This window comes from Ictidomys tridecemlineatus, chromosome X, assembly GCF_052094955.1.
Source record: "Ictidomys tridecemlineatus isolate mIctTri1 chromosome X, mIctTri1.hap1, whole genome shotgun sequence".
NCBI classification, from domain to species: Eukaryota; Metazoa; Chordata; class Mammalia; order Rodentia; family Sciuridae; genus Ictidomys; species Ictidomys tridecemlineatus.
This window is the reverse complement of record NC_135493.1, coordinates 7,225,284-7,369,462: the sequence shown is the minus strand read 5'-3', so window position 1 is coordinate 7,369,462 and position 144,179 is coordinate 7,225,284. Positions and strand designations below refer to the sequence as shown.

General features: G+C 33.9%; 1 pseudogene; it reads right to left on the bottom strand.

Moving 5' to 3' along the window:
• Positions 1-38,578: 38,578 nt before the first annotated feature.
• Positions 38,579-112,496, bottom strand: LOC110598127 (tRNA pseudouridine(38/39) synthase-like; annotated as a pseudogene).
• Positions 112,497-144,179: the final 31,683 nt, after the last annotated feature.

Below are 144,179 nucleotides of genomic sequence, written 5' to 3'. Positions count from 1 at the left end.
CATTCCTAGATATTTATCTAAAAGAAATGAAAACAGGTGTCTGCAAGCTTGTCCATAATAGTCTCAAACTGGAAGCCACCTACATATACAACAGGAGTATAGCTACTCAGATTGAGATATACAATGAAGTACTTCTTTGTCATCAAAAGGAATGAAATAGAGATGAGTTTAACAAAATACATACATTTTCAAAATCATGATCTTAAGTGCAAAAAGCCACCCACATGTTAATCTTTTATAAATAAATTTATATAAAATACAAAAAGACTCAAACTAATATTTGGTAAAACAGGTCAATGAGTGATTATTACCTCTGGAAGAATGGTGTTTACATTGGTTTGGCAAAGATAGGAGAGAATTCCCTGTGATGGTAGAAACGATCTATACTTTGGGATGGTAGTCATGGGAGTTCAAAAAGTTGTCAAAAATCATTGAACAAAACACTTAAGATTATTGCATTTTATTGGCTACAAATTATGCCCTAATTGAAATAAAGTTGAAATATGTAATTAGCATATAATTTTTAAAATAAAATAAGTGATTAGGTATAATGACTTTTTCCTCCATACTAAATCTTTTACAATGGTCGTATGTGTTGAAGTGTGGAACACAGTAAAAACCTTAAAAACCTTATTTTGCAAAACATCTCATTGCTCAAAAATACCATACATTGCTTAAGATTAAATTTCATTGTCTACTTTTGTGATCAGCATAATATAGTATAACTTTAAAGTTGAGAGTCTTGAATAAGTTCTAAATATTCTTGTTTGTTGAAATGTTAGAATAAAATACACTTAATAAATACTAAGTGAATGTATGGATCAAATAAGATTATAATAACTGCTTACATTCGGAGTGCTTATAATGAGCTGGCTTCTTAAGTGATCTACAGATGTTAACTACTTCAATATTTTGAGGTAGATACTATCTTCCTACTGATGAAGAAACTGCAATATGCTGATGTTAGCTAAATTTCCCAAGGTTGTAAGCCCTTAAAGTGAATTGACAGTTTTTATTTTCAGTTAGTACCTCATATGTACTTTACTACTGCATGGCATTGAAATATAATGCATCCAACACCAAATGATACAACATACATTAGTGATATTTATTACATGTTTAGAAAATTTTATTTTATTTAAATATTTATTTTTAGTTATAGGTGGACACAATATCTTTATTTTATTTTATGTGGTGCTAAGGATTGAACCCTATGCCTCATGCATGCTACGTGAGTGTTCTACCTCTGAGCCACAACTGCAGCCCTAGAAAGATTTTATTTTTATGTTCATTTTAACATATATACTGAGCAAACAGTTATCCTGAATGATTCAAAGTAGCTGGATTTTAGGTAAAGATATTAGCTCCTCCAGAAAATGTACAAGCCCAATTCAAATGCATATTTGCAGTATCTGCAGAGTGCCATGAAAGCATAGACAATGCACTTGTAACTGTTTGACCCTGCTTATAAGTTGATAATTACTCTTAGCGATAATGGGTGAGTACATTGGGTTGGGGAGATGAACAATTGTAAGTACAGAGGAAAACACATGCAGAGGCAAAGACATGAAAAAGAGAACTTAAAGGAGACCTGTATTTATTTTAAAGGAAACGAAAGATAGGTTAGGGTCAGATTATACAAAGCCTTGACAACATAATATATTCAGGTATATAGGTATTATTTTTCTTAAAAATTCTTCTTTCAAGGGAAAACTTATGCAGGGCCCAAAACATAAAATAGATCAAAGAAGTACTCTGGTTGAAGGGGAGACAAGGGTACCTGTAGCACCACTTTATTAGATGCTTGAATATTTCTTCACCCAACTCCATCAATTTTGCTTGTCTTGGAATAAAATATTTCATCTTCTATGCCTTAAAGAACTCATCTGTTATGAGCCAGAATAAATGTCATTTCCTTTGTGGAACTATAGGCCTTTCAACAAGAACACTTGAAAAACAGTGCTGTGGGTAATGGAAAGTTATAGAAGAGTTTTAAATAGGTTAAAAGATTCAGTCAGCACAATCTTTTTTGGGGGGAGAGGGGAAGGTTTAGAAAAAGAGACCAAAGCCAAGAATGACTGAGAATCAGAGACATAACAATGGTAGTTGAAATGGAAGGAAAAAGATAGGTCATAAATATGGAATCCTGTGACCTGAATAGATGGGAGGGATAGTGGGAGGAAGAAGTGAAGTTTGTTGCTTCAGGGATCACACAGGTATGGTGCCATTATCAGGGAATATTATGCTCAGTATAATGCAGGGCTTACTAGAGATGAAATCACAGGTTTACAGAAATAATTCTTCCAGATGTATGTCAACTAGAAGGCAGGAATGTGAAGTATACAAAACTGATTTTCAGAATTCACTATTAATGGTTCATAAACTATTGACATAACCTAGGAAGAGAGCAGATACTTTGGGGAGTAAAAGAAAGCAGTACTAGGGAAATGGAATAAGGAATCATAAAATAAGGTGGTTTGCATAAAATAATTTTGTTAGAAGTAGATTCATTTGTTCAGGGATGTACTTTCTTGGGGCTCAGCACTAAAGAGAACAATAGGTACCTTATACCTCTTGACAGAATTCAAGAATGGAAAAAAGAGGAAAAGATGGTTTCCGTCAGGAGAAGTTTATAGTTTCCTTCCCAAGTGGCATCACTAATGGCTCCTATGCTTCTGACAGACAAACAAATCCATCAGTATTATTTTTTTCTTCCCCCATCCACTTTAAAACTGGTCCTAGTGTCAGATCCTTCTGAATTTAGCATAGATACTATCATTTCCTGGTGGCATAGGATATAAGCCTATTTACCATGTCTGGCCTGGTAAATAAATGTTGGGCACACAGATTTGAAAGTTAGTATTCAGATACAGAAGTCTCATTTTCAGGGACTGAGCAAAGTTAGAAATACACTCTCCATATTCCATGAAGAATCAGTTATGTGGCTACTGTTGTGAATAAGATTATTGAGAATCTTTGAGGCTCAAATGCAAAAGAGCACTCTTTATTCATTGGGGAAAAGCCTCATGCCTTCTATTTCTTTATATTGTCCCTGAGCTTAGTATAGAACTCAACCTCAGAACATGTACATTTATCTTGGTAATCTGAGATTTTTTTCCAAATATGGACTATAAATCATGTTAATTAAAATACTGAGGGTAGTGATTGTCAAGATGTGCTCCCTTTAGGCATGGTATCTGCATCCTGTGGGAATCTATTAGAAGTGTAAATTCTTAGGCTTCACCTCAAAATACTAAATCAAAAACACAGAGGATGTATCAACAATCTATGATTTAACAAACTGTTCCAGTGATTCCAGTGCACACTCAAATCTGAAAACAGATGTCTCAGGTCTCATAGATAAGTTTGTGTATCATACATCTCTCAGGACCAATCTGAGGTCTACCTTCTCTCATTAATGTTAATTCTCACATGCTTAAATATACCTATTTATATGTGTATATACACACATACATGTAATACACATAGTATACCATTCATATCTACAGGTTAATCATCTTCTCGATTTTCAGATTCCTTAACCCTTATCTAACACATATGCAACAAATTTATTTTATCCTGCATGGCAACCTTGATTAATTGTTAATGGCTGATTGAAGGTTTAGGTTAGAAAAGATTCCGAAGAAACACATCAGGTCTTTATGAAAGAAAGCTGTGGTTAGGCCACCGTGCATCTAGTTGGGCTAATGTCAGGCACTCCTTTATCTTTCCAGGCTATTTTACTAGATCTGCCAATTTCTTTTTTAATGTACTTTATATGAATAAATATGTATGTTCAACCCTTCATTTTAACTACAGCATCTTCCTCCAAACCATAATCACAAGTTAGTTCACACAAAGAACCCATTTGGCCTGAAATACTTAGAAAAATACACATGAAAATTAAAAAGAAGAAGCTATAAACCTCCAGACTAATTTATACATGAATATTAAAATATTGAAGAAAGTTCAACATTATTTTCCTCTTTGTGTTCAATGTGAAATCATCTTAGAGTTTATTCTGCATTAAAGTGAAGTCTGCTTAGTTCCTGGCTTCATGTCAGCAAATTACCCTAAGGACATATTTTACTTAACATCAGTTCTAGAGAGGCATTGCAAATGTGGAAAAATATCTAAAGAACTTTTAAATAATTTATGACATTCATTCATTCAACAAATATTTAATGAGTACTAAGTACTAGGTATTGTGTTAGGGCTTAGAAATAAAAAGTGGATCATACATAGTTCCTGCTCCCAACTAATAACTCTAGAAGAAATAAGAAGTCAGTGGTGCTAAGGCCTGTGATAAGGGTAAGCCCAGCGTGCAAATGGAGGGGGCATAATCCATTATATATGAAGGCAGGATGGAAAGAATTGGAAGAAAAGGCTTTCAGGAAGAGCAATATAAGAGCTGAGTCCTGAAGGACAAATATGAGTTAAGAAGAAGAAGAAGAAGAAGAAGAAGAGGAGGAGGAGGAGGAGGAGGAGGAGGAGGAGGAGGAGGAGGAGGAGGAGGAGGAGGAGGAGGAGGAGGAGGAGGAGGAGGAGGAGGAGGAGGAGGGGGGGAAGCAAAGAAAACAGCATGGCTGAAAAGCTGGAGGTGAGAAATGACATGATGTGTTTATTAATTACATGAGGCAGGAGATAAGGTCCTGTGAGGTAGAAGGAGAGAGTAAGATGAAATTTAGGCTGCACAGAGGAGTAGGGGCAAGAATCAACTGAAGCCAGGGGGAAAGTTCATTTGAGGACTAGCCCACTCTGAGTTAATTTTGGTTTTTGCTTTGCCATCATTTCTCTGTGCTACTGTTCAGAGCAATCCTGGAACACTTCACTTCACATCACTCCACTTGAAAACTAGTTTTGTAAATATAGATTGAAAGAAATTATGTTGTCCTGGGTAATTTTGAGGAATGGAGGCTGCTGGTGCATCTATAAGATAATTTCTTTCTGGTTAGATGTGACCCTTGTTGACTACCTTCTGATGTGTGTGTGTGTGTGTGTGTGTGTGTGTGTGTGTGTGTGTGTGAGAGAGAGAGAGAGAGAGAGAGAGAGAGAGAGAGAGAGAGAGAGAGAGAGAGAGAATTTGCTTGACTCCTTGAATTCTGACTACTTGAAAATGTTTTTTTAGTGGCAGTGGAGGAGCTAGTTTTAAGTACTATATTCTCAGAATGTGCAAACTTTACCTGGTTCAAGCATCCCTCTAAAAGCCTTTCTGAGTCAGTTGGGATTGCATTTAGTTACATCTAACAAAAAAATGAAAAACAGGATTAAATGAGTAGTATATTAGTTTTCTTTTACCAGAGTCTGCAGAGAAGGCAGAAGTACAGTGGCTTTGTGAAGTGATCAATGTTTCAGTCTTCTTTCTCTCTGTTTTGCATCCCACCATCTGTGCTTTACATCCTCATGGTCCTCATCAATGTTCTTTTGACGGTTACTACAGGTCTAGCCATCCCATTTCTTTTGCAAGCAGAAAGGAGGAGGAATTAAAGTGGAAAGGACAAAACCCTATGCACCTGCATATTCATACTCCTTTGACAGTTGTGTTCAAAAATTCTACCCAATGACTTGTTTCATTGACTATAATTGCCATGGGACATACTCTTCTTGAAATGGAAAATTTTTAAAAATGTATTTTAAATTGATTATGTTGCTATCTAAAATAAAATATTGGTATAATTCAGAACAAGGAGAGAGACATTTAAAAGTCTCTGCCAGATCTCTAGACTTTTACTTCCTAGTTCTACTCTTCTTTCTGCCTGTCAGAATATAAGTGCTCTACCAGAATCTTCCAACTCTGTGGTTCCTCCTTTATGTTTGGCATATTAACAGTCCTGTATTATTGAGCTGTTTTCCTCTTTGTCATTGTTCTCCTTTTAAAATTTTTCTTCACTAGTGATGTAAATGTAAGTGCTGATGCATGTGCGAACATGTACACCTATGCATGTATTTTCGACCACTCTGAGCACATGCATAATTTGGGATCCAAATATGGCATTATTTCCTGAGTTGAAAGTAAATGTTTTGTACTTGTATTTTGAGATCTCCATTCATGAAAGTGCTCAATTGCTTTTCAACCCCTCCCCTGCCCTTGGAAAATTTCCCTTGAAGAAAACACAGTGGGTTGTCCCATTTGTCAGCAAATAAAAGAAAAAAAAAATTAAAAAAGAAGCCTATGTCGTTCATAATTAGAACTTAAGCTTACATCTGTGTCCTGGAAATTAAGACTTTAAAAACATTTCCTTAAGAGCTAATTAGAGGAAAGTTGGTATTTGTGTGTTTGGCAAGGATTCCTTTGCAATGAGATATTTAGAAAAGATCGAAGGATGACTTCACAGCACTGTTTTGAGCTCTGGGGAAAAAAAAACCTCACCTACTGACATATTGAAAACACTCAGCTACCAGCATATTGGATATTTTATCAAGCATAAACTTCTAAATTAAGCCATTCCCTGGATGTTGCTTTTCTTTGTTCAGTTGGAAAGAGATAAAAAATTGAAAGTAAATAAATTAAAATTAAATAAATTAATATAATTTCACATGGAACATAAACAATCATTCAGAATATACACAACTCATACCATCTTTGAAGTGATTACTGACTTTAAGGTTATCTATAGATGTCTGATTCCTTAGATCAGAGGAAGAAATACATGAGAGGTAATCATTTTCAAAACTGAACAGGTTGATGGGAGTTTCTGAATGAATGAGTTAAAATATTTGGCAAAGGAGATATTGATTCCAAAGTGCATGCTGCTTTTGGTCATTTTCCACAGCCCTTTCTCAGGTTCATCCTTTGCCTTTGATCTCCCATCCTTCCTCATCCCCTCCTACATGAAGAGCTATAGAGCTGGTTGCACATGCATTATTTTGTGGGTCCTCCTAACCAGCTTTACTTCCATAAGTAACTAAGTTTGTATTAAAATGTAATAGAACATAAGCTTAATTTGCTTTAAATGTTTTAAAATAGTACTAATTCTTCAGTTTCACATGAGAAAAAAATATGAATGTGTTTTGCGTACTATAAAACATCACACAAATACAAGGCATTGTTATTACTATACATTTAAACTTGTTCAGTATGTACTTGGCACACATAGACCTAGGCCATATGCATACATAAATACATATATTGTCCCCAAATTATGGTGGTTTGATTTATGGTTTTTCAACTTTATGTTGAGTTTATCAGGATATACATAATCCCATAGTAAAACAAAGAGCATCTCTGTGTATATTCTTGCACAACCCTTTAATGTATGTGGGAATATTTCTTTTGAAATCATACAATTATTTTTGCTAGGTTTAAATGGCATATGCATTTTTAACTTTTCTAGATAATGACAAATTTCTTCACCCAGGATAATGTTTAAATACATGTTCTCTCAACACATTATAAGATCTCTTATTCCTATATAATTTTTGGTAATGCTTATTAGCAAACATTTTTGGCTAATGTTCAAGATTCAAATGAAATCTTACTTGAATTCTCACTCATATATTAGTGAGGTTAAAATTTTTATGTTTATGAAAAAGTTGTCCTAAGATGGGTGTGGTGACTCATGCCTATAATCCCAGTGGCTTAGGAGACTGAGGCAGGAGGATTGTGTATTCAAAGCCAGCCTCAGCAACTTAGCAAGGCCCTAGGCAACTCAATGAAACTTTCTCTGCAAACAAAATACAAAAAAGTCTGGGGATATGGCTCAGTGGATAAGCGCCCCCCTGGGTTCAATCCCTGGTGCCAAAAACAAAACTTATCTCCTATAACTTAATAAATGGAATATTCATATTTTCTATAAATTTTGTTACCAGATTGTCTGTGTTATTTTTCATTTTCAGTGGGAGAGATTACAGAAGACTTAAAAAATAATTGCATAGAAGACTTTCCAGGCTTAAGAATTGCTAGAGCAAGGGTAAAGTGGTGTGAAAGTACATGCCAGACCCAAGAGCTGTCAAGTTTCATCAGCATGTATGAGGTGCAGGATAAATTAAGGCCATGGAGAAAGGCACTAGCAAAAGAGCTGCATACCTGATTATTGAATATTGTTTCTTGACACCAAGATGTGGATCCTCTATGCTAACTGCAAGTTGCAAAATTGTAGGTACCTTATTAAAGTGAATGATTAAAATATGAATGGGAAAACCTACACCATTGCAGAAAGCAACTGAAAACACTGGCTAGAAAACAAAGGTCACCTGAAGCATCACAAATGTTCTTTGTAAGACTTCAGTGTTGGTAGTTGGAAGACTGGATTAATCCAGATTTGGCATGAACTAACTGGGTAACCTTGTTCAAACTATCTCCAGTTTCCACCTGCCCAAAGTGAGGTGGACTATATGACTTTTACATGATTCATACAATTCTAAATCCTGATACACACACACACACACACACACACACACACACACACACACACATTATTAGATGGTTACACTGCTTTTAGTCCTTAACATCAACTTAACTAAGAATATCAAAAAATCCCACAGAAATTTTGACCATGATATAAGTGCTCTTTGAAACTGCACTCAGTGTCTGCCAATTAATCATGGAATCACAGTACTCATTTCTCAGGTACCTTTCCAGTAATACAAAGAAAGTGACAAAATATGACATATTCATGATCATTATTTTTTTTCTGTTTTTAGAGAGCTAAGCATTACTTTCAACTCTTCAGAAAACTCTAGTTCTCAAACCCACTCTTGTTTGTATCTATTGATCAATCATGTATTAGAACCAATTTCCTAGATTTGCCTAAGGTCAAATGTATAATCTTCTTACAAGTAAATTATTAGTCATGAAATTAGGATTTCTCAGTCTCACCTCTATCTTACAGGGTCTAGATATGATTTCATTATTCTCTAATAAAAGGAATATTCTTTGTATTATTAAATGTTATATAAGATGAAAAAGAAATTTGGATTGCTCTTTCATACATAATGTATAACAAAAAATAATTCCTGGGGCTGTGGTTGTAGCTTAGTGATAGAGCACTTGCCTAGCATGGGTGAGGTGCTGGGTTCAATCCTCAGCATCACATAAAAATAAATAAAATAAACATATTATGTCCAAATACAAATAAGAAAATATTAAAATATTAAAATTAATTCTTTTTATTTTAAATAAACATAGTAAGTAAAAAAGCAGTGCATGATGAAATGAATAGCTCAATAATTCCATAATCATACTTGGAATCTTTTATTAGACAAATTTTATAATCTCTAGTACAGGTATGACCTCTTCATTTGTTAAACATAAAAATCAAAAGGACTGTGGATGCAGCTCAGTGATAAAGCTCCCCTGGGTTCAATCCCCAGTATCAAAAACAAAGAAAGAACAACAACAACAAAAAATAACCATTAAGTTTAAAGGTAAAAAATGAGTCTTTGAAAAGAACAGAAAAGGATTTATGTAAAATTTTATTTTGAGACATGGTCTTGCTAAGTTGTTGAGGCGGGGTTGAACTTGGGATGCTCCTGCCTCAGCCTCCTGAGTTGCTAGGGTTATAGATATACCCTACCATACCCAGCTTGTAAATTTTTCTCAGGAGTAAAAATTACTCTAATAATATTTTCTTTTGAGCATAAGTATTTTTGGTACTAAAATCAATATGCATCCCTTAAAATTTAAGAGTTCTATTTTATTTACAAAAAAATTTCTTGTCTTTGGAAATGCTTCATAGACTATGTATCTATAAATTTTGGTTAATGGCATTTTTTGAAGTATACTCAAGAAGTTAATAAAATATGTGACAGAATTTTATTTCCTGATCTCAGCTCTGAATTAATGCTTAAAATAGAACTAAAATAAATAAATAACAAAAGCCTTCTGATAAATGAATTAACTAAAAGGCTTTCTTTCATAAAACACTTCCATTTAACAATGTCATGATACTCACACATTAAAGAAGACCTTGCCATCCTATTTAGATTCTAAATGTAACAAAAACAAATTGCTTTTTGTCTTTGTATAAGGCACTTGAAAGGCAAAAGAAAGTAATTTTTTTTTACTGACATTATCCAGTCTAAAGCAAAATTTACTTTTCCTTGTCAAATTAGCAACATCACAGTTTTCTATTTAGTAGAAACTAGTATATCATAAAGTCAACCAAAAATATGATTTTGAAGATATGAAGATCCTGTCCCACCACAACCTGAATGAATTGATCATACTCAATGATACAGAGACAGATGATGAAGAGTTAGAGAACTATAGAAGAGGCAGGTTCATGGTAGGGTGTAGGTCACCCCAGAGCAGAAAAAGCTAGCTGATTTCCTAGAACTCCTCTGGGTCAAAAGCCAATCAAAGCCAAAGTTTTGAAAACTGAAAAGAGGCAAATGCTATTACATAAAGTAGAGAACTACAATAAATATGTGAACATAGCAGCTTCAATTAAGCACACAGATCCCAAGGACTTGCCCTTTACAGATTCTTGGCACTATCAGCTAGACAAATGTATTGACAAATGATGGATTCTTTACACATAAAGGATCAGACTATTGTCTCTAGAGTGTAGCTTTTCCAGGTATAAGCTATGAGAATTAAATGGACCTGTGCTATAATTCAAAAGTGTTACATAATATGAAAATGCAATTCAATGATTGTCCAGAAGAAAACTGAATAGGCTGATGGGTGTCTATCTTCCTAAGATGCTTTCTGTTATCAATATAATTTATAATTGCTCTATTCCAATTTCCTAAGTCAATACACAATTCAGCTTTAACCATGATTTAACTTGAATAAATCTAATTGGTCCTGGGATTGAAAGATGGACAAACTTCACATGGGTTCAGAAGAGACTCTTCTACTCTTTCTTATATTGGGCAAAGGTGAAGTATGCACTGATAAAATGAGGTAATAATTTTTATGCCTTGTATACCCTAAATCATTTTATTAGAGGAATATTTATTCTGTTCATCCATTGGCTGGTTTGATTAGCAAGTGTCTACTAGAAACACTGTTAAATGTAGGTACACCTTCTAGAGTTGCAACCTCCTTGGCCCCACAGAATCCATTTGTGTCAAGTCTTATAATACCAAGGGAATGAGACAACTCCCTGTGGAAGCACATACCATTTATTAATGTAGCCATCTAAGATAATCTTTACAACAAGACCCTGATTGTAAATAACGCATCAAATAACTCATACTATAAATATAAAAGCTTCTATTTTCTTTCAAAAATAAAAGCAGATAGGAGAAATATAAATCTGTTGAGCAAAACAGATCCACTGCCTTTAAGGATATTACAATAATAAAAACAATAAAAGGCTTGTGGTACAACTTTGCACATAATGCTACAAGAACACAGAGAAGTCAGGTCTTCATTGTTCTGGATGGTAAAGAAAATATTGCAGATATTTTTTTAGACAGCATTAAAAGTTGGAATAGATATTCATTAGACAATCAAGAGTAAATATCTTCTGTATAGATTAGTATGTCCTGAAAGTGTGTTGAATGGGCATGTTTGGGGAAAAGTTAAACCCTATGTTGCTAAAGAGTTGGACATTTTGTCATATTGGGTGGTTGGTATGCAGTGGTTAAATAGAAGTTTATATAGTTGAGATTGATTTAAGGTCTTTGAATTTTATTTTTCTTAAAGTTGATTCTTACTGATGGCTGAAAAGGATTCATTAAAACTATAACAAGATATAATGGTCACTTGAACTAGACTAGGAACAAAGGAAAAGGCAATGAGGCACTAATTTGAAAATGTATATCTCATATGCAGTTGTCTTATTTTGGTTTGGAAGTGGCAGAGTAGATTTTCTAGAGATGGAAGACTCAAAAAGCTGGTTGAGTAATTACAAAACTTTATGGCTACATCCACCAATATATTAAAGTTTACAAATAAAAGGCAACAAAATGAACAAGAGGATAGCGGTGAAGTCATTTCCTTTTACAGGGATTCAGTTCACTCAACAATAATTGGTTTGGAAATGAACTTGTCATCTTAAGAAAACTTCCTAACTCTGAATAAGCCAATCCCAAAAAACTGAAGGCTGAATCTTCTGATAAGCAGATACTGATCTATAATGGGGGAGAGTACATGGGGAAAATGGGGGATTTTTGATTGGACAAAAGGGAAGGAAGATACAGGAGGGAACATGGGAGCAGGAAAGATGGTGGAATGAGATGGACATCATTACCCTAGATACATGTCTGATTGCACATATGGTGCAACTCTACATTGTGTACAACCAGAGAAACAAAAAGTTGTGCTCCATTTGTATACAATGAATAAAAATGCAGTCTGCTGTCATGTATAACTAATTAGAACAAGTAAATAAGTAAATAAATAAGATTTTTTAAATGAAGAAAACTTCCTAACTCTAAAAGTATGTAAGAAATAATTTGCTAACCAAATACTTTTAGGAAACAGTTTTCATATTTCTGTAAGTGCTGTTCCCAAGACTGAAGATAAGTTTCTTCCACTTTCAAATATAGCTATCATTGGATATCAATGGAAAGGAAACGTTCTCATTATTGAAAAACCTATTCCAAGCAAACAATAAATGAAGTAGTCACTAAGAGCTTGGAAGTTTAGCATGAATTGTGCTTAAATGCTTTTGATTTGCTCTGCCCTAATTAAGACATGCTAATAAGATTGCCAAAGTCTTCCAGATGAGTCAAAACAGAATTCCTTTCCTACTTGCTTTATAATAGTGATGTTGCTAATCTTTTTTTTTGTACAAATTCTATGAGCATAATGGAAATAATTAACGTGAGGTTTTCATGAATAATGAAATTTAGTGATAAAGATTATACTCTACCTTGAATGAGGATTCTACTTGAACTCCTACTTTTTAGTTCCACAAAAACCAGTAAAATGTGTTTTGTCAAACAAAAATTTCATCTTGATGACAAATTATTTCATTGCCAGAAGGCAAGTATATTAATGCTTTTAATTGGAAATCATAAAAATTTGCTAAAAGCAATAAAACCCTCAAGAATTGCTTTCCATTAGATGAAGCGAAATACCCCCAAATTCTCAAAATTCTTTCATTTTTGTCCCACTCTAGAAAAATTTCTTGCTTATCAGACTTTGGAAACAGATTTATAACACACAAGGTAGGCAAATTTCATGGTAGTTATGTGCTGTGATTTGACAGGTCCTTGTTGAAGTTTTTAGAATTTTATATCAATTTAGCCTTAAGTACCTCCTGATTATTCTAGACCTATTTTGATGTCACTTCTAAGAAACCTTTCTTTGGTCCTTCAAACTTCAGCCATGACTGAATTGTTACTCTTCCATGACATCACATGATCACATGGCATTGGATGTGCAACTCTAGAGGCCTAGACACTGTGTGTGTGTGTGTGTGTGTTCTCAAATGTGTCCACACACACACACTCAATTGTGAACTCCTTGAGATATCTAAGGAATATTTGGTTTTTTATACTCTAGAAGCTTCAGGGTAAATAGAACTACATTGTCCTGTAAAGATCTAAAGCCACAGGAGGATCTAAGATCTAAGATTTGGGAAGCTGTGTCCCATAGTTACCAATTCATGTTATAAACATTGTTCATTTCATTTTAGAAGTGTTTTAGTTGTTGATAACATTATTTCTCCCACCAAATTATTAACTTATCAAGGCAGTACCATGTAAAGATTCAAATATTCAGTGAAAAACTCATGAGCATTGGAACTATACATAGTTGGGCTCAAATTCTGCACTGCCCTGTACAATGTGATACATGTTGGATAGCTTTCATAGTTCTCTTCATATTCATTCTCTACCCACCCCCTCAACTTGCTGCTCAGATGAGCTGACTTCCATGAATTAGATCAACAGACTCAAATGATTTTTGTTTGAGTTCAATCAATGGCAAACTTCAAGCAGGAGATTAAGAAGGGGAAATAGAATGAGATCAAAGTATTTATTCTTCAGGTTTTCTCTCAGGAGTTCCACTTTACACAATGCTCTTACCACTCCAGATCCTTTCACACTAGGTGTGGTTGCCACAGTCTGGCTGGGCACAAATCACCGAGCTGCCACAAAGCACTTGTATGTTCAAACAGGAAACTTTATTGCCCGAACTCCACCAGCACTCCATGCACACTCCCTGGGAACCCTCCCAGCTCTCCCCGGCTCTGCCCCAACTCTCTTGGAACCCGCAAGAACTCAAGGGGAACTCCAAAGTAGAGGCAGCAAGAGCCCCCCTATTGCTGGACAGCAAAGGTCTAAAATACAACTGAATACACAGCTTAACTAACCATCATCATCTCAATGGCTCCCTGGTGTCACCTTTCAACCATTCCCTCTAGCAAAATTCCAGGTATCATTCTGACTTGGCTGTGGCCCTCAACATGTGGTAACAGTTTTGCCATCACTAATACCAGGATTCCTACAGTATTCTTTGTGTTTCATCTTTACAATTTATAATTAGTTATAGGATTAATTATATGAATTTATAAGTGGTTCATTTTAAGCACCACTCCTCTATGAATTATCCTAATTGAATGGTTCTGTTTCTTATGGGAACCTAAATGATAAAAATCAGAGAATTAGAGATCACAATGACTACCATTCAAAGTTATTGTGAGGAATAAATTAAAATGAGCTTATGGTTAATTTGCCTACCATACTTCCTATCACATAATGTACATTAAGTAGACAGTAGTAAATATTATTTACCTATCCAATATACCAAACAGAGAAACAGGCATGCACATGTAATTACTAAATGTTGATAAAATTAATAAATGAGACTGAAAATTGGGACAATTTGGACCTTAGGCACTCTGAAATTGATTCAGTATCATTTTAGTTTCTTAAGTTTTCTATTATCTTCCTTACAGCCTCCTCTCACATTTAAAAGATATATATATATTATATATAAACTTTATTTGGCTATGCATTCAAGACCTGACCTATATTTTATAGTTTTTCAGATCAGAAATATGTTAATTTCTATTCTAATAATTTTTATATCTTCTAGAGATTGTTCCATGCACAATGTGCACACATCTTTTAAAGGCGTTAAGGATAGACTACATATGATGACAACTAGTTTTACTCATTTCTAATGTTGTGTTAAATGTAATTCATGTAGATAATATGATGGATGCATTGAAATGTTATTTTATATCACAAATGCAGACAACATTCAAATAATAGTAAGTTATGAAGAAAACAAGGACACTTGTGGCAAAAACTTTCTCATTACTCCATTACAGTTTATAATATACTTTCCATCTCATTTCATTCCATCAGAACACAATTTCCTTTTGATAGTGTACATTTGTGCTCCTTGTCCCATTCAGTCACACTATATAACCAGGTTCCTTTAACTCCATTTTTCTCTTGGTTTCGAACAATGCCAATCTCAATTTCTGTTAAAAAAAAATGTCATTAATACCCAGAAATTTTCATACCTGCTTCACTTGGGATTATTTAAAATTACTGTCCTAAGGCCAGAATGGGTTTTAAAGGTTTTCTAATTATTTTCCAAACTTATTGAATAGGAAACAAGGTCTCTGTATTTGATTTCAAAAGTATCAACTTTATATAAAATAAATGTTTTAGACTTTCAAAATTTCATTAAAGGGTAATTGGCAAACTGGGAGCAATAAAAAACTATCTTATTTTATTGTATCTATTTTGTTATAATTTTTTAAAGAATTCAAATGCATTTTATTTCCAAATTAAATGTAGTTTATATATTTGAATTTCTGTAATAAAGTCTAATCTACATTTTCTAAATGTATAAACCCTAATGGTTTGCTCTGCAGACAGAAGATAATAAGATGATAGATTCATTATACACATCTAATTTCAATTCCTCTGAAACCCCAACAGGATCCACAAGGACAGAGAACAGGAGAGAATAGAACAACATTTTCAAGTTTGAAAGCAAATGAATTAGGGATAATTTAGTAGAACTAAGAAAACTGAATCTCAAACAGGCTTTGGGATAAAGCTAAAAAACTACTAGATTTAATTCACAGATCCTCAAAAATTCAGGAAGTGTTAGCCACAGGTACTTGTAGAATTCTGTACAAAAGAGATGGTTAAACCAAGGAGTTGGGTAATCATTTTAATATATCAATACAAATGTGTTTATCACTTCCAAGTTTGAGTGCCATCAAATCTCTAGATCAATTATCCAGTGTACGTGTAGAAGGGAATGACTCTCTTACACTCTAGTAGACACCTGTTGGTTTATTCTAGATAAGGTAAATTAGGTCTCTGAAGTAGGAAGTAACAGGCACAGTTGAAGAGAGATTAATTGACTATGGACCACGCACACATTACATGATGAATGCTGAGAATTTCTAGGTCACTTCTTCCTCACTTCTCACACAGTTTTGCTGCCAGGTCTCTAGAAACCACTTAGATATTTATCATTTACACAGGAGATTAGAAAATATTTCCTAGTGAATGTTCATAAGACAAGAAAAATGATATAAAGATACTAAAATGTGGCACTCCTAAACAAAAGAATAACATTAATTTACTTTATACTACACTCAAGGTTGCACAATCATATCCACACTTCCTAACATCATTTAATTTCCCTGTTCTTTATCATGATCAGAAAATCAAGGATTATGAGACATCTGAGAAAATGTTTCAGCAAGAAAATGGAGAAAAATGGCAACAGAAACCAAAATAAATAAATAAATAAATAAGAAAACAAAAGAAACTGAGACTAAAGTGGGATAAAAACTTCAAAAGACACTAATATGACTAAAATCATAATTATAACTAGTATTTATTTTGTACATTTTCATGGGTGGAGACTACTAGTGCTTCTGGAGATTGATGGACTTGGAAAAATCAAAGAAAAATGATTTATAGAATTCATTTCTAACTATGTTTTACATAAAAATATTTCCTAGCTTAAACAATAAAATTAGTGGTGATTTGTAAAGTGATATTTCATAATCTCTCACTATATAGTTTTCTCTTCATACCACATTTTAATCCCAGAATATACCTAATGAATTTTATTCAACATGGCCTTGAAAATTAACTTCTGAGAACCATGAATACTGCTTATAGGAAGAGTTGAATGTTGCTAAATGGAATCTTGATATTTCTATTTGAGATTCAAATGTATCCAACTGCATTTTATCTTTTCATTTACTCCATTTACAGTTTTCTATTCCTTAATGCTATGGTTATAAAATGTGTATATTATGAATCCATATTATAATTTATCTCCTGTTAGTACCAAAACCCTTATTACCTTCTTTTTGGTGGTAAATCCATAAGCTTTTCATCAGGTTGTGTCTTTATATGGCAGCTAAATAAATATTGCCCAAGTTTGCAAATACCAGTTCTGTCACCTGGAGCAACTTTGCTACAACTGGATAAAATTGGCTCTTGATGGACACCTATATTCCAGTCAGTCATTGGGCATTAATTTTGAACAATGCAATAGTGGATGTTTATCTTCACTAACAGGAAAGAATATTGGAAAACCAAGATTTTGTGCATTGATTGATAATTTTTATTGAATCCATTTTGAAATATATCACAATTTGATTTTTATTAACTTGATTTAACAGGTATAGAAACATTGAAATAAATCACCATGAATATATATATGTCAATAATATATAAAATTATATGTATAAATAATACTTAGAATACATTTTGACTAATTACATTTTAAATGGAAATAATAATATAAAATTAATATCCTTTTATATTATGGGATATGTCAGAATCAAATGAAATAATCTACAATGGGTTACTGTATTCTTTAGACTAAGAGGTTACTAATAATCAAATCAATGTCAACAATGACTGTTTAATATTGTTATATTTGTCATTTAGCAGAAGGGAAACTTTTTCAAATGTGAGATAAATGCCTTTTATTTTTATATTATGTGCAATGTGAGTAAATTTTTCTAAATATTGAAATAATTTTCCCTATTAGTTATTTATTAAAGCTCTAGAGTTCTGTTTCTTGTCATATAAAAATATATGAAACTATCCTTTCTTCTAGAGCCATCCAGAGACAAAATTAAGTGCACTGTACCCTAATATTTGAACCTTTCATGTGGTCAGACAAACATACATCAGCCCTAAACAGAAAAAGTTGAATATTTTTATAAATAAGTATGTGGGTGCATTTGTGCATGTCTTTCTATAGTTAAGAAAATAGTTTACATTAGTGTTTAATTTTTGGTAGCAAAAATTACTGGAAGAATCTACTTCCTCTTAGGTAGGTGGATTGTAAATAGTAAATTAACATGTTGTAACTGTATCTGTGTTATTTTCCTGTGAAGTCAGATTTAAAATAAAATTTTTATTTGTTCTTTTTATTTATACATGACAGTAGAATCTATTTGATATATTTATAAAAGCATGGGATATTTATTTTCCTAACTAGGATCCCAATCTTGTGGATGTACACAGTGGTGAGATTCACTGTTATATTCAAATATGTACATAGGAAAGTTAATGTCACCCAATTTCACCACACAACAAACTTATGTCATTAGTTTTTAGTATTTAAAAATAAGCTATTTTTCATGAAGTTCCCAAGAATATGTCATGCAAGCTAAGGATCCATTTAGAAAATTTTACATTTTTTTAACTTTCATTATCATTATCCATATTGTTAGTTACTACTAACATTGCTCTTAATATCTGTATTACTCATGCTAGTAGTAAATTCTTTGATCCTGTTAAAATGTTGGAAATTTCCCTGCCCTAAATGATTTGTGAACCATAGCAAGTCATTTAAATATGTAGTGTTCTATTTAATTTTTGAATCAAATTTTGTTAATTTTCAGTAGAATTTGATCAATAAGGAAATATTTGATATTCCCCTAAGGACTTTACTCCATTAATTAATATGAAGTTTATGATGATCATCATTCAATGTTATTCTTCCATGTGCATAAAATGTGTGGACTCATATCTGAATTAATATCCCATTGGGTATGTTTCATTTGTTTCATCTTAAAACATACTGTGCAGAGCTTGACTTTCCAAAATTTTCAGTGACTACCATGCTGAGATAAATATATATCATATGTTTAAACTAATGCACATGTATAATATGAATTAATCAAATGAGTCTTTCTGATTAGAACCCTAGATCATTCATAAAATTTCCATTTCAGATTAAAATTTATATTGTGCATCTCATATGTTTCTTTTCTATTTAAGTATTGCATAAGTGTTTTAATCTTTAGCCCAGAGTTTTCATAATTGTATTGTAGATTGATCATATGATTTGATGTTTACTCTCTAGCCAGTGCTATTCATTATGTTCTATTTGAGTTTCATCTAGCTGGGTTTCAACTGGTTAATATCAAATGTAGGGAATAAGTAGTGGTTATCAAGATGGTGATATTTCAGGGAAAATGTAATATTAGTGTTTTTTAGAGACTGATTTTTTCACTATCCTGCAATGAATGGTGTAAATTGATATATATGTTTTAGAAAGGAATGGACTTACCTTAATCAAGTTTTTGGAGACAATTCTATTACTCTCTAACAAAAGTAGTCAACCTAGGCAATTTCTAGAAAGAAAATGATATATTTCATATCCCTCCTTTAGCTAATATTAGCTTCATGATTCCTTAATAGTTAAAATATCCTTGAGTTTTGATCTTACATTCATTAACTTATAATAAATTTGGCTTAATTATTTTTCTGCTTATGTGTATGTGTGTGTGCACACAAGTGTGTGTATGCTACTCTACAAATTATAGCACTCTGTGAGCATTCATATATCAGGTGCATTCCCTAAACAATATCCCATATATATGCATTCCAGGTAAATGGTGTTTTGGTTTACTATGTCAAAAATTATATGTGAATTGCATTTTGTAAACATTTGACTTTGGTTCTTAGGTGAGTATTTAATTTAATTTTTGCTCAGTAAATAGAATAAGTTCATGTGTAGTTATAACCTATCAATTTTACTGTAGGAAATTTTTGACTTTGGAAGTTATAGTTACCTTGTATTGTTTACCATAACCATTGGTAATACCATTTAGCATCTGGTGTGGCAAATTCCCCTTCCATTTGCTTTTTATATATATGTATATTTTTTAACATCATCTATTTATATTAGGGGGTAAGCATTTGAAGAATATTATCAAAAAGTTATATAAATAATATTGAAATTGTTAATTATGAACAGGCAATCAATGAATTTGAGAAAAATCAAGTACTGTATTATAATAGAGTACTTACTTCTGGCCTGATTAACATACCAATTACACATGTCTTTTGATTGGTATTCATGTGCTTTTCAGGAAGATTATGCTATTTGCTGCATTGATGATTGGAAAGTACAGGTATATTTCCTCTATTTTTCTGATTTACTATTTCCATACATTTTAATAAATTATTTTGGTTACTTATCTGATAACTGATTTTTCACCTTTCCTTTCTCCTGGTTATTGTTATACTTCACTTATTTCTAGGTGGAGGATGATATGTCTATAATGATACTTCTATGTACTTATACTCTATGTCATCATACTCACTGAATTTCAAGGTTCCACTTTCAGTTCTAAAAACTCTGCCCTCTTATAATGGTTGACTTTGCATTAGAGTTTGCAATATTTTCTAGTCTTCTGATGAAACACCAAAAACTAGAGAATGCTTGATTTAAGGAAAAACAATAGTGACAATGAATATTTGCTAGAACAAATGCAAAAAGCATATTCTTGTTGTTATTTATGCAGGTTAAGAATGGGAATATTAATGAAGTAGGATGGGAATATTAATGAAGTAGGTTGTGAATATTAATTAAGTAGGTTGTGAATACAAAATTAAGATGTGATAATTATTATTTTTCAGTATAGTGTATTGCATAGTGCTAATAATAATTACTATTTTCTTTTTGATATTCAGGTTATGAAAGTATTGACACATATTGTGTGACCAATCCTCATGACAATTTTGTGTTGGTGAGTTACTATAAGCTTCAGCAACATGTGTTTTTCCTGAGGGTTATATGATATAATATATCTAAAAGACTCATAGAAATTGAATGCCTAGTAAGTCATGAGTTAGGAAATATAAGTACTTCTCCTCTTCATAATACCATTACTGATAATAGTAGTATAAAATGAGTACTGCTACAATGATGAGTAAACATTGGTATAAAACTAATAATCATTTTTGTTAGACCATAATATTTGCTCCCCAACCAAACTACATTACTGGTTTTCCTGGGCCTCCAGCTTGCAGTTGGTAGATCATGGGAACAGTCAGACTTTATAAACATGTGAGCTAATCCTTCATAATGAATCCCTTTCTATCTATATCATTATCAATATCTATCTCCTATAGATTTTTTTTCTGTGAGGAACATTGACAAATACAAGAAGGCTATATGTAGCAATTACCTATAAATATGTTTTTTAGTATTTTGATTATGTTTTTATATTCATCACATGCTGATTTTCACTTTTGTATAATGAATATTAATTGTATTTTTATTTTCCTGATTTTCTGTTTGATATACAATCTTAGCTCTCTAACTTTCCAATTATTTTTCAAATTATTTTATTTGGATTAATATAACTCTGTTTCATGAAATATTTTATAATAAACATTTTGCTATATATCACCACAATTAAAAGTGTATAAATCATAATAGTAAAATGATAATACAGCATATTACCTTGTGTATTTTGACTTGCAGCAACCCTAGCTCTCATCTTGCAATGCTTCCTTTTTTTTAGATTCCTTAACTCTAAAATCATAGCTTTGTCAGCATTTTGTCCTGTAGATCTTGGGCATGGTGTTTTTCCAAAATGCCAGCATCTAAACAACCTTACATAAGAGAAAAAGAAAAAAAAATAGTTCATATTAACAGTTCCTTAGAGAATGACCTCTTGAAACTTAAGTAAGTCACAAATAAAAATTAGGCTTTATATTTAAATGATATTTGGAAGATATGGCATTTATGATTTGACAGTATGATTGACTTTACATTAGAGTTAGTTTTTAGTTTTCAAGTATATTTCTTCAATTGAATATTATAACAGGTTGAATTAATCTCTAATTATAAAGCAGATATGGGCACAATGCATTTAAAAACATAATTCAACTGGGGCTAGGGTTGTAACTCGGGTAGAGCGCCCACCTAGCATATGTGAGGCCCTGGGTTCTATCCTTAGCACAACATTAAATAAATAAATATACATATAAATAAAATTAAGGTATCATGACAGCTACAACTAAAATAATAAATATTAAAAAAACATAATCCAACTGTTTGTTCAATTCAGGCATAGAGAAACACACAGGCTGAAGGTAAAACAACAGAAAAGGTATTGCATGCTGAGAGTAAATCATTATTGGACAAAATAGACAAAGTAAATAATTGTGAATAGACAGCAAAAAACATATTTTATTTCTTTAGATGTCATTACATGTCTTGATAAAACGGAAAATACATCATGACAATGTAATAATTATAAACATATACAGACTTAACAAGAGAGCCTGAAAATACATGAAAAACAATTGACTTGAGTATGGTGGCAACATGCCTGTAATTCTAGCAATTTGGGACGCTGAGGCAGGAGGATTGCTATTTCAAAGCTAACTCAACAATTTAGAGAGGCCCTAAGCAACTCAGCAAGATCCTGTTTCTAAATAAAATACAAAAAAGGGGGGACTGGGGATGTGGGTCAGTGGTTAAGCACCTGTGGGTTCAATCCCTGGTACAAAAAAAAAAAAAAGAGAATCAAGAATGAAATAGACAATTCTACAATTAGAGTTGTAGATTTATTGTCATGTATTACTAAAAAGAACCAATTTAAAAAGTTGTAGATTTAAGTACTCTACTTCCAATAATACATATAACTAGATAGGAGACTAATAAGGAAATAGGGGATATTAAAAATATTATAAGCCAGCTAGACATATCAACAACTACACCCAACAACTGCAGAATACACATTCTTTTCAAGTACATATGTAATGTTTTCCAAAAAAGAATAAAAAAATAGCTTGAGATGAATGAAAGCAAAATATATCAAAACATGGGATATTTTGAAAACAGCATTCAAATGTAAAATTATAGCTGAAAATGCCTTTATTGAAAACAGAAATAAAGAAAAATATCCAAAATTAATAACTAACTTTATATCTTAAAGGAATAGAAAAACAAAAGTATGTTAAATACAAAGCTATTAGAAGGAAGAAAATAATAAATATCAGGGTGGAAATAAATGAAAAGGAGGATAGAACAACACTAGAAAGGATAAACAAACCAGAAGTTTTATTTTAATCTACATGACTGACAAACTTTTAGCTAGACTAAAAAAAGAGTGTCTTATTACTATAATCAGAAATAAAAATGGGGGCATCAAGGGTACAGCTCAGTGGTAAAAAGTATTTAAGTATTGCTAGGGTGAGGCAGAAAAGAAAAAAGAGAAAAGAAAGTAAAAGAAGTAAAGATGGAGATGATAGTATCAAACTTACATAAATGAACAGGTTTATAAGAAAATACTATGACTATTTAAACCTGAACAGATTAGATAACCAAGACAAAATGGACAAAATTCTAAAAACTCACATGCTACCAAAATGATTAGTGAAAAATAAAAAAAATAATAGACCTATAATAATAAGTAAAGTGATTAAATTAGTAATCGAAAACCTCCACAAAAATTATTGCCCAGGACAAGATGATTGCACTGGTAAACACTAGCAAAAATATAAGAAAGAACTAACATCAACTAACATCAATTGAAAGATGAAGTAATACTTCCTAAAATATTCTATAAAATCACAATTATTCAGATACCAAAACCAGACAAAAACAATATATAAAAACAAATCTATGGATCAATATCCCTCATGATCATATAAACATAAATTTTTATTGATTAGAACAAATAAAATATATCATCAAAATGATAATAAATGTAATTTAATTTATTTAATTTATTTCCCATATCGAGAAATATGGGAAATAAATTAAATACCATGACTGAGTATGGTACTCCAGGGATACAAGCCTGCTTCAGCATTTGAAATTTAAGCAATATATTGCAATATTTAAGTATTCCAAAGTATAAAATCACATAATCTTATTAATTAATGCAGACAAAATTCATTGTACATTCATGATAAAAATTTTTAAAATATTATGAATAGAGGGTGACTTTGTCATCTTGACAAAGAGCACCCTACAGCTACATTCTGATGGTGAAAGACTGAATGCTTTCCCCCAGGCATTGGGAATAAAACTAGATTAGATGTCTACTCTCAACACTCTATTTAGCATAGTACTGTAAGATTCTGGCAGTACAAGTAGGCCAGAAAAGATAGTAAAGTACACACAAATCAGAAAGAAAGAAAATTATCCTCTTTTCATATAACATGATTGTATAGAAAATCTGAGGGATGAATTTAAAAAATCTTACAATTAATAAATGTGTTCAACAAGATCATAAGATACAAGATATACATACGTAAGAGTTTTCCTACACAATTACATTGAATATACGAATACAAAAATTAAAAATACAAATCCATGTACAATCATGAAAAATGGGTTGAAACGGTTATAAATGTAACAAAACTTGTATAGTATTTCAAACTTCTGATTAAAGAAATTTTAAAAAGATATAAAAAAAATGTAGACATACATAGAGTTCTTGGATTGAAAGAATTGACAGTAAAGATTTCAATTGTCCCCAAATTGAACAGATTAAATGCAATTTCTAGGTAAATTTCAGCAAGATTTTATTAGATCTAAGTAAAATGCTTTGAAAACATATATGGAAATATAAATGAAGTGGGATAGTTAAAACAACTTTGAAAATAAATAATAAAATAGGAAGAATCAGTTGACCTATAGACATCATTATCCAAAGTACAGGTATGAAGACACAAATTGGAGTGAATATACTGTGTATACAACCAGAGATATGAAAAATTGTGCTGTATATGTGTAATAAGAATTGTAATACATTCTGCTGCCATTTATTTTTTTAAATCAATAAAAAAGAATGAAAAAAGAAAAAATAATATGTACCACCTTAATAAATACTTTGTGGTACCAGAGGCACATAGACCTGTGAATCAGTGGAACAAAATAGAGAATGCAGAAATAGATGCATACAAGTATGTTCAACTGATTTTGACATAGTTGGAAAACAATTTAATGGAATAATTATAGTGTTTTCAACAAATCGTGCTAGAGCAATTGGACACCCAAATTTAAAAAAATATATTTTTGATCTATATCTTATTCCATATACAAGGTTACTCAAAATAGCCCACAAACCTTATGTGAATTGTAAATCTAAAAATTTTCAGGGAAAAAAATGTAACAAAGACTTTGAGATACAGGACTGGAGGAAGAGTTCTTAAACTTGATAATAAAACTACAATCCATAAAAGGAAAGACTGATTATTGGACATCATCATATTTAACCAAGTGAAAACTTTACAAATTACATATATGAAAAAGGACTAGGATCTAGGCTATACAAACTCTTAAACTCTAGGGAAAATCAATTAGAGAAAATTTGCTTTTCAAAGATGATATACGGGATGGAAAATAAGTGACTAAAACGATGTTCAATATTTATACTCATTAGGGAAAAGCAAATCAAAAGCATAATGGGCTGATATATTAGTAATTGGGCCTCCATGGTAATTTTAAAGAGATCACTGTCTTCTATATTTTACCTAGGTAAAGCAAACACACATGTTTTCACTTTCTGGTAATTTTTTTTATCTATAATTTAATATTTGTGTATTTTTATCTAATGCTATTATATTTTAATAAGAATGTCAACTTAATAAATTATATATGATACAGACAGTAATATCTAATATTTGTATTTTAAAAACTATATACTCACACTGAGAAGATATGATATCAAATAATTTAAAATTCCAATCTATATTTTAGTAAGAAATAAATGTAACAACTTAAAAAAATGAAAATTTGTTCACAAAAAATAATTAGTTCAAAGGTAAAATAAATGAAAAGTATAGATTACATTAAATACAAAGGGAATCAATGCACTTAATATGAAGTCTATGAGATATATTCAAATAGGTACACAGAGGTAAATCCATGCTTTTTAATATTTTTTCATAAAAGGTAAAAATAAAGTGATATAATCAGTATTTTAAAAGTGATACATTAAACCATAAGGACCATTGTTGGGGTGGGAGGGTGATTTCAGCACTATCAAATAATAAAGCTGCATTGTAAATGTTATAAGCAAGACCCTTAGGATCTAGGAGACAGGGTGTAAATATCACCTCTATCACTTTTACAGCAATATAAACTGGAGTAGGTTACTGAACTTCTGTGATATTCAGTATTCTGATATGATTTGTAAAATTTTGGCTAAGCAAACATTTCTGTAAAGGATCAGATAATAAATACTTTAGATTTGTAGGTGTACAAATCTCTACTTTTTTAGCACAAATTCAGTCATAAAGAATACATAAATAAATGGTCAGGACCATGTTCCAATAAATTTTTATTCATAAAGCCAGATGACTGTGGTCCATAATTGACTCCCCATGGACAGTGATCTACTGAACCCTTAATTAGTGTGTTGTCATTGAAAGTGTATTAAACATAATAAAGTCTGAAAGTACAGGGAAATGGTGGGTAATAAAGAGTTTATAATCTTTAATATTGATTGCAAGTATAATCAATTTGTCATCAAAAAGGAAAAATTCAAAAAAATGTAAACTACCTCAATATATGTAAAACAGAGTTTAATATAAAGGATTACTAAATCCACTTTCAGATAAGATTGGAAACTGTACTCTAATGGATGAATTTCTAAAAATATATATTAAAATAACAATTTCCACTTATTAAATTGCAAAACAAACTATGAAAAGCAAAAAAAATCATTCAATTAAAGAGATAAAAAATTATAAGTTTACTTAAACATTATGTGGTCCTTACAACAAAATATAAGAACGTTTTATCTATAGTTGTTTATAAAAGATAGACAAGAGTTTGACATTCTGGTGTATCAACAAAACCCTAAAATTATTTAATTGCGATGCATGTAAATAATTACAAACTAAAACATGAAAACACAACATTGCTGTTTGTAAATGAAAAAAAACATTCTCCTTGATTTTGAAAAATATATATGGTCAATCAAAGGTTTATAATTAATGAGACAAAAGTCCCATATTGTAAAATTGTTTTATTAGTGACATACTGCATGTTTTTCACAAATAATAAGAAATATTCAGCATTCTGTCATGTCATTATTGACAACTGCATATCGACTCTATTCTTGGCATTATATGCAGAAAGAATATTTCACTCATTTAGTAGTTCACTATTAATTTCTCTGGGGCTTTGAAAACTTAGTTCAGATATGAAAATCACCTAATTGTAAATATGGGGTGGATAAAGATCAGCAACTCTAAATATTCTTTCTTTTTAGCCATCCTATAGAACACTGGGTTTTCAGAACACATTAGCCTACTTTATAAAATTCCTTTGAAATAACATGTCCCAAAGGAATTCTATCATGTATTTAGCAAACATATATTGAGTGTTTTTATTATATGCATGTATATATATATATTAATATGGTGCTGAGAATTGAACCCAGTGCCTCACACATGCTAGGCGAGCACTCTACCTCTAAACCACAACCCCAGCCCATGTGCTTACTTTTGAATGATTATTTTAAAACATATAAAATAAAATGCCATTATAATAGTCCCCTCATTATCTTTGGAGGATATGTTTCAAGACTGCCAATGATTGCCTTATACTGTAAATATTACCCAAACCCATATATGTTTTTCCCATACATATATCCATGATAAAGTTTAATTAATTAGGCACATTAAGAGATTAACAAGAATCAATCATACTAAAATAGAATAATTATAACAACATTGTAATAAAAGTTATATGAATGTGATTTCTTTCTCAAGGAATCTTACTGTACTGCACTTGCTCTTGTTATGGTGATGCAGGATGATATAATGCTTTTGTGATGAGAAGTGAGGAATGACAAGGGCATTTTATGTAGTGTCAGGCTGTTATTAAAGGTGGATCATCTGCAATGGGCAATTCTTGATCCTCAAACATCAAACCATTACAGCATGGAACAGTTAGTATATATGACTAAATATGCTGGATAAAGGGATGATTCATGTCCCATTCATGACAGAGTGGAACTGGATGAGATTTCATAAAACTACTCAGAATAGTGAGCAGTTTAAAACTTTTACTAATTGTTTATTTCTGGAATTTCCCATTAAATACTTTTGGGCCACAGTTGATACAGGTAGCTGAAACATTGGAAAGCAAAACTAAGGATAAGAGTGACACTATTGCATTTTACACTAATTATTAGCAGGAGGAATTAGATTTTTTGAAGCAAAAGACACAGAATTATAGCACAACACTTGCATTTTATCTGTGAAAGGGTGTTGTTAATTCTTGTCCAGAAACTTCCCATGCTTTATTTGTATCTCTTTGTATTTGCATTTAGAATCTATTTCTGTGTAACCATTCATTCATTCATCCAAGAATTTATGAAGCTCCTATTATATGTCTACTGTTTGATAGAGAGCATAGCCAGTCACATTCTTTTCCACAACAGCTCACTGAAGGCAAATGAATTATGATTAATAATTTCCCATCTAGGGGAAGTCTCAAATGTTTTTTCTACTTTCAAAAAGTACAAATTTGGGGGGGCTTCCTCTATCCTTATTAGATCTCCAGAGATTCACATTTTTTCATAATGCTTGCAGGTGTTCTAGGGCTTTGCAGGGAAGGTTGGTTTTAGGACCATGAGATGGAGACACGACAGGTTTGTGAAGTTCACATATGTACCCTACTGGATAGTCAGTGGGCAAGGGGTTGAATGCTGACAGAACTTAGGAATTTATTAGAAATTTGGAAGATGAATAGAAAGAAATGGAAATAATTATACCAGGCAACTAGAAATCAAAAGTGAAAGGCAAAAAAGGAAACAAAGATAGAACATTTGAATGTTATATGTAATAAATGAAACTGGTATTTAGACAAAGTTCCCTGGGCAAATAGAGAATACATATTATTGTCAAGTACTCAAAGAACAGCCTCAAAAATTTACCATGTACAATTTCACAAAGGAAGCCTCAAAAAACTTGAGCCATGATCCTACAGATTGTTATTTAACAGTAAAATAATTAAAAATATATATTTTAAGGATAGCTTAAGCATCTAATATGCTTGGAAACTAACATCATATTACTAAATAATTCTTGGATTAAAGAAGAAATATTTTTAACATATTAAGATACTAATAACACTATTTAGAAATGGAAGGATTTGTAACTATAGATAATAATTTTGAGAGAAATTTAGTGCTTCAAATACTTGTATTAGAAAAAATAAGCTATGTATTCAATTTAATCAGAATAAAAGTCTACAAGTAAAGATAGAGGAAATTTAGGGGGAAATAAAGACAATGAAGAAAGTGGAATAAAAATAAAGAAAATTTCCAAAATTAAGAAATGATTACTTTAAAACTTTGAGAAGATAAAAACCCGCTGGCAAGATGTCAATGGCAAAAGGGGTAAAACTTAAACTAAGAATAAAATTGTTTGAATAAATACATTCCAATAAACCCAAATGAAAGGATCATGTTGCTGGGGGAAACAATATAAGTGGCTAAATTTTGTAAGAGAATAAACCTGAAACGGCCAATTGTTTGGAAGACTCTATTTTTTTATTGATTTTATTTTTTAAAATACATGGCAGCTGAATGTATTACAATTCTTATTACACATATAGAGCACAAGTTTTCATATCTTTGTATAAAGTATATTCACATCAATTCATTTCTTTATACATGTACTTTGTGGGGTTTTTTGCATTACAATTCTTTTTTTTTTATTGATTGTTCCAAACATTACAGAGCTCTTGATAAATCATCTTTCATACATTTGACACCATTGGGTTTTGAACTCCCATTTCTACCCCAAATACAGATTGCAGAATCACATCTGTTACATACTCACATTTTTACCTAATGGCATATTAGTGACTGTTGTAATCTGCTACCTTTCCTATCCCCTACTATTCCTCCCTCCCCTCCCCTCCCACCTTCCCTCTCTGCCTCCTCTGCTGTTGTTCAATTCTCACCCTTTTATTCCCCCTCCCCCTTGACCATCATAACCTCTTATACTTTTGTGTATCATTGAAGGTCTTCTACCATTTGCATATCCTTCTTATTACACATATATACCACAATTTTCATATCTCTGTATATAAAGTAGGTTGACACACAATTCGTGTGTTCAAATATGTACTTTGGATAATGATGCTCATCACATTCCACCATCCTTGCTAATCCCCTGCCTCCTCCTTTCCCCTTCCTCCCCTCTTCCCTATCTAGAATTCATCTATTTATCTCATGTTCCCCCCCCCTCCCTACCTCACTATGAATCAGCCTCCTTATATCAGAGAAAATATTGAGCATTTGTTTTGGGGGATTGGCCAACTTCACTTAGCATTATCTTCTCTAACGCCATCCATTACCTGCAAATGCCATGATTTTATTCTCTTTTAGTGCTGAGTAATATTCCATTGTGTATATATGACACATTTTTTTATTCATTCATCCACTGAAGGGCATCTACATTGGGTCCACTGTTTAGCTATTGTGAATTGTGCTGCTATAAACATTGATGTGGCTATGACCCTGTAGTATGCTGTTTTTAAGAGGATAAACAATCAACAAATATGTGAAAAAATGCTCATCATCTCTAGCAATCAGAAAATGCAATCAAAACTACTCTAAGATATCATTTCACTCCAGTCAGAATGAAGACTCTTCTTTATTCTAGCTTAATTTTGAACATATATAGCCCCCTTTTGGTTCCTCAGTCACTTTCCCCAGCATGTGACAGGAATTTGTTAAATTCATTCAGTCCCTTCTGATTCATTCTCCTTTCACAGATGAAAGGTGAATTCAGCTCTTTTATAATGTTAGGGGATTTGGACATTTCAGGAATAAACTATTAGCAGGTCCACTTGGGTACATATTGAAAGTCACAACCTACAGCTACCTTTAGGCTTTTCTTTTCTAGATTTCACATGTGAGAACCTCTGAGGTATTAGTAGAACTGAGAAATATTATTAATAAGAAATTATCTCATAGTTTCTGTGAGTCTAGAATCTGGGTTCAGATTGGTTGTCGTCTAGCTCTGGGTCTGTTTATAAGGGTGCATTATCCCAAGGCTCAACTGGGAAGGATCCTCTTCCTAATTAAATCAAGTAGCTGTTATTTGGATTCAGTGCTCTGCAGTTTATTTTGCTAAGGACTTAGTTCCTCCTAAGGTATTCCTTAAGATGTGGGCCTCTTTATTGAGCATTTCATAATGTTTTAATAAAAATGAGAAAGCACATGTGCAAGAGAGATTGCTACCAAGAAAGTGTTCTAGCAAAGATAAAATTGATGATGTTAATGGCATTCCATTACTTTTGTAGGATTTTAGCTATTAGAAGCAAATCTCTAGATACAGCCCATACTCATACCATTCAAGTGAACTGGATTACACAAGGGTATAAACATCAATTGGTTAAGATCACTGAGATCCTATGAGAAGCTGCATTCTAAATAAAAAAAATTGATGATTGTGTAGGGAAACAGAAAACACAATTCTGTTGGGAAGGTGAACTGATATAGTCTAGAAAACAATGTGGCAATATTTAGTAAAATTATTGCTTTGGACTGAATGTGCCTCCCAAAATTCACATGTTAATACCCTTATCATTAATGTGATGGTAATTGGAGATGGGAGATAATTAAATTTGGTCATGAGGGCTGTGTCTCAGATTAATGCCCTTATTTAAAAAGGAAGACACCTAAATCTCTCCTTCTGTATGCATCCACCAAACAAAGCATATGAAGATGTAACGCAGAAGCCAACCTTCATTAGAACCTGACTATACTGCTACCCTGAACTCATGGTTCTAGCCTTCAGAATTGTCAGTTGTTAAGTCACAGATTCTATGGTATTCTGCTATAGCAGCCTGAACTAAGAAAAATAAGTGTATCTATGACCTTGAATTTTTATTCCTGAATATATTTCAGGGAAATATATTCAGAAGTTCACAAGGAAACATGAATATGGATGTTCATTATATCATCATTTGTGGCAGTATAGAGCAAACATGGGTGTCTCTTAAATGGGGAAGTGAATGGAGGACGAAAGTTGGTGTACTATGTCAATAGGATGTTGCAACATTAGAAGCAATGAACCAGAGATATAGGTGGCAACAAAAACACAGAAACCAATTATGATACATTCAAACACACATTTAACAAGGCCATATACAAGGACAGAATTCAAATATAAAATAATAATTCTATTGTTGGAAAGGAAACTAGTGCTAGATTCTAAGAAGAAAGAAAAATTTGAATAAAAGAGAAGGAATCTTGCAAAACTCAATGATGATAATGTGACCAGACTCCAAAAATAGAATAAAAATAAGGATAAAATGCAATTTTCATCAGTGGGTAGTTAATTTTATTCCTTTTCTATAAGTTGAAGGCCTGGAAGAAAATAATTTTAAAAATTGGCAGCTTTTAATGCCAAATGCAGTAAGTATATTGATATTCATTAATAGGAATATGTCTTATTTGTAGCATTATTCACATATCTTCTGATAATTAAAGAAAAATATAAACATATTACTTTTGGATGGATTTTAGGTACATTATCCAAAATACTAACTAATGGCTAAGGGAAAGATAGCAGAATGAGTTTGTAGGAGTAGCTTTGGGGAATACTTTGGTAGAGGAAGATCTCTACCACCTGTACCACCACTATTGAACACTATATATGAATTAGGGTGGGGTGGCTCTTTCAGGTATATTAAAGAAAAGTCTCCTTTGCCCAACCAGATCATTTTTGCCTTCCTAGCATCTCCTCTCCCCTACATCCCAAAAGTGCCAAGAGTGTTGATTTGCAATATCTAAGCTATAGCAAGGTTTCCCTAGCAACCTCCATAGCCTCTTCAGAGGTAGTGCTTTGTGAGGTCTAACCTCCTCCTTAGTCCTCATTGGCTGGGGAGTAACTTGCTGGCCAATCAAGGCTGAAGGGTGTGGCCCTTCATTGTCTTGGGAGGGCATATATGCATAGGATCCTTACAGCTCTTCAGAAGACCACTGCGAGGCTTCAGTATGGCTAAGGCAACCAAGAAATCACAGAAGCCTAATGCAGATATGGCCCAGTCAACATCATCGATGAAAGAAAGAAAGAATATGAAGACTTCCTATCATCACTCCAGATGCAGAAGAGGCAGCAAGGTAAGATAACCCAACCCAAGCTTCTCCTTTCTGCATTGATTCCCCACCACCTAAGACTCCTATTTATTTTTCATCTGGCACAAACCCCTACTTCACATGTATATCCCATCTTCTTTTCCCAAACCAATGCCCTTATGGCCTCTCTGTTGTCCTTACAGATACTAAAGTCCACCAATAAGGGTAAAAAAACACTTCAAAATAATTCAAGCAAAAGAGACTCAGAAAAGCCTTCCACATCTCTGAAAAAATCTAAGAAAACTAAAGGAACAATACTCTTTGGTCATTATCATCGGCTAAATGAAAAACTGAATAGAGAGCCAGAAATGGAAAAGACCCCAGAAACCTCCAGCATTTCAAGTGATGACCTGGACAGCCAGTAATTGAGTGGGGCCAGAGACCTCAGAATAATCTTCAGAGTGTCCAGAGGTCTGGCAGCTAAGAAATGGCTAAATTTTACAACAGGTTACTAACATTAATGGTGGTGAAAATAAAATCAATCTGATGTGAAAAGATGTGTATCTCTGTGAGCCTCTGATGCTGGAGTGGGAACAAATAAAAGGTAGAATTAGGTGTTTGAGAAGGGAGAGATGTGGGGTCTGTGGAGTTGGAGTTCAAACAGATAAATTGTTTTCAAAGTGAGGACTGAGGACTGAAGACAAACTTCCTCTTTATACGTGATCCCACAGGCAAGGCGAAAAAGACTTCATGTATACAAGACTTTAGTATGTAGATTTCCAGAAACTGTATAAGGTGAGGCATGTGAGTGGCAGTATCTCAAAAAATATACAAGGAGTCACCTGAGGAACACTGACCTCATAGTGGTGTTTGTTACTCCATACCCTATTATGTAAGCAACTAATGGCTCTCAGAAGGGCTAAAGAACTCACTCTATTAGAAATTGCCATAGCATCCCTAGGAAAGTAATGGTGATTGAAAGCACAAATCCAGAACCAATCAGCCCACTTAAGAAATTTGGGGTAGAGTAAGCCATTGGGAGTGGTCTGCCTCATGTGCTGGCAAGAAAATGGAGCATTCATTGTTCATGGAGAAGTTTTAAGCAACATGGCTCCTCCTACAAGTATCTTTAAGCTTTATCTTTTTCAAAGTTGTTTTCATCCATGAAAAGAGTTTCATGCTTAATTTATGGAACTATAATTGAAGCACAAGAACCTTTACATGATTAAAAAGTTTGTATGTGGGCTGGGGTTGTGGCTCAGTGGTAGAGCACTTGTCTGGCATCTGTGAGGCACTGGGTTTGATCCTCAGCATCACATAATAATTAAATAAAATAAAGGTATTGGGTCCGCCTACAACTATTTTTTTTAAAGTTCGTATGTTTTATCATACATACACACTAATCACAATTATAAGAGTGAATATACCCATTTGTAAGTGAATATATCCATCATTCCTTAAAATTTCCACATGCTGTTAGTCCCTTTTGTGATAGTAAAATACCTGAGGATGGGTACTTTATTTTTTAAAAAAAGATTTCACAATTTTGGAAGCTGAAAGTCTGAGATTGGGCAGCCTCACCTAGTTGGCCTCTGGTGAGGGCCTTTCTGCTACGTCATAACATGGGCTGATGGCATGTGTATATATGTGAGAGGTAAATCACATGGAAAGAGAGAAACAGAGTAGGAAAGGGTCAAAATTTCTCCTTTATAACATCTCTGCTCTCATGGAAACAAATTCAGTCCCATGAAACTGTAAGCAATCAGCATAATGAACATTAGTATCTTCAGAGGGGTGATTATTAGAGGGATGATCATCTCCCACTAGGCCCCACTTCTTAAAGTTGTTTTCCAACCTTTCAATACCAAATATACTGGGGACCAAACCATATTCAAACTACAGCATGCTTCTTGGCAATATCTCCCTCCTACCCCTCCCTGTACCCCCATCTCCAGGTAACTACTGTCTTGCTTTGGCCACTATCAGTTTCCATTTTCTAGAGGTTTATAAAAATGGAGTCATAAAATATATACTCTTTTTTTCATCTAGCCTCTTAGAAAATTCTTCTCACCCCTCAAAAATCTTTTATTGTTTTAATTTCTAAAAGATGCCTGCAGTCAGTAAGTTTTTCTAAGTTATAGTTGGACTCAAAGCCTTTATTTTATTTATTGATTTTTATGTGGTGTGGAGTATTGAATTTAGTGCCTCACATGTGCTAGGCAAGTGCTCTATCACTGAGCCACAACCCCAGCCCTACCAATAAGTTTTAAATGTGTATATATAAGGTACAAAAAGGACATTTTTAGCACTTGTCCCTTAATTATCAGATATATTATATGAAGGAATTAATGTGGAGAAATTCTTGTTATACTATTAACCTTAGATATCATGTAATTAAGTTACTGCTTTCCTTTCTAAAGTAAGTTCCTCAGGATCTAGTATGGCTTGCAGTGCATTTCAGGCCACTATTCTGTGGTTTTGTATGACACATGTATTCTAGCACTTAAACAGCTGTTTCTAAATAAACATTGATAGCACGGTGATTTTAATATAAAAGAAATTAATTTCTTATGTGCTGTCATTTCATGTAAGAGTTTATTTGTGTTCATGCTTAAATCAGTAAATCAAAGTGCAAATGAGAGTTTAAGTTTTTACGTGATTTATGCATGTACTTTGCTGAAGTTGAATTATATCTTTAAAAGTAAATTTATTCTTGTTTAATTGTTCAACGTTTATTTTTAAACCACAGAACAATTAAAAAATATTAAATGTAACACCAGATGGATGATTTATTAGTTGACTAGATTGTACCTTTTGCAGACATTTAGTTTTATTAAAATCCTCTTGTATTTTTTATTGTTTAAATGAATATACAATGGTCAATAAAAGGGATTTATGCCAGGTTGCTTTTCTATCCATTATTACTTCTTGTTTAAATTCATGATTATTATTCTTCTATTGAAGAGTAAGCATTAAAAAACATTGGCCACTTACAGTTGAATATGTCATTTATGCCAATGGTTAACAATATTTTTCATCATATTTTGCTCCTAGGATATTATAGTTTTGTTTTTATTTTGAACATCTTTATTCAGATATAATTGACATGTAATAAATTACATGTAATAAATTACACATAAAATAATTTCCTCAAACCACTTCCCCAAGCCCTGTCCATTGCCATACAACCACTGATCAGCTTTCTGGATCTGTAGATTAGTTTATATTTTCTAGAGTTTTATATAAATGGAATCACAATTTGTACTTTTGTATGGTTCTTTCACTCAGTTTAATTATTTTGAGAGTCATCAATATTATGGAGTACATCTATATTACAAGATTTGCATATATTATGATTTTAAGTAGCATTAAATTGAATCTCCACCAATTAGTTATCTTATTCCTTTCACTCAAGTTGCCACAATGGTTATGTTTTCCACAAATATATTACTTTTTCATTAGGAAGTTGATATTGTGACACAATTCATTTAACTTACTAATATTTCACCAGGTTTACATTAACAAATTTTTATATGTATTTGTGTTTGGTTCTGTGGAATTTTCTCATGTGTAGCATTTTCTGTAACTACTACTATAGTCAATATGCAGAAAAGTTCCATCCAAGGAACCCTTATGCTACATATATATAACCATAGTCACCTCTAGTCACTTCTCCACCCCTGAAATCAAGTAATTTATGATTTTTTCATTAGAAAAAAATGTTACATAAATGGAATAACTCAGTTTGCAACCATTTTGTATCTTTTTTCACTCAGAATAAATTTTCTGTGATCTAATCAATTTGTGTGTAATAATAGTTTTTTGTTTGCTTCAATCATTCATTGATTAATTCATTAATTTATTAAAGAACACTATAGTAGCCACAATTCTCTAGAAAAACAAAACAAAAGTATAAAGTTAGGTTGATAGATAGATGATAGATAATCAGTCAAACAAGAAGGGAGGCAGAAATAATAAGAGAAATATTAAAGGAATTGACTTAGGCAGCTATAAGCACTAAGATGTCCTAAAATAGGCTATTTGAAAGCTGTAGACCCTGGGATGCTAGTATCATCGCTCAGTCTAAGTTTGAAAATTTCAGAACCAGAGATGTCAAAGGTATCATTAATTCTCAGTGTGAAACTTAAGGCCTATCAACCCTGAGGGTGCTAGTATTAGTCCTAGAGTCCCAAAGCCAAAAGTCTGGAGTACTGATGTTGAAGGTCAGGAGAAGAAGTGCTGCTATTCTAGAAAAGATATGGAAATCCTTTTCTCTCCTTTTTTACACAAAGGGAGCACAACTTTTCATTTCTCTGGTTTTACATGATGGAGATTAATTGCACAAACATAACCATACATAGGAATAATAACGTCCCTCTCATTCTATTCAAGGACCTAGCCAGTAGAATGGTGCCCACCTACATTAATGGCTGATTTTCTTCACTCAGTTAACTAACATGTCAATCTCCTCTAGAAACGTGTCCATAGACACACACAGAAGTAATTCCCAGGTTTCTAAGTATTCATTAACCCAAACAAGTTGACACATAAATTAATTATCAAAGACATCTTTGTTGTTTCTAATTTTAGAAGATTAAAATAAAGATGATATGGCATTCCTGTATAAATTTTGAGTGTGAATGTGATCTTCCAACTTTCTGGAATAATACCCAATAATACAATTGTTAGGTCATCTGATAAATGTATTGTTCAGTTGTGTGAGAAACTTTCATATAACTTTCCAGTTGGTTGTACCATTTTAAATTCCCACCAGCAATCTACAAGGGATATAATTTCTCTGCATTCTCACTAGAATTTAGTGCTATCACTTTATATTTAAGTTATTCTGGTGCATGTGTAATGATATACAATTAGCATTTTGATTTGAATTTCTCCTATGGTTGATATAGTTGAACATGTTTTTATATGCTTGTTTTCCATCTACAAATCCCCTTTGTAAAAATTTCCATTCATATTTCTAGCCCATTTCTCTTTTTTTCTCATTGTAGACACTTTCACAGTAAGACTTGGATAAATTTGAAGACAAAATCACAAGTTTCCAGGTGTACATAAATACATAACCATTTTATAATTGCTTTTTCTTTCTTCCATCCCTTGATCCTATTGGAAAGGCATAAGAAAATGAATCATTTCTTGTTTAATCCAGAATTTCCTTAATTGGATTTTAGGATCTCTGTTTTAAAGAGCAGATTATCTGATTTTTTAAGACTTCTTACAATTTTTTTTGTATTTTTTTTTCTACCCACATACCACTAACTGGTATTTTCTCCTAGATCCTGGTGAATTTTCTATTGTTAAATAATACTTTAAACATTTGTATTAACAAAGGATTGCTATATGTTTCTTCATATAACATTTTCTTCCTCTAGTGTGTTATAATCCTTTTTTGGCTTTATTTCTTCTTCAAAAAATAAACATGGGTGCTCAATGTCGCTCCTATGTAAAAAATGCTGGATCTGGGATTCTAATATTTGGCTTTTGGAATGTACCATTAAGGGCTTACATGTAGATTTTGTGGCTGTGGTCTGCTTTAAGATAGAATACTTAACAATTCTCCATTCTATCACTGCATCCATCTTTGCCCCTATAATATATGCATTCAGTCATTTCAATGATACTCGATCACAGGAGAACCATCTCCAAACTATGTAAAATCACCTCCTCCATAACCTTGTTATAACACTGGTTTTGGTAAAGAATTTATCCTTAGAGTTTTCTTCCATACCTATTCCAAAGGGTTCTGCAACACACATCAGTCTTGGTACCATACTAAACAATATATGAATATTAACAATATGATTAGCCTGTATTGGTGTACATGGGTAATTTAAACCTTTGAATTCCTTTGTCAGATTTACTTGATATTTTCAAAAATCAAAACTAGAGGAAATTCTACAGACATTATATACTGAACTGCTTAGGGATTTTTTCTCTGTGTTCAGCAGTTCATCAAAAATCTCTGGTTTCAACATTCCTTGGAAAAATCAGTCAGAGGATAGCTATCATACTTGATGATTAAGGAATTCCTAGACAATCACTTCAAACTGAAATAACCACAAACAGTCCTGCCATCTCTCGCCACTCAGGCTCTTTACGTGAGCAGAGAATCATCCTCTGAAATCTAATCCCTCTCTTGATTATTATATCTTTATTACACAAGTTCCTAGAATCATATGCCAACATACTTCAAGATTTTTTGTCTATACATTTGCAAAGATAAATTATGATGTGTGTTAGATGTTCTTTGTGTTTGCTTTTTAATTTGGACTTCTCTCTAGTTCCTGAATCTACAGGTTTGGGTCTTTCTGTATATGTAATTAGATTTATGTTATTATTTCCTTAAATACTTTTTCAGTCTGACTTTTTCTTTAATTTTCTTCTGAGCAAGTGATGATATGGAAGTTAACTTGTTATTGTTAGATGCAGGACAGGCTGAGTAAGTTGTCTGCAGAGCATGCCAAACAAAGTTAGCTGCAGGGTGACCTGGCCTCTCAAACCCTCTGTCTGGTTCTTTATCAACTATTTGCTTCAAGCCCAAAGGCCCAAGCCCCCGCTCAAGGCTAAACACTCAACCCCCTGCTCAAGGCTGAACACGTAACTCACCTTGTGCCAACAAGGCAGCTTGCAGACCCAGAGACCTCAGTAGATTTGGGCCATAAAAACTCCCTTCTGCAGGGCCCCCCCCCCTCTCTCTCTCTCTCTCTTTCTTTTCTCCTCTGTTGCACTGGGTGTTGTGGTCACTTTTCTTTCAGTTATTATTACATAGGTTGCTAAGATTTATTTTTAATTAATTTATTTTTCTGTTCAGATTGGGGAAACCCTATTGATCTTTCCTCAAGTTTATTGGTTCTTATCTTCTTCACTATGTAAAGCTCATTAATCCAGTTTTCTTTTATTCTACAGTCTTCTAGTTCTATAATTTACATTTCAGTTATATAATCTATTTGTTGTTGATTTTTTAAAAAGAAAATTAACAATTGCTGTTTATTGTATTTTTGTGATTGGTGATTTAAAATTTGTGTCAGTTTTCTTACGATTCATCTTATTATTGCAGGGGCCCTACCCATACCACCCTGATCAAATTAGTGTCTGACTTATTGCACACAGGTGGGGTGGAGGCTCAGCTCTCTACTCAGCTCTGCTGATACTTATCTTCTCAGCAAAAATAAAAATGAAGCACCAATTAACACCATCACCTTGTCTCCAAGTAAGAGTATAGATCCCCACTACATCTTATTGTTCTCAGGGAGAAGTAAGGAGATAGGGATTACTCATACTGTTTTGAGGCTACTTGGTAAGAGTGTAAACTCAGATCCTGTTTGGGATCAGCTGATACCAGGGGAAGGGATACTTGTAGAACAAACCAACCCTATCTCTTAACACCTCGTTCTGCTTGGTTAATTCTGGACAGGTGTAGCAATTTGCCTGTCTAATGGATCATACTCATTTCAGGGGTACTTAGAAAGTGAAACACTAACAAGTCCTGATTTGAACTTCTTCATAAATCTCATAGATAGCTGGGTAGTAGAAGCTCAGCTATCTGTTAAGACCCCCTGACACCAAATAGTGAGGGTAAGGTACAGTGGTGAATAATTCTACTCTCACTACATTTCCTTGCTGCCATATGGGTTTAAAAGAACAGGGTGCCTTTAAATGCTATTGATGATGCTGATATTTCCCCTTGGCAAGTCAAGATCAGCGCTCCACTCACTGGGGGAAGTGTAGTGTCACCTACCTCCATCAACTACTTTTGCCAACCAGGAGACCAAAGATAAGCTCCTCAAGAATTTTGGTGATGCCTAGCAAGACAAATAACTACTGTTTCCATGAGATCCAGGGGTAAGTGCAGGATGGGTTTTCTTTTTGGTCCTACAAACTATGCATATTTGTGGATATTTTGGAGGAAACTATTCCATTGATGTTTGTTGGAAATACATTTCTGCTGTCTTGGGTCCTTCTTTCTCTGGCAAACAGGCTTTACTTAGAGATATTTTTGTCTGTGCCTATTGGTGGTTCTACATTGAAAATTTCTGCAGCATCCTTTCTAACATATTTAAACGCCAACAAGAAAACCCATGGAACTAACTTCCATCTAGTTACCCAATTCCTGTGTCCCTATGTGTTCTGCCTTCTTTCTACAGTTAAAAATCCTCTTATGTTTTTTGAGTTATGCCCAAGGTTTCTTAATTTTAAGATGGAAACAGTTCTGTTGCTGCCAGCAGTGTGAAGAAAGCAGTAGGTAGGGTGCCCAGAATTGATTTAGCCATGGGTCAGAGATGCCCCAGAACCTTTCCCCTCAGCCACAAGAGGGCACATTGCGACTCAGGGTACCAGGGAACTATCAGAGCAGCCCATGATCATGCCAGAGGTGGATGGAGCAAAGTCTTTGTGGAGGCACTAGAGTAAAAATATTGTAATCATTTTATATTTAATATTAGGTTTTTATTTCACTTGTATTTTATTTTACTGGTATTATCTTCTGTATTGATTGTTTTGGTCCAACCCCCATTATTTGTTATCATAAACTTTAATCCAATCTTATATCTAATCTTATATTGTTTTTTAAATGGGACATATCTATTTTTCTTTTTATTTTAATACTTTATACTATTTTTTTCTTTTCTCACTTTTCCTTCTTCTGCATTTCTTCTATTCCCTCCCTTTGCTTCTTTTCCTATTGTCAGGTCCTATATATTTGTAATATTAATTTTAATTTTTAACATGGACTCTTTCTATTTATTCTGAACTATTGCTCCCCTTTGCCATTTTTGGATTAGTGGCCTAGTAGAGAATATTTTCAATAAGGTGTTACGTCTCACTAGTAAATAGTCTGCTCTCAGGCAGTCACAGTTACTGGTGATCATTATCTCTTCAAAACAGCTGGTAGCACTTTAAACATATTGTGTACTCTGACACTGAGTCAAACTGTATTATATATTTATTATGAGCTTTTGGTAGGAAATAGATTCCACATCATTTTCTAGTAAGAGGAGAATTCTAAAGGATTGTTATATAATTCTGCAGCCTTTATTGACCTTGCCTTCCTTCTAGAAATAAAGGGATTTTCTTCATCTTTCCTTTTTCTAGTAACAGTTGGCCTTTACCTGTGCTCTAGGAGTGATAACATTTGCTGCTCTTTCAGGAATTGAAGGCTTTTGACAGAAATGATAATTTTCAAATCTTTTATGCACCAGCAAAGAAAGCTGTCTCTGGGTTCCTGCCCTGCTTCTAGTTTTTTTCTTGAGCAAATTTGGAGGACCATAGAAAGGAACCTGCAAGCTGATGTTAATTCATCTTGTGTCTGTTTCTCCAGGGGCTTTGTTACTGTCACAACAACATACACTTGGACATTAACAATTGGTTCAAAGTGTTACTGATTCCTTATTACCCACTCATGTGAAAGTTTTATACTTCTCTGGTGCTCTGTCTTAGGTGAAAGAGTTTGTGTATTCCATCTCTCCTTGGAGAAGGATAGGTACCCTGATGGCCCTGTAACCTCAGGTCTCTAATGGGCTACAAGAAAAATTATAATTTTGTACTTTATTTGGATTTTTCTCTTCATTATGGAGTAAATGTGCTCATTCAATTTCCCACATCTTGAACAGAAGCAGAACATAGAGCAATGCTTTTAACCACTATATCCTACTGCATCCCAAGATACTATTTTTATTTTTTCAGGAATGTGTTTAGGTGAGGAGTTCCAACAGAAAAAAATAAGTTCACTAAGGCCAAATATCTAGAAGTAACACAGAGGACTTGAAAACTTTTTTTCTACAAATCTCCAACCAAATCTACCTGATTGTTAAGTTCCTGGCATTTAAAATAAACCAAGTTCTTCTTCACTTTTTTTTCTTTATTGTTCTGTAATTTTCATTGTAGAAATTAAAGAAGACCTTAGAATATGGAAATATGTCCCATGTTCTTGGATAGTCAGAATTAATATTGACAAAATGGCCACACTATCAAAAGTGCTATACAGAATTATTATAATTTCTATTAATTCCAATGACATTCCTCATAGAAATAGAAAGATCAGTCATGAAATTCATTTGGAAAAATAAAAGGCCCGGAATAGACAAAGCAATCCTTAGGAGAAAAGTGATATGGAGGCATCACAATACCAGACCTTAAATTATAATATAGAATTATAGTAATAAAATGACATGGTATTGGCACCAAAATAGACATGTAGACCAATGGTACAGAATAGAGAACACAGAGACAAACTCACATAAATACAGTTATCTCATATTAGACAAAAGTGCCAAAAGCATACATTGGAGAAAAGATAGCCTCTTCAACAAATGGTGTTTGGAGAACTGGAAACCATATGCAACAACATGAAACTAAATCCTTAGATCTCTCACCATGTACAAAACTCAACTCAAAGTGGATCAAGGACCTAGGCATTAGATCAGAGACTTGAAGCCTACTAGAGGTAAATGTAAACTCAGCTCTTCATCATGTCATAAAATCAAGAATCAATAAATGGGATAGTATCAAACTAAAAAGCATCTTCACAGCAAAGGAAATAGTCAATAACATAAGGAGAGAACCTACAGAGTGGGAAAAGTCTTTACCACATGCACCTCAGAGAGAGCATTAATCTCCAGGATAGATATCTATCTATCTATCTATCTATCTATCTATCTATCTATCTACACACACACACACACACACACACACACACAGTCAAAAAACTTAATGCCAAACAAATCAGAAAACCCAATCAATAAATGGGCAAAGGAACTGCACAGGCATCTCACAGAGCAAAAAATAGAATGCTGAAAAAAAATATATAAAAAGATGTTCAACATCTTTAGCAATTAGAGAAATTATAAATTAAAAAGTACACTGAAATTCCATCTCCATTCAGAATGGCAACTATCAAGAATACAAGTAACACGGGGCATGGCAGTCAGTGCATGCCTGTAATCCCAGTGGCTCAGGAAGCTGAGGCAGGGGGATTGCAAGTTCAAAGCCAGCCTCAACAAAAGTGAAGTACTAAGAAACTTGGTGAGACCCTGTCACTAAGTAAAATACAAAATAGGGCTGGGAATGTGATTCAGTGGTCGAGTGCCCTTGAGTTCAATCCTTGGTACCAAAAAAAAAAAAAGAAAAGAAAAGAATACGAGTAACAATAAATGTTGGCAAGGATGTGGGGGGAAAAAGGTACTTCCTTACACATTGCTGGTATGACTGCAAATTGGTGCAAGCAGTATGGAGATTCCTCAGAAAACTTGGAATGGAACAACCATTTGACCCAGTTATGTCACCCCTTGGTATATACCCAAATCATTTAAAAACAGCATAACTTCAGTAATAGAGCCACATCAATGTTTATAGCAGCTCAGTTCAAAACAGCTATGCTATCAAATCAATCTAGGTGCCTTTCAACAGATAAATGGATAAAGAAAATGTTATAAATATATACTTGATGGAATATTACTCAACTATAAGGGGTAATGAGTTTATAGCATTTGCAGGTAAATGAATGGAAGTGGAGACTGTCATGCTAAGTGAAATAAGCCAATCCCCCCGAAAAAATAAATATTGAATGTTCTCTCTGATATGTGAATGCTAACTCACAATAAGAATGGTGGAGGGGAGAACAGAAGCTCATTGGATTAGACAAAGTCAAATGAAGGGAAGGGAGGGATGATGGGCATAGGAAAGAGTAGAATGAATCAGACTTAAGTTTACTATGTTCATATGTGAATACACCACCAGTAAAAATCCACAACATGTAAAACACCACAAGAATGGAATCCTAATTAGAATAAATTATACTCCGTGTATGTACAATGTGTCAAAGTACACTCTACTGTCATGTATATCTAAAAAGAACAAATAAAAAAGTAATAAAAAATAAAAAAGATAAATGATAAAATTAACCAAGATGCTTCCCTCATATTTTATCAACCATTAAATGTACATTTTAATGTTTGGCGGCAAATCATGTCTAGTAATCTCAGTAGAAGACAAGATTACATGCTTGAATGTAATTGTGCACTACTAGTGGTAATATCAGTATGACTGTAAAGTCCTTAATAGTGTCACACTTGGTTTGAAATTGCCACTTTAGATACCGGTGGGTGTACTGGTAACTGTGAGCTACTAGTGCTGTCATTATTGTTGCCTATAATATCCCAAGAAGATGACACTTGTCACTAGCTACTATGGCTAGAGTTTCCTCTGGTGGAAAGTGTCTGGTAAATAAAGTTCCAGTCAACTGATATTATTGGCATATATATGCCTGGGAACTACCACCAAATGCAAAAGACTAGAGCTGGCATATTTAATAAATTAAGTAGGGCAACCATCTTAAAAAGCAATAGAAATGAGGAAGTCTCTTTGCCTCATTTCTGCCATAAGATTATATTCACTACAGGGCTATTATGGGATGAGATGGAAGAGTTGCTTGGCCTGCCTAGATAAGAAAAGCCTCAATCATTTAGCAAAAATATATTCATTAATTTCAAAGTATCAAGCACTCTCCTGGGTGCTGGAAAAAATACACTATGCAAATATCTACGAAATAGTATCCTAATTATGGGCTGGGGCTATAGCTCAGTGGTAGAGAGCTTGCTTACCATGTGTGAGGCACTGGGTTCAATTCCCAAGCACCAAACAAAAATAAACAAATAAAATAAAGGTATTGCATCCATATACAACTAAAAAAATCTTTAAAAAAATAAAAAATTGTCATTATATCCATCTCCCAGATTTGTGGTAACTCTTCCCTAAGTCTTTGGACCAATCATATGCCTTCAATTTCCTTTATTCAACTGAATCAGATTTTTTTCTGATTTTATTTATTTATTATTTTTGAAGCAGGATTTTCAGAAGTAGAAGAGAACATAGTAACTACATAAATATGTGTCAGTACATAAAAACTTGAAAAAATTGAGAAGTTCCACTTTATATTCCAAATATTGTCACATTTCTAAGGACAGAAACAACTAATCTCCATCATTATCAATAATTTTATTTCCTTCCTAATTTCTGATGGAATGTTTTATATAATAATGTTTAATGTTATATATAAATAATTATATTTTCCTAAACTGGCAATTTCAATTATTCTTTTGATGTGCCAATGCTTGGATTCATTTCAGTTTATATCATCAATCTAATAATTTGTTGTTCAACTTGATACTTCATTCCTCATAGTGCCTTTTATTTTGCTTACATTGTTAACGTTTCGAATTTCAGCTCCAGCTTATTTGTTTTTATTCATTCTTCTTTAATGATGAAACTTAGTTGGACTATGGGTTTTCTCATATTTACAATTTGACCTTCCTTCCAATAAAACATTAATATTCATTAAGTGCTTATTATGTGGTGCTTGTGTAAGTAATTCATATACATTTATTTAGTCCTCCCAAAAAATCTTATATGATAGAAAACTGCAGCACAGAATTATTACATGTATTTACATTTTTATCCAAGGTCACACAAGTAGTAGGGGGCAGAGTTAAGATTGTAAATCATTCTTGAGATGCTGTAGGACACCATAATTTAAAAAAAAAAACAGTAGAGCACTTTCTGTGTTTCCCTTTGTCTCATAAAAATTCTGACTCTTGTTGTCTAATTATGTTGGTATGGTGTATACATCAAGATAAATAGCAACATAAAATCTTCTATACTTTTTATAAAATCATTGCATGATTCAATTCAAATTCAAAAGTCATATTAATAGGAAGTTATTTTAAAAATGTGAGATTATCAGTTTCAAAACTAACAGTATTAGTTTCAGTTTGGTTATGCATGCATATTTTTGTATTATGATCTATATACTACTACTTATTGGCATGTATACTAAGGAAACATTTTTTAATACTTTTTAGTTGTCAATGAACCTTTTATTTTATTTATTTATATGCAGTACTGAGAATCAAACCCAGTAGCCTCACAAATGCCAGGCCCTGGGAAACATATTTTTTGCCACAGAATAACTACTTTTGCAAGAGTATTATAAGTAATTCTGTTTTGGAAATCCTAAGTTTAATAAAAAATAGTGAAATATTGAGTTTTAAAGCATTCATTTATTTTTACTACTTACTTCAGACTACATAACTCCTAAACCTTTATTATGGTCTGATCTGGAATGCCCGCCAAGTTTTATGTGTTGAAGGCTTGGCCCCCAATGCAGCAATGCTCAGAGGTGGAACTTATGAAATGATTGGATTGTGAGGTTCTGATATCACCAATAGTTTAATCCATTTGATAAATTTATAAGTTGAATGCACTGTTGGGATTTGGTGGAAACTAAGGACTTGATTGGAGGAAGAGGATCACTGGGAGTTTGCCCTGGGAGGTTTGTTTCCAGCTCCTCCTCTCTCTCTCTCTCTCTCTCTCTCTCTCTCTCTCTCTCTCTCTCTCTCTCTCTCTCTCTCTCTCTCTCTCTGTACTTCTTGGCTGCCATGAGTTCAGAGTCTTTTCTCCACCAGGTACTACTGCCATGGTGCTCTGAGTTGGAGCCAGGCAACTGTGGAATGAGAGCTCTGCAACCATAAGCCAAAATAAATCTACCTTCTACTAAATTCTTTTTCTCAGGTATTTCTCACAGAGGCAAAAAGCTAATACAACATTCAATGCATACACTTTGGCTTTAGGTGGCTTTACACAGCCTCTCCAAATTTTTCTAGTAGGTACTCCTATATATCTTGAATGAATATTTAACTTAATTTCCAAAAAAAAACCTGTCATGATTACAGATAAAATGATATTTCTAGTCTTAAAATAGTTTGGACATGTGGCCACTTGAAATGAACTTCCTATCAAATCTCCATTTTTGGAGAATTCTGTAACTAATGATATTTATATATCTATCATATGCTATTTAAAAATCAACTACTTTCCAAAATAACTAAGTGAAAATTTTTCTGACCAATATCCAAACACTTTCTCTGTGCAGATAAAATGGTACCTACATTTGAATATATGTGTGTGTGTGTGTGTGTGTGCACTCATACATAAACCAGTTCACCTGGGACATAAACCAGTTCACCTGGGATTCTGTTTAATACTCAGTACAACTTAATACAAACCCAACAAATATTAGATTAGCACTTATTTTCATATGTGTATGTCAAAATATGTTGAAGTTCAACACAGTTATAATTTGTTAGACATTAATTGATATTAATTTGTATCCTTTTTATAAATTAAGTTATATTTATTTTTATATATATTTGGAATGATTCCAAATATATATGAGAGTCTACTATAAACAGAAAATTTGGGGGAAGCTGGGTAAAACCAGCTAAAGCCAAACACAGGTATAGTTTTTAGTGAATCATTTTTTAAGGGGCTTATGTTTGTGTACCATGAAAAGAGGAATGTGAATATTCTGTGTCTTTTTAGGATATTATGGCTGAAGACAACTTTTCTGCCACTATTGCTATTCAAAAAGTTTATCTTCCCATGTACTGCCAAAAAACTATACATAGTATCATCTTAAAAATCAGAAATTACAAGAATATTTTCAATGAAGACTGACTCCAACCACATAAAATGTGTTCCCTTTGTGCTGTTTCAGAAAGTCCCTCTGACACTATTTAAAAATATATCTACTAACCCTCTTGTCTTTACCATTATTTCACTATTTACTTTATTCCAAGCCAATATTGAACTGAAATTAAAAATGAGTGTACTCAAAATAGTTCCTTTGCTTATCCTCTTTTTAATACCAGAGAGTGGACAGAACTAAAACATCAATCAATGCAAAGTCAATAACACTTGGAAGAAAATGTTCTGTTTCTTCCTTAATCGTCCTTCTTCTAGTTGATTCTTGAACAAAGTCTGACTTTGAGGACAATGATGTGACCTTAACTTTGACTTTATTTTGAATGAAATTCAAAATTCTGTACATTTGGTATGTCAGCTACCACTGTTTGAAAATGTAATTATGAAAATAAGGTCCAAGTTATTTTCCAAAACTAAGCAAATGGAGACTGTGTTTTGGCTCAGACCAATGCAATTGCTTCTCAAAACTTCAAACGATAAGTAGTATATTTAGCCATGGAAAACTGCTGCAAATCAGTTACCCAATTTTATGTGTTATGACCTGTTTCTTTCTGGCATGCATATGGTCTTGTTCATACCCCAAACATTTTCAGTTGATAGAAGTTCCGTGCATCTTATAGTAATTTTTTTCTGACAGAATATTATTCAGAATTTATTATGAATAAAGCTATAGCACTTTGCTCTATAAATATTCTGTTATTCAAAAAATGTTCCCTTTGGATTGGGGTTGTAGCTCAGTGGTAGAGCACTTGCCCAGCATGGATAGGCACTGAGTTCCATCCTCAGCACCACATATAAATGAATAAAATAAAGGTTCATCAACAGCTAAAAAAATATTTTAAAAATGTTCCCTTTGTTTTTGAACAAATTCTGACTTTTCCATGTTCAATATTCATACTCAAAAGTTACTGTGAATAAGCTTAGCATTCTGTGTTAATCCTGGCTTCTAGTGGATACTGGCCTTGAGCTCTGCACTCTGCAGAAATAGGCTTGATATTAGAGATATCAAGACACTAAGGTTAAAGGAGAGGAGAGAAGGAGGGGATAGAGAAATGTGATTTTATTTTATTTTATAATGTGAGTTCTATTTTTATTTATTACATAAGTAATATGTCCACTGAAGAAAAATTATAAAATATAGACAAGCAAAAAAAAGGAAATTAAAATTACTAATAATCATACCACTATGTAGAAACCACTATAAATATTTTGGTACATATTTTTTCAATTTGTGTATATGTGTGTGGGGGTGAGTGTTAGAATTTACCCTTATTCACAAACACAAAAAAAATTATGTAATACTCTAAGTATTACAATATATCCTTTTTTCCATTTAGTATATCTTTCTTTGTGAATAAATTAGAGAATTTTAATTTAAAAAAAATGGTGAATCTGAAAAATAAAGTAAGTTCCTAATATGTTATTGCAAATTTCCATGAATTTGAGATTATATAAAAAATAGAAATTTACCAAAAATCTAAATTAAAATATAAGCATTCCTGCCACATGGATATTTGCTTTCTCTTTGGAATTTTAAAGCCTATTTTTGTTAATTTTTCATTTTTAAGCTGTTGTTTTCTATCACTCACAAAACTGCCTACATTAAATATTTTCAAATTTTCAAATCATCACAACATATACTTTATTTGTTGCTTTATTTTTGTGGCTCCAAGAAATGTTCTTAAAGTTAGCATAGAGAACAAAATTGGGGGAGTCAAAGGACCTATATTTGAGCTTCATGTATGCTTCTTATTAGCTGCATTTATAGGAAGAAGCTTCTTAATTCACTCAACCCTCAATTACAACATCTAGTGTTTGATTGTTAATATGATCATTAATATAGTGCTGTTAAATCTATATAGTACTATGCACAGATAAGAGATATTTGCCATCATTTTCAATGACCAGATTTTCTAAGCTAAGGAGAACATGAATAACATATCATTGTGTTTATATCTGTTTTAAAATATCAAATAAATTTACTTTTATAAAACCAAAGTTTTTGAAACAAGCTGTCATGCTACTATGGACTTCCTCTTCCAGTATGAATGAAGGGACAACAATGGAGAAGTCACAATATTGACCAGACTCGAAGTCATACTTGACACATGAAATAACTGTGTGAAACATCCTCACCAATTTATAAAGAAAGTGCTTGGGTTCCAGCATGAAAGATAAATGACTTAGTGAAACTGATGAGGAAAAGGATACAAGGCAAGGACATAACCTAGGGAGGATGATTCTATTTATATCAGTGGATTTTCCTATGCTGCCCTGGAATACCCCAATGAAGAGATGTTATCATGGTAGAATAAATGAAGCTTGGAACTGGGAGGCACTTCCTCAATTGCATTTTAAAAAATCTAGTCTTCTAATTCCATCCAGGTACTAATCTCAGAAAAGTCAGGGGTTTCATAAAACAGAAGTGACACAACCAATATAAAATTTAAATAGTAAAGTAAAACAGTATATATGTAGGAAAAGCAAGAAAGTAAATAAATATTAAAAATGTATCTATAAGGATGCTCAAGTCTCAGCACATGCATCAGAACCTCCTATATAAATGTAAGGCAAACAAAGACAAAAGTTTCTAAAATTAGATGAAAATCCTAACAATATCCTGTTTCTAAAAGGTATAGTTAAAAGTAGAACACAAAATGGTTGAAAATGATGGCATAGAAAAATCTGTGAGGAACATATAAGCCAATTTTTTTTCCATTAGAAAAAATGTATTCTTTGAGCATGGTGCAATGAAACCAAAAAGAAAAGATTCAGTAAACAAAATGGAGATCAAAGAGAGTTCATCTGATTACATTGGTTCTAGCCAGATAATCCAGGATAATCTCCCCATTTTAAGGTCAATAAGCCTTAATTAAATCTGCAAAGGCCACTTTGTCCTGTGACATGGCATTTTCATGGACGGGAAAAGAGACTGCGAAGGTCATGGGGGCCAAAATCCTGTCATGTCCATATGGGCCACCAGACTCTATATCATTGTTAGCCTTTCAAAATTTTTCATCAAAAGTTTCAGATCCTCTCTCGTTAGTGTCAGATGTTTCTGCTGTCATATTTTGTTACTTCTTTCATATCTTATATCTTAAAAATGTTTATCTTTTAATTTTATATGATCCCCTGATTTTCTTGCTTCAGAGGTAAGAATCAGGTCTTATTTTTGCAGCATCTGCAATACCCTTTTTTGTGCACCATGTCTGTTCAGTGTTTGCATGAGAGGAGCCAATGGTGCATATTAGGCTATGACATAAAGTAGAATTGTGTTCAAAAGACATTGTTACTACTTCTTAACAGAGGAAGGGATTATAGGATGTATAAGTTATTTAAACATTTAGAGTTGTCTATACTCAATCAAAACATGGGGATAATGCCAGGACAATGCCACCTCTCCCTAATTATAAATTACCTTTAATAAACAGGAAAACAGATATAGTAAGTCTTTCCTTAAATAATCATTTTGTTAATATATTCTAATTGTCAAACCATGTGCTTCTTAATGGATATATAGTGATAAACATGACAGTCTCTTTCCTTATGAAACTCATGGTCTAAGAAGGATAAATATGCATTTAAACTAGTAACTTTATGAGTTTCTTTAATGCCAAGTATATAAGCAAACTTGATTCTCTTTGAAAGTCGGTGAGCCATGTATACAAAATACTAGTGAGCTCCATGTACAGCTTGCAAACTGGCTTGGCATAGTGCCACATACCTGCAATCCCAGAACTCAGAAGACTGAGGCAGAAAGATTGCAAGTTCAAGGCCAGCCTAGGCAATATAGTGAGACCCTATATGAAAATAAGAAAAAGGGGCTGGGGATGTAGCTCAATGGGTCTCACCTGAGTATCCTGGGATCCGTCCCCTGTGCCACAAAAAATATAAATGAGAGAGAGACGGAGACAATATATTACTAGCTTTCTAGCAATATCTCTAAGGGATGCCTATATAATCTGATATATGCCAGATTGTTCTTGGGCCTATCAAGTGTTAATTTAGTGATCTTACGCTAATCTCTGGGACTCTTCAACGTAAAGAACTGGGAATATTATGGGGAAATATAGATAATTGGGACAAATACAAAGCTTCAATTTCTCTTTTTTTATACTGCTCAGTGGATTTTTATTCCTTCTGCAACACTTCCAACAAACTAAACCCTTCAAACAACCAAAATAAACTCATACTATTAAAGCCAAGAGCTTAAGTTTGAGAGAAAGTACTAGAGGATCTTGTGGACTTCCAACTCAGGTATTCTAAGCTCTACTGAAATTTTATTTAATGTGACCCTCAGGTTTATTTATTTATATTTTGAGAATCTGCTTAAGGGGCATCCTTTTGAAAAATGTTGCTGCATTTACTGAAACTATATTTACTAAAAAACTGAAGTTACAGATAAGGATCCCCAATATGTCCTTAGAATTTGTTGTCAGGAAAATAGATATTTGGTAGCTTAAATTGTTTGCATCTTTGAAAAAATGATACAATATTATTCATTGGAACCCCTTCTTGCATAGGCTATTAAGCTGACTTATCCATTTCTATTCTTTGTTTATTCCATATTATACCTTGATTTCTCTCTCTTCTTAAAATTTGTATATCTGCATATATTTGCATATGTGTTTTACTTATATTTAAAAATTCAATTTACTTTTAACTGATACAAAAAATCACAAAATAGCACATATTAATGAGTAACATGAGCCATTTTAAATTATGTATACATGTATAAAGTTTAAATAAGACCAAACATGTGTATTTCTTCAAGACACTTATTTCTATAATTTTTATATGGTAAACACTTTCAAAATTCTTCCTTCTAGATTTTTGAAATTTCCTGTCCATTATTGTTATCTATAGTCATCGTACTATACACTAGCACACCAGAGCTTCTTGCATCTCTTTAAATGTGCCTGCCAATCAAACTATGCCCAGAGTCAGTCACTGTCGGAATCACCAAGGACAGATTAGTCTCAGGTTCTTATACCTGTCTGTGGCTATCAATGCCCCCAAAGCTCTGTCAAACCCTAAGCCCAAAGACTATTGAGATCAGCACAAAACTATGATAGGACCAAGGTCACAATGCTATATGGTTTGCCTACTGATCAAGTGAATGCATGGCCTAAGAGCACTTTAACCAGCCAAAGGTAATACACTTGGGACTGGAAGGCCAATAGACTAGGGCTACATTTTCTCTTCTTGGCTCTGGGGCTATCCCAGAAGTTCCACATGCACCATTGGCCATGGGATGGGGGCCATTGGTGTTAGGCTTATTAACCATTTAACCAGCCTGGTACTTATTTCCAAGGCAAAGCCATGTCCAAACTACCTACTCTCAGGAAATGGAATACTTCCACATGTTATGGTGACCAAGGTTGGGGTCATATTGGTGAAGGCAGTTCCTTAACCACAAAGTTTGACACTAAATTGGGTTTTGCCTGAGTCTCACAGGTGCTAGGACTTGAGTATTTCTGAGGATGCATTTGGACAACTACAACTGAAGATGATGCAGATTGAACCACAAGTCTATCTCATTAGGGTGCAAATTACTCTGCCTGGTGCCAGGGCTGGTCAAGAGGTTCCATCTATGAGCACTGGCCTGGAGATAAGTGTGCTGCCTGAGATTGAGCAATGGGTAGTGTAGGCACTCCCTTGGCCACCAACCTGACAATAAAGTGGATCATACCTGAGTCTCAGAGCTGGAGGGAACTACATTATCTCAGTGGGGGTATTCCTAGCTACTCTAAGCCTGGTAATGATGCAAGTCAAGACCTGAGTCTCTTGTACTGGCATAGATATCCAACTGATGCCACTGCAGGTTTAGTAGTTTCATTGTAAGCTCTGATGTGGATATTGAAGCCTTGGTTTCTGCCTGGTGTAGAGTCTCATGGCAGGCCTGGGTCTGTCCTCCAATGCAATGTCCTATCCTAGGGTTTTGTATTCTGTTCCCAGTGGTTCCAGTGGTTCAGTAGGAGGTATGGTGGGGCTTTTCCCAGCACTAGATCTCATCATGGTTGGCCTGGTACTGAGTTATGATTACAAGGCCTGGACTTAATTCCCTGTCCCTGTCCCAAGTGGAGTAGAGAGGTTCCAGACTGCTTGAAGTTGAGAAAATAGTGAAACCAGAAAGTGTTTCCTTCCCACCTTCTATAATGTCTCTTTTCTTATTATACTAACAACAGGCAATACAATTTCTTATCTGGTACAGTTCTTGTGAAATTAGCTCAGATAATAAATAGTTGTCTAAACTGGTGTGTTTGTGGACTGGAGTTTCTTATTCAGCTGCCATCTTGACCCACCTATAACACCTTAATTCATCAACAGTTGTCTCATAATGTCAAAATTATTAAGTAGGAACTGAATGTATTTTGAGTGTTTTTTGCATGATAAATTTGTTTAAATTTGACCAAAACAGAGAAAATATAATCAGAAAATATTTCCATACTCTTCCTTAACTAACATTTCTAAAGCTTTAATACTCTGAGCTAAAAACTACATGGTTAAAAACATTGCTCTTATGTTCTCTGAACAGTATACTCCTGAATACCAACTTCTAAATAGTTTCATAATTAATAGAATATGTGGTAGGATAAGAGTGCATTCTTCCTTAATAAAAATAAAGGATTAAACTAATATTGATTTTATTTAATTACCTCAGTCACTCAAAGTTAGACTTACTAGTTTCCAGAAATCTACAAGCTTATGAAAATTTAACTAAATAATTTAGAAGATAACATGCACAAAACTCATGTTACAAGAAAACTTTCTCACAATTTCAAAATGCTTCTTTTTGCTGTTTGGAGGACATATGATATTGAGGGTTGCCCAGATGTGAATAGTTATGGTCATGTAGCTTTCTTGGGCACTCTGCTTCAGAAAGAAAGAGCCAGGGAACTAAAGACTGATCTTTTATTGTTCGAAGTATTCTTAGTTTTTCCTGTGATGTGCCTGGTAGGATTATAACATACACATACCACATACCTGCCACGTGGCAGAGAGAATATCTGCCTCTTGATATAATGTTACACAAGGGGCTGCCCATCTGATAAATTGCAAAGCAGACGAATTACAATAGTTGGTTAGGGTATTGTATTCTATTCCCAGAATACAATACATTTTTCCTATAATCCTGTGTATTCATGGACACTGTGTGTGTGTGTGTGTGTGTGTGTGTGTATGTGTTTTAATAAATCACTAAGTTCTCCTTTATGCAGTGGATCCAGAAAGCATAAAGTCAAAGATGGGTCGTACCCATAGCAGTTGTATGTTTAGAAATTTTAACCTCATATTTTATGTCATTTTCTTAACATGTTTGCTTTTCTTTATTTTGAATCCCACTTCTGTGATAGTTTATTTTATCTAATTTTATTTTTGTTAAATATATCTGTACAAAATCAGGGTGCAAATTAATAAATTGTCTTGAAAAGTCACTAAACTTTTTGTTATTTGTATTTTGATTTTATAAAGTGGAGATAGTAATGGCTTCATCCACTTACCTATGCAAGAATGGAAGACCACTATGGAAAAAAAAAACATATCATGAAAAAGATAGAATATGTTTCTCGCTTACTTCAAAGTGTTTATCTTCTAACCAATAGTAAGCTTATAAATAAAATGAGGTATGATTTCACAGGATAAGTGAATGATATGAATCATATTTCATAATTCCTTTGTAACCCAGACACTAACATCTCTCCATTTTCATCTAAGTTAGACTTTCTTGTTGATGGATTTCATATGTTGACAAGATCTTCCCTGGAACTTTGTACTTTTAACCATCTATCACTGTTCCTATGGTGTTTCCTAGGATACCAATGACACAGAATGCACCAGTTTCCCATTTGCTAATGAGAACAACTCTCAGATGCAGCACAGGTGTTTTTCAGAAATGGAGATCAATTTGTAGTGGGTCATTCATTAGTACATCTAACCTCCTAAGAAATATGTTTAGATAGATTAGAGATTTAGTCTTTACTAGGGGTAGATTTTTTCTTACATTGTATGAACATAAATAGCAAGTGTAATGTAGGAGTCGAATGAATAGTCATATACTTCATATTAATATAAAACATAATAGTGATTTGATTCTCTCCCTCTTTGAGCTGAGAAGAAAACATGATGACTATTGTTCTGACATCACTATTTATTTATTTATTCATTTTAACTATTTATTTATTCATTTTATATTTATTCTTTAGATGTAGTTGGACACAAAGATATTGTACCTTTATTTGTATTTATTTTTATGTGGTGCTGAGGATCAAACCCAGGGCCTTACACATACTAGGCAAGCGCTGTACCACTGAGCCACAACCCCAGCCCCTGACATCACTATTTATACTATGAGTTTGTTTGTATCCTTCATGCAATAATGCATTATGTGTAAATCATAAGAAAAATGATTCTTCCTTAGAAAAGAATTTCCGGAGGCATCACAATACCAGACCATAAATTATACTTCAGAGCTATAGTAACAAAAACAGCATGGTAGTGGCACAAAAGCAGGCATGAAGACCAAAGGAATAGAAGACATATACCCACAGTAGTTATAGTAGACAAAGGCACCAAAAACATACATTGGAGAAAAGACAGCCTCTTCAACAAGTGGTGCTAGGAGAATTGGAAATCCATATGCAGCAAAATGAAACCAAACCCCTCTCTCTCACCCTGCACAAAACTCAACTCAATGTAGATCAAGGACCTACGAATTAGATCAGAGACCCTGTGTCTACTAGAAGAAAATGTATATATAAAATTTAAGTGTTTATGATTTAAAAAATATAAGAATTATGGTTGGCATATTTATCACCCTAGCTCTCTTGAGTTTCACAGGATTATATGAAAAATGTCTAATATATTCACCTCTTAAAGCAAGTATATTTGAGTAAAATTTGAATTAAATATTGGAAACACATGTCTAATGATCCCAGAGAATTTGAACATGAAATTCAGAATATAGCACTTTGAATCATTAAGAATATGACCACTGGGGCTGTGGTTGTGGCTCAGTGGTAGAGTCCTTAGCCTAGAATGTATGAGGCACTGGGTTTGATCCTCAGCACCACATAAAAGCAAATAAAATAATGGTACTGAGTCCATCTGCAACTGAAAATATTTTTAAAAAAGTAATGTATCCACTGTATAACTACCTCTTCTGTGGTCATCTTTTTTCATCTTTCCAAATGCTTCAGTTTTACATCATTTCTAATATCTCTTATATATATAATTATATCTGTAGCATAACTCTTATATATTCTTGTCTCATTTATGCTCTGGAGACTACACATTATCCTTCTTTATTGGATATCTCTGAGTCTGATGTGAATGGTAATAACTGAATTGCAGAGTTTGAAGAACAGTGAATGTCCATCCATCAAAACAGGAGACAATGAATAACATAACTCCTGAGTGAATTCTGATCACATGAGGATGAGTACCCAAACAGAATACAAAAAAGTACTAAAAATATATAGTAGCAGACAGTGTATTGATAATTATATTCCAACTTGTTGTGAAGATGGGCATTCTCTCTCTGAGGTCCTGCCACTTGGTACTAATAAAACAGTCAGAGCAGTAAGAACTCTCTGGCAGCTCACACTGGAGTATTCCTGCTTGTCAATCCTTGCTGCCTTCTGTGTTCATTAGACTTCAGGAAACAAATACAAAGAAATAAAATGCTTTCAGATAGCCTCCCACTTTGCCATTTGAAATCTATATGTTTCAATCACTTTCCTCTATCTGTCTGCATCAGCTGACATCTAGTGCAATGAATGGGAGCAGATGCAGTAACAAATCCAGAAAAAAGATCCCAATAAAACTCTTGGCATTTACTCTGGGCTGCCTGTGCTGTTGGCTATAGCAGATGGCAGTGTCACTGCCTAGATTTTTTAACTATTTAAGGAGGTACAAAAGAAATTTGGTGGACAAAGAAACACCAGGTACTTATCAAGGCATGCATTCATCCTGCTTTTTTTGGTGTACAGTGCACATTTGAAGACATGCAGATATCCATTACTTTTTACTTTCATCCTAATATGTTGTCAAATGATTAAAATCATCCACCTTCTGGTTGTTACCATAAAATCAACAACCCAGAGTGGAAAGGCTTTATTTGACAACTGCTTTACTAAAAGATCTATGAAAAATAATAAGGACAAGTACTTTTTTATACTCATAAAAAGGCAGTGAAGAAAACTGCAAAAATCACTTTTATTTCTTGCCAAGGGCAAGAAAATATAGGCATAAAAAGCAAACCAACCACAAACAGAATGGATATCACTACACATTCTTCATGTTTATGCATCATGTAATGAAAAAGGCTTTCCAGAAATACAAACTGTAAATACATCTCAGAGAAAAATGGAAATGAGAAAAAATCTAAGATATTATTTTATATGAGGATCACACTTTTTTCCTTGCCTTTATCTTATCTTCTTTCCTATCAATGAGAAAAATCACCATAGAAGAAGTGACAGTAAATCTTTCTGGGGGTTCAGGTTAATAAAAAAGATGAGATTTCTTAATGACAGTGTTGAAACAAAGATAATAAGCTGGCAGGAATGTAGGTGATCTCAGGTGTAGGTCAAACTTTTCCAAAGCAAAATAAATCCAATGGCATAGAACTGAAAATATCCTGGCTATTGGGCTATTGTGGTTGATAATATCAAAAAGTACAATTTCAAGGGGTAAAACCAACTTTTCTTTCCTTTTTTATTTTTGAAGTCTATTACCATGGTGATGGTATCATAGTATGTGAATGTCTAAAGCATATCAATTGAATTCTTTATTTGAAGCTTTTATATATTAATTATACCTCAATAAATCTGTTTTTGTAAAGACAAATTTTCCTAGGTAATCCATAAATCATTACAGTAAGGATTCTGTTTTCATGACAAAGGTATTACTATGTTTTTTTAAAAAAAAATTAAAGGTAATTTATGTCTTAATTAACTAACCAGGATATTAAATCCAAATTATTAACATAATATACTATCTTCTTCAAAGATCTATGACATTTCCTGGTAAGTGGATGGATCTGGAGACTATCATGCTAAGTAAAATAAGCCAGTCCCAAAAAACAAAAGCTGAATGTTCTCTCTGATATGCAGAAGCTATCCCACAATAAGAAGAGGAAGGTTAAAATAAAAGTTCAGTAGATTATACAAAGGGGAATGAAGGGAAAGGAGAAGGGGTAGAAACAGGAAAGATAATGGAATGAGTCTGACTTAACTTTCCTATGTACATATGTGAATACAACAGGCTTATAAAATCACAAGCTAATTTATATCACTGATTCATGTTTTAATATGCATTTCAAGAACTGAATTTTCAATAAAGTTACAACTTCAAGAAAGAGATTAATGAATAAGTAAATTCAAAACATTTTGGAAGATAGGGTGAAAAATACCTTTAGATGAATTAAATATAACTAAATTTTAATTCTGGCCCAAAATGCCAGTAATATATGTAATCAAAATATATTCTAAACTAAACATATTCTGCTAAATGAAGCTTTGTACCTATTACACCACATAGTGATGAGATTTAATAATAATGCATTATATTAAAATACCATTGACATTCTTCATAGAACTGAAAAAAATTAATTTCTTAAGTTAATTTGGAAGAATAAGAGACCAAGAATTGCCAAAGCAATTCTCAATAACAAAAGTGATGCTTAAAGGCATCACAATACCTGATTCTCAAATTATACTACAGAGCTACAATAGCAAAACTAGCATGGTAATGGCATAAAAACAGGCATGAAGACGAATGAATAGAATAGAAGACACAAACACAAACCCATATGCTAATAGCCACTTGATACTTGACAAAAGTGCCAAAAATATATTTTGGAGAAAAAACAGCCTTTTTGACAAATGGTGCATGGAAAACTAGATATCCACGTGTATAAGAATTAAATTAGATCCCTATCTTTCATCCTGAAAAAAAAGTGAATTCAAAATGGATCAGAGACTTAAGATTAGAGTGAAAATCTTGTAACTACTACAAGAAAACACAAGGTCAACATTCCATCATATTGGCACAAGCACTGACTTACATAACAAGACCCAAAAGCATGAGAAATAAAACTAATGTGACAACATCAAATTAAAAAGTTCTTCACAGCAAAGGAAACAGGAATGTGAATAGAGAGGCTACAGAATGGGGAGAAAAAAACCTTTCCAGCTGCCAACTATTCCTCTGATAGAGGAAATATATATTCAAAAAGCTTAACACCATAAAAACAAATAACCCAATCAATAAATGGGCAAACGAACTAAAGAAACATTTTTCAAAAGAAGAAAAAAAAATGGCCAACAAATATTGAAAAAAAGTTCAACATTTCTAACAATCAAGTGAATACAAATCAAAGCAACATTAAGGTTTCATCTCACTTCAATCAGAATGGCAATCATCAAGAATAGGAATAAAAAGAAATGCTGGTGAGGTTGTTGGAAAAAGAAAAGTAGATTTAAATATTGTTGGTGGGATGGCAAATTAGTAAAACCACTCTAGAAAACAGAGTGGAAAGTCCTTGAAATAATGGAACTACCATATGACCCAGCTATCCCACTTCATGGTATTTATCGAAAAGTACTAAAATCAGCTCACTATAGTGATACAACCACATTAATGTTCATACCATTACAACTCACAATAGTCAAGTTATGGAACCAACCTAGATGCCCTTCAACAGATGAATGGATAAAGAAAATAATATGAGCGTGCTCGCGTCTGTGTGTGTGTGTGTGTGTGTGTGTGTGTGTGTGTGTGTGTGTGTGAGAGAGAGAGAGAGAGAGAGAGAGAGACAGAGAGAGAGACAGAGAGAGAGACAGACAGAGAGAGTGTGGAGAGAGAGACAGACAGAGAGAGAGAGAGAGTGTTTACTTACCCATAAAGAAGAATAAAAGTATGGTATTTTCCAGTAAATGGATGGAACTAGAACTAGAGAAATCTTGCTAAATTGAATGTTATCTTTCATATATGGAATCTAGAGCAAAGTTAGGGGAAAAATCAGGTGTTCTGATATAAAAACATAGGGAAGATTAGCAGAGTAGGAGATTGAGGGGGACAGGGAGGGAAGAGGGCCAGGAAATGGGAAGAAATGCAGAATCAATTTGACAAAATTAACACTCATAAATCAATTGTGTTCATATACTTCAATGACAAATCAGCTAACAGAGAAATTAGGAAAACTATCCCATTTACAATAGCCTCAAAACTAAAATACTTAGGAATCAATCTAGCAAAAGAAGTGAAATACCTCTACAATGAAAACTACAGAATACTAAAGAAAGAAATTAAAACCTTAGGAGATGGAAAGACCTTTCATGTTCTTGGATATGGAAAGACCTCCCATGTTAGTGGATAGGCAAAATGAATATTGTTAAAATATATATGCTACCAAAATCACTATAGAGATTCAATGCAGTTCCCACCAAAATCCTAAGGATGTTCTTAATAGACAAAGAAAAAGCAGTCATGAAATTAATTTGGAAAAATAAGAAACCCAGGATAGACAAATCCTTACTAAAATAGTCCTTACAAATGCAAAGCAGGAGGCATCACAACACCAGACCTTAAATTATACTATAGAGCTATAGTAACAAAAACAGCATGATATTGGCACCAAAAAAGGAAAAAAGACCAATGTAACAGAATAGATGACACAGAAACAAACCCACAAATATACAGATATTTCATACTAGACAAAGACACCATTAAACATATTTTGGCGAGAAAGATAGCCTCTTCAACAAATGGTGTTAAGAAAACAGGAATTCAATATGTAACAAAATCAAATTTAACCCCTCTCTCTCATGCTGCAAAGAACTCAACTCAAAGTAGACCAAGGACTTAAGTATTAGACTAGAAATCCTTCACCTGCAATAAGAAAATTTAAGTACAACATTCCAATATATCAGCTAACAAACTGACTTCCTCCTAAAGCACAAAAAGTAAAAATCAATAATCAAACAATATGATGACATCAAACTAAAAAGCTTCTTCACAAAAAAAATGGAAACCATCAAGAGCATGAAGAGAGCCTACAGAATGGGAGAAAATCTTTGCCACCTGCACCACAGATACAGCATTAATCTCCAGGATATATAAAAACGGGCCTGGGTTGTGGCTCAACAGTAGAGGCTTGCCTCTCATGTGTGAGGCACTGGGTTTGTTCATACAAATAAATGAATAAAATGAAGATCCATAAACAACTAATAAAAAAACTCAAAAAATTTAACACAAAAAGAAACAAAATAACCATAATAATAGACTTGATTAGTTGAGTCTATTTTAAGTCCTTGAAACGCATTTAGCATCCTTGTCACTGTCCTCTAAGTCACAAAAGTTGATTATAGCAGCACCTAGATTTAGTTACAAGCACAATGCTTTTACTCATTTCTGAATACCCCCACTTAGTAACTTCTGAGATAACAGATTTAAATTGTTCATCATCTTCCATTTAGAAACAATAACCACTTACTTTTGAGAAAATCAGATTCTTAATCATCACACCATCCTTGTTAGTATAGGCTTTGTAAAGCACAACTATGGGGGCTGTGTCAGTATCATAATCATCTTTTGTGCAGTGCTCTTGTTTCCATAGATACTGTAATTTCATCATCATTTAATTACAAATATTTTGCTTTAAAGTACTGTGAGTATTATAAGAATAACTTAGTAACTAGTCTTATTTTTTATATATTTAAGTAACATTATAGTAAAACATTTGTCTCCAATAGCACCCCAGCTAGAATTTTCCACAGCCAATTTTGATAACTATCATGTTAGAGGCAAATTTCAGCAAAACTTTAGCAATTGCCTTTTACCATATGATCCACAGGTATGGATGCTTATCTGACGGCTTTAATATTTTCCCATTCCCTTTTATCCACACTCAGAATATTTTAATTATTTATATCTGACCTCATTCCCTAAAGGATCTGAGTATGTTTGTGTATATCTGTGTACCCAGGGACGTGTACAGAGTATTTATCTAAACTGGACTGTAATTACTTGCTTTATATCTCTGTAACCATTGTTTTTTTTCTTTAAGTCTTTGTGCTTATATTTTCATTGTCCAGACATTTTCAAATATTAAGTTTTACAATATAGTATGACAGAATTTGACCTTCTCTTGGTGCAATGCATCATTTAGGCATAAAGTCCGCACCTGCTCCTTTCTCACTTTTTCAATGCAAAGTAGTACTACCAAAATAGTAGTACTTACTGGCAATGTAGTTATAACACTAAACTCGGGCAATGACATCATATGACAATATTCATTTGAAAGTTGTGTAGCCAAGAAATTCAACAATCTCCAAGTTATATCAGTTTTTTAATTTGAACAATAATGAATGCTAAAAGCCTCGATGGGATCTTTTTTTGTGTGTGTGTGGAGATTTTTTTTCTTTATTGAGAAACTTAAGACTTGGGTACATCAAATAAAACCAATTTCAGGGGGAGGCAAGTAACGACCAAATCCCATAGTAGAAAAAAAAAATTATTCTACCTTAAGTACCGCATTGCCATTGTCACTAAGCACATAGATAATATGGTCAAAGTCATTTCCCTCTTTGCATGTCCACTTAAAATTTAACAGAAAGCAGTGCACTCAAAAATGGATATAAAAATCTCATATAAATTGAGATATTCTCCTTGCATACAGCTATATATTTATCCAAATGATTCCAGTTTGGCAGGAACATTCTCAACTCAAGGAGCACATTTCATACATGATCATGTAAAACTGTTTTCTTTGATTCCAAAGACTCGTGAGCACATGCCCAAAGTATATTCCTCAGAAATACATTTTTTTAAAATCTCACTTGGTTCCATGAAACACTAATTTCTGTCAGTTAGGCTAGGCCATATTAAGAAAAGCAATTACATCTATTATTATAGAACTTTTGAAAGTGTTATGCAATAAGTATATCGTGCATCCTTCAAGAGCAGGGTGTGGTATTTCCCAAGTTTATTTAGCCATAAAACATTAAAATATTTCTATTATTGTTTTATCATAATCTGTTTTGAATATCATGGTTCTAAAACAATGCCACTATAGCTAACAAAAGCTTCATTAGTATATAGCAACCAAAAGTGGTTTTATTAGCTATATGTAGTTAGGGATGTGGCTCAGTAGTAGAACATTTGCCAAGCATGCATTAAACCCTTAGTCTAATCCCCAGCATTACAAAACTAATTTTAAAAACATTAAATAAATATGATCTGGCACAATCAGCTTAAACTTCTTCAAGCCTCATTTTGTACTTCTGAAAATGTGGATAATAATTGGAAATATCTAACAGGGTTGTTAAGGAGACTAAATATGGTTTTTGTAAAAAGGTAGGAATAAGTTTTAGTACTGTTTCTCATACCTAATTTTATTACATACTTTTTCTTCACTGCATCACAAATTCATCTGCTCATTTGAGTAACTGCTAAAAGTTTGAACAATGCCAATGAAAAAAATCATTTATCCACTCAATCATTCAACAAATATTTTTTGAAAACCTACTAAGCATTAGCCACTACAGATCTTGTAGAAATTGAAAAATGCATATGAAACTGAGTCTGTGTTTTTGAGATACTCAACAGCTTCTTATGGGAGAGAACCATGGAAACAAATCAGAATACAGTGTCAGATCATGAAATTCAGTAATGTATAGAATGTATATAAAAAGAGGTGTGATAGCTATCTGGGAGGAAAGTGAGACAGACATGACTTTTTGGAGCTGGTGACTGATCATAAATAGGAAAGATGTTTCGGAAGGCTGAATGTAAGGAATGTGGGACTAGGAGGGCATTCTAGGCTCAGGTGACACAGCATGGTGTGACTTACAAATTTTAGTTTGCTATTTCTATATCACAGGGTATAAGGAAAATAATGGCAAATTTGCCTTGCTTTACATTTATTCTTACCTGACAAGTTTGTTAATTCAATTAACTTTTATTTAGTGCTTACTATGTGCCAGGCACTATTATAAGAGTTTTTCATTTAAAAACTCATTTAATTCTCACAAATATTTGCATAAAATGACTTTTCAAATAAGAAAATGAAGCCACGAAGCTGTTACATGATTTCTCCAAGGCCATGAAGGCAGTCAATGACAAAGTGGGAATGGGATCCAAAGCCTATAGTTTTTAAAAATAACATACATTACTTGCAGAAACTGATGGTATTCATTGTGACATTGTCTATATGAATTCACTATGCATTGATCATGTCCACCCTCTCTCTCTTGCCTCTCCCAACTTCTTCCTTTTCCTGAATTTAATGATTCCTCTCTGCTTTCAGAACACTTTTTTTTTGGTAGAAAGAGCTTACAATCCTTGTCTGTGTCTGACTTATTTCACTTAATGTGATGTTCTACAGTTCCATCCATTTTCCTGAAATTTTATAATTTCATTCTTTATGGTTGATTCAAATTCTATTGTGTATATACACCATATTTTCATTATGTTCATTTGTTGATGTGTACCTAGGCTTATTTCTATCTTGGATACTGTGAATAGTGCCTCAATAAACACAAGTGTGCAGTTATCTCTTTTGTATGCCATTAAATTTTAGATATACATCCAGGAGTGGGATAGCTGAATCATATGGTAGGTGTAGTTTTAGCTTTTTGACGAGCCTTCATACTCTTTTCCATAGTGGCTGTACTAATCTACATTACTACCAACAATGTATAAGGGTTCCATTTTTTTTTCAATCATTGCTAGCATTTGCTATTTACTTATCAATTTTTATAATAACTTTACTAAGTAAAGGAGATTGAATTTTATTGTAGTTTAATTTGCATTTCCCTGATAGCTAACAAATTGAGCATTTTTATAAAGTATTTATTGGCCATCTGTACTTCATTTGTGTCTTATCAGATCATTTGCCCATTGACTGATTGGATTACTTGTTTTTTTTTAAGTTTTTTATGACTCTACATATTAATCCTCTGTGAGAGGAATAGATGGAAAAAATTTCCCCCCTATAGGTATTTTCTTTACTCCATTGATTGCTTTTTTGGCTGTACAAAAAAGAAGAAAAAGGAAAAAAAAAAAAGCTTTTTAGTTTCATGCAATCCATTGTCAGTTTTGCTTTTTATTCTTGTCTGTTTGGAGTCCTATCATTAAAATCATTGCCTGAGCCAATATCTTGAAATGTTTTCCACTATAAGTATTTTCAGACAGAGTTCCAGGTATTACATTAAGATCTTTGATGCATTTTATTTGATTTTTCTTCAAGGGGACAGTGGTCTAGTTTCAAACTACATGTGGATATCTGGTTTATCAAGAACCATTTCTTTCAGAAGCTGCTTTTTCTCCAACTTATATTTTTAGCATCTTTGTCAAGAATCTGGCTCAAGTGCATAAATTTATTTTTTGGTCTTCTATTCTGTTCCATGGATATATCTGCCTGTTTCTATCCCAAATCCATGCTATTTTTCTGACTATGGCTCTATAGTATGTTTAAAATCAGGTATTATATGCCTAAACTCTTATCACCATGGTATTATCTATCTCTTGTCAGTTTTCATCATAACATTTACTTCAACTTGTAATTATTTTCTTTCTTCTCTTGTTTTTATTAGATTTATATTTCTCCCACTACCACATAGGGTCTATACGTCTGTAGTTCAGATTTTTGTTTGTTTGAGAGAGGGTCTATGTGGCCTAGGCTGCTCTCAAACTCTGGGCTCAAGTGATCCTGCTTAATCAGCCTCCTGAGTAGGTAGGACAACAGACATGAGCCACCCTGACCCATTTTTTAATTCACTATTGAATCCTAAATCCTAGCATAGTTCTAAATACACTGTAGGCATTCAATAACTATGGTAAAATAATTTCTATTTTGAAATATATGGAATATGGGAAAGGCAGAGAAATTGAGCTCTTCTACTCAATATTCTATAACTCAAGAATACTGAAGGAATGGAAGTGTAACTGATGTGATTCTGCAATCTGTATATGGGGTAAAAATGGGAGTTCATAACCCACTTGAATCAAAGTGTGAAATATGATATGTCAAGAACTATGTGATGTTTTGAACAATCAACAATAAAAAAAGAATACTGAAGGCATAACTTGAATGCATTTTTTTAAACAGAAAATGCCTTTTCTACCAATGTATTACTTGCTTATAAGATCTCAATACTTCCTCATCTCTAATCTTGCCACAAATTAGAATCAATATCACAGATGATTGCTTTAATCATTTTGCTATTTTTAATGTGTGAAACAGGAGAGATTTCATTTTGTTTAGCTGTGCAATTTTCTGTTTCACTTTATATATTTCTTTTAAGTCATGGGGTACCAAACCAGCAGGTCTTGCATGGAATTTTAAAGATGTATTTGGCTTGGTCAACACAGTAGTCTTTTAAATAATCGAATTTCAAGGTCTTTAAATTGCCTACATGGTCCTCATTCAGCCAGAGATTAGGCCATTCTATCCTGCCTTATACCTGACATTTTAATAGATTTATTTCCAAAAAGAGTTCTTAGAAATGCTATAAAAGTGTACATAATTCTGATTCTTAAGTGTGTACAAAAGTATACGTGTATTCATGTGAACAGTGAGAAAAGTACAGTGGTTAATATGGCATGTGAGGTTGGGCTATCCAGATGTAATGTGTTGTTTCACTTGTTACAAGAAGCACATATTTAATTTATAATTTGAAAAATCTTTTTTTCAATAAAAATTAATTAAAACAAGGATACATTTCCAAATAAACAAATGAAAAAATATTTTGCAATTTACTCAGTTATACTTAATAGAAATTATATATATTCAAGGCTTGTGATGTGATTATTTGATGAAGTGTATACATTATGAAATGTTACAACAATCGAGTTAATTAGCACATAAAACACATAAAATCACCTTACATAATAGCTACTGGGTATATTTGAACTTGTGGTGAGAATACTTTATTATGTGCAAGTATTAAATTATTGTTAACTTGACTCAATGTGCTATACATTAAATCCTAAGAATTTATTCATTTTATAAATTAAAGTGACCTTGATAATCACTTTTCTACTCTGTGCTTCATTGAGGTTATTATTTTTAGATTCCACATCCAAGTGAGATCATGCAATGTCTTTCTGTGTCTGACTTATTTTTCTTAACAGAATATCACTGAGTTTTTTGTTTGTTTGTTTGTTTTTGCACATGGTGAGAGCTGATTGTCTAATTTCATTATTTCACCTGTGGACATCCAGTTTTCTAAACAACATTTATTGAACAGGTTGGCCTTCCCCTATTGTGTGTTCCCTGGGGCCTTTGTTAAATATTCATTGATATTTTATGTATGGATTTAGTTCTGAGTTCTCAATTCTCCTCCATTACTCTGTTTCTTGCAAGCACCATACTGTTTTTATTACTATTGCCTTGCGATGTATTTTGAATCAGGATGTGTGATCACTTCAACTTCTTTCTTTCTCAATATGGCTTTACAGTGTTCTTATCTGGTTTGGGTGTGAGGGTGATGCTGACCTTACAACATGATTTGAAATTTTTCCTTTCTCTTCAAGATTTTGGAAGTGTTTGTGATGGGTTTGCAATAATTAACACTTAAATAGTTGTTAGAGTTCCCTAGTGAAGCAATCAGGTCATGTCCTTTTATTTGTTGGGAAGATTTTGATTACTGATTCATTCATTTTATTAATTATTGTTTTAGTTACTTTTTTATTTATTCATGATTCAGTTGTGAAAAGTGTATGATTCTATGAAATTATTATTTTTTCCTTAGGTATTTCAGTTTGTTGGTATGTAATTATTCATGATAGTATCTCAAAATTCTTTGAATTTCTGTGTTATCAATTGCAATGTTTTTTTTTCTAAATTTATTTGAATTTTCTTTTTTCTCAGTGCAACTAAAGGTATCTTAATTTAGTTTATCTTTTCTTTGGGTTTTTCTTTTAACCCTTTTCATTTTATTTCTCATCTTAATTTTTTCTAGTTCCCAGAAGTATAAATTTACATTGTTTATATGAGATCTTTTTTCCTACTGTATGCATTTATGGCTATATGCTTTCCTCTTTCTTAAAAAATATTTTTTAGCTGTCAATAGACCTTTATTTTACTTATTTTTATGTGATGCCAAGGACTGAACCCAGTGTCTCACACATGCTAGTCAAGCACTCTACCACTGACCCACAACCTCAGCCCCTTAAGACTGTATTTTCTATGTCCCATAAGTTTTTGTATGTTGATTTTCTATATTCATCCTTATGATAAATTTTAACTTTTTTATCAATTACTTCTTGACCACTTGGTTGTGCCAAACTATGTTATTTAATTTTAACACATTTGTGAATTTTCCAAAATTCTTCCTGTTTTTGATTTCATGTACCACTGAGGTTAAAAAGGACATTTTGTATTATTTAACATTTTCTTAAACTTGTTAAGTCTTGTTTTCTGGTCCAACATGATCTAACCACCAAAATGTTCCATGTGGACTAGAAAAGAATGTCTGTTCTGTTGTTGTGAAATGGAATATTCCATATATATCCCTTAGTTCCATTGGTTTACAATGTTATGAAGGTCTGCTGTTTCTAAGTAGAATTTGTCTCATTTCTCTATTACTGAAAGTGGGGTAATGAGTACTCTACTATTACTTTATTGATGTCTATTTTTCCTTCAGTTGTAATATTTGTTTTTTTTATATTTAAGTATTTTAAAGTTGGATACATAAAAATCCATGATTATTATAGCCTCATCATGAATTGATTTATTACTATAAAAAATCCATCCAAAGAAAAAGTTCATTATATAATATAATAATTTTTAATGGACATAATAATCGTACAAATCTATGGGATTCAAAGTGATGTTTTGATACATATTATATTGTGTAATGATCAGCATAATTAGTATATCCCTCAACTCAAATATGTATCACTTTTTGTGGAAAAAAAACTTTCAAATCTACTCTTTTAGGTATTTTCAAATATATAATTCATTATTGTAATTATAGTCACCCTACTGTGCCATAGAACACAAGAAATTATTCCTCCTATCTACCTGAAACTTATCCATTGACCAACCTCTCCCCATTTCCACTCCTATTTACTTTTCAGTCTCTAGAAACTACTATTCTACTCTATACTTCCATGAGATGAACTTTTTCAAATTCTACAAAGAAGATCATGTGGTGTTTGTCTTTCTGTGTGTGGCTTCTTTCATTTAGTACAATTATCTCCAGTTCCAACTGTGTTGTTGCAAATAATAGAATTTCATGCTTTTCATGGCTGAATAATATTTTATTGTAAATACATATACCATGTTTTCTTTATTCATTCATGCATTGATATAAATTCAGTTTCAGTCTATATACTAGCTATCGTAAAAGTGCTACAATTAAAAAAAAGCAGTGTAGATATCTCTCTGACATGCTCATTTCAGTTGCTTTAGATATATAACCAGTGGTGAGATTTCTGGGTCATATTCTATTTTTTATTTTAAAATGACAAAAATGTTTTGCCTACTATAAATATAACTACACCTGAGCATTTTGTTAAAACAGATGCATATAGTATATTTTATCTAATCTCTTCACTTTTAGCCTATGTCTATCCTGAAATCTAAAGTCTCTTGTGGAAAGCATATTGTTGAATATCATTAGTTTTTTAATTCATTCAGCTACTATGTCTTTTGATTGCAGAATTTAGTATATTAGTATATAAGGTAATTTTGATACTAATAAGTACTATTAACACCTTGTTAATTGTTTTATGACTATGTTGTAATTCCATTGTTCCTTTTTGCCTGTCTTATATTCCTTTGTGGTTTTTCTTTTTTCTTTCTTTAATTTTTTTTCTTTTTTCTTTTTTTTTTTTTTTTTGCTGGTGGGTACCAGAGATTGAACCCAGGGGCACTCAACCACTGAGCCACATCCCCAGCCCTATTTTGTATTTTATTTAGATACAGGGTCTCACTGTGTTGCTTAGGGCCTCACCATTGCTGAAGCTGGCTTTGAACTGGCAATCCTCCTGCCTTAGCCTCGCAAGCCATTGGGATTATTGGCATGTGCCACCACACCTGGTCCTTTGTGATTTTTATTTTATACTAATATGCTTTGATTCCTTTCTTTTTATGGATTGTGTATATCATAGAAGTTGTATATGTAATAAATATAGCATTCTGTTAAGCTGTTAACAAATTAACTTCAGTTACATATGAATTCTATTTCTCCCACTGTGGGAGACCAAGCATGCCTGTGACTGAGTCACACTCCCCAGCTGAGTGCTGAGGCACTCAGTCACAGAAATGTGGCAGAGCTTCCCCCACCCTTCTTGGGTTTGAGGGTCGGTGTCTCCTGCATGGGTGTGTCTTGCTACAGCCCCATGGGTGAAGCTATGCTCACCTGTTCCTTTAACCCCTTGCCCTGTTTAGGATAGTCTTCCATGGAAGTGCCTTGTGTGTGTCCCCTCCTCTTACTGTGCCCTTGGGTGTGGCCTACCCAGGTGTCAGTCAACCTGCTGACAGTGGCCATCATGAAGATAGACTCAGCCCCCTGAAACCTGACCCCTTGCCTCATTTGAATAGCTTCTCCTCAATAAAAGGGGTCAGTGTGTGCTCTCGCTCTCTCTCTCTTTCTATGGACCCTTAAGGTCAGAGGAGCCGTCACAGCAACCCCAAAGAAAAAGGTATTTGTGTCTCTTGTGGGGTTATTTCGTGCAGCCCAGTTAGCCCAGTTCAACTAGAGTGACCCCTGAGCCTTTTTGTTGTGAGAACAAAAACCCGGCATCCCACAGACCACATTTTCTGGTGTTAATATCACACAGATATCATGTATCCATTTGAAATTATTATAGCTATAATTATGTTTAATATTTTGTCTTTCAACTTTCATTTTAGACTTAAGTGATTTCTATAGTACTTAAAATTGCACTACTAGAATAATCTGAATTGATTATGTATTTACATTTATCAGTGTATTTTATACTTTCCTATGTTTCCATTTTTGGCACTTTATATTCTTTTAATCAAACTGAAGAACTCCCTTTAGTATTTATTATAAGTTAGGTCTAGTGGTGATAAATTCTCAATTTTTTATCTGCAAATGTTATTTTCTGGGTGTAGGACTTTTAATTGACAATTTTTTTTCCTTTTAGTACTTTGAATATATAATCTCTCTCCAAACTACCCTGAAAGGTTTTTGTTGTAAAATATCATAAGTGTTCTGAAAGTTATATGTGGCTTTCTGCATGTGTGACTGTCTATTCTCTTGCTAAATTTCAATATTCTCTTTGTGTTTGACTTTTGACAATTGTATTATAACAAACCTGGGATTGTTCTTTAGGTTAAATTTGCTTAGAGTTCTTCTTTGCTTAGAGTTCAGTGATTCACACAAGTGTGGATGTACATACCATTCCCAAGGTTTAAGAAATTTTCTGCCATTAGTTCTTTTAATAAGCTTCTTAAGCCTCTCTCTTTCCTTGTGAAACTCCCATAGTTCACATATTCATACTACTGATGGTGTCCTAAATTCCCTTATGTTTTTTTCAGTATTGTTCACTTTTTTTTTTCTTTTGGCTAATGGGATTATCTCCAGTTTCAATCAAGTGGTGTTGGAGCTGAGTCATATGGCTACAACTAAGTTTAAAGTAGGTTTCACAATTGGCAGCCCATTTACTAGCCACTTTAGTCAGCATCATGGTGGACTGGATTCCTTTTTTGACCTTGTCTATGCTGGGATAAGAGTCCACCTGTGTTTTCCCAGTTGGAACTGTAGACAGAAGTCTTTCAGGTACATAAATAAGTGTAGCTTCCATTGGTTCCCAGGGAGAGATCTTAGTGTCACTGGATGTGGTGTTAAAGAAATAGGCCTGGACTAGGAATGAGATTTACTTGAAAGTCACAGGGTTGCTTCATGTTACACAGCTAAGACCAAGATCTGATGGCCTGTTCTGGTGACACAGATGTGTATGTCTCCTGGTAGATTCCTAGATGTATGGATCCACTCACAGAATACACTCATAGACTTTAGCTAAGAGGAGATTTACCTTACTTACAGGGATGCTTCATGGTCCATAGCTAGGCCTGAGGTCAGGGTACCAGTCACTCAAGATACACGTGGGCATGACTCACCTCAAGTCTCTTGGTGGAGAGTTCTGGTGGCACAATGAGACTTGCAGCTGAGTCCACAAGGAGACAAAGCCATTTTCAGGTCTGCAGGTGAGACCCAACCACAAATTTCCCACCTATGTGTGACCTGCCCTCACAAACAACCTTCCTTGGTCTTGGGCTCTACTGCAAATAAATAGACTCCTCCATAGTGCCACCAGAACACAATGGCACATTTGTCCAAGGATGGTTATAAATTAATGTTCCTATGGAGGTATTTGAGCAGGGGACTTCTTATTCTGCCATTTTACTGAATACAAATTAAAGCAAAAATTATAGTTTACTAGTCACTGAACTCTGAAAGCAGACTAATTTGCTAAAAAATCAATTCACTGAAATTCAATCTATCAGTAATTCACCATATCAGTAGATTAAAGACATGATTATCTCAATAGATGAAGAAAAAGAATTTGACAAAATACAGCATCCCTTCATGTTCAAAACACTAGAAAAACTAGGGATAATACTAACATATCTCAACATTGTAAAAGCTATGTATACTAAGCCCAAGGTCAACATCATTCTAAATGGAGAAAAATTGAAAGAATTCCTTCTAAAAACTGGAACAAAACAGGGATGCCTTCTTTCACCATTTCTATTCAGCATACTCATTGAAACTCCAGCTAGAGCAAATAGGCAAAAGAAAGAAATTAAATGGATATAGGGGCAAGGGTTGTAGCTCAGTGTTAGAGTGCTTGCTTAGAACTTGTGAAGCACAGCATTCAATCCTCGCAACCACATTAAATAAATAAATAAATAAAAGATATTGTGTCCATCTACAACTTAAATAAATAAATGGACACAAATAGGAAAAGAGCTCAAAGTGTCCCTATTTGCTAATGACATGATCCTATGTTTAGAAGGCCCAAAAAACATCGAACATAAAACTTTCTAGAACTCATAAATAAATTCAGCAAAGTAACAGGATATAAAATAAGCATAAATCAATAGTGTTCCTACACACCAATGATGAATCAGGTGAAATAGAAATTAGGAAAATGATCAGACTCATAATAACCTCAAAAATTTAAAAACCTGGGGCTGGAGCTGGAGCTGTAGCTCAGTGGTACAGCACTTGCCTAGCATGTGTGAGGAACTGGGTTTTATTCTCAGCACCACATATAAATATATAAAATAAAGCTCCATAAATAACTAATAAAAGTATTTTTAAAAAAGAAGACTGCATCTTCTTAAAAAAAATAAATGAAATGCCTGGGAATCAATCTAACAAGAGAAGAAAGACCTCCACAATGAAAACTACAGAACACTAAAGAAAGAAATCGAAGAAGAAATTTCAATGATGTTTTTGTAGAAAAATCAGTCATGAAATTCATTTTGAAAAATAAGAGGGAAGAGTAGCCAAAGCAATCCTTAGTGAGAAAAATTAAGCAGGAGGCATCACAATACCAGACCTTAAATTATTTAGGAAGACATAAATATGATAAATGACCATATGATTAATATTACAGCTTCTAAACCTATGACAAAATAATTTCCTTTTAGTTTTAGATGACAGAAGTCTGAAGTTTCATTGAGCTAAAAATAAAGTCCAGCTTCAATGAGAAAGACTGATTCTTCACTTCCTAATTTCCTCTCCTAAGAACCATTGTGATTATGTTAGGTTCACCTCAATGATCTGAAGGATACTCCCCGGCTCGGGCAAATTAGGCAAAATTCATAGGTTTTGAGTATTAGAAATATATATATATATATATATATATATATATATATATATATGGGAAGGATAATTATTTAATACTACAACTTTATATCTATTAAGATTTTGAATTAAGTTTGAAAACCTTCCAACAAGAAAATTATAAGGAAGATTTTTCCTGATGAACATGTCACAAATTCAGAAGGGAGGGGGCAAAACCAACACCAATCTTACACAAATATTTCTACCAAATGAAAGAAAGGGAAGTCACTGATGATCAAATTGCATGGGGCTGAAATAATTCCATCAAAATATGATAAAGACATTTAAAAAACACTATAGACCAATATATCTAATTAGTAAAAGAACATTTCAAATTACATAAGAGGGGGCTTGTAATTTAGCTCAGTGGTAGAGCACTTGCTTAGCATTCATAAATCCCTGGGCTTGATCCCAAACACCAAAAGAAGAAAAAAGGGTAAGAAAATCAAGTTCAAAAATATTTATTCGTGAATTGTTGTCCTTTAATATATTAAATATTAATATAGATTAGCCCATGAAAAGTAATGTTGGTTTAACATTCAAAAAGCAATTATTACATGTTGCTTTTGTATCCTGATTTGTACTGTGTTTATCAGCTCTAGGAGTCTTCTGGTGAGGTTTTTTTTGTTTTTTGTTTTTTGTTTTGGCTCTTCTAAGTATAGGATCACATCATCTGCAAACTGATAATTTGGCATCATCCTTTCCTATTGTATCACTTTAAATTCCTTCTCTTGCCAAATTGCTCTGGCTAAAATTTCTACTATAGTGAATAGAAGAAGTAAGAGTGGATATCCTTATCTTGTTCCTGATTTTAAAGGAATTTCTCTTAGTTTTTTTCTCTGTTTGGTATAATGTTGGCTTTGGGTTTGTCATATTCATTTATATATATATATAATTTCCTTTAGAATGTTGAAGTAACTTCCATCTACCCGTAGTTGCTCCAGTGTTTTTAACATGAATGGGTGGCTAGATTTTGTCCAAAGGCTTTTCTACGTCTAATAAAATGATAATATTTTTGTCCTTCTATTTTTGTAAGGAATTATGTCATAGATTTGCATATGTTAAACATTCCTTGCATCCCTAGAATGGAACCAATTTAATCATTATGTAGACTCTTCTTCATGTGGGTTTGAATATGAATTCCAATTATTTTATTATGGATTTTTATATCTGTGTTCATCAGGAATATTGGTCTGTGGTGTTTCTTTGCTTGATATGTCCCTTATCTGGTTTTAGTATGAATGTGATTCTGGCTTCATAGAATGAATTTGGAAGTATCCCTTCCCTTTCTATTTCATCAAATAATTTGAGGTATATTGGCATTAATTTTTTAAAGGTCTGGTAAAATTCAGCTGGGAACCCATCTAATTCTGGGGCTTTTCTTTGTTGGAAGTTTGTTTGTTTGTTTAATGCTGTTTCCATGCCATTGCTTGATATTGATCAGTTTAGGTTCTGTACATACCCTTGGTTCATTTTTGGTAGGGTGTATGTGTCTATGGGTTCTTATTTTAGTTATTCATATTTTTCTTCTTTTTAGCTTAGCTAAAGTTTTCTTAATGGTTGATCTATTCAAAGATAACCCACAATGAAATGACACATGAAATAAATGAGAGAAAAATGGAAAATTTACAAGAATGTGGAAGTTAAACAACATATTCTGAAACAACCAATTGATCAAAAGTTATCACAAGGAAAATTAGAAAATGCTTAAAAACAAGAAAATGAAAGTACATGTAGCAAAACTTATGAGATACAGCCAAAAGAGTGCTTAGAGGGAAATTGAGAGTTAAATTGTCCATATCAATGACCTAAAGCACTATAAGTGCCTAGAAGAAAAAACAGTAATATAAACACAAAACTAGAAAAAGAGGAAATAACAAATAGGATGTAGAAAATAATAGGAAGAATCAATGAAAACAGAAGTGTGTTCTTTGAAATAAATCAATAGGTAATTTCTAATGTTTTCACTCAAAAATCATCTGAACTCATCAGCTCAGGATGCAGGTCTACCCATCAAAAATACAAAATTAATCATTTATATTAAACATATTCACCTTTCACTTTTTAAGAACCTAAAGTCTTTTATGATATGTAATTATACTCCAAAGAAATACATAGGATGGGAGGCTAGTTTAGCCCTAGGACTAGAAACTTTTAGAAGAGATGTGACAAATAATTTATTTTTTCATGCTTTTCTTAATAGTTTGGTAATTGCTTCTTGAAGAGATGAGTTAAGGCCCTATCCAATTTGAAACATAAGTGGTGCCATAATTGATTAGCATAGCCTGCCTTGAGTAAGGACTTGGTATATGTGCTAACCTTGTTTTATAAATGGACAATTAAAATGCACAATAAAGTCTAGAGTATTGAAGTTCAATACCACAGTTCAAAAGTAAATACTAGTAAAATTCAGGTCATTTACTTTTGCTTTCGGTTATCCATTATTTTTTCCTACTTCCACAATTACCCTCTTTCTTCTTGCTCTTATTGCACTTTCCCAGGCAGAAACAAAATTTTATGCTATTCTCCTGTCAATTCTTGCAGGCAGGTAACACATATTAGTTTCTTTCCTTTATTATTTAAATATTCATTAAGTATTCTTCATGTTGTCAATACTGGACTAAACACTGCAACATAAATAGCAGTTGCAATATCAAATATGATATCAATCTTTTATCTTAAAAAATGTGGAGACCAGATTTTGTCCCTCCCAATTTTTCTCTGTTTGCTTCTTTTAGATAAAAACTCTTGGAAATTGTTGGCGATGCTTGTTTCCATTTCTCTCCATTATATTTGTCAGTATTTCTCTTCTCTCATTGTCTTTGGACTAATCCTAATCAGAGAAAATTCCACTGCACATTTCCAACATTAAGGGGCTCTTCTCCTAATTCATTTTGCAAACACAATTACAAACCCTCCTTCTCCAAAGATTTCCCTCATTTGATTTCTATCTCATATTGATATCACAGTCTCCTGTATGTAATTAAAATCCTTTCTCTAGGTGGTTGTATTTAGTTTTATGTTTGCTTTGTTTTATTAAGTTTTTATATTATTTGGTATATGTAACTTAAATACAATAATGTCCATGGATTTTTAGCATAGTTTTATGAACTCTGACAAATATATAAACATTCCAAACCCCTATTCCAGGCAAAATACAGAATATTCCCATCACCACCAAAGTTTTGTTATGCCTCTTCAGTCTATTCTATTTTTATCCACCCTCTAAAATCTTATGTAGTCTAATGTAAATTACCTTTGAACATTCTAAAAATTCATATATAGAAATAATACACCTTCACTTTTCTGTGGTTTTCTTGTCTTAATAAATCATTTCTGATATTTTTCCATGACTTGTATGCCTCAGTGATTTATTCCTTCTTTTTGCTAGATAGAACTGTATTGTAAAAACCATACATTCCCATGTTAATGGCTATTTTAATCATTCAAATTATTAAGTTTTGTGAATACAATTGGTATGAACACTTATGTTCAAGTCATATATATATATATACATATATATATATATATATATATTAGGTTTCATATTTCTTGTGTATGATGGGAATTGCTTACCCTATGGTAATCATGCTTAAGATTTATGTAAAATTTCCTATATTTCCAAAACTGCTGAACCATTTCACATTACCACAGCAAAGCATAAAAGTTTCGATTGCTCTACCTTTTCTCTAGTATTCTGTATTGCTGGATTTGTTTATAATCATAGACATTCTACTGGATGTGTAGGAGTATTTCACTACAGTTACCATTTCTATTTTGCTAATGACTAATATTTTTGTACCCAGACATTTATAAGCTGAGGCTGAGAACTCATCAGTGGCTAATCTGGCTCTCTTACCTGCTCCCGCTCTGAGCTCTTCAGTCTTCAGTCCAGGTTGAAATCTTGGATTTTATAACCCATCTTATGCTCCCTTATTTATGATGGACATACAGAAGTATACTTTTGGAACAATTGGACTGTGAGTCAATGAAAGGGATATAGCAGTAAGTGGAGGAAGAAATGGAGTTTCTATAAATGGTAGAACCTAAATATGTTTATAAGCTGAGAAGAATAGGATGCCAGGATAAGGAGAGAGAGACTAAATATGCAGGAAAGAAAATAATTCATGAAGTTACTTTCTACTATAAATACTGTAATACAATGGCTCTGGGAATGACTACAGAGCTCTTGTTACAGCAGTTCCAATATAAAACCAGCTGCAAGGCCCATTAACATGGCATTTTAATGAAATAAGCATATAAGAAGGAATATATAAAGCAAAACTATTTAAAGATGGTTTGTTTGGAGTGATGCCAGATTAACTTAATAGTAATTTTAAATGGTAGAAAAAGTAAAAGATTTTAAGGATTTTTAGAACTACTATTATAGTTACCATAATATATTGCTTTGCCAAAAATATTCTGAAAAAAAGAGCAATTTAAGAAGCTATTTTGGAAAGTAATTGCACAGATTTTCCATTAAAACAGTTTCATTTTCTCTTTTTCATTAAATCTCAAGTAAATCCATAGCCATACATAGAATATTGTTTATCATATGACACATCTCACAGTGTAATAAAACCTTAGATGAGACTTTGGCACACAAAGAGAATTTAATTCCATTATTAAGAATTCTTACACTTCTTTCTTTAAAGTAAGATCTCAAATCATATTCATTTTGTGAATAATATCTCACTGACAGCTGCAAAGCTGCCCATTCACTGTACAAACAGATGAGATATTTTGCTTCAGCATTTCAAATCAGTCAAATAGGTGGTTAACCTTTTAACTCTCTTTTTCTTTTTTAAATGGAGCAAATCTAATAGCCATTCATGTCATACAGAATGTCAGGAGCTTCTCATAGGAACTTACCTTATCTTTTGCTCCCTCCTCCTCATTTTTAACCAGTCAGCAGTTCAAAGTTATGGTCTCTTGGAAGCTTACAGTTCTGTCACATTCAAGGATTAAATCTTCAGGGAATGATAAAAGAATAAAAAGTAGCTTTAGATTCCCTCTCAGGAAAAATGAAGACTTACACTAATACAGTATTTTGCATACAATTTCATGAAGATAAAAATTCATCATGGAACTGCTAGGAGGTCACGTACAAATTCTTATTGTATAATACTCACCTGACTTTGTTCACCTGATTATGATGGAAATCCAGAATGAGAAAATACAGGGAAATAAAGGAAGCAATTATCAAAGACACAATAAATTATTTAATAAAATAGAAGTATATGAATTTCAAGAGTGAAAGGGGCTGGCAAATGCCTAGCAAAAATAAAAATGACTAATTCTATCTGAATCTATGGGACATTAAAAAAAGTTTAGGATACTAAAGATAAAGAGAAAAATCTTAAAAGCATACTGTAGCAGTCAGGATGTTTCAGGCTGAAACAGAAAGAAAATCCTCACTCAGACCACCTGAATAATAATTACATTAATTGTCTTAATAAAAGAGACTTTAGAAGTGGGGGTAGGTTCTAGAAATAGTGTGATCAGTAACTCAGTTGAGGTGATTAAAGACCCAACTTCTATCTTCCCCGTCCTTTTCCCTGTGAATCTCCTTAAGTCTGGTTAAAATCTGCATCTGGTTAAAGTCTGCATTTAAAATCAACACCAGTTATATCAGCCATCAAATGAACACAATTAACATTACATATACACTGGGTGTCTTATCTCTGTAATTAGAATTTCTGCTGTGCAAGCAAAGGATAAGGACAGGTCCCCTGTCTCACATATGTATGTACTGCATCCTCACTGCTCTCTGAGGTATTGGCCCTACTCCTCCCTACTTCTATAAGCCCTCATTTCTCCTTCCATAGCAGACAGTTCAGCAATGTTCACCACCTATTGCCTCGGTTCCAGCTCTCCAGCATTCAGAAGCAGACATGAATATTCAGAAATGAAAAACTATAAAACAAAACAAAAACCTTAAATTATGCTGCATGCAGTGACACACACCTGTAATCTCAGTGGCTCAGGCGGTTGAGGCAGGATCACAAGTTCAAAGTCAGCCTCAGCAATTTAGCAAGGCTCTAAGCAACTTAGTGATATCCTGTCTCTAAATAAAAATATAAATGGCTGGAGATGTGGCTCAGTGTTAAGTGCTCCTGGGTTTGATCCCTGACACACACAAAGACACTTACATTATATTTACACATGATAATATAAAAATATAAACACCTAATTAATGTCTTAATCACTGTTATTGGCATGTTTCATTTAATAGAAGAATTTAATGTTAATAAAATAGTATAGTTTGTCACAGTATAAAATAACAATTTTTATACTATTCTTTAAAGGTGAAATACTACCTCCAAGGATATAATCATATTTATATGAAATTACCTCCTCTTTTCAGATACAATAAATAACATAAAATTACAGTAAAAATTGGTAAATACATTTAAAATACATTTTCTCAAAATAAGCCAAAGAGAGAGTATACATGAAACAAGATTGGCCATGAAGCTGCAATGATATTTCGTGGATTTAATTAACCTATTTTGACTAATTTTATGTATTTACTAATTTGCATAATAAAGAGCTTAAAATAAAACATATTGGTCATGAAGGATGCAAAGGTAAGAAAACAGTTATGAAGAAATCAGAACATGTATTAAGAGAAATTCAAGAAATTGAAGAAAGGAGTATTGTTTTATTCAGCTTTCCTTTCCTTCTCTTCCAAATGAGCTGCCTGTAGAGAGCGTCAGTGCACCATCCCCCTTCAGCTGTGCTCTGCTATGGAGGAGGCCTTCCTTATCCTATTTGGCTGTGGCTGGTGGGGAAAGCTTCCTGGAATTCAGTCAGAGATCCATTTTGCTTTTGCATTAAACTATGTCTTCTATTTTTGTAAGTAATAATAATGACATTCTGGTTTCTAATCTGCTATTCTTTATTTCTAAATTTCTTCAGCTTCCAGGTAGGAAACAAGGAAAAGGCTATTTATTGTACCCATTCAGAGGCCCCAATAGTATCTGTGTATTATTTATCATCATTCCATTAAATTTATTCACTGAAGGATCAGGTATTACAATACAACCATATTTCCTCTTATACAACATTCTATTTTTCCTAAAGGCAATAATTCCTGTCTTCATTTATTTCTTAGTCATCTGTTTGCTTTTTATTAGTCTTCATGCAATTTAAAAATCTCTGGATTTCTCTTTCACAAGATAAATTTAATCAACAAAAGTTGTATCCTTTTTATTTTCCTAGAGTCCTCTTTGCTGAAGCCCTAGAGCATTTTGTTCCAATTTGAACTTGTTATTCTGTAGGCCTATTGCACTGTTGTTATCCCAGAACTTTCTTTGGTGCCTGTCTAATGTGGATTCACTATTTCTTAAATTCTGTTTCTCTTTTGTTCATGGTATAATATTTACTTTGGTGGAACACATTTTCAAATTAATTCATGAAAATTTTACCTAGGAAGTAAATTTTTGAAATTTCAAATGTTGAAATTTTATTTATTGTTATGTCATGTTTTATCAATCAGCATAGAATGAAGATAGAATTTTATGTGAGAAATTGTTTACCTTAACTGCTTTGAAACTATTATTCCTGCCTGTTTTATCTTCCAATTTTGCTGCTGAGAAATATAATATCATTCGGATTCCTAATTGTTTTGGTTTAACCTGTTTTTTATTCACTGCAAATTTGTTCAGGTATTTACTCCATACCCAGTTTCATAAGAATATCTTAATTAGTGTAAACTAAGTAGCAGATGGTATTCTGCCTGCCAATAATTGCCCAGAAACAGGCATGTAACATTAATTAACCCATCAGAAAGAAGGGAAGGAAGGACTTATAATACATATCAGTAAAGGAAAGGATTTCCACTCTCCTTCTAAATTTGAACTATAAATTCTATAGCCCACATTGTCACTGTCAGCTACCTTGTGAACATTAGTAAACTAATAACAGTGACTAACATTAATTAGGTGTTTATATTTTTCATATAATTATGTGTAAATATACAATTCAAATTTGTTTTATAGGTTTTCATTTTTGGATACTCATGTCTGCTTCTGAATGATGAAAAGCTAAAACTAGGGCACTAGGTGGTGAACATTCATTAACTGTCTGCTATGGAAGGAAAAATGAGGGTTTCTAGAAGTAGGGAAGAGTAGGGCCATACCTCAGAGAGAGAGAGGGGATGATGCAGTACATGTAGATGTAGAGACAGGGGACCAGAAATTCTTACTACAGAGATAAGACACACAGTGTGTGTGTGTGTGTGTGTGTGTGTGTGTGTGTGTGTGTGTTGTGTTCTTTTGATGACTGATAGAGCTGATATTGATTTTAAATGCAGCAAAATTTCATTTATTTTGTTCTGTTTTCTGCATTTACAAAATTAAAAACCTGAAGTTTCAACAAGGAAAAGTCAATTTGCAGTAGTCAATAGACAATGCTTGATTATTAATAGACATCAGGAGTGACACTTCAAAGAAATCAATACTGTTCAGGCTTGCTATTTGTGGCAACTTCTGCATACTCTGAAGAATCCCCTCCTCTATTCCTATCCTTCCACTATAGTGGGGATGGGGAGCATACATAAAGTAGATGTAAGCTCTGGTCAGATTTGGTGATAACTAGACACATTATCCTGACAGGAAAAAAAAGGAAGAAAAAGAACTTCATGGAACATTTACTAAAAACAACAAAAATTATAAATACTTCATATGCTTTACTTTTGAAATGCTTATAAAAGAAGCACCTTGAAAGAAATTTTTTATACATAAATTATATATACATACATACATATGTGTATATATACATATGATCTTCTAATCCCTACAGTATAATTGTTTTCACCTTAAGGTACTAAAATTGTCCCAAATTGAGCTTGTGTGTTCCATTGCAGAGGCCATTCAATTGAATTAAAAAAAAAAAAAAAAAAAAAAAAACATTTGGCATTATTTGCCTTTTGTACTTATAGAATACTTATTGTGTACAATGTTGGCCATTACTCAAAGGTTATTTTGTTTTGTTTTTAATATTTATTTTTTAGTTGTAGATGGACACAATACCTTTATTTATTTATTTATTTTTATGTGGTACTGAGGATCAAACCCAGGGCCTCACATGTGCTAGGCAAGCGCTCTGTCACTGACCTATAGCCCCAGCCCAACTCAGTGTTTTAATATCCTTGTTTGTTAAATAATTCAACATATAATTACAAATCTGCTATATGCCTTGAATAAATAATTACAAATCTGCTATATGTCAGCCACAGTTCTGGGCACAGTGTATACAGAGGTAAACAAAAATGAGTTCCTGTCTTCAGGGAACTTACATTCAATTAGCGAAACCCAATATGAAAAATAATGTTTCATAAAGTTTACAAATATTTTGAGAGAGATACAATTTTATGAATTAAAAATATCTGAAGAACAAAAAGGTGAAATGTTTCACCCAGGGCAAAATCCCAAGTAGGTAGAACTCAGTTCCTGTATTGGTAATAACTGTACTGTCTTGTAATTTTACATCATCCTTCTTTGGTCATTTGGCTAATAGAGGGTTGGGTGAATCATTATTTGTCATCAAGGAGCTTGCAATGAAATAAAAAATTACACAAACAACTCGACTTTAGGTAAAATAGTCAGCATTGCACAACATATAGAGATAGTGACTTCTAAGGATTTTAGGGAGGAAAATAGACTTTACCTGCTTATGGTCTAAGGAACAACTTCATGGAGAAGCTGGTGTTTGAGATACGATTAGAAGCAGAAAGAATTATACAGGCAGGATCAGGGAAACATTCAAGTTTTCCATGACGCTTTTTATACTACCCTAAGAAAACACTAACATCTGAATGCTAAGAAATCATCATCTCACTTTTGAAAAAAATATTTCTAGAAAATGATTTGACAAAATAATTTTGCAATATCCTCTTGGATTCTAGAAAGAGCTCCTAGTCAATTTTTACTACCAAAGTAATTGCTGTTATCTTTTTTATACTACCATATCTTTCAAAGATGTGCATTCTCAGAAAAAAATATCTTCTATAATAATGGTTTTGAATTTTCTCTAGCCCTCATTTTTATCAGTAGAATGGAAATTGGCCAGTATCTTTCTGTCAAATAGCATTAGCCATTGACATTTTAAATGTAGTCATGACCCAATTACCTGTATATGGATTTTTTCACCGTGCTAATTACAAATGCACAATTGTTAACTCTAATCCAATTTGTTTACATTCAAAATCATTCTGTCATTGTAAATTCCCAGAGAAGCTAGAGTCAGTGACCAAACTAGAAATTCCCTTGCCAGTACTGAAACAATAATATTGCTTTGCAGAAAAGGAATGTAAAACCCACAGATTTATAATTGTTTCCCAACCCACAGAAGTGGTAGAATATGGACTTGAGTCCCATAATAAAGTAAATCAAATACTTTTTACTAAAAACTTTTCTAATTACATGGAAAATATTGAACACATACACAACAAGAAACAAAATTTAAGGAATTTTTTGAATTATATTCTAACCTCATTTTTAAAAATAAAATTTTCCTACATGGGGACTATAAGAAAAGTTTCAAAGTTTTTATAAGAAGTTATTTTCATTGTTATGATACTTCGAAATACATATAGAACTGGCACAATCTATGTGTATTTAAGATGTGTATTAAATACACAATCTATGTATATTTAATTATATACACAATGTATGTGTATATAATTCATTTTTAATCAGTTTTATTGAGTTCTACTTACACATAATAAATGCATCCATTTTAATTAACAGTGGTTGCATTTCTGCAAATACAATCTTTTTACCAAAATCACAATCAAAATAACTATTTTCATGTTCCCAAGGTATTGCTTATACAGCTTTGCACTTGATCTCTATCTCTACCTTCACCTACTGACCATCAATGATCTTATCTCTATTAATAAGTTTTCCTCTTTCTGATTTTCTAATGAATAGTATATATAGTCCACTGCCTGGAATTTTTATTCATCATATTGCATTTGAGTATTATCCATGATTATATGTATCAATAGTATTTTTCTTTTTTATTGCTGATTAGTATATCTATATAGGGATAAATCACTTTATCTTTTATAGGCATTGGGGTTGTTTTCAATTTGAGGCTATTATGAATAAATAATATGAACAAGTCTTTGTATTAAAATAACTTCATTTTTATCAAATGAATTTCATATTATAACCATATTTAACTTACTAAAAAGTTGCCACATAGTTCTACATTCTCACTAGAGATGTATAAAATTTTCAGATCCTTCTTATTCTAAGAATATTTGGTATAGTCAAGCTTTTTTATATTAGCAATTCTCATATGTATATTACTATCTTATTGTAGTTTTATATTATATTTTCTCTATGAATATAGGTGGTGATCAGTTTTGCTTGTACTGAATAGCCATCCATATATCTTTTCTTGTGAAGTGTCTAATAAAATAATTCATGTTTAAAAAGCAGATAGATTATCTTTGTCTTGTTGGGTTTCAAGAGTGCTTTACGTATCTTGACTACACATTTTTATCAGATATATATTTTTAAAATTGTTTTTTAACAGTAGAGCTTGATTAAAACAATTATGTGATAAAATACAATTTATCTTTTTTAACTTGATAGCTTATGAGTTTCAGGTCTTTTTTTTTTTTTTTTGCTTTTTTTTTTTTTATCTTGCAGTGCCTAACTAAGGACCAAGCACAAAGCTTTCCACAGCCTCCCATAGATCTACACCCCAGATCTCTTAGTTTTAGGTTTGAAATATGAGTATGATTGATAGGAAATTAATGTTTGCATATGGAATGATAAGATTTGAAATCAGGTAATCTGTTTATATATAATATATATAATATGTTGTATAATATATTGTATAATACATTAAATATGTATAATTTTAAAATAGCTTGTTAATATCAAAATCAATCCCTATTAGGATTTTGAAAAGAATTGCTATATATATATATTTTTTTGATTCATAGCAATATTATCTTCTGTACCAGGACCAAGAATTAAGCATGGAATATCTTTCACCAATGAAAATATCTGGATGTAGATTTCACACTGGGTCAAGATTTAAAACTAGGAAATAAAGATTTGTAATAGGTAAAGATTAGCCATATTTTTAATTTATTCTTCAGTGAGCTTTGGTCATTTCTGTCTTTCAAAGAATTTATTCATTTCATTTATATTGTCCAATAAACTGGTAAAGCTAGTTCATAAATATTCCTTATTATACTTTTGATATCTTTAGGATATATACTGAGACTTCTGACTCACCTATTATTTTTTAAAATATTTTTCTGCCTCCTCTCACCTTATTTGACATCAGCTGATATTATTTCAGCTTTCTTTTCTCTTGTTTCTTTATTTTAAAGAGTATCTATTTCTTCAAGTTCACCATTCTTCTGGAGTATCTAATCTACTATTAATTGCATACAGTGATGTTTAATATCATCTATTGCATTTGTCTCTAGAAGTTACATTTGACTGTTTTATTACATCCTATATTTTCCTACTCATTGTCTCTACTTTCTTTTATACATTTGTGTACACTAATGAGATTTATAATGGCTGTTTTAAAGTGTTATTCACTAATTGCATTTTTCTTCTCACTTTCTATTATTTGATTTTTCTACTAGTTTCTAGTCAGGACTTTTTTTCTTTTTTCTATCAAGGATTAAACGCAAGGGTGATTAACCACTGAGCCACATCTTCACTCCTTTTATATTTTATTTTTTTCATTTTGAGACAGAGTCTTGCTAGGTTGCTTACAGCCTGGATAAATTGCTGAGGCTGGTTTTGAACCTATGATTCTCCTGCCTCAGCCTCCTGAGTCGCTGAGACTACAGGTTTGTGCCACGCCTAACTAATCAATTTTATTGAATAACATACATTGCAGATTTTATGTTGTTAGTTTATTTATTTTGTCATATTCCTTTAAAGAGTACTGGGTTTTTGTCTGGTGTTAAATTACTTGCGGTTCAAATTGATTCATTTATGGCTTGGTTTTAATTTTTATTATGCAAGGTCTAATACTGCCTTTGTTCTTAGACTAACTATCCTTACTCTTAACATGTTACACTTGTTAAGATCCTTCTTATGTCTGACATATTGCAAGTTTTCTCCACTCTGGTTAATGGGAAATCAAATAAGGTTCCACCATCAATGAGCCTGTGAAATAATCCAGTCTGTAGTATTTTATATTGCCTTTTGAATTTTCCTGCTACACATATGCAGATTATCACTTAACCATAAAATCAAGGAGTCTTTTCTGCAGATTTCTAATGGTTTCCTTCTGTGTAGCTCCTTTCTCTCCAATATTCCATCCATAAATTCTAGCCATTATTTGAACTCTTGATGTCCTCTTTTTTTATTTTTAAATATTTCAGGTATCAATGGACCCTAATTTTATTTATTTATAAGCCGTATATTATTATTATTGTTATTATTATTAAATTATTATTATTATTATTATTATATTTAGTTGTAGAGAATTTAATCCAGTCCTCACATGCCACGCAAGTTCTCTACCACTGAGCCACAACCCCAGCCTCAGTTGTTGTCCTCTTAACTCAGGAGAAAGCCACAATACTCTAGCTTCATACTTTTGTCTGTGGGTTATGATAGCACATGCCTTTAGAAACCAGGCTAGGCCCATAAAATGGGTCACTTTTTTTTTATCCTGTTCAGGGATCATAGTCCTGTGCTACATTTGATGAGCAGTTTCTTAAAACCTTTGATTCGTGTATTTTGTCTGGTTTTCTAGTTTTCCATAGAAAGAGGGGAATTCCTGCTTGTCTTAGTACATAATAGGTGAAAGCAGAAATTTTAACACCCTATTATTTAATAAAATATCCCCTGTTGGGTTTCTATAGATTTTTCTTAAGTGAAATTACTAATTTGGGGATGTGTTTTGTTTCTGCATTTCAAGTAGAAATAGTGAATATTTAAAATTTTTAAATAATTTCATAACCATAGGAAAAATATTGAAATATATGTTGACTTTTGATATAATTACTTCTAATCATATGTATAGAAAGAGTTTTTCATAAAATAGGTTTCCTCTTATTTTAATAGCTCAACATGGTAAGAATTCTTATATAATATACATATATTTATAAATATTATTTTATAGGTTTGTAATAGTTAATCATATGATAGGACCATGATTTTATGAAATATACCAATATAAAAGACCATATTAAATTTTGATTTTAAAAATAAAATACAAAATAGTGATTAATATTTGAAGCATTGAAATCAGATGGAAAATTAAGACAAATAAATTAGTAATAAATAATTAAGATAATTAATATTTTTCTTGTAATAAGATTTTTGTGTAAGTCAAATGAGATAATAGATGTAAATTGCATCTATTAGTCTCCCACAAACTTAATTTTATTATTTATGTTACAAATGAATACTAGGCCCTCCATAGCTGTGGAATTTTGTTTCTTGATAATGAACCTCACTGTGCCTGTGTAAAAAAGAGATGAGAGAAAAGGAGTTGAATTAAGTTACACACGGCCAAACCTGTAAAGACCTTGTTTACTATACTAAAGAAATTATTATTATTATTATTATTATTATTATTTAGTTGTAGATGGACACAATACCTTTTTTTTTTTTAATTTGGTGCTGAGTATAGAACCCAGTGCCTCCTCACATATGCTAGGCAAGTGCTCTACCACTGAGTTTCAGCCCCCTAAAGAATTATTGACATAATTTCTCTTTTTTTTTTCATGAAAGATTTAGTCTTTTGTTTTATAAACCTATATCACATAATTTAATAATACTTTACTTCAATTAAATAAATCATTTAATACTTTATTTAATACATATTAAAATACTTTATTTAGCATTTATCATTCATATTTATTCTTTTTTTAGTTACTTATTTTTGAGTCTCTGTTGCTTGAAGTTCTTAAATCTTAAGTTTTTTCCTAATGTCTGTTACATAAATACTGACCAATTCTTTGTGTCTATTAGAATATAATTCTAGATCCTTCATCAAGCAATATTTATTTAAATGTTAACATTTTAAGTAAAAATATATTACTTCCCCTATTTTTTCTCCTCCCCTTTATTTTTGCATTTCATTTAGTTTCTAATACATAGAATTGGGCACATTTTTACTGCTAGCTTTGTCTTTGACATCTGAATTACCAAATTATAAATTTTATTCTTTATAGTTATAAGGTGCATTTTGTGAGAAATGAGTGGAAATATTTGTTTTGAATTATACCCAAAAGACCTAAAAAGAGCATACTGAGGGACACAGCCACATCAATGTTTATAGTAGCACAATTCACAATAGCTAGACTGTGGAACCAACCTAGATGCCCTTCAATGGGTGAATGGATTAAAAAAAATGTGGCATTTATACACAATGGAATATTACTCAGCACTAAAAAACAAGATCACGGCATTTGCAGGGAAATGGATGGCATTAGAGCAGATTATGCTAAGTGAAGTTAGCCAATCCCTAAAAAACAAAGGCCGAATGTCTTCTCTGATATGATATAAGGGGGGTGACTCAAAATGGGGTAGGGAGGAAGAGCATGAGAAGAAGACTACCACTAAATAGGGAAGAGAGGTGGGAGGGAAAAAGAGGGAGAAGGGGAATTGCATGGAAGTTGGAAGGAGAACCCCTTTGTTATACAGAATACAGGTATGAAGATGTGAGGGAAAAAAAAAGAAGTGTGTCACATTAGATTGGGTAGAGAGAAGTGATGCCATGGGAGGGGAGGGGAAGTGGGGATAGGAAGGGCAGCAGAATAAAATAGACATTATTATGGCTGTATGTATATACGTGACTGTATGACCAATGTGATTCTGCAACCTGTACGCTCAGAAAAATGAGAAATTATACCCCATCTGATTCAAATGCATGATATGTCAAGATCATTGTACTGTCATGTGTAACTAATTAATACAAATAAAAATAAAACTCAAAAAAACATTGCTTAGTAAATCTATAGGACTTCATGGTATTTTGTGTTTTATGCCATAATATTAAGCAACTTTGGCTTAATTAAATTTCCTTGATCTTCCCGTTGACTCAAATATGTACATATACAGCCCTAGAATGTTGCCCAGACCCTTTCTGTATACTTTGAGAAAATATGTCTCAGTCCCTTTTGTGCTGCACTAACAAAGTACCTGAGACGGGTAATTTTTAAGGAAGATTAATTTCTCATTGTTCAGAAGACTGTAAATTCCAAGCTCAAGGCAACCTCTATGTGAACACATGGCAGAAAAGCTGAAGAAAAAGCTAGCCACATGCTGTATGAGTCTACTGTACAAGGTCATTAATTCAATTAGTGAGGAAGGAGCCTTCATGGACTAATCACCTCTTAAAGACTCCATCTTTTATTCTATCACATTGGTAAACCTGAGATTTAATGAGACACATTCAAGCACAAGAACATGTATACTTAAAAAGACTTATTGACATAATTTCAAGATTTATTTATTTTTTTCATATGTTTATATATGAAACTCTGATTTTATTTGCAAGTGCATTTAATTTTTTTAAGAGAGAGAGAATTTTAATATTTATTTTTTAGTTATCGGCAGACACAACATCTTTGTATGTGGTGCTGAGGATCGAACCTGGGCTGCACGCATGCCAGGCAAGCTCACTACTGCTTGAGCCACATCCCCAGCCCATACAAGCACATTTAATCTTTAAAGTCATTTGGAAACAATTCAAATGTTCTTTAATTTTTAAACTGACATCTTTCCAATTTAACAAATTCTCATCTGGTCATAAAAAAGGTTTTATATTTTTGTCTTCAACCATTTATATTTCTCTGTAAAACATCATTTTCTATCCTAAAGCTTTTTTCAATTTTTCCTAACTTTATTACTTGGTTGTTTGTATATTCTATTGATATATGTGTATGACTTATTTGTTTGATAATTGCTTACTATTTTACTGGATAGCCAATGATTTTTATATTCTTGTTTTAAAACATCACATTTTTGAAATATTTTTAGTTATAACAGTTTGTCTCTTATATAGAATTATAACCAAATGTGTCATTTATCGATATTAATAATTTATTTTCTACCTTTATAGTAATTCTGTCTTCTAATTTTATTGCATTTCTCACTGCAACATCTAATGTATTCTGAATGATATTAAAGTAAATATGAGCCTTACAATTTTTCATTCTTTTTCTTTTTTAATAAGAATATCACTAGTATTTTACTGGTGTGTTGGTTTAAGATATATTTAGTTACATCTTTGTATCTATATTTTTTCTTTATTAAAAATGCAATGATTATAAGAAATATGATAGGAAAACTGAAAATCCCTGATAATAATATCCAAAAAGATATGTAGTCTAATGAATATTATATACATTGTATGAAGTCTAATGAATATTATATACATTGTATGAAAACTGCTTTTTAAAAAAATATTTTTTAGTTGCCAATGAATTTTTTACTTTGTTTATGTGGTACTGTGGTACTGCCTCACACATTGCTAACACTGACCCACAGCTCCAGTTCCTGAAAACTGCTTTTTGTATTAACACTATTTTGGACATTTTTATCTGTGACTAGATACATAATTAAATATTTCTAATGACTAATGATCAAAGCCAGTGCCTCACATGTGCTAGATGAGTGTTCAACCACTGAATTACAGCCCCAGCTCTTACCATGATTTTCTTTTGAGAAAGAAAAAGGCTTTGTAAAATTGAAAACTTTCCTGTACATATGAAGAGCTCACCTTCCATTTGAGCACAGATATTTACCATAATCTGCAATGTAGAGAAGACAGTGATTGTGACTTAAGAAAAGTTCCTGTTATATAGGAATGGGAATAAAACTTCTCCATGCTGGGAGAAATATGACAGGAGCCAAAGAGGATAAAAACAGTGCCTGCATCATCTAAATAATGATCAGTGTTCCCATCCTAGAAATCCTTGTCCTGGGATTAAGCAGAGGGGGTGGGATGAAAAGAGGGGGACAAAACAGCATTACTGATAAATTTTTAAAAGAGAAGCTTAAAGCATAGGGCTTTTTAAATATATATACTTTCCCCTATAGCAATCTGAAAAAAGTAGCTCCCCAAACAAACTTGGAGTGGTTGTAGTAGAGTAGGAATGGTGATATTATATATTTGATAATGGAGAGGGTTTGTCACAATTTTCATTAGATACGAAACAGATCTAGAGGCTCCCACAGGAACTGGGGAAAGAAAATAGCCTAATAAGAATTGTTTGTTTATTGTTATTGGGGATTGGACTCAAGGATGCTTTACCACTGAGCTACAATTCAATCTTTTTTTTTCCCCCTTTTGAGACAGAATCTTGTTATATTGCTGAGGCTGGCTTTGAACGTGTGATCCTCCTGCCTCATCCTCCTGAGTGGCTGGGATTGAAGGCATGCACTATCATGCCCTGGCAGCATATTAGAATTAAGTTAGCATTGTTCCTTGGGATCAAAATTGCAAAGACTCCATGATTAATATCCCAAAGCTAAAGAGTAGATGAAATATATGGAATAATTCACAGTATAAGCAACACCAATGAATCATGAAGAGAAGCCTCATCAGCAAAATAACTGGCTAGATATTCTTCGAGAAACCCCTGCACATTACTCTACCAAGAGAAAACACTGTAGGTTATATTAACTGTAGGCATTTCAACAGCTGCTAACAGAGTGTCATGCCCCCAAACCAGAAGTGAGCTATATCTTATAAAGGGGCTGGTAGGTGCCCATAGAACAAGATAACTTTTGATCCAGATTCCCTTCCTCTGTATCCATAATGCTACATAATTTTTTTATGTTAAGATTTCATCCATGAGGCTGGGGTTGTGGCTCAGAGTTAGAGCGCTTACCTACCATGTGTGAGGCACTGGGTTCGATCCTCAGCACCATGTAAAAATAAAAATAAAGATATTAAAAAAAAGATTTCATCCATGGAAAGGAGAAGTGGAAGTATAATAAACATAGAAAGTTTTACCATTTAGCCATAAACAATCTTAGCCTTCCTGAAATAGTTTTTTTTAAGCCTTGGGCAATGTTTGGTTTCTTTGAGTATGCATATTTAACAAATGCCCCCTTGCCATTTTTTTCTATCCATTGTTCCTATAGTTTAGAGTAAGTTTCATAGATGACTGGCCATGTGTAAATTTTTGCCACATGTAAGTGGTATTCCATATTACTATCCAAAATGTTGTGTCAATTTACATTCCTGTAAGTATCTGTGGGAGTGCTTATTTCCCCATTCATATGCAGCAGGGCATGAATATGTGGCAGGAGTTGGAGGCTGTTAACTCCTCAACACACATAAAAAGAGAAAAATGCAGCTTATTATCTTATACATGGTGTGGTTTTATTCTGCTTTTTCAGAGTGGTCCCACAAAGTGATTTTTTACAAGTAATGAATTTCAAGTTCATAGCCCACTTAAAAATGTACAAGTTCACTAAAATGTTTGAAATTCATCACAACCTGTTTCTTCTCTCACATGATATATAGCTTTAGCAAATGATATCAGAGGTATTTTGAAAATGTTTAACTTTGCTTTTAAAAATAGGATACCTGTGTCTTTGTTGCTCTCTGTATTATTCTAATTAATCATATTGTCTTACATTCACTCAAAAGAAGTGTGCCTATTAAAAATTCATTCAATATGTTTAATATATTTTCTCTTTAAATGTAGGATTACAAATTAAAACTTTCTATTCATCTCCATATTATTTTCCTCAGAAATATTTCTATAACATGCTGCATATATTTTATATTATGAAGGATGACAACTCAACATTCATTTTATAAGATATTCACATCCCTAAAATTCAAGTAATAGAAACAAGTGACATTTTTAAAAAAGCCTTTGCTTCCCAGGGGCTTGGAAGGCTGAGGCAGGAGGATCACAAGTTCAAAGCCAGCCTTAGCAATTTAGTGAGGCACTAAGCAACTCAGTGAGACCCTGTCTGTCTCTCAAAGTAAAATACAAAATAAGGCTGGGGATGTGCCTCAGTGGTCAAACACCTCTTAGTTCAATTGTCCATATCTCCCATGAGATATCTTTGATGGAAATAAAAAGTTTAGGATCTTTCACTTTAGAATTTCAAATACTGGGCTAAAATAGGTCTAAGATGAAGGGTTTCAATTTAAATTACATAGGAAGGATGGGGGCCTTGATAAGAAGTTACTTCTATAAATGTTTGAAAATTCAGAGTAATTTCTTTTTCTTTAATCATTTTAGCCTTGATTTTCTTTTTTTTTTTCTTTTTTTTTCTTTTTTTTTTTTTTTAGGTTCAAACAGCAATTCTTTATTCCCGCTCTCACACCGCCTCCACACAGGTCCAGGGGCAAACGCGTTCTGCCGTCTGCCCGCACAATTCACCTACCCACGAGGCTCTCTCCAAATCCCATTTTTTTTAATTAATTTATTTTTTTTATTGTTGGTCGTTCAAAACCTTACACAGTTCTTAATACATCATATTTCACAGTTTGATTCAAGCGGGTTATGAACTCCCAACTTTACCCCGTATACAGATTGCTGTATCACATAAGTTACCCTTCCATTGATTGACATATTGCCTTTCTAGTGTCTGATGTATTCTGCTGTCAGTCCTATTCTCTACTATCCCCCCTCCCCTCCCATCCCCTCCCCTTTTCTCTCTCTACCCCTTCTACTGTAAATCATTTCTTCCATTTGTATTATCTTGTCTTACCCCTCCATTACATAGTTCTTGATATATCATATTTCACATTTTGATTCAAGTGGGTTATGCACTCCCATATTACCCCTTATACAGCTTGCAGAATCACATCAGTTTCACTTCACTTGCTTTACATATTGCCATCCTAGTGTCTGTTGTGTTCTGCTGCCTTTCCTATCCTCTACTATCCCCCCTCCCCTCCCCTCCCCTCCCCTCTTCTCTCTCTACCCCCCCTACTGTAATTCATTCCTCCCCCTTGTATTATTTTTCCCTTTCCCCTCACTTCCTCTTGTATGTAATTTTGTATAAACCTGAGGGTCTCGTTCCATTTCCATGCTATTTCCCTTCTCTCTCCCTTTCTCTCCCACCTCTCAACCCTGTTTAATGATGGTCTTCTTCTTGTGCTCTTCTTCCCTAGTCTGTTCTTAATTACTCTCCTTATATCAAAGAAGACATTTGGCATTTGTTTTTTAGGGCTTGGCTAGCTTCGCTTAGCATAATCTGCTCTAATGCCATCCATTTCCCTCCAAATTCTATGATTTTGTCATTTCTTAATGCAGAGTAATACTCCATTGTGTATAAATGCCACATTTTTTTTATCCATTTGTCTATTGAAGGGCATCTAGGTTGGTTCCACAGTCTTCCTATTGTGAATTGTGCTGCTATGAACATCGATGTAGCAGTGTCCCTGTAGCATGCTCTTTTAGCCTTGATTTTCTCCTCAAGAAAGTATTTGCCTTTCCTTCCATCTTACTGAATTGTGACAGTTTATTGTATAAACGTTGACAATCTTAATATTTTAGGCACGATTTTGATTGCAATTTCCAGCTAAACTTGTCAGATCTGTTGACATTGTTACATAAATTATTTCAATCAATGACAAAATAAGGAAAAAAAATATAAACTCTGTTACCATCTTGAAAAAGTCGGGTAATTTGCAACTCAAGTAAGCCATCCTTTTAAAAGGCCCCAGAGAATTGGAAAGCTGGACACAGTGGTGCTTGCCTAAAATACCAGTGGCTCTGTAGGCTGAGGCAGGAGGAACACAAGTTCAAAGCCAGCCTCAGCAATATAGTGAAGCCCTAAGCAACTTAGTGAGATCCTGTCTCCAAATAAAAAATAAAAAGGGCTGGGGATGTTGCTCACTGTTTAAGCATCCCTGGGTTCAATTAGCCAGTACAAAAAAAAAAAAAAAAAGCATGTAAAATTCATAAAAGCTGACTAAAATATTTCTTTACTTACACTTGGAAGGTGCATATTTTAACTATCTTATAGTATTTGAACTATGTACATTTAATAATAAAAGTAAAAAAAGTCAAGATAAATGTGAACTTATTTGAGAAACTAGAATGTCTCAAAGCTCAAGTCATGCAGTAGGTCACTGATATCTAATTAAAGATCATATTCTTTACTAAGAATATGGGCAAAGTTCACTTGTTTATAAAAAAGTGAATTTTAGATAGAACAAAGAAGTAAGTTCAGAAGGATCTGGTATGATAAGTGGAAAGATTAAGGGACTTGGGGTCAGAAAACTTGTAAATAAGTGTCAATCATACCCCTTACTCTATGACCCTTGGATGACTTAATTCCTCTGATCCTTCTCTAGTCATATACAAAGCAAGAATACATCTTTCTCTTAGGTTTGACAGCATATAGCACAAGGCCTTATTTATAGATATGCATATAGCACAAGGCCTTATTTATAGATATGCGTTATATCTGAATATGATCCAAAAAGAAATTAAAACAACATGAAAAGTTGTTCTTATGAAAATTCCTCAGTTCAATCTCAATTTTAAATTAGTTGGCATTATTCACTCATATCTCTTAATTTTTTTTTTAATTACAGTGGCATAATTAGAGAACAAAAAGTTTGTCTAGTCTTACTCTGGAGTTAGTGGTGCCAAGACATTGGCCATGCCTTAGATAGTTCTGAAATACTTAATGTATCTCTCAGAAGAGTACACAACAGTTTTGTTTTGGTTTTTCCCAAAACTAGAAAAATATTTGGATATAAATGAGTGAAAAACATTTCAGGTGTTGACTCTTAAAATTTTTGTAATGACTAGTTAAATGTGCATAAACCATCCTCATAGCTCTTATATACCTATAAAATTTGAATATATTTACCAAGTAAATAAAAACATTCATGCACCAAAATGAAAATTTATGATATTAAATTTATGTAAAAGGTTATACATCCTAATGAATAAATTAATCCTTACCAATTGAACATAGTAATGACTACTGCTACACTACAATTTCTTCATGAGTATTCAACATGGCTATCTCACCTTGTGTCTTGGGGTAACTCAATTTTTACAAGTTTTCTCCATTTAAATTAGTGTGAAATTTTCATGTGGACTGTGTGATATAATAATATTGCTCTCATCAGTTTCAAATACATTGTTTGCATATTTAATCTATCTCAGGTTTTCATTAGTCTACAGTTAAAACATCATGTAGTTAATAAAATTACATGACAATGCTTAGTTCATTTTATCCAGGTGGTCTGGAATGTGATGACATTATTTTTACAGTTTATAAATAAAATGGAAAGACAACAAATAAAAACTTATTTTAGAAAACTGGTAGCCCCATAAGAATATATCTGTGGATTTCCAGGATTCCATAGAATCCAATTTGCAAAATATTGACATATTGTAATACTATAATTGTGTAAATTTGAGAAACACAGGTTGCATGTTTCTGAAGTCCCTTCAAAACATTAGAGCATTGTTTGACATCTCATGACTTTATGATTTGTATCATTTTAATATCATAAGGAATATTCATAGATAAGGCCCTTTTTCTTCTTATTTTGAGTCATAATATCCTATAGTAGTTTAGCCTTGCACTGTAACATTATAGAGGGTTAAATTAGACAGTTTTTCTGTTTTAATTGCAGACCACCTGCCTCACTAGGAAGTAGATCATAAGAAAACATGTGAAGCTGAGTCCTGAGAATGAAAAATAGAGACTAAACTATACTCAGAAGTATCCTCTGTTGGATGACTAAAGAAAAAGGTACTAAAACCATGTATATTTGACATCCTCCTCATTCAAAACAAACTTTTTTTTTTCCAAAAAGTGATTCTGTCTATCCTACATATAGACCCTGTGGGCTTGCCTCACCTGTCCTCCAGATGTGCCTAAGCATATTTGAATCCTAGGGAGATTCAAATCGAGGCCCCCTCTTCCATATAATTAAAAGACATTTGTTTGAAATGTTGCTGCATTTTGGGAACACAACTGTTGTTTTACATGCTAAAACGGGAGACTGACTCCCTAGAATGATTCATGTCCCTAGGAACTTGTCTGAATGAAAAACTGCAATGGGGGCAGTTTGTATTGTCTACAATAATATTCCAGGAACATCCATAAGCTACTGTGTGTATGTGTGTGTCTGTGTACACACAAAAATGTCTGTGACTTTGGGCCTCACATGCAGTGTTTTAGACACATCATATGTAATTAGTATTCCTTCTAATTCATCCTCATGTACTAATGGGTAACTTCTTTATACCAGCCCTGATTCCTCTTATACCTTAAGCACAAACTAGATCAACTTACTTTCTCTTGTGCAATATACACTATGATATTCAGATTCCCTGGTTTCACTCACACATTTCCATCTAGAATGTCCTTCATACCACCTTCCTTTTCATGACTTTCTTTGCTTTGTCATCATCTTCTTTAATTCCTAATAATACACATCCTTATATAATACTTATTTACTCTGGCATACCCTTTCCCCCTACTCTTCCCCTTCATCTCTATTTAAATGTCAACTACTCAAGGAAATAAAACACAAATACTTATGTATCAATCCTTAGTTTTTTTCAGATGAGCCTCACCAATTCTTAGCAAGGTTCTGTCTCAAATTAAAAAAAAAAAAAAGGCTGGGGATGTGTCTCAGTGGTAAAGTACCTCTGGGTTCAATCCCCAGTACTCCTGTAAAATAAATAGATAGCTTTAATATTTTATTAAAATAAACTTTACTTTGAGAACCTAAGTTGAGATAAATATTATGGGGGCAATTTGTTCCATAATACAGTTGGAAATTGGTAACCACAAAGGATGGAGGCTTGTGATCCTCCATCCAAATTCATCAAAGTTGATAAAGGGTCTCCCTGTATATGTACAAAATAAAATCCATTCATTTCAGCAGAGGCCATAGCTAAAGGTTGTTTTTTTAACCTTTCCTCTGTTAGTCATCACAAGAAAATAGTTTTGCTTGCTACCTAATAACACTGCAATTTTATAGATCTGTGGGCAATCGAAGTCTACACAGTAGGATACAAAATTGTTAGAGTCCATCTGGTAGATGGTAAAGATCAAAAGCCAGAAAAATCAAGTGTGATCTACAATAGCAATCTGATATGTCTCAGACAATGTATCTATGAAATATAATCTGTTTCTTTTCAAATATTCATAGTGAATACATAGTTTGACATTTAATCTGTACTTTAAAGTATTGTTTTTATTTTCCTTTTTCATTATTTTAACTCTATGTATAAGAATGTGGAGGAGAAATGGTGTTGAGGGAGTGAACTTTGCTCAACATTGTAGTTTAGTCCAAGTGTTTCTGTTATGTAACCAAGTATTCAGATAAAATATTGCCGGTACCTTTCTTAATAATTTATGTAAGCAAAGAAATCATGGATGGCACTATTTTTTAGCCTTGCTATAATGCCATTATAATTGGAATTGAAAGCAAAGAAAATGCATTCAGAACATGGAGTCTCAGAAATGTGGATATTCTTACTAGAATTCCTGGTAAAACAATCAACACTATCCATGTCAGTCGAGGAAAGTAGTTCACTAATTGAAATGTGTAAAAATTAGATTTCAAGTGCTCATGGCTAAAAAGTTTATTATATTTTAGTTATTTTATTATTGTATTATAATTATACATAATAGTAAGATTTGTTGTGCCACATTTTTAAGTCCACATAACATGATCAATCTCATTCCGCAGTACTACCCCTTCCTCTCCCCTGCTCCTTCACCTATCCACTTGTTTTACTCTACTGATCTCATGTATACTACTATTGTTGTTTTTTAGTATTATTTCAATTAGTACATTATAATTTTATATATATGTACAAGCATAATTCCCCCAATATTTCCCCATGCACCCCTCTCTTCCCTGTGGATCCCCTTCCTCTACTCTATTGATCTTTATATTTTCATGAAATTATTTTTTTCCTTTTTCTTCTGTCTAGAATATACATATGACAAAAAACATTCAACCCTTGACTTTATGAGTCTGGATTATTTCACTTCATGGTTAGTTTAAAAATATATCCTATGAATGTTCAACCATAATATTTGACTTTGATATATATTAAACACATAATATTTGTAATTCAGGGAAACATGATCACTATACTAAAAATATTACTTCTATAAATGGTTACTAGTGTTAGTTTAAGTGATATCCTGCAGGTAGATTACAAGACTGTATAAAAAGTAGAGATTATAATGATTGTTAAATTAGAGTTGGTAGCAAGAAGTTCTCATGTGTTATGGCACAGTAGGGTGAATATGTATAGTAGTAATGCAGTATATATTCCAAAACAATAGAAGAAGGGACTTTGAACATTTTCACTCGAAATAAGTGATAAATGTTTGAAGAGATAGATATTTTTAACCTGACTTAAATATTACCAAATGTATACATGTATCACACCAAACATTATATGTTTGCCCTATTAATATGTGTAATTCTATGCCATTATGGATCAGTTAAAAATAAAATTGAAAAAGTAGGCATTTAATTAAGGTCCCTGATAAGAAATATAAACAAATCTATACTATCAAGTATTTATGTAGTAAATAACAGAAGCTTTTTGCATTAATTTGAGCTAAATAGGGATATGAAATATGAAGCTATGGAATGAATTGTGGATCTCAAGGTTCTTGAATACAGTTAAGTTTCAAGGACTGGAAACAAATTGAAATGCCCTCTAGATTTTCCAAATTGCCTTTCTAGTCTTTGTATAATGAGTGTGAGTGTGTGTGTGTGTGTGTGTGTGTGTGTGTGTGTGTGTTATATAAACTCTAGTGGCAAGCAGGTTATTTCTGTTTTGAAACAGTAAAGACACTGGACATAAAATATGGTGATAAGCTACTCACAAGTAATCAGGTGATTTTTTCATCTTCCTCAAGAGAAACTAAATTTTACACTATATTTCAAATTCACAAGAATATATTTAGCTAGCTACTTATACTTGATCTAATCATTTATGGCCAGAGGCCTGGTTCATTTTGAGTGGATTTACCTTTAACTCACCCTTGAAAAGATGACCAGGCTTCATATAAGGGAAAACTCTTTAATAGTTATAACAAAATATAATAGGTGCTGAGTGTGACAAGTAACTATTATACAAAGTTGGCCTGCTGAGAAAGGTAGAATAGTGTGTTAGTTCATAAAATCACTTTTCAATCACAGAAGAAGTAACCAAGCAGACTATAGTATAATATCAGTATTATGATTAATTGTATAAGAAAATAAGTTCTTTGATGCTGGTAGTAAGTAAAAGGAAAAAATGTTAATACATCTGTCTGATTTTGATGTCTGTTGTTAATGACAGATGATAATCAATAATATGCTGCTATACAATGTCCTAGAAAGTCCTAGAGGCAGAAGACTAGGAGTGATGCTTGAAGAAGCCAATATAACTGAATTTTTGCTCTGTTTCAAAATCTATATATTCTCATAGACCATTTATCTAATAGTCATGACTAGATAAAATAGAATCCAATTCAATGACTGAGTAGAATGTTAATCAAAATCATTATACTAATTAAAGGCAGTACCTTCCATTTGATGAACACTATTTTTGTTTGTTTGTTTGTTTGGTTTTGTCCCCCCCTCCCCGGGATTGAACCCAGGGATACTTAACAACTGAGCCACATCCCCAGTCCTTTTTATTTTTTTTATTTAGAGTCAAAGTCTCCTGAGTTGCTTAGGGCCTTCCTAAATTGCTGAGGCTGACCTGGAACTTGCAATCCTCCTGCCTCAGCCTCATGAAAGACTGGGATTATAGGCATTGCCTCCACACCTGGCAGTATTGTTGAACATTACATATATCACCTGTTATAAGTCAGGGTCTTTTCCTAGAAGAAGGCTATAGAATAAGGTAGGATAATTAAGTGTCAGTTGAATATACAAGGGTATCCATAGTCTAGCCTACAAAACCATATTTTTAGTAGCATCTTTTCATACTTATTTATAAAAACATGCTTACATTTCAACCACACAACATATTTCACCATTTTCTAAACACACTATGTTTTTAAATGGGTGAAACAAGCATCTTTAATTATCCCTCCTCTCCTGCATATTCATAATACTTCCCCACCTCCATGTCTACTGTGTAAGTTTTTTTTTTTTTTAAGATCCACACCACTTCATTTTTCAAGATTTATCTGAAATCACTTTCCCACCAGTTAGAGGTGAGACATTCAATATTTGTAACAATGTGCGCAAGTTTTTAGACCCATTAAACAATAATCACCTGAAGGACAGAGAAATATTCTTCTTGTTTGTTTCATAATCCACTGGAAGACTCCAAATATTTCTGGATTACCTGGCCAAATGACACCTATAATTGACCCCTTACTTCACAAAGACATGTTTATGAATTATGCTATTTCCATTTGGGCCTGCAACAATTAGTTAGAATTTTAACTTTTTGATTCACACTCAAACACAGGGTACTTTGCCTTTCTTTGAAAAACATATATCTAAAAATATGATTGAGTCCTGGCATTCATGGTACTAAACTCCTTTTCTGTAGTATTACTGATGGTTATTGTTACCAAGCTTCACAGAATGTGCTTCCTCCTACTTTCATTGTATTAACTCTTTTGCTGACGGCTAGACAATCAATGATCCCTGGCTTAAGGTACTTTTTTCTTTCTCCTATAACCCATTATTTTCCAATTTATCCAAGAGAGACTAGGCCCACTTAATAATGGATGCAAGAAACTCTGGACTCACGATTTAGATAGGTATTAACAAGTTGTCCTTTTTCTTCTGACAAAACAGTGGCAGCTTCTTCAGAAAGTGACAATGCCAATGCTTTAGTAAATCTTGCAGTGTACATATTTTTGATCTTACTTTATGAATCATTTTCAATTGTGGTATCTGGAGCTTTGTGGATCAAATGGCACTTGCTCATACAGCACAAAGGTAGTCTATAACAAAATATTAGAATATTATCCAGAAATCTTATTTAAGGAAAACAAAAAAAGCATTGCTTTTATTTAATCCATTCATTGGTAATAGTCTACGATGACATACAAATAACTTCCTTCTGTTTGTGAATGTCAAGATAACCTAAGGGAAAAGTGGGTGTTCTGTAAACTTTATTCTCAGTCATCACATGCTACCCATTGTGTTTACTTATGTTCTGTTGACTGTACTTTAAGATTATTTTATCTAATAAGAATTAACATGTCACAAAGTAGACAAAGGACATAAAGATATTAATGGAAATAGGCCACAGATCATAGATAATAATGATATTGAAGCACAAATTTAAAACATCAAAATATCAAAACTGATAATTCTTTCCTATGAGAACCTTATACCCATCTGAATTTCCAAATAGTGACTTGTTAACATTTTAATGAGTAAATTATAAAGTCCTTTTAAAGGAAACTTATGTTATTGAAAAAACATTCTAAAAATGGATATTTGAAATATTCTTACCACCATGTGATTTATTTTTCATTTTATCAAAACAATATAAATATGCTGCTTATATAACTTATCTCTATACATTAAAAACTTAAATAGTAGTATATTCTAAGCAAATAGCTGCAATGGTTTTCAAATAAAGTCTTAAAATATAATAATGTAGCTTTTCTAATTAATATTATTTTCAGCAATAGTATTTCAAGCATCAATTTGGTAATTGTCAGCAAAAACAATTTGCACAACTTATACAACTAGTATTTTGTAATCAAAAATGTATTCCATGACATGCTTTCTTTAATACAGCTCCATATATCTCTAAATTATTTCTTCAGGCATATCAGCACTTAAAACAAACATATAGAAATGAACTTTTACTAGTCTTTTGAATTGATGTATTATAGATCATTCTACAATGATTCAGAAAAGTTATAACAATGAAGTCTATTAATTATAGTTTCTCAATAATTTTAAGAAAAATATTTTGACAGATTAATAGCTTTCAAATGGTTTATTTCTTCTTCAGTTCACAGTCTATTTCTCTACATATTTAATAAGACAATTTAAACACTGTATCATTATAAACAAAGGACTTGATTATCCACATGTTTTGGCATACACAGGGATCCTGGAACCAATCTATGAATAATGATGGCTCACTGTAGTGTATCAGTATGTATGCATATATTAGAACTGGGATTATAATTCAATTATTTTAACTGTTAGGTGTATTTGAACAAATAAAAAAAATTAATATCATAAAAGAGTTCACATTCACTAGTAAGGTGCTTAATCCCCCACTACTGAACCACTACAAACCTATTTATTAATCTCTACTTCATCCCTGCAAGTTCTCCTTGTCCCTTGGATTGGTCCATGCTCCTGTTCCCACACATTTTTTCCCCTTAACATTTTTGCCTAATATAATTTCATTTGTATTTGTTGTTCCCTTGCTCATGAGTGCTCATTTTCTGTATTATATAAAAATACTACTCAGGCTTCAAAACCTAACTCATTACATCTCTTCATGTCTTGCTTCTTTAGGTATTCATAGAAGTATTTTTATACCTCTGTTATAGCTCTGATCATAGTTATCCTTGTAAAAGCTTCCACAGTGGCTGTCTCCTTTTATGAGTTCCTCAAGGGCAAGGATCACTTCTTATTCATCTTTTCTTCCATTGCCTAACATAAGGACTAACATGGCATAAGCATCAATAAGTGGGTTGGAGTTTATTTCCTCACAGGAAAAGGGAAATTAAATAAATGGCTACACTGTCATTAGAACAGCAGACTAGTTTAAGTTGCCACAAATGCTTGCCACCAGCCACCACTGTAATAATGTTTTGCTTACATACTGCATTTCATTTTAATCTTTCAATCCTACACTTATAAGTAAACTTTTACAAGGATCCTGGGAATTAATGTGAGTGCAATTGGAAAGATTCCAAGTATTTTATTGAAAAAAGAGGCAGCACAAGAAACTGACCAGATGTTAAACACTGTGAACATGTACCTTGGGCATCTCATTTTAGTCTTGCAGAAATATGAACAAGGGAGTAATTTTTCAAAATTGCATGTGGGATTCACATGCACAAAGCCCATTATTTTCCCACATGTACCTGAAATAATGGGGGTAGAGATAGCTCTGATTCTATAGTCCCTACACACATCTAAATAGGAATGAGACCAGAGGGACACATGAGAAATACTCAATAGCTTTGCAGTTGTTAGTAATTCTTTCCTCTACAAATAATGTCATTCCCAGAATGAAAACGCCTGAAACATATGCAGTGAGAACGGAAAGTCAGCAATAAAGTTGAATGTGAATCTGAATGATGACTGTCATCATTTTGCATATTTGAACTACCATAGGATCTAAGAAAATATGATGAAGGGAATCTAACATATTTTCAAAAAAGAATAAACTAAGTAAAATTGGCTTAATAACCATTTATTCTTTTGTTTTTTGGTTGGTTGGTTGTTTAGATACTGGGGAATGAGCCCAGGAGTGATGAGCCACATACACAGTCCTTTTAATTTTTTATCTTGAGACAGATCTTGCTAAGTTGTTTGGGGCCTTGCTAAATTACTGAGATTGGCCTTGAACTTGCCATCCTCCTGCCTCCGCCTCCCAAGATGCTAGGATTGCAACCATGCACCACCACATCTAGCCAGTTTATCCTTTTTTGAAAAACATCAAGTTTGAAAGTAGCCAGACATAGCTTAGAATAAAATTTTAAAAACCAAATTATTAACTATATATCCTTTTCATTTTTTTTCTTAAATAGGAGTAGTAAAAATTTCTTCAGAATGTTACTGTGTTAATTGAGTTAATGAATGCATTGTTTAACATACAGCACATGTTTAAAGTATAGATTCAATATTAATAATGGTATTTTAACTTAAAAGGTATATGTATTAAAAATGAATTTTAATAATTTAAAACAATTGTCTGTTTTTCATAAGACAAGTACTGGCAACGCTCATATAATATTCCTGTCACCAATAATTCATTCCTCACTCTATTTTCTTATCAGTTTGTGGAATTTTTTTAAAATAATTTTTTAGTTGTAGATGGACACAATATCTTTATTTTATTTATTTATTTTTACGAGGTGCTGAGGATTGAACCCAGTGCCTCACAAATGCTATGCAAGACCTTTACCACTGAGCCACAACCCCAGACCCAGCAGTGTATGAAAATTAACAGTGTTTCTTCATTCTAAGCAGAACCACTTTTACATTCTTTAATGCTGGCCTTGGCCATGTAACTTTCCCAAGCTAAATGAATGAAGTAGAGTTGATGATATATCAGGTGTGAACCTAGAGCTGATGCATATTTCTGCAAATTCTCTTATGCCTCTATTTTAAGTAGTCTATTTGGGTCATCTTTGCTTTATCACATTTGTAGATGAATAACAGAGCTGAGAGAAGTGAAATGTTATTGAGCACAGTGAAGAAAACAAGTAGTCTCACCTGAGGATCACAAGTGGACTACCTGTGCTCATCCAGCAGAGCTGGATCTCAGTGTGGACTTCACCTGAGCTCTCTCATGCCATTGCACTCGGGGAACCTGGGCTGGACTCAGAGGCCCATCTCATTAGAATATCAGATCCCAGAAGGAAAGGCAGGAACAGCCAAGCTGGGCAGGTCTCTCCCTGCACTTGAACTTTCACTCTGGAATTCTTCATAGCACAGAGAGCTCCAGCTGCTGAAAGAACAAGGGCAGAAACTTAAGAAAAGCCATGTTCCCTGGCAGGCCCAAGGAAGGTGACCAATGACATGCCTCAAACGCACTATTCCAAAAGGAGTCACACAGAGCCGCTCTGGGTCAGTCCATGGGGAAATGAATTCCAGGCCTGACTGGAGGAGGAGAAAAAGGCCCATGGCCCAAGATGTGCTCACAGGTATACAGGTGCAGTAAGAACCAAGTTACTGCAGCCCACCAATTGCCCTTCAGTGTTGTGACTTTAGTTTCCATGCCCTTTCTCAGGATATTTAAAGGGAAGCCTCACAGTTTACAGTGCTGAAAGGCTAGATGTAGCAAAGATCTAAGATAATTCAGGATTGTTTTTACCCAGGAACAGATGACCTCCACAATTATAGCTGTGAGCCACAGGTTGCCCTTTCTGTATTTATTTGAATGCTGGGGCTTGGACTCCTACTTAGGGTTGAAGGGAGCCTTGGGAGTTGGCTGACCAAATATTGCTAAGTTCCCAGCGTGCTTTCCAGCCGACTGCTTGAAACACTGATGTTTCTCTACGAGTTGCCACTTTGGGTCAAGAGAGGGGGCTACAAGTCCTATCACCCTAACTTCAGCGACCCTTACTGGGAAAGAGAACAACCAAGGCTCACAGAATTCACAAATGGCAGGCTTCCATTTGCTGACTAGATGTGCAGGTGGGAGGTCACAGGACAGGAGTGTGAGCTGGCAGATTGGAGCCCTGCAGCACCTACCTGGCAGGTCTCACATCTTCTCCCTGTCCCTGCATCAGAGGGGATTCTGGGGAGCGAGTCAAGAAGGAGGAATCCACACAAGCTGTTGCCATACTATACTCATTGGAATCGGGAGGATGCAGGACACTAGGGTATCACACCCCAGCCCACACAATGGCCACCCTCACTGCTTGCCTAACACCTCATGGGGACACAAGGGGGCAGAGGGTGACCTGTGCCTCCACCTCTTCCCACTTCCTGCCCCACCCTCACCAGGTGCCTCAGAAAATCAAGTGGATATGCGGAGGATCCAGAACCTCTTTCCCCACCAGGGAATAGCTATGATTCTTCGTGGGGGTTGTGAGGTGAAACTCTAGGAACCTGAAGGGGAAGAAGTGAGCATCAGGAAAATGGGTGGCCAGAACCATCACCCACCAGCTCCTCTCTCCTCCAGAGAAGTCGTCTCCCCCATACGTCCGCCCTTCCATCTTGTTCCCATTGGTCTCTCTACCTTTCCTTGTTTCTTCCTGAGACGCACTTCACATGTCGGTGCAGGAAAGGCCAAGGTCCCTCTCAGAGCTGGCCAGGGACACCCATTTCTCATGACAAACATCCTGATCTAACACCCTAATTACCACATTAGACTGATGAGATAAGCCCTATTTATACGCTGTTCTGTGAGTGTCAAGACCAGAAAGACCTCCCTACATTGCCCAAGGGGAACTGTGTGACCTGTCATGGAGATAATAGCCTCCCTATAACTGGTTAGGAAGCCAGGGTCGGAAATTGTCACATACCCTTGGGGGTGGGAAGAGAGGGACACTTTCCTCTGTCTCTGCCACCTGCTCCTTTCATTTCACCTCTTGATACCAGCCGTTCTCTCCCCTACCTGACTCCAGAGGTGACTTGAGGGAAGATCTGTTTTTATCAGATTTACATCTGGGTCATGGGGACAAATCCTGCAGCATACAGGCCTGGATCAAATTCCTGTGAGTGATCCATGGTACCCATAAGGAACACACACGTTCCCCATCCCTTTCAGAGCTGCACGTGGACACCCGTTCTCAGTGTTCCTTACAAACATGAGAGATCTTACGCCGACCTTTTGCAACCTGTAGACAGACTCACCTGTGTTCCTTGCCTCCTGCTGGTAGGACCATCCATTGTCACAGCAAACATGCAAGTGAAGCCTGAGGGGATAATCAAGACCTAGAAATAAATAAGTGCACCAGCACAGAGTAGCTGTGGCAGAGTGAGGCCCGGCACCTACAAGACCCTGGGTTTGATCCCCCCACCACCACCAAAGAGCAACAACTACTACAAAATATCTCTCTCTCTCTCTCTCTCTCTCTCTCTCTCTCTCTCTGTGCAGCAGTAGTAGTCAAAGTATCAACCCAGAGGGAAACTCTTCCTCAAGGCCCAAAATGAAGGACACCAGAAATGTCCAGAGAGAAGTCCCCAGACTAAGTAATAAGAATTCCTAAATGTTAGCCATGGTGGGCAAATGAGGCATTTATTAGTAGCAGAAGATGACGTGTGTTCTTATTACTTTTGAAAAAGACTGACCGTCTGTGTCTGTAGAAAGGGAAGCTGTTCATCCAAGTTTTCATGCTTTCACCTGCATCCCAACTCGGTGAGGGTCAACAGCCCCTTTATGGCTTTCAGAGCCAACTTCCCGATGGGCTTGGTGACACAAGCCTGTAATGTCAGCTTCTCGGGAGGCTGAAGAAGGCAGATTGCAAGTTCCAGACCAGCCTTCGCAACTCAGCAAGACCCTTTCTCGATAAAAAATGAAAAGGACGAGGAATGCAGATCAGAGGTAAAGCATCGCTGGGTTCCATCCCCAGTCCTGTGCCTGCACCCAAAAAGAATATCAGGGAAAACTTCTTGCTGCTGGGTTCTCAGCACCTGTTTGTAAACCGTACCTGGAGAGAGGGAGGGATTAAATACCTTCCACCCGGAATCAGCAAAGAGGCTGAGAGGAGCCATGTTTCCAGTGGACCTGGCGGACACATAATAGTCACACTGAGCTTTTGAGGCCTTTTGGTCCTGATGACAAATATTTTGTGGCACCCAATGACCTTCATAGTTCTTTGGAGTAACCAGAACATCCCCCAGGACTGAAGAGGGTTTTCAAGTCCCCCTGGTCACCAAAGGGACCCAAGCAGCACACTTTTGGAAGTCTAGAGTTGAAAACTCCCTACCCCTTCTGATTGAAGTCTCCAGAAGCTAGCTCCCTGGCCTGATAGGTCCAGCCTCTGCATCTCCCTCTCCTGTGCCAAGTCTCCTACAGAGAGGAAGCAGAGCTGTTTCTCAGAACGCAGACCCTAGGGGCAGGGGCTTGGTCAGAGTCCCTGGGCTGCCAGATAGCAGCTGCACAGCCCAAGCAGGTCGGCTCAACCTGGAGAAGGCAGGGAGCTCACCAAACCTGGCCACAGGTGGATGGGCAGTAAGCTCGTGTGGGGCATGGCCAGGTGTGTGAAGAGACGGAGAAAAGCCATCTCCTGTCCCCAGATCACAACCAAACTTCCATGAGGCTGGGTTGAAGAGGTGGAGAGCTGCTGAAATTGCCCGGAAAATGCATAAAGAGCTCCAACCTGCTATGCAGTAAGAAGACTCCTCCAGGTGAGGACAGCAGGCTCTCGTGCATTCCAAACCCAGGGAGGGACGGTGCACTTTCAGTGGCAAAGACAGCAAGGCCTGCCATCCCCCAGATGCTCCAAGGTCCTCCTCTGGCGTCTTCTGTCTCAGGCTCTTCCCAGCTCACATAAAGAACCACACACAGAATCAATGCAAAAATGAACAGTTGAAATAGCCCTTACCATGTCCTCCAGGTCTGAGCGGCCTCACCTCCCTACATTCCTTCCCATAACAGGTAGAGGGAAAGGAACACATACAATGGCCACAGTGGTCAGTTCTCGCCAACTGTGCATCCTGGGCATGTGTTCACACCTGCTCACATGTTGACATCAAAGACCTACCTGTGTGCGAGGAGGTGCTTTCAGCCTGAGAGTGGCCATCACTTTCTCCAAACACCTGGACAGACCCACACCACTGCCCTCCTTCTTCTCAACTGACCTGAGGACATCTGGGAAAATAGGACTTCCTCTTTCCCTTCCCCAGGGCAGGAAGCTCCTTACCTCCTGGTTTTCCGGGAGGGTAAGATGTCCAGTTCCTCGTAAGCAGCCTGGGTTGTAATTCTTCTGGGAGAGAAAGACCTCCCAGCAACATCCTCCTTATCACTCCTGGGACTTCCTCTCCCAGAACCACTTACCTGGCCTCTGAGCCACAGAATGAACCAGGAAGCAGGGGATGAAGTGCACTCAGCCTGCTGGGGGGACAGGTCAGGAGGCCAGGGTCCTCCTACTCAGCCTCTGGAGACAAGAGCCCTGCCTAGCCCTCCCCAAACACCTTCCAACCCTCTACGGGGGGGTGTGACCATAAGCAGGTCTCCCCTTTACCTGCCGTAGGCTGACACATTGCCTTCGACCCTAAGAGGAAAATACAAAGCATCAGACCCTCCCACAACAGGCTTCTGTGCCCCTTACCTCGCAGCTTCTGTCCTGGACATCACCGCTCCAGCTCCAGACCCAGAAAGAAGTCGTCCGTGACTCTCTGCAGGAACCTGGACACGGGAGAGGATCCAGGGGATGCTCCATCCTCTCCCAGACACCAGAGGCAACAGCCCAACTAACTGGCCTTCAGTGTCTTGGGAGGCATGATCTACTCAAGACAGTGTTCTTGGGCGCATCCACACCAGACCCTCAACCCCCAGGAGAAACTGACGCCTGCTGCCCAAGGGAGCACAGCTACCTCTGAGGGTGTCTTCCAGTAACGGGACCCCTTCCTACCTGATGCGGATTTACTAGATACTCTTCAGAGGTCTTTTCATTCCAGGCTCCCTGCCTCCTCTCTGGACTACAGACAAAATAAAACCAGTCAATATGTAGGAGGAGGGCATGGGGGGCTGTGGAGACAAAGAAGGCTGGCCTTTGGAGCCTCTTGAGGGCAGCTTATAGGGTCCCCATGTAGGGGGCTCTTCTAAGAGGGCCAGCTGTTGCCAGCACCACACCAACCCAAGACAGGTTCCCCTTCCCCCTCCTCCAAGTCCCCAGTCCTGCCCCTGAATGAGGAGCATGCCTGCTGACCTGTGAGTGAGCTCTCCTAGGTGCTGTCTCCTTGGCTCTCAGGCTGCTTCCCACTCCCTTGGTGTTTGCATCACAATAGCTGAAGTCACAGGGCACTGTGGGCTTGGGGGTGGGGGTGGGGTGGGGGATGGAAAGCACCAAGGCTCAGGAGGCAAAGCTGGAATGCTGAGGCGTGTAATAACTATTGAGACCCCTTTCTCTAGAATAAGTGCTCCCCTGGGTGCCAAGCATGCACAAACTCATTCCTGTGGGTCATTGTGGGAATACAGTACTTGTTAATATGGATCAAGTCACTGGCTTGGGCTTGATAGAGCATGGAGTCCTCCCTTCCTGTTATTTTTCTTTTCATTGGATTTCACACACCTTAGGCATGAACATACGTGTTCATTGTGCGTGTATACGTGATGTGCCTGCTAGTAAATATGGAATATTTCCAGGACTATGGAATGGTCCCTGTGCCTTTTTAAATAGTCCCTTCCCAAATTACCCACAATTCTGAACTCTGTCATGATACACTAGTTTGCTTGATTTCCCCTTCATATCAATGGAGGGAGATTCCAGGTTGTCCTCCGAGTCTGGATCTTTCTCTGGACAGATCCCCAGTCCACGAGATCCATCTGTGTTTTCATGTGACACAGCACTCTGGTCTTGTTCATTGGCCAGTAGTATTTTATCACATGAATCCAGCACAGTGTTCACTCATTCTAACTTTGTTATACTTTCCTTTTGTTCTGGTGGTAAGAGTGGCAGCTCTGGTGATCTTAGGATTTCCTTAAGAATTGCCTTAGAATTCATTCTTTCCTTGTTTTGAAAGATACAATATTTCTGCAGCCTTCTTTCATTTCTTACTGTTTTTTCTTTCTTCTCAGCTAGCAGTCTTCCTGCTGATATATTCACATCTCTATCCCTAGCTTCTGCTGAGATTGAATAGATGTGTGGTTTAAACCAACAATAATATTTTATAAAATGGTTGTTCAGCCTCACTTTAGAAAAGTTATTTTCACTGGGTACAGTGGCACATGCCTGTAATCTCAGTGGCTTGGGAAGCTGAGACAGGAAGATCACAACTTCAAAGCCAGCCTCACCAAAGCAACTCAGGGAGACCCTGTCTCTAAATAAAATACAAAATAGAGCTAAGAATGTGGCTCAGTGGTTGACTGCCCTTGGGTTTAATCCCCAGTAGCCCCCCCCCAAACATTTTTAAAGTTATTTTCATTTTCTTTGAAATATTGATAAGCTGAAAAATTTCCAAACCTTCCAAAACTCTTGTTCCTTTTTGTTTTTCTCTTCAATTCATCTATGTCTTTTCACAGTTTATTATAAGTAATCAGTAAGAATCAAGCTTTTCCTCTCAATGCTTTGCTTGAAAATCTGTTCAGATAAGTATTCAATTTCATTGTTCACAAACCATTTGTGCCCACAGAACACTAGAACACAATTGATGTTTCTGTCACTTTATAGGAGGGATTAACCTTTCTCCTTTTCCAATAACTTTTCTGCCTAAAAACACAGTAAAATCACTTTTAATATCCATATTCTAACATGTATCTCAGAAACTTGCAGCTCTATCCATTATCCAATTTCAAAGTCACTTGCACATATTTATGTATTGTTATAGCAATACCCCATATCTCAACAACTCAGTACTAAAATCTGTATGTATGTCCATCTCCAGAAAAACAAAATCAATAGGGATACATAGAGACAGAGTGGGGAGGGAGACAGAGTATAAGGAATTGTTAATGGAGTATAGAGGCTAATCCCCAAAATCTACATCTGACAAGCTAGACACATGTAAAAGCCTGTTTAGGAAATTGAAAACTATGGTTTCAGATTTTTTTTAACTTTTTACATAACATATCTTGCATTATATAGAAATTTTGTTTTGTACTGCATCAGCTTTAGTTAATTGTATAAATTTCAACATTTCATATAACCTGTTAAATGTAGTAAATGGAATTTTAACATTCTTAAGTTCTATAGTGATAACTCCTTTTGTTTGTGATATTAGAATTATATATTTTCATTCGTGATTTGTATTAGAAATCTATCACATTTATAAATCTTTCAAGTAAAAGAAATATTTGTTTTTGGTTTTCTCTTTTCTATGGCTTCTTTTATTTCCATGATATTTTTTCTACATTATTTTCATCTGTTTCTTTGTGTTAGAGATGTTATTTTTTTCCTGGTTTCTTCAAGTGGATTGTTAGACTATTGGGCTTAAGGCTAGTATATGTTATAATATATATATTTAGGAGTCTCCATTATGATTCATGCTTTATTTACATGGACTATACTTTTATTTTTATTGTGGTACAACATACACACAATTTATTTTCTTTTCCCATTTTGGAAGCATATAGATCAGTGGAATTAAGTACATTCTCATTCTTGGGCATTATTTACCTACAAAATATTTTTAATCATTCCAAGTAGAAACTGTATGTATATACAATACACAATAACTCTTCAGTCTTCCATTTTATAACCCTTGATAACCAATCTTCTATATATGTCTCTTTGAATTTGACTATTCTAGGTACCTAATATATATGGGATCACATAATATTTGTCCTTTTGTGTCTGGCTTATTTTACTTAGCATAATGTCTGTAAGGTTCATCCATGCTATAGCATGTATCAGAATTTCATTCTATTTTAAAGCTGAAAAATATTTCATTCTATTATATTACACATTTTTTTGGTCAACTGAAGTATTTGGTGGACCATTTTGGCTATATGCTTTTGAAATAATGCTGCTATGAATATAGAAAGTGAATATATGTTTGAATCCTTGCTTTCAATTCTTTTGTAGGTATACCCAACAGTAAAACTGCTAGATCATGAGGTAAATACATTTTTAAATCTGGGGGAATTGCCATCCTGTTGCTAATACTGGCTGCACCATTCTATATTCCCACTAGCAATGCACAAAGCTTTTATTTCCCCCACATTCTTGCCAAAACTTATTATGTTTACAATATATCAATTTATTTTTCAAATTTATTTTGATTTTTTAAATTCTTTTTAGTCACATCAAACATTAGGACACATTTTTACATAATCCCAAAAGCATGGAATATACTTTGCTTTAATTCAGTCCTCAGCACTTTCCCCTCCTCCTCTCTCCCTTCCCCTGTTGACCTTCTTCTACTCTGTTGATATTCTTGCTATTTAGTGTAGTTTTTTTTAATTACTGTCTTGTATATATACTTGATATTGGGATTCATCATCAACTGGCAGTCTGAAAGGGTGGGGAAACAGCCCAATGAGCATCACCACAGAGGAGCCAATCAGCTTGATGTTGCTGGGGCCGCTCTGAGCCAATCATCAGCTGGCATCTGGAAGTTTTCTGGCAGCTGGAAGTTTGCTGGGGCCCCTTCGGCTGTGGCTCTCAACTACTGTGCTATATTCATGTATGTACAGATTAAAGTACCACTGTTCTTCGCTTTTCCCATTGATTTTTTGCATATGGTTTTTTGGTTTTTTTCCATATTTTTATTGGTGCACTATAGGTAGACATATTTACAGGGTTTTTTTTAAACATATTCACACATGTTAACAATATAACAGTATAATTTGACCAATGTCATTCACCAGCACTTCCCTCTTCCCTCCCTACCTCTCACCCCTTGATCCTTTTTCTCTACTGATCTCCCTCTGATCTTTAGCACCACTATTACTGATGCTGCCACAATTGGCTTGGCTCTAATATAATCTTTCTTCTTTGTTTAATGTACCCAAATTTCTGAGTCTCTAAAACACTTTGACCGTTCAAAAATGAATTTTAGTGAATTTCCTCTTTCATCCACCTTGCACTCCCTGTACTCCTGTTGCTTGAAGCCCAAGCTAAGGAGCAACTAGGAATGCAGCCTTTGTGTAGCATGCAATCTTTAATCCCTTCTATTTGTTATCTTAACAATAGCCATCCTAATGGATGTGAACTGGTATCTTTCCACATTTCCCTGATGTGTAGTAATATTTAGCATATTTTCATGTACTTATTGATTATTTAATTAACTTATTTGGGAAAACATTATTTAAAGTCTTTGATCATTTTAATTTTTTTTTTTGGAGTATTAGGTATTGAGTCCAGGGCCACTCTCCTATTGGACTATGTAGTCCTTTTTATTGTTTTTATTTTGAGAAAGGGTCTCACTAAGTTGCCCAGACTGACCTCAACATTTTGATTCTCCTGCCTAAGGCTCCCAAATTATGTGTATTAGAGTCAAGCACCACTGCTGTTGGTATTTTGACTTTTTTTTGGCTCAAATTGTTTGATTTTTTTGCGGGGGTTGTATAAGTCTCTTATATAAACTGTGTATCAATCCCTAATGAAATCTATATGATTTGTTAACATTTTCTGCAAATTTGTGGTTTCCTTTTAACTTGGATAGCAGTGTCATTTAATGATCAATCATTTTTAATTTTGATGAAGCACAAATTATTTATTTTTTTCTTTATTATGTGTGATTTTGGTGTGATACCCAAGAAATCATTGCCACATACTGTTCTGAAGGTTTTTCCTACATTTACTTCTAAGAGTTTTGTAATTTTGGATCTTATTTTTAGGTCATTGTTATAGTTTGTGTTAATTTTGAATACAAAAAATCCTTAAAAGTTAAGGACCCTTGGGCTGGGGATGTGGCTCAAGTGGTAGCGCGCTCGCCTGGCATGCGTGCGGCCCGGGTTCGATCCTCAGCACCACATACCAACAAAGATGTTGTGTCCGCCGAGAACTAAAAATAAATATTAAAAAATTCTCTCTCTCTCTCTCTCTCTCTCTCTCCTCTCTCACTCTCTCTTTAAAAAAAAAAAAGTTAAGGACCCAAACAGGGCATAATGCTACATGTCTATAACCCCAGCAGCTTGGGAGGCTGAAGTAGGAGGATCATAAGCTCAAAGCCAGCCTCAGCAAGTTAAGACAAATGAAGCACTAAACAACTTAGCAAGATTCTGTCTCTAATAAAATATAAAAAAAGGGCTGAGGATGTGGCTCAGTGATTAAGTGCTTCTGGTTTCAATCCCCAATACCAACTAAAAATGTTAAGGACCCAATTTATTTCTTTTATGTGAAGTTATTCAATTTTTGCATTACCGCTTATTAAAGAAACTCTCTTTCCTTACATTTAATTTTCCAGGAACCCTTAATGAAAATCAATTGACCAAATATATTTATGAGTGTTTATTACTGGGCTACCTATTCTATTCCTTACACGTTTGCCTTCATACCAGTATTACATTACTTTGATTATCTTATTAAATAAGTTTGGAAATCAGGACTTTTGAATTATTTGACTACAGTAATTTGCAAGATTGGTTTGTTTGTGGGTCCCTTGATATCCTGTATGAATTTCAAGATGTATTTTTCTATTCCTGCAAAATACCTGTTGAGATATTAATGAGGATTATCTCTAGGTCACTTTAGTATTGACCTATTGAAAATTTTAAATTTTCCAACCTGTAAAAATGGAATGTGTTTCCCTATTTCTAAAGCATTTTACTTTCTTTCAACAATGGTTGCTATGGAGTGAATATGTCCTCCTGAAATGCAGATGTTGAAGTTCTATTCCACATTTCCCCATTGTGAAGGTATTTTGACGTAAAGCCTTTGGGAATTAAGTAGGCATAGGAGAGGTCATATGAGTCGAGTCTGCATGATAAGTTTGGTGCTTTCGTTGGGACAAAAATAAGATTTCTTTCTCTAACATCTTAAAATACAGTACGAAGACAGCTGTTTACAAACCAGGAGGAGAGCCCTCACTGAATGTTCTAGGACCTTATTCTCAGAATTTTTTATGTCCAGAAGTATGACCTAAATGCTATTAGTTATTTAATTCATTCAGCCCATGGGTAGGTATTTTGTTATAGCAGCTTGAACTGACTGAGGCAGACAGTTGGTATTTATAGTAAATACATCTTACACCAATTTGCTTAAGTTTATTCTGTAGTATTTTATTGTTTTTGATTCCATTATAAATAAAATTGTTTTTCTTTCCTTGGATTTTTAAATTAATGTATAGAAACACTAATTTTGTGGTGTTGATTTTGAGACAGGATCTGAAAGTTGCTTAAGGCCTTTCTAAGTTGCTAAGACTGCCTCTGAACTCACAATCCTCCTGTCTCAGCCTCACAAGCCAGTAGGATTACAGGCATGCTCCACTGTGCCTTGATCACTTTTTGTTTTTATATTCTACCAGTTATTGGGTGGAAATGTTAAAATTTTGTGTGTCAATGATTGTGGGTCTACTTATTGCTCTTTATATTTCTAATAGTTATACTTTTCCTTTTATTTTTAAGCCTGCTGCTACATAATGGTTTGGGAATGTTACATCTTCCTGTGAATTGACCCTATTTTCTTGTCCTGATATCTACTTTATCTGATATTATTATAGCCTCATCAATTTTCTTGTGGTTGGTATTTGCATACTGTATCTTTTTTCATTCTAGTTTCTGTCTATGTGTATCATTCTATTTAAATTGTCTTTTTTTCAGCAAATAGTAGACTTTTCTTATTTTATGTATTTTGAAAATCTTTTCTTTTACTTTATTCTATTGTTCTTTAATGTAATTTTAGGGTACTTTGATTTAAGCCCATCCATTTCTTTTTTTATTTATTGAATCTGATGTCTGTAAATTAATTCCTCCTTTTCTATCATCATTTGGATTTATCAATTATATTTTTCCTTTTCTATCTTTTCTCTAATGGTTTTACATCTTTACAATTTTATGTTATATTTATAGTTTTCCATAAATATAACATACAAAATAAGTTAAGATATAATTTTAGATAATAATTTTCTCCTTAAACTCTAAATGGACCTTAAAAGAGTTTATCTTCATGCACTCCCTCCTATTCTTTTTCCTATAACTTATTTCTATATTTAGCACAAATTTATGATATTACTATTGCTGTTTTGAACAGCCAAAATTCTTTTATATTTACTATATTTCTACACTCTGTACTCCCCATACTTTTAACCTTTAGTTTTTTACTTCATCTGGGATCATTTTTTTTTCCTGACTAAATAATTTACATTATTATTTAAGGTACTGCACTTCTGTTTGTAACAAATTTCTCAGCTTTCATATGTCCAGAAACATCTTCATTTCATCTTCAATATTTTCTTTTTGCTGAGGTATTATCTACATGTAGTAAATGGCACAGATATTAAACATACAGATTGATAGGTTTAACAAATGTATTAACTCAATTAAATCACCACCCAGATAATAATATAAAAATATTTCTATCATCCCAGAAAAATTGCCTTGCATCTGACTTTCAAGCATCCATCACAAAATGGAAAATAATGTTCTGATTTCTACAATCATGAGTTCCTCTGCCTTTTCTTGATTTTATTAAAAATGTAATAACTCGTTGACTATTCAGATACATATAGTCTATCTTGATTATTTGCAGATTTTATATAGTGAATTCACCTATTTAATAATTTTATTCATGACCCCAAATCAATACTTGCAGCAAAGAATGATGAAAATTTGAATCACTTGATAATACATGTTCTTACCTGACATCAAACAAGTGAACTCTGCCTTCTGGCTTCAATGCTCATAGTGTACACAAATAAGGTTTTCACAGTCTGTATAGTGCCATATTTTTCATATTTATGTGTTTCATTTGCTGATTTATATTTTTATTTTATTGATGATTTCACCATTTCTAATGGCCCCCAAGTGTAGTTCTGAAATTCTGTAAATATTTCAATATTGTAAATATTGAAAGATGTAAAACATCTTTCAGAGAAAATATGTGTTTATGTTTTGTTCAGGCATGAGTTATGGTGTTGTTGTCCATGGATACAATGCAAATTAAACAATTTGTTTTTAATAGAAACAGACATGCAACCAAACAGGTCACAAAGTTAGGTTTCTATTTGTTTCAAAACCATATAGATTCTGTATTTTCTGTTTCTCTCCATGATGCATGGTAAAAAACTGGAGGCACATTCTGTGAACTATAGACAATAATTCATTTACTATTCAGATATGCAAGTTTCATGGCACTATTGTTGAAAAGCCTTTATGCTCCACATTTAATATTATTGGCACTTTATCTCAAAAATCAAATAACTACCTTGTGTACAGCAAAGAAAACAATAGACAATTCACAGATTGGGAGAAAATTTTGCAAATATTGAAAAATGGGAAAATATTAAACAATCCTTTAATTGATATTTTTAAAATATACATTGAAATATTTTATGGTCAACCTGTTGTATAGTATTAAACCAAAAATCTTTCTCCTATTCAGCTATAACTTTGTACCCATTCAACAACCTCTCTCCAACCCTTCTTCCCCCTCTAAAATTCATAGCCTCTGGAAAGTACCACTGTACTATCTAACTCTATTAGTATTCCAAATATATAAAGAATTCAAACTACTCAATAATTCAAAAAATCCCTATATTTAAAAAATAGATAATCCACCAAAGGCTCCTATGTTGAAGGCTCCATCACCAATGTAGCAATGTTAAGGGGTATAACTTTTAGGAAATGATGGGGGCGTAAGGGCTCTCATAAATGGATTTTGCCATTGATGGATTCATAACTAAATGAACTATTAGGAGGTTTTTGAAACTATAGAAGGTGTGGGTGTTTCATTTGTGCCCTTGGGGACTGTCTCTGTCTGCTTCATGTTGCCATGAGGTGAGCAGCTTTCCTCTGTCACACCTTATGCCATAAGGTTTCTGCCTTGGTGCCAGCCAACCATGAACTAAAACCTCTGAAACCACAAGCAAAAATACATTTTTCCTTCTTTAAGTTGTATTTCTCAGGTCTTTTTGTGATAACAGCAGAAAGTTGACTAACAAAAACATGAAAGTATATTTCTCAAAAGAAGACATGTAAATGACAAACAGGTATAAACTCATGCTCAAGAGCACTGATCATCAGGAAAATGCAAATTAAAACCATAATAAAATACCATTCCACTCCTGTAAGAATGGGTCATATCACTGGTGTGGTCAATTAGTCACTCAGCTACCTCAGTCGTGGGGCGGGTGGGTCGGGATGCGGAATCAACACACAGACTCAGGGAGCTGGTGAGAACTGGCTGGTGACAAACCTCAAGTCGTCATCCAGTAGTTCAGTTTCCTTTTGGAATGCACACAACTGTTATAGGGTTCGAGTGGGACATGCCCTTCAATGATACATAAGCAAGATAATATTCATAAGCCGATTATCTTCTTCCTAATGTAACCGCGCTGTAAGGAAACTAAATATTTCTGTCATGGTGGACAGCAATCTGGAAGGGTCTTGGTCCCTAAGGGAGGGGGCTTACTGAGTCAGGGTTTTCATGCCCTGAAGCCCCTGACTCTCGGTTTCCTGGCCCAGTGGTTTGGCAATGCTAACCACAAGTGTTGAGGATGTGGTTTCACCCCATCCTGCAGGCCCTCCTGTCAGGCCTGAAGAACATGGATATTTCAAGCACTTCCCAGATGCTCATAGCTGCTAGCTGCCACTGAAAATTATTCCAACAGTGGTATGTATCTCTAGTGGAATACTACTTAGGCTTTAAAAGAGGGAAATCCTGTTAGTTTTGAAAACATAGATGAACCCAAATGGCTTTATGTTAAGTGAAATCAGTGAGACAGAGAAAGACAAATACAGCATGATCTCAGCTGTATGAAGAATCTAAAATAGTCAAACTTGCCAAAGTAGAAAGCAGAATGATTGTTTCCAAAGGCTGGGAAAAGAGTAGATTTGGAAAGGGGAGATGATGGCGGAAGTGTAGTTCTCTAAAGAGTAGATTTTAGATGTTTTTACCACAAATAAAGGATATGTGAAGTGGTGGATATGTTAGACTGACTTAATCATCCTACAACATGCACACTCATGGAAACATCACATATACCCTATAAATATAGGAAATTATTACTTGTCAATTAAAAGTCAAATAAAATTTAAGAAATCAAATAATTTCATTTGATGGATATATATTAAGCACTTGTTGTATTTCATTGATTTATTTATCTACATTCATACCAATAATAATGACAGTAATGAAAATTCTATCATCATTCATTAAAATTTAAAAATATTTGAGATGCTAAAAATGGAAATACATTTCTTTAAAATATACAAAATCTCTATATAATATATTTAGATCTTAGTAGGAAATTACAAAAGATACACATTACTATAAGGCAAAAATTTTCACTATTAAATAATTAGGAGCATATTCACATTATCCATATATGTACATATGTGTATGTGTGTGTGTGTGTGTGTGTGTGTGTATTTAGAGATTACATTATAGCATACCTGTGAAACCCTAGTAAATCAATGAAAGAATAGCTCAGTTATAAAACTCTTACATGGTTTGTGGCTACAAAACTAATGTGCAAATATTAATAATCATTATGTGCATGAATTAAATTAGAAGATAAATGGAACAGAAAGTGTCATTTATAATAGCAACATAAATATAAAATACCTTTGAATAAGTTTAATAAGAAATGTTTAAGCCATCTTTATTTAAATAATTTTGAACTAATTGGAACGCATCACTTATTCTTGGTTAGGATCTCTCGGTATCACAAGGTCAGTTCTACCTACATTGCTTTAAATATATAGTGCAATCCTAATGAAATACTATTTGAAAGAAATAAAAAATACTATTTGAAAGAAATAAAAATATTGAAAGAAGGGATCTAAATGTGTATTTCCCAATACTTGAGTAACAGGTCAAAGCAATAGAATGGAAGGTGCAGAAATAGAATACACTAGATATAAAATTTTAGTATACAAATAAAGATAACATCTCATTTCCCTGTGTCCAAAAGGATTTTAAATAAATACTTTTGAGAAACTATGTAGCCATTTGGAAAAGAATAAAAGTACTTTCATTCCTCCCAGTGGATACAAGATTAAACTTCAATTGAAATAATATATCTAAGTAAGGATAATGTTTATATGCACAGAATAGTATAAGACATGGCAGGTGATATAAAACAATAATATAGTGAATGTAAAAAAATACCAAGGTATGAAATAATCAGATATTTTATGCTTGATATGTAAGACTTTACTTGACAAAAAAAAACAAATTTTAAACAAAATACAATTTGAATGTAGAAGGTAGAAAAGTTAGAATAATCTTATCAAGACTAAGAAGAAAAGACTGCAGTGACTCTAGTATTAGATTAAAGTAGACTCCTAGACAGGAGATGTTGCTAGAGATAAAGATGAGCATTTCATATTCACAAATCAATTTTTTACAAAAAAAATGTTAGAGCCATATTAAAGCACATGTCAACAATTTCTTATAAAGGTAAACATAAAATTACCATAGAAATCTTACTCCTTAGTAATTACCCAAGGGAAATTTAAGTATATAGTCACACAAAAATTCATTATACTAAGTGAATACTAAGTGAATGAAATAAGTCTCAACAGGCTACTTTCTATATGACACCAATTATATGCATTCTTTAAATGGCAAAACAGTAGGGACAGAGAACAGATTGATGGTGGATAAAGATTAAGGGAGGTGGGTACACTGACTACACGGGGTACATGGGAATATTTTTGCTTTGTGGAAATGTTCTGTATTTTGGTTTGATAGTAGTTACATGTATTAAGACTCATAGCACCAGGCGTGGTGGCTCATAACTGTAATTCCAATGGCTCTGGAGTCTGAGGCAGGAAGATTGGAAGTTCAAAGCCAGTCTTTGCAATTTAATGAGGTCCTAAGCAACTGAGACTCTGTCTCTAAATAAAATGTAAAAAGGGATGAGGATGTGGATCAGTGGTTAAGCACCCCTGGGTTCAATCCATGGTACCAGAAAAAAGAAAAAAAAATATTTTGATTTCATTTCTATTTTTGTTATTGGACTGGGGCTTTTGTTTGTTTTGATAATTATCTTTTTAATTTTTTTTATTTTTAGTTATACATGATAATATTATATATATATATATACACACACACACACACATACACACACAAACATGGAGAATATCTTATTCTAATGAAGATCTTGTGGTTTTACATGAGTGGAGACACACTGTGGTGTATTTATATATGTACATAGGAAAACTGTATCAGATTCATTCACTGTCTTTCCTATTCCGGTCCCCCCTTCCTCTTTGTCTAATCCACAGAACTTCTATTCTCCACCCCCTCTTGTTGTATGTTAGCATCCACATATCAAAGAGAATATTCAACCTTAGGTTTTGGGGGATTGGCCTATGTTGCTTAGCATAATAGTTTCCAGATCCATCCATTTTCTGGTAAATGTCATAAAGTCATTCTTTTTTATGGATGAGTAATATTCCATTGTGTATATATACCATAGTTTTTTTTTTTTATCCATTCATCTGTTGTGGGACACCTAGATTGGTTTTATAGCTTGGCTGTTGTGAATTGTGCTGCTATAAACATTGATGTTGCTGCACCACTGTAATACACTGATTTTAAGTCCTTTGAGTAGTTACTCAGGAGTTGGGTAACTAAATCAAATGGAGATTCCATTCCTAATTTTTTATAGTTCTTTTCTTTAGGAAGGAAACAACACTGATTTCTTTTAACATTCTTGGCTCCTCTACTTATACTTTGGAAATTTGATGTTTTTCCCTCACTGGGCTTTGAAATTTAACAATTTAGATATGTTTACACCAATTTCACTATTTTTTGGAGTTCTGAGTATCCAACCTGTGGCCTTTTGCATGCTATACAATCACTTGACCACTGAGCTACACCCTAGTCTAAGCTTTTAATGCATATATGAACTAATCATTCTCTTTATCAGTAACCTTTACCAGAAACCACTAGAAATTTCTACATTTTTGTTATTAAAAATGTTTAATGAATGCCTTTGTTTTTATGTCCTTGAAAGTATATTTATAAATTTCTCTGAATCTATAGATATTGTTGTATTGGAGCAGTTTTATACTTCCATTTTAACTTTTAAAAAGTAACACCAATTTGCTATTCAAAAATGTATGTATTTGTTTACATTTCTACCAATAAGACATGAGTTACTCTTTCCCCATCTACTGTTTGACACTTAATGCCATCACACATATTAATTGGGTGGTCACTGTCTATGTCCAACAGTCCTTCTTTCCAGTTCTTCTTGAGTTATGTACTGATGGAGAGAGTGAGGGGTGGGGGTGTTAACCCCTCCCTGGTTTGTGTTGCTCTCTGAGCTGCCAGTTGGAGTGGCCTAAGATTGAACCTGTCTGATTGAACACTGAGCTTCCCTTCTCCCGGTGTGAGGTGGGATGGGTTGGGATGCACGGCCAGGTGGTATTGTGTCCTTTAGTCCAGCTCGGTGCGCTCCCAGGGTACAGCCTCCACAGCAGAGCTCTGTGAGTGAGGTTCCAGTAGGTGGTGGTGAGGTCCAATCAGGACTCTGGGGCTTTGCTGGTGGGGACTTTGACCCACCCCTAGGGCTAGACAGTATCTGATCTGTTCTGTGGGTCTGGATCTCAGGAGCCTCCCAAGAAATCTAGTCCTGGGGCCAGGGGACTGATCTTTCACTCTCTGTTTGTTGCCCAGGAGACCAGCCTTCCCTGGCTTAGTTGGGGAAAGTGTATTCACTCCCCTTGATTATCTCTTGTATCTCTTTTAAGAAAACCTTTACTATTTCAATATCATGAATACCAGTTTCTATTGTTCAATTTAAAAACTATACTATGAAATCAGGACATATTGTCTATGTGTTGTGAGAGAAGTATCTAATTTCATTATTTTGTATATGATTTTGTTCATTTAGGAAATATTCAAGTGGGATTTTTCTCTTCTCTGTTCAATAATTAAAAGAGAAAAGATGTCTGCTTTAATTTAGCTTATGTCCTTGAGTAGGAGACAGCCAATAAAAATAATAGGTATAATATATAGAGAAATAATAAATTCTATTAGGAAAATAATACAGAGTATGGAGGGTATAAAGTGAAAGTTGGTGAGCCTACTTTAGAAAGAATGGCTAGGGGAATACTCTAAAGTGGTTACTTTTGAAAAGTGACAAAATGCATACCAAGGAGTGATCCATGCATCTATTTGGGAAGACACTTTGTGACCTGAGGGAACATAATATGACAGATTCCTAGGGCAACAGTTCCTGAACCAATGACGAAGACACTGGCAAAATCAGGGTTAACTTGGTGGTGAATTTTAGGAACAGGTAATTTTAGGAAGAGGAGGATTTGTGTAGAAACTTGTAAGCCATTGTATATTTGGTTTTTGCTCTGTATTATATAGGAAGGCATTTAAGGATGGTTGAGCAGAAAAGTGAAGAGATTTTACATGTTAACAGGATTATAGACAGTGGAGATTAGATATAAAAGACAAAGGTAAACTCAGGCAATTTAGGATATAGGAATATAGGGAGTAATCCAGAGAACAAAAAATTATGATCTTCTTCAAAATAGTTTCAGTAAGAATAAATAAAAGACGTCAAATTGAACAAAAGAAATAGCAGTAGGGATAGAGAGAAGTATTCAGACACTAGCTATATTGTAAAAGTAGTTCTTATAAGATTTGCTGATGGATTTGATATGAGTTAAGAACTAAGCATCAAAGAAGACTCTAAGGTGTTTTTATCAGAGCAATTGGGTGATTGCTAATGCCATATATTGAAATTCAGAAGACTGTGAAGAAATATGATAAAGGAAGGGATCAGATCATACCTATTAGACATTGCAGTGGAGATGTCAATAGTTATATATATTAGAGGCATAAGAATTGTAAATATGAAAGGGGGTGGGGAGAAAGAGACAGGAGTGACAAGAAAGAAAAGAAAAGATGGGAAGGAAGGAAGAACAAAGTAAAAAAAAATAAATTAATTCAGTGTAGATATACAGATCAAAGGAAAATGAAAGGGCATCTACTTTTTAAATTCTTATAATTTGTCTCAGTTTGAGTCTATTCATTATCTGTAATGAATTCTTACTCATTTTATCTTATTTTTCATTTTTATTTATGTATTGAGTTTTGCAGTGATGGGAATTGTAAAGGGGGCCTCACACATACTAGGGACGTACTTTCCCACTCAGCTCTACCCCCTGAAACTCTTAGTCATTTTAGACATTTAAAGCTTAAATGTTTTTCTAGCCTTTTATACATTTTTCTATTGTAATATTTGTCCCTCTTTCTCTCTATCTCAAATTACCTTCCTCATTGAAGAAAGGCAATTTGCTTGATTTTTTTATTTGTTCTTTCAGCATGGCTTTCAGGAGGAAGAGGAGCCTACTTCTTATTTCTTCTTTGCCCTTTGTAATATCATTTTTTCATGTTCTCTATATGGAATAAACATTTCACTGGCTGGCTGTAAGAAGATAATTGTGTTTGCTCCATTTCAATTACGATTTGTTTTTACAAAATAGATGTAACTTAAATGGAATTGTCTCTTTTCTGCAAATGGGTGACATAAGTGTTTACATCCCATTAAGCTTTATAAAATCTTGTCACATCATACAATGTAACAAACAAGAGCACTTCACAGCTTAATCATTGGAATTGCTTGAATTTTCTTTTTAGTGTATTATGGAAATTTTACTGTAAGATCAGAGGAGTCAAGATACTTTACCTCAGGGTAGGAGGAATGTGATCTCCACTTTAGGAATTTGTGGTTGAAACACTGACATCATTCCATTTGCGTAAAATTGTGAAAAAATATTTTTATATATTCTCTTTAAAAATATTGTTTTGTAAAAAAATAAATAAAATGCTTCTTCTCAAGAGAAATTTGGATCACTTATTTGCGGGGGGGGGGGGTGTCAGAATTTCTAATTCTAGACTCAGTATATTTTGCCTAAACAGATATAGAGTAGTTTTGAGAAATGCAGCATTTTCTCACCATCATATTCAACCTTTGTTGAGAGCCATGGCCAGGTCAAGATGGTGCCTGGCATCTTGCCAGAAGGAGGTTCCTACTGCCTCAGGTGCCCGCTAATTTTGAGCTCTCCTGGAGATCCTAGAGAGTTCGAGTGGGTGGAGTTCCGGTTGAGGGCTCCCAAAGTTCTGGTGGAGCTCTCAGGGGTGGTTGGCATGCAGCGTGGGTTCTAAAAATAAAGTTCATTCCTGCTTGAATCTTCAAGTGGCTGGTGATTTGTGCCCAGCCAGACTGCAGCAAACCTTAACCAGAGATTCAAAGAATCACTAAATTTTTCCTCCTTAAGAAGTTGAAGAGGTAATTCAATTTAAAAGTCATTCTGAAAATGACTAGTCTACTACTTCAAATATGAATATCCCAACAAAAATAATTCAGTATTTCACAATATAATATTAGCTATGGGGTTTTCATGAGTGGTTCTTTTCATAGTAAGACTGTTCCTTCTATTTATAATTATTAAAAGTTGTTTATTATGCAAGTTCCTGCATTTTGTCAATTGCTTTTCCTGCATCAGTTGAGATGAACATGTGTTTTATTTTCCTTCAATTAGTATAGTGTATTATGTTTATTGATTTTCATAAATTGAAACATTCTAGCATTCTTAGATGAGTCCTTCTTGAATATGGTATATAATAATTTTATATGCAGCTAGATTTTCTTTGCTGGCATTTTATTAAAGACTTGCATCTATAATCACGGTTTATGGACTGTAGTTCTAGTTTTACTGATTCCCTCTATTTTTTAATTCTCTATTTCATATATATCTTCTTCAATATTTATTATTTCCTTCTGTTAGCTATCATTAGATTCATGTTTACATTCTTTTTCTAGTTATTTAGGATATAATATTTGAATAATAATTTGAAACATTTACTCTATTTTAACATAGGTATTTGTACATAAATTTCTCTCTGAACAGTGCTTTTGCTGAATCTCATACGATTTCATGTGTTGTATTTTAATTTTCATTTCATGGCAAAGCATTCTCCCTGTTATTTTTCTGTGACTTGTTGGTTGATAAACAATATGTTGTTGAATTTTCATATATTGCTGAATTGTCCAGCTTTCTGTTACTAATTTTTAATTTCATTCATTGCGGTTTGACAATATGCTTTGCATCATTTAAATATTTAAATGTACCAAGACTTGTTTTATGGTCTGTTTTATGGTCAACTATGTAGAACATAACACTGGACTTGAGATTTTTTATGTGGATTCTGCTATTTTTAGTTGGAGAGTTCTGTATATATCTCTTGGTCTATTTGTTTGATAATGCTGTTTGAGACCTCTAATTCCTTATCAATCTTCTGTGTTGTTCAGTTATTAAAAGCAAAGCACCAAAGCCTTAAACTATATGGTAGAACTTTTCCCCTTCCAGTCTGTAAATTTTTACTTTATATATTTTTGTTCTATTGTTGTTAGGTATGTGTATAACTGTTATGTTTTTGAAGGATTGATTCTTTAATCATAATATAATGTCATTTTCCTCTTTCCACAATTTTTTTACTAAAGTTTTATTTTATTCAATGTTTGTACAACCACCCTGAATCTCTTTTGGTTGCTATTTGAAAGAAATATCAGTTTTCTCCATTATTTCACTTTTAAAGCTTTGGATCCTATATAGTCCTTTGTACACAACAAAAGTTGGACATTTCTGAATTTTAATTGGAGAGCTTAGCTTATGTTTGGAGGGCTTAACTTTTATATTATAAAGTTATTACTGCTATTGAAGGACTTGCTTTTGCCATTTTTCTTTTTCTTTTATCTTATACCTCTTGTATTTCTCAATTTCTCCATTATTGTGCTCTGTTTTGCTTTTAAATGTTTTTGTAAAGTGTATCATCATTGGGAATCACTTGTCAATTCCTTCTCTGTATTGTTTGTTATTTTATTAGTGGTTACCTGGTAACTACAATTATCATCTTTAAATTTATAGCAGCTTACATTTATTAGCACCAACCTACACAAATGTGCTCTTATGCCACTTTGGTGTCCCCCTATATACTGTTTTTGTTACAGATTACATCTTTATACATTGTGCCATTGAGTGTATTTTTATAATCTTTGTTTTATGCATTTCTCATTTAAATCGTATTAGAAAACATAAATGTACTATAAGAAAAAAATATAAATAAAACTAATTTTATATGTACTTTCCTTTGTTGTTGTCACACTTTTCTTAATATAGTTTTGACTCACTGTCTAGTAACTTATTAAAAAGTTCCTTTCAATCTGCAGGGTTCCTATAGTATTACCTGTAGGAGAGCTCTGGAAATATCTCAAGGTTTCTTCACTTTTCAGTATTTTTTTTCCTGGATATGTTTTTTTTTTCTTTTATACTGGAGATTGAGCCCAGGGGCACTTTATCACTGAACTACTGATTTACACCCCCAACCTTTTTTTTTTTTTCTTTTACTTTTGAGACAGAGTCTCACCAAGTTGCTTGGGGCCTCACTAAACTACTAAGGCTGGCCTTGAACTTTCAATCCTCCTGCTTCAACCTCTTGGGTTGCTGTGATTAAAGGCAAGGATTACCAGGTTAAACGCTGCATATAAATTCTTGATTGACATTTTATTTATTTCAGCACTCTTAATTATATAATCCTACTGCCAAGCAAGATTATATATAACCCAAGCAAGATTATATATAACCCAAGCAATGGGATTATATATACTCTGATGAGATATTATTCAAGCTGGCTTTAATATTCTTTTAGAAATTCCAAAGTTTGAATAAACAAGATAATTAGGAAGTTTAAAAACCTACTGGAGGATGTACTATCATAGATATGAAGACCAATTATGCAACTACAGTAATTAAGATCATGCAATGTTGATGAAAGGCTACACATACATTGACAAATAGAAGAAAATAGAGAATTCAGAAACATACCAACCCATATTTGTGTACTTGTTTTTAACAAAAGAAGCACTGAGTTATAATGAGGAATTTTAAATATTTGGATGCCTCTTGGCTTTGAATCTATCTATCTATCTGTAACTTTACATACACCCACTATGAATGAAAAATATTTTCATGGATGATCACTTTATAACATTTTATCAACAGTAAAATTGTCAATTAAACTATGGTATGATCACACAACAAAATGCTATACATTGTAATAATATACAATAAGAGTGAAATATCTGCAGTGATATAACCTCATGTTTGAATGTCACAGACCCAATGTTGAGTTCAATGCCATATACAAAATAACAAATACTATATTATTCCACTTATTTCAATGTGAATATTGGTAAAACTCTTCTGTGATGTTAAAAATCATGTGGGTGGTCACAATCACATTTAAGGGGAAGCGAGGGGATAAATAAGGTTTAGATAATGAGTATCAAAACAGTTAGATGGAAAGAATTGATTCTGATGTTCTATATCACAGTAATTATAGTCTACTAAAATTTATGATACTTTTAAATATAACCAGATGGAAAAAGATGTCCAAAGGTTTCTAAAACATAAAATAATAAATGTTTGAGTAGGTGGAAGAGCTATTTACCTTATCTTAGTGATTACACATTGATTTCATCTATTGTAGTATCAAGCTATATTCCATAAATATGTGCAAATAGTGACAAGTAAAAATTGTAAATAAATAAGAAATCATGTATTTTGGGGGAACATATAATCTGGAAATTATCACAAACAATTCTCCTGGGATGCTGGTAATGTTTTATTTCTCGACCTAGGTATTCATTGTATAGATCTGGGAATTTTTGAAAATTATTTGAGCTGCACATTTAAGATGTGGGTACATTAATGTAGGAACAATTTATTTATGTGGAAATAAAAAAATGAAACCTTATTATGAAACAATGAGAATAAGTAGTCAATTCATTCTCTTAGAACAAATTTCCATGGCACATACCTAATTGATGCCATATTTGTCTGGAAGTTCTTTAAAAAATTATTTAATAATAATACTTAATAATAAGATTGTAATGTACCCAATGCCTTATACCTAATCTATACTATCACAAATATTATGCAAGGTATGATTTGGCAAAATATAAAAACAATTGTTAGGTTTTTGACTTTTCAATTCCATGTTGCTAAAAACGTAGTCATATTTTAAGACTATACAAGATAACCATGTATATACCTACAATGCTGTCACTCTCTACAAAAATTAGAACAATTTATTTGTGGTTTGTTGGTTACTTACAACCCAGCATTCTAATTCTCCACTCTGTTGCTCATTACAGTATGTTGAAAAGTGGTCTTGCTGAGAAAGCTTGTGCTTAAAACTTGATTTAGCCCTGTAAAATGGATTCTACTAGACATTAAACTGTTGCATCAAACTTATGTTGTTCATTCCTTATTTTTCTCTTTCCATTATATTATAATGAAGATGGACCCCATCCAATTCTGTTTACTAAAATAACATAGAAGGCCATGCAGACACATATATTTAGAAAAAAAGTTTAAATAACTATAAATTCACTGTTTTAAAGGATAGCTTCTGTGAAAATGCTGATGTTCATTACCATGTGCCAAGAAATAAGACTTTGACATTTTCCAAAATTACTTGATCAGGGAACTGATCTTTCCAGGAACATAATTCGGAAGATTCTTAGCTAGATGAAATCTTCGTTTTCTTCTCACAACAATGTTATTCCCATAGAATCTACTTAAACAATGTCACTTATACTTGCAGTTCCATTCCAATGTTACTAGAAACACTCTTGTTAAGGTCCAGATCACCTTTTACTATTAGAGCAACTGGTGATCTCCAACAGAGACTCATCAGATATTCCCAGAGAGCTGTAGTTGTGTATAACCCTGCTTTCTGAGTGGTAGAGTCCACATGTTACCTTTATGAGACTTCATATGCATTTCCTCGAATACTCAATGCTCATTTCCAGGTAACCTGTCTTTTTTTGTACCATTGTAATTCCAGCACCTAGTAGATTACTCAAGAAACAAAGTATTTAAGAAATTGTAGTTGATTGCTTCTCAGGGTATACTGAATGAGAAAAATTAGATATATCTGAATTATAGTATTCCTCAGTACTTTTATTATGCCAATATGCAGAGTAAATACCAAAAAAAAAAAGCTAATGTAGACTGTTTGGTTTGTTTTCAGGTGACATTCCTCAATATTCTTTTTTTTTAAAGAGAGAGAGAGAGAGAGAGAGAGAGAGAGAGAGAGAATTCCAATATTTATTTATTTATTTATTTATTTTTTAGTTCTCGGCGGACACAACATCTTTGTTGGTAAGTGGTGCTGAGGATCGAACCCAGGCTGCACGCATGCCAGGTGAGCGCGCTACCGCTTGAGCCACATCCCCATCTTTGTTGGTAAGTGGTGCTGAGGATCGAACCCAGGCTGCACGCATGCCAGGTGAGCGCGCTACCGCTTGAGCCACATCCCCAGCCCCCTCAATATTCTTTCTGTCTAGCTCTTTATTGTTCTGGAATGAATTTTTTCTTTTAAATTTCTGATAGTTGCATTTCTGAGGCAAAATGTTAGTGTTTCATTTGTTATGAAAGCAGGAGCACAAAAGAAAAGAAAAAGTCAACATTGCTTTTACACTAGGGGTCTGCAAAATTGGAGCTACTCATCTTCAGTCACATTTTGAAAAGTACATATGTGCAATTCTGATGGAAAAACAAACAGTAAAATTAATTTTAAATATTATTTAAACTTGTATCAAATTTATTCATATATTTTTTTCACAGAGAAAAAAATATTATGAAGCAGGAGGATCACAAGTTCAAAGTCAGCCTCAGCAACTCAGCAAGATCCTGTCCCTAAATAAAATACAAAATAGGGCTGGGGATGTGACTCAGTGGTTGAGTGCCCCTGAGTTCAATCCCTGGCACACACCCCTGCCCCTCCAAAAAAGAATATTTCTCTCTTTTCAGTTAGACCTAGAGGCCAGGGACAGTATGTAGGGGAAAAGGGATGGGCAAAGTCTGATCAATGTGTACTAAGTTATAATTGGTTAGGAGCAGAAACATCTGGTGTGCTATTGCACAATAGGGTGAATATAGGTAAAAATAATGTAGTGTGCACTTCAGCAATAAGAAAGCATTTTGAAAGTTTTCACAATTCTCAACGTGTCTGATATCAACTTTTCAAAATATATGAGTGAAATCATGGTGCGTTTCTTTCTTTGCCTTCTTCATTTCACTTAAAATAATGATATACAATTCTATCCACAGTGCTGCAAATAACAGGATTTCATTATTTTTATAGCTTACTTTTACTTTTAATGTTTGGAGGAACTTCCATAATATTTTCCATAATGCTTGTCCTAATTTACATTCCCACCAATATTGAATAAGGGTTCTCTTTTCTCCACATAGTTGTTTGCACTTATAAGCTTTAGTCTTTTTACATTGACCATTCTTACTGCAGTGAAGTGATATGTCATCATGATTTTGATTTGCATGTCCCTGATAATTAATGAGGTTGAACATTTTTTATATACTTGTTGGACATTTCTATGTCTTCTTTTGAGTATTGTCTGTTTAGCTTTATTGGATCATTTTTTAAACTAGTTATTTGCTTATATTTTTGGGGGGATTGAGAGTTGGATTTCCTTATATATTCTGTATATAAATGCTTTGTCAGATGTGTAGTTTTATCCCTGCACCCAGGGATTGGGGACTCTTGGGATCAGTGCAATGTTTAGCTTCTCCAATTAAGTACTAAGATCCAGGGCAAAGTTTTGTGATTAAACCTTGTTTTACCCCCAGCAAATGTGGTCTTAGGCCATGATATGCTGGTCAAAAATAGGGTAGTATTAGTTAAAGTAGACCCTTGGCCACCTGGACTGATGCTAACCTAATTTGTATCTGAGCCTCACAGCCACAAGGACCTGCACTCAGAAATATATCAAGGCCTATGCTGCAGCCTGGAGTGACACAGACCAAAATATTGGCCTAGCCCACTGGAGCATACATTTCTGCCTATTGCAGGGGCAGTATTAGATCTTTTTCTGAAAATGCTGACCCGGTGATAGATGTGCTGCCTGAGGTTGGGGAATGGATGGTGGAAATGGTCTCTTAGCCACCAAGGCTGTACTAAGCTGGGTTGTACCCAAGTCTCACAACTGCAAAGACCCACATAGTCTTGGAATTAGAGCAGGTGTGTCCTAGGTCCACTCCAAGTTTGGAACTAATATGGCTAAAACTTGCATCTGTCTTACAGGCACACAGGTTTCTACCTTATGCCAGAGCTGTTCTAGAGGCCCTGTCTATTGGTTTTGGCCTATATAATGGGAAAATCAGTTTTGGGTTATTCAGCTTTTCATTGTTGTTATTGACAATAACAACTTAAATGAGGAAAATTTTATTTTGACTCATGGTTTCAGAAGTTCTATCCATGGTCATCTGGCTCCAAGGCAGAAATATCATTATGGAAGGGCATTGTGGAGGAAAGCTACTCAGATCATGGAAACCAGGAAGCAGAGAAAGGGGAGTCAGGGTCAAGATATAATCCCAAAGGGCGTGCCCTAGCAACTTCCTCCAAACATGCCCAAATGCCTATAGTTACCTCCCAGCAAATGGATTAATCTAATAATTATGTTACAGCTCTTAATCTAATCATTTCACCTCCGAATATTCCTGCATTGCCTAACACATTAACTTTTGTGAGAACACTTCATATCCAAACCATAACTGATTTCTATTGGATGCTGGGTCTCAGCACATCAGGCCTGGCACTGTGTTCTGAGATAAAACCCTATAATAGCTTTCATCCCTTGTTCCCCCACAGGTGGAATCCTACTCCCTACTCTACTATCTGAGGTTGGAGGAGTTGTGGTGGAGGTAGTCTCTTCTGCCTAGCAGTTCCACAGCCTCAGTTTATAAGCTAGTGGTACAGGTTGTTGGATTTTGCCTAGCACTGGGCTTCACTATTGTCTGACTGGTACTGGGTTTCAAGTCTAGGTCCTAGGACTTATTTCCCTTCCTCTCCCCCCCAAGTGGGAAGTCCCTCTCTTGAAGCTGGGCTTCTTGGAATTGGGAGAGAGGGGTGACCCAGGCAACTCTGCTTCAATGTTCTTTTTGTTTTGTTATGCTAAAATCAGGCACTATGGTTTCTCATCTGATATCCTCAGCTCTTATGCTGGTAGTTTGGTGCATGAGTTGCTGTTCAATTCAGTGTATCTATGCTAAGAGATGTCTATAGGATCTTACCCAGTTGCCATCTTGCTCTGCCTCCCCTAATTTTTATTTTGCAAGACATAGTTTATCCTTTGTCAAATTTCCCCAGGCAAATTGAGGTAGAATAGAAAAGAAATAAAATTAGAAAGGAGACAAATGGAAGAAAAAGGAGACTAAATTGAATCTGAAATCATTTTGCTAAAATACCTCATACCTTTTCTCATGAGGCCAGCTTTATTCCCAGGCCTGTCATTCCCAAATTCTTTAGAAATCTGTAAATCTTAAGGTTACTCTGACTTCACTCAAAATCTTAACATTACTGGAAATTCACTCACTTATGAAAATTGCAATGCACAAACACAAGTATTTTTACACTAGATTAAGAAAATAGGATATAATATTAAACAAACCTATAACATAGGATTCATTCCAAACATGTATTGATCAGATAATGGGGACAATGATTCGGAGAACATTCAGACCACATAAAGCATCTTGTGATCAACATGCTGATGTCATTCTTACATATCTTCCCCTGTCTTCTCCTCATGAAGTTTCCTTTAAAAGAAGAGTCCAAGAACCCCAAAGCACTGCTTACTATTCTTGAGATAGCCTATGTTCTGCACTAAAAATACATGTCTTCACTTTTGCTAAAATTCAAGGAGTCCTTAAATTATTTTCTGCAATGTGTCAAGAGCCTAGAAGTTCCAAGTAGAGCTCTCTTTTGCCTCTGAAGAGATGCCTCCCAAACCTTCTTATGATGACAAAAATGTTAGTTTTATTGTTTCTTATTCAAACTTTTAATAGGCTATTTTTTTCCTAAACATTTTAAATATACTCATTTAATATTTTTTCTGATAATTTCAATGTTAATTGTCCTTTGAAGATTATTTTTTTAATTCAGCAAGTTTGTCATTTATGTTGATTATTGAAGGATTTTTTGTTTTTGTTTTTGTTTTTCATGAGTTTTGATTATGAACTCAACATTAGGTATACAAATATACAGATGAAAAATAATTCAATATTAGGAATCCAATTAAAGGAATTCATCGATTTCATATGTCAAATGGGATAAAATACAGATAGATCTCACAGAGGTTAAATACTTTGCCCAAGGTAACAAAGTTAATGAGTGGTAGTAGGGATAGAACTCAGCAAGGTTTCTTATGCTAGCTGTTGTTTTTCTTTCCACTGATCACACTGTGTGAATTAATTTATTAGCTTTTTATTTGTTTTAAAATGAGTAGCAATAAGTAACTTTAACACTGGCACTGTTTATTTACAAAGAGACTCTAAGATTCTGAGAACTCAAGACAACATCAAGATTGTGGTATTTTTCTCCTCTCTCATTAAGAAAATGTGGCACACCCTTTAAAAGATGATTGCTGAAAATCATTCATCTTCAAATGACCTTTTGTTGTTGAACTTCAAGTTGGCAATAAGATAATAAGCAAACGTCATAGATTTCAGTGATGGAGCATGTAATTAACACAGATTTTCATTAGGAAGATTTAGTAGTTAGCTTATCATTTGACCAACGTTTTAGAGGATTTTTCTTCTGCTGCAGTTTGCACTAGGAATATTTTATCAAATATTATAGAAAGTCAAAAGGTTGAGTCTTACTTTTCTCTTTACTTGGCTTCTCAAACATCTGCTAAAGAACAGATTTATTTTGACAAGGGAATGTTTGATCCCAGCTGGTTGCTTTGAATAGTGACTTAATGAGAGCTAGCCTAGTAAATAGACTGCTTATATATTATGAAGTCTTATGTTCTATATAGTCATCTGGATAAGTCTTCAGATCATATGAATAAAAAATGTTCATGGCAAAATGCTGAGAGATGGCCAGCAGCTGCTGCTTTTTGGAGATGGGGCATTAGGCCAACACACATATGAAGATATGTGAATTAACTTGGCTGAGCAAGAATGTCATTAAAAGACCCTTGTACTTGTGACAATCTTCATTTCTCTTAATTATTTCTAATCTGATTCTTTTTCCTTGCTTAATATAAGAGTCAGTTAGATATATTAGATTAGACACCAACTTAGGCTTAACTTCCAAAGGACAGTGTTCCATTCTTAAGGCATAATTAGCTGCAGGTGGTGAAATAATAGACACAGTTCACTACACATGAAATTAGCCAACTGTTGGCTTTTTGGGCTAGTTTATGGAGCAACTGACCACTTGAAAGTTATTTAGTGAGTTCAAGCATCCAATTACACATAACAATTATTTGAGGATCTAATTTTTCCTCATGTAGTTAATTCAGAGCAGACAATTCTATGTGATTAAAAGAATGGCTGTGTAAGCTCGTTTATTATAAAGGTGTTTTGTAAGCTTGCCTAGAACACTGAGGGGACAATGCAAGAGACTCAGAATCATGGTAAGATCATGCAGATATTATAGATTTATAAAGACCAGCAGGAAGATTTGAAAAGTTAGACTCAATCAACAAACACATAACAATCACCTACAGTCTGTGCCAGGCACCACTCTTAGCACTGGGAATACAAAGAGAAAGAAGATTTAAGTTTCACATTCAAATAACTTGCAATACATATTTTTATACTCTGTTTAGCATTCTATGGTAATAGTCGTAAAGCCAAAGTGCTATAAATGTTTTGATGAAAATGACAAAATATTTTAAATCTAACTGCATACTCCATTTCTACTCTTAGTCCAAGTCGCTGTAGTGAACTCTATGAATTTTTGCATGGTCAGCAACATCTTGACCAATAAATTCATATTAAATTATTCCCATCTTAGTTTCTAATATACAAGATATTAATAGATATAACCCACATAAAGTAAAGCCCTTTGGGTTCTTCTAAATGTTTCAGAATGAAAAGAATTAATGAATGAATGATGCACAGAAATCATACAAACACTTAAGACCATTACATATATATGGTAAAAGTTGAGAAAAGAGAGATAAAAAGAATAGAGTCACAAACAAACTCTGGTTCCAAAATATAAGTAGTGAGCAAAAGTAAAGGTGCTGGTGAAGTACTTTGTGAAGGAGTAATCAGAAAAATAAGAGTGGGGCTATTAGAATGCAATGTTCAAGTTCCAGCTCCAAAGCCACTAGCTCTAGGAAGCCTTCCCTGTATTGAAATCATTTCCCCTATATTTCTTAATCAAAACAAACTTCCTTTTTTTAGTGTTCAAATAACACTGTATATGGACTCATTTTCTTGTTATTTTTCAGCTTTTGAAAAGTATATTTGACTAGATTTGGACCTTGAATAAATTGCTTATAATCTTTTTACCTTACTTTGATCTATTATGAAATGGGAATAATAATACTTCACAAGATTATTCTGATAGAGCACAAAGTAGTATTCGATTTAGAGGGGTATATGAGAGAATGCTTATAACATAATTTTAAGAGTTCCTGGAACATAGTAAGCATTGAATAAAGTACTTGCTATTATAATTAACATTATTTATTTTTGAACATATTTATTTTTTCAATTAAATGTAAATTCCTTAGGGGAGGAACAAGAGCATATTTAAATACAGTACATTTTACATATTAGGCTCTAAATACATTTTTGTTGAAATGTATTGAAATACATTGAGGAAAATTACAGATTAGAACTAGGTTGCTTCACCATATTGCACAACTTAAACAGAATGTGTTTCACTAAGAGGTCTTATGGTCATCAATTAAAGAGAGGCTTATATAGTTGAATGAAATGATAGAACAGAATGCAAAATAGTTATATATAACTCCAATGATGTGATAAGGGAGGTAACTGGATAAGATTATGGGTATGTTAATTTGCTGGACTATAGTAATCACTTCACTCTGTATATTCATGTTAAGATAAGCATATCAAAACATATAATATGCCTTAAATATGTATAACAAAAATAAGCATATCTTCTACAGAAACAAATTTTAAATGAAGTAGAGGATTTGAACTCAGTTTGGGAAGGAAGATTTTTTTTTTTTTTGCTATTGTTTTGTTTACTTTGCTCCAGACATTCAGATGGATACTTTACTATTCTGCAATTACTTTGTAGTGATTTTAACATTACTTCTTTTAATTTGGAACCTGGTCAAACTTCCACAAAAAATTGCTCACTATTTGAGTTTGGTGGGTTTACTTTCTTTTTAATAAATGATGAAATAACAAAGTTTATAAGGGAAAACTGTTGCTATAATTTCCTATTAATAGTATCACAAGAGAATTTTCCACTGGGAAAATACCATTTGCTATTTAACATTTTTTTAAAGACGAGAGAGAGAGAGAGAGAGAGAGAGAGAGAGAGAGAGAGAGAGAGAGAGAGAGAGAGAGAGAGAATTTTTTAATATTTATTTTTTAGTTTTCAGTGGACACAACATCTTTGTTTGTATGTGGTGCTGAGGATCGAACCCGGGCCGCACGCATGCCAGGTGAAAACGCTACCACTTGAGCCACATCCCCAGCCCCTGCTATTTAACTTTTAAAGATAATGGGACCTACTTTTTCCCATAAAAAGAACAAAGATGGAAGGATATGGATAATTGAATAATCTTTAGATATAATAGTTAAACCAAACCCAATATAAAAGTGATATAAAAGTGAATTCTATGATGTATATCCATCAAACAAGATGATGTGCTTGTATTCTGTGTGATGATTTCTACTTTTAATATTCTTAAGAGAAAAATGCTGCTCAATTCAACTATAATTTGTTCTACTGTAACACATTTTTCTACTGTTAGAAGTGGACCTAGGTGATCTAGAGCACATTCAGTCTTGCCCATAAAATTATATAAATAATTTCATATGTTTTCTTTTTTTCCAATTAATCACTGGATATAGTGACCATGAAGTACCTAGACAAGGGAAAGTTATATAATATAACAATCTTTCTAAAGGACCAAATGAAAGTTGCCAATTTATAACACACCTTATTCTGTGGCATGATTGAGAAAGCATATATATATATATATATTGTGTATGTGTGCCTGTGACTAATCATTGATACTTTTCCTTTTTTATTATTGTTGTTGCAGCAGCTTGCGCTACTTTCCTGCCTAATAAAGAAAGTTACATAGAAATGGAGTACTAATTACAGCAAACAACTAAAATATGTGGCATAAATTTAGATCTCAAACAGTAGGTGGTAAAAAAAAACATAAAAGACTACAATGTGTAGAATATATCATTGGAAATATTTACTAAAAAGCTCTACATACCTGACAGTGTAGACCATAGGTCTGCTGTTCTTGGGGCTCCGGGGCAATTAGTTAAAGGGAGCAATAGTTGGTTATTCTTGTATTATGTTAGACATACAATTTTTGATAATTTTTTCACAATGAAATAAGCTTAAGTAAAAATTGACTAGTTTCCAAAAGTGAAAATATCTGTGATCATATTCTTACAGTAAATAATATGAATACAGGGAAAAATTCTATAACCTCAATATAGAGAGATGTCTTAATATATTATCCTTGAAGTATATGCTGTATTGTCACATGTGCCCTTTCAGTAATTATCACCAGAGTGATGGAGATAACTACTGTATAGTGTTTGATGTTACATAGCAATGATTCACTACCAAGGATAGCTACAATATGCTTTCAACAAATTTCTTTTAACCACTAGGCCATTAGTTTATCAATATATTTTTTTAAAATGACTTTTAAATCAGCAGTATTAAAACTTAAAACTTATTGAAATAACAGATTTAAAACTGCTATAAACCTCCATTTTGGGTATATCATGGGTTTAATGTAATGTTATCCCTCAAGTGTCAGCCCTCCTTTCTGTTTCTATGTGACAAGTATTCTAAATCAATCTAGATTATTGTCCTTATGAATGTTTATTTTGGTGAAAATACACAATCCAAAAATCCAATCTGGCTTAAGAAAAATTATACCAGTGAGTGTCTTTGTTTTCTTTTCTGTTCTATTTGTTTTTATGGTACCAGGGATTGAACCCAGGGGCACTTGACCACTGAGCCACATCCCCAGCCCTATTTGGTATTTTATTTAGAGACAGGGTTGCTTAGTACATCACTTTTGCTGAGGCTTGCTTTGAATTAGCAATCCTCCTGCCTCAAACTCCCAAGCCACTGGGATTATAGGTGAGCACCACCATGCCCAGTCCATGTACTCTTTCCCATGATCAGTGCTTTGTTCTCAACTATAAAACACTGCAAGGCTCTAATTTCAGAAATTAATCTTGAGACTAGCACTAGAGAGACTGGAAATTGCTGATAAGATGTATAATGACCTAAAAAAGAAGGATGTGTTTAGCATACACAGTAGTTAGGAGGACAGAACTCTAATTCACCATATTTTCACACCACTCTCCTCATACTGCCAAAAATCACTCTAAGTGATCAGTATCTTTTTATTTCTGGACAAAGAAAATAAAGGTACTGTTCAATCAATGTATAGTATTAAGAGAAGTGATTGAAAAACTAGATGCCTTCCTAATGAAGTATACAAGGTGTTGAGAATATGACAGACCCTGCCATATGTAGAGTTTGCAATACACATTGTTTTGTTTCTTTGAACTGCAATATAACTATGTAAAGTAGGGTGAGGATTATCATAAAAGTTTTATATGACTTATTCCCAATTTCTCCAAAAAATAGAAGACAAAGGTGTCTGTAAAGTTGAGCTGTGGGACTTCAATTTTGCCGAAGTCTGGCTTGGCACAAATCAGGAGCCACTTGTCAAAAAGAAACTAACTTTATTTTTAGAACTACAAACGCCAAACAAAACAGCTCCAGGGAAAAACCCTCAGAGCCCAACTGCCACCACCGGCTTCCACAAGCCTCTCTCCCCAACACCAGCCTTTTCCTCCCACAATCCTCCTCCTCTTGAGGCCGATTGGCTGGGTTGCGTGGGCAGAGCCAAAGAAGTCACCCAATGAGCAGCTCCGTGGAGGAGCCAATCAGCTAGATGTTGCTGGGGCAGCTGTGAGCCAATCATCAGCTGGCAGTCTGAAGGGCAGGGAAACAGCCCAATGAACATCACCGCAGAGGAGCCAATCAGCTAGATGTTGCTGGGGCAGTCTGAAGCTTGCTGGCAGCTGGAAGTTTGCTGGGGCCCCTTTGGCTGTGGCTCTCAACATCTCCCCCTCTCTGTTTAAACAACAAGCATGTGG